Genomic DNA, 139,941 nt, shown 5'->3' on the forward strand with positions numbered 1-139,941 from the left:
ATGGTGGTGATGATGATGATGGTGGTGATGATGATGATGGTGATGATGATGGTGGTGATGATGATGATGGTGGTGATGGTGATGATGGTGGTGGTGATGGTGGTGATGATGATGATGGTGGTGATGGTGATGATGGTGGTGATGGTGGTGATGATGAGATGGTGGGTGATGATGGTGGTGATGATGATGGTATGATGATGGTGATGATGATTGTGATGGTGGTGATGGATGATGGTGGTGATGGTGGTGATGATGATGATGGTGGTGATGATGATGATAGTGGTGATGGTGGTGATGATGATGATGATGATGGTGGTGATGATGGTGATGATGATGGTGGTGATGGTGGTGATGATGATGATGATGATGGTGATGATGATGGTGATGATGATGGTGGTGATGGTGGATGGTGGTGATGATGGTGATGATGGTGGTGATGATGGTGATGGTTGTGATGATGATGATGATGACGGTGGTGATGATAATGGTGATGATGATGGTGATGATGATGGTGGTGATGGTGGTGATGGTGGTGATGATGGTGATGATGATGGTGGTGATGATGGTGATGATGGTGATGATGATGGTGGTGATGATGGTGATGGTTGTGATGGTGATGATGGTGGTGATGGTGGTGATGATGGTGGTGATGGTGGTGGTGGTGATTATGATGGTGATGGTGGTGATTATGATGGTGATGGTGGTGATGATGATGGTGTGATGATGGTGATGATGATGGTGATGTGGTAATGTGGTGGTGATGGTGATGATGATGGTAGTGATGATGATGGTGGTGTGATGATGGTGGTGATGATGGTGGTGATGGTGGTGATGATGGTGGTGATGGTGGTGGTGATGGTGGTGATGATGGTGGTGACGATGGTGATGATGGTGGTGACGATGGTGATGATGATGGTGATGATGGTGATGATGGTGGTGATGATGGTGGTGATGGTGGTGATGATGGTGGTGATGGTGGATGGTGGTGATGATGGTGGTGATGATGGTGATGATGATGGTGATGGTGGTGATGATGATGGTGGTGATGATGGTGATGATGATGGTGATGATGGTGATGATGGTGGTGATGATGTTGGTGATGGTGGTGATGATGGTGATGATGGTGGTGACGATGATGGTGGTGATGATGGTGATGATGATGGTGGTGACGATGGTGATGATGATGGTGATGATGATGGTGGTGATGATGGTGGTGATGATGGTGGTAGTGATGTGATTATGAATGTTGGTGGTTTTCACGGTAGCGGTGATGCAATTCTCATTTGATGCGATCCTGATGAATGTCGGATGCTGCGAAGATTCAGAATCGATGAGATCCGATTCGTGATGATGATGATGGACACGTGAGTCTTAATCATGGTCGTGACGAAATCGTGATACTGATTACGTGAATATAAAGATACAACAATGTCACTGACGATCCGATTCTGATTTCGAAGCAGCTGCCTGCTGCTCATGATGATGTTTCTGAGTACGCACCTGTCAATCGTGGTGATGGCGATGACGCCGAGTTTTCTGCTGACAGTAATTCTGATGCAGCTCTAGTGGATGTCTGGAACTCTGCGTGATCACGTGATTGGCTGAACTCTCGGCCCCTGCCGATGATCGAATGACCCGGAACGGGGCCCATCTCGGAAGCTCAGCAGGGTCTGAGCCTGCTCAAGTGCTTGGTGTTGTAGCAAAGCTGCTGCGTGCCAATGGCAATCCACTAATGTACTGCACTTCTATGCTTCCGTGTCTTTAAGTCACCCCGGCTTTAACCATCCCCTACTGACCAGCGTGGTGAAGTATGGTCAAATAACTACCGTGACCTCTCCCCGACGTAGGGGAGCCCCTCATCCAGCAGTGGATTGGCAAAACACGGCTGTGCGCGTGCCGGTGTGCAAGTGTGTACACGTGCGTGTGCCGGGTGCCGTGTGCAAATATCGCCAATGGGAAGACAAAGGCGGGTGGTGGTGTTGGCCATCCACCCCCTCGTGTGCCGTGACGGCCTTCATCTGTGCTCGCTAACAGCACTTGCCCCAAAAGTCTGTTTAGGCTGTACGGGGGATCTTTGTCTTTGTGTGCGGGAAGCAGTGGCGCAGCGGTTAGTGCACAGCGCTCCGAGCCCCGGGGAAGCCGATTCCCGCTCACGGCCAAGTGACGAAATATCAGAACCGGTCCAGGTCCTGGGCTTCCTTCAAGTCGACTCAGCCTCAAATGAGGACCCGGTGTGTTTGTGTATACACATCAGCATGGAAGAGACAAAGCCGGCCGGGCGTGGTTATGGCCACCGACACGCTTGGGTGCCGCGTCGGTGGTTAGCACGTGCTGCCCAACGCCACTTGGCCCAACGCTCTGAAGGGCTACACGGGGCGTCTTTGTCTTTGTCCACACTGCAGGCGTTGCTGTTCCCTGCATCACTCGATCGCGAGTCGGGGGTGATTAAAACCGGTTTTTGCGTAACCGGTAACCGCATAAAATGGGTTAATATCGGTTTGCCGCACACGCCGACAGCGCTCAACAATGCGAGGGAGCGACACTTTTTGTTTAAATCGAGAAGCGAAGGGAAGCCACCGCCACACAGCGCGCTCGCGACCCGCAAACCGGAGGGTCGCCCGGTTCGATCCCAGCTCCCATCTCCGGGCGCGGCAGTGGAAACAATGGGGAGGGGGAGGCACATTTCTTAAATCGGTTGCATTCATTCACGACTTAAGATTCTACTGGGATCGTTTACCGGTTTCCTGACGTTTGTTACCAGTTTAACCGGTTCGTGTTGAACCATTCTCGTCGTAACCGAGTGGACACGCACGGAGCCATGCCCAGGAGGCTCCTGGGGGCCCGTGGCCAGATGCCGGGAGGGGGGGGGGGTGGACTCGTGTAAGTCAGCCTGTGGTGGGCAGCCCCCCCCCCCACACCCCATCGCTTTATCCCACCACTCTGGGCAGCCTCAAATCAACGCCCGATTAACGCCGCATCGAGGTGGCAGGGCGAGCGGCAGTCGCCCCCCGCCCTGTTGTGGCAAGCGCCGGTCGCGAGCAGCACGGATGAAGGCCGTCAGCGGCACGTGGCGAGAGAGGGGACACCACGCACAGCCGCAGCCTTCGTCGCTCCCCACTGCCGATGAGGCCGAGTCGGCCCCGGGGAGGCCAAGGGCCGGTTCAGATATTTCGTCACCAACGTCTTTCCGTGAGCGGAAACAGAACTCGGGTGGCCGGGTCGGTAGCGCGGTGCGCTGACCACTGGGCCCACCGCTGCCCACACACGCACACAAACACGGCGGCGTCACGGGGCCGCGGGAAAAGAAAACAAACTGCAGCAGGTTGGATGCAACGCGTGCTAGAGAAATCAGAACGCGCTGGGGATGGTATCCAACACACTTTTATTGTCCACAAGTAACAAAGGCCACGCACCGCGCCAAACTCATTAGGCGCCACAAGCACGAGGTGCACCACAATCAGGGGGCACAGCGGGGACCCTCCAGGAACCTCGAGGGGACCTCCAGGGACCTCGAGGGGACCTCCAGGAACTTGCCAGGGCAGTGGTTCTCAACCTTAGTTTGGCTACTACTGTACCCCCCCACCCGCATCTCTTGCCTGACCCAACATGGTTCTGAGAAATAAAGGTACGAATTAATGAACGTCAATATTTTAACCGCTTGTCCATTTTGTGAGGTATCCTCACAGGCTAACTGAAAGCGAATGAAAGCAACTTTAAGAGACGCTCTGTGCGCGCGACACGATTGGGTCGCGTTGACCCTGCACCTTGCGTACGATCAACGAGTTTAGAAATGTCTGATATATCACTCGAGGTTACCATATGGATTTAACCTTTCTCGTTATTTTATATTGGCAGATACATACACATTATTCACCCATGACTGATGTATGCAACTTCACACATTTATAAATCACCTCGCGTACCCCCGGTTGAGAAACACTGTCCTAGGGCAGGAAGCTCCTCCTTGGGGTCGGCAAAACGATCTCAAGATCACCCCCCCCCCCCCCCAAAGAGACAGCAACCAGGCATCAACTCGGACCGCCTCCCTCCCTCCGCTGTTCTCGCAGCTTCACTTAACGGATCGTTTGGGGCCTCTGCAGACTTCACTTAATGTTGCCGCCCTTCGTGCGTCAGTAAAAAAGTAATAAAACGTGTGATGTTAAAACCGCGCCAAATAAACCTGAACATACACACACAAAACAATGTCATGCCTAACGCCGTCTCCGCGATTAAAAGGGGGGGGGGGGGGGGGATGATGAGCTGGCAGGTGGGGGGACGGCAGGGGACAGGGCCCAGTTGGACGGACTGTGATGAAGCCCCCCCCCCGGGGGTTGGGTGTCGGGAGCTCCTCAAGACTTTGTCTGCGTCAAGCTCCAACTCCACAGCTCCTTCATGACCTGGGCGGGGGGTGGGGGGTGGCACAGGTGAGGCGTGGCAGGGCAATGCTGACGACCACCAATGTGTACGCGCTAGACCAAGCGGTGAGCGCTTTGCGCCGTGAACCCGGTGAGCAGAGTTCGCTTAGCGCTCGTGATCGATTATCGTGACGTATATCTGAACCGGTTCTGGGACCGCCGCCCCAAGGCAAGCCTCAAATGAGCACCCCTGGTGCGGTATATAAATATCGGCAGTGGGAAGACAAAGGCAGCCGGGTGCGGTGCTAGCCACGCACTCCCTCGTGTGCCTCGTCGGACTTCGTAGGCGCCCGCAAAGAGCACTTGCCCCAACGGTCTGTGAGACAGGGGCGAGAGAGAGTGCGTCTGTGCAAGAGGGAATCTGCGAGACACTGGGCTTCTCTGTAATCAAAGTGAAAGAGTCCCTCCCGCCCGCAAACCCCTCGCAGACTTTTGGGGCAAGAGCTGTTTGTGAGCACCTCCGAAGGTCGCAATGGCACACACAAGGGGGAGGGGGGTGGTGGCCATAAGCATGCCCTGCTGCCTTTGTCTCTCCACCGCTGATGTTTGCACACTGCACCAGGTACTACGTTTAGGCCGAGTCGACCTCGTGAAGGCCCCAAGACCGATTCAAATATTCGTCGGCGATGTTGGCCGTGGGTGGGAATTGAACTCCGGTCGCTAGGTTCGTAGCGCAGTGCTACAACTCCACAGGCATGCGCACATCCTTTCATACGCACGCACATGCACAACGATGACACTCATTCATACACACCCTCTAAACACACAACCCTTCACGCACACATTAACACAATGACCCACGTGCAAAGGCATGCGTGCGTACACGGGCACTCACACTCGTGTATCTCCATTCACAAACATCCATTCATGCAGACGCTCTCTCCCACACGCAAACGAACGCGTGCACGCAGACACACCCACAACGCTCGCCCTCTCACGCCCGCTCACACTTTCCCACTCGCACGCTCATACGTGCACAAACACATGCTCTGGCGCGCGCGCACACACACACACACGTGCTCACATAAGCACGCACGCACGCACACACTGTCACATACACGCGCGCGCACAGGATTTCCCATGCTCCTCACAATGGAATCTCCGGGCGGGGATGCGACAGCGACGACACACATGCGGGGGGGGGCGTGTGAGTGAGCCAGTGAGCACGGCTTCGGGAAAGGGCGGACTTGCGCCAGGGGAGGCGACGTCACCGCCCCGCGACGTCACGGGGATGTGACATCACCGCATGTGACATCACAGGGGAGGGGGGGTGACCGCCGCACCACCCTGACCTCCCCCCCCTTACCCTCCACCCCACTGCAGCAAAAAGAAGAATCCTCCTGCTGCAAGCGCTGACAATGCTCGCTGCCTCACAAGCAGACAGTCGCCTCCTGCTGCAAGCGTTGGTCCACTGCTGCACGGTTTAACGGTTACCCACTGCTGCACAGCTCAATTATTGCCCACTTCTGCGCTCAAGATTATAACAATAATAATTCGGCCCTTTATTAAGGAAAGCCTCACGGAGGCTCAAGAGGCTCTGCACGAGGCATCTCCTGCGTGGTGCCCCCCCCCTGCCTGCAGCCCGGGGGGGGGGGGGGGGGGCCACCGCGTCCCCACGCAGGCGCCCCCACCTGGAGCTGCTCGCCAGGTTCAGCGCCCCCCCCGCCCCCTGAGGAGACAGGACGCCGTCTCTGGGCGGCGTGGCCGTGGGCACGAGGGACGCGGCAGGGCCGACGGTCGCGCGCCTCACGGCCATTACGGCCTGGATTCAATCCCCAACTCGGCCGACCCCCGTGCTGCGTGGAGTTTGCGTGTTCTCGCTTTAGACTGCGTGGAGTTTGCGTGTTCTCGCTTTATACTGCGTGGAGTTTGCGTGTTCTCGCTTTATACTGCGTGGAGTTTGCGTGTTCTCACTTTAGACTGCGTGGAGTTTGCGTGTTCTCACTTTAGACTGCGTGGAGTTTGCGTGTTCTCCCCGTGCTGCGTGGAGTTTGCGTGTTCTCGATCTAGACTGCGTGGAGTTTGCATGTTCTCACTTTAGACTGCGTGGAGTTTGCGTGTTCTCCCCGTGCTGCGTGGAGTTTGCGTGTTCTCCCCGTGCTGCGTGGAGTTTGCGTGTTCTCCCCGTGCTGTGTGGAGTTTGCGTGTTCTCCCCCGTACTGCGTGGAGTTTGCATGTTCTCACTTTAGACTGCGTGGAGTTTGTGTGTTCTCCCCGTGCTGCGTGGAGTTTGCGTGTTCTCCCCCGTACTGCGTGGAGTTTGCGTGTTCTCGCTTTATACTGCATGGAGTTTGCGTGTTCTCTCCCGTGGTGCGTAGAGTTTGCGTGTTCTCGCTTTATACTGCGTGGAATTTGCGTGTTCTCGCTTTAGACTGCGTGGAGTTTGCGTGTTCTCCCCGCGCTGCGTGGAGTTTGCGTGTTCTCGTTATAGACTGCGTGGAGTTTGCGTGTTCTCCCCCGTACTGCGTGGAGTGTGCGTGTTCTCCCCCTGTTCTGCGTGGGTTCCCTACAATGGGATCCCCATTTCCCTCCATAGCGAACATAAACCCACACTGCGTAACCGGGATTGGTCAAACCACTTCAATGCTAAAATATTCCCTGATAATCGGTGAATCGGGATCGCAAACAGCAGCGACATCGCCCTCTACTGCAAAAACCTGGCAGGATCCTCCTGAAGGAGAGTCTTGAGACTCGGCAAGGCTCTCCTGGATAAAAGTCACAATAGAAATGAGCGTGGGTTCCATGGAGGGACTGTAGGTGGGCGTGCGTGTAGGGGTGTGCGGTTGTGACCGACTGCATAGGTGGTACTGCCCGTGCTTGTGATGAGAGGCATGCATGTGCAAAGACAGGTGTGTGGAATGTCAGGTGTGTGGCAGGTGTGTGATGATATGTGGGTAAGATAATTTGTGTTGTGTTGTGATCACAGGTGTCTGTGTGCGAGAACGGTTGTGAATGATGACACGTGAGATTACAGGTATACAGCGTATGATAGGTGCATGATAGGTGCATGATAGGTGTATGGGGCCGTGACATAGCCCAGCAGTGGTGCATCAGCCGCTTGCTGCGGAGGTTTGCAGTTGCATGCCGGCAGGCCACCCTGGTTAACACTGGGTGGGGCCTCATTCACGTTGGATGCCACAGTAGGCCGTCGCTTGTCGGCGTCGCGGTCCAGATTTGCAAAATGTTGCCGAAATGGGATCGCACACACGGCAGCAATCATCGCTCCCTGCTGGTACCAGATCAATGCTGAATTACAGGCCACGTGCCGAGAAACGCCTTGTGCTGCACAGGGACAGCTGCCACCGGGGGTGCCTTTCACGTGTGTCGAGATGCGATGCCGCTGAGCGGCAGTGCGGCCCCCTCACCTTGGTGTCCTCCACCTTGAAGGAGCTCTTCAAAAAGTTCCCAAACTTCTCCTCCGTCTTGGGCATGCCCATGTTCTGCACGACACGAAACCACACCGTCAAATCCGGGGACAGGGGAAGACACTTACAGGGGTAGCCCCCCCCCCCCACCACCACCTCTAGCGAGGAGCCCCCTCACCCCCCCGGCCCCCCAACCTCGATCCAGACGCGCCCCCTCCGACCCCGAACTGTGCCGTGGGCGACCCCGGCGCAACCCCTGACCTTTTCTATCTGCTCCTTCAGTTTGGTCTTCACTTCCTCCAGGGAGATGGGGCCTTTAGGGGACTTGGGTGACTTGGGGGTCTTGGGGGTCTTGGAACCCGGCGTGGCTACCGGCTTGGCCTCCCCCTTCTTGGACTCCTGCGCCGCGCACACACAAAGACAAAGAGCTCCCATGTAGCCTCTCTTTAACCACACCACCACCACACTGATTGTAGGCAAGAGTGACTCGAAGGTTCACGTGTGTGTGTGTACGTGTCACACGAGACGTACATAGAGTGCAGGTACAAATTAAGAATTATCTGTATGTCACGTAACGCAAACAAAGATTCCCCATGTAACCAGCACAGGCTGTTGGGGCAAGTACTGTTGGCGAGTGGAACCTATGGGGGCCGGCACGAGGGGGTGGGTGGGTAGCCAGCACTCCGCCCGGCTGCCTTTGTCTCCCCAGTGCAGAAAACAAAACAACGCTCTAGGTACTCATTTAAGTCCGAGTCGAACCTCGGGGGACAGGTCCAGGACCAGTTCAGACATTCGCCATCTATGTTGGCCGTGTGTGGGACTTGAACGAGGATTTGTAGCAGCGGTGCTAGACATCACCACCGGCTATCACCACACAGATGCACGCACGAGACACCACTGCTGCGACGGCTACCAAAGCAGGTAGCTGCTGTCTGCGAAATCGATTCTGGGGGTCGTGGAGGGGTGAGCGATGAATGGAGGAGGAGGGAGGGGAGAGAAAGAGGGGGGTGGAGAGGGGAGGGGCGAGGAGGGCGGAGGGGGGCGGCGGCCGTGTTTACTGCGGTGCGTGGTCATGTGACCCGCGGCACACGTGTGGATGTTTGCGGGGCTCCGTACCACGGAGCGGAATGCAACCCCTTACATTCTTCTATGACCTCAAACAGCTACAATTGGAAATAAGAAAAAAAATGTAAAAGAGAGAAAAAAAATATCTGAAATTCCGCAGTAGAAATTAAAAGCAGGCGAGAGCAGGGTCCGCGCTACTGGAATGAGCGGAACGCAGGCCTGGAAACCCGAGCGGTGCAGCAGCAGCAGCAGCAGTGGCAGCGCCGTCTGATCCATCTCTCCGGTGCAGCCCCCCCCCCGAGCGTACAGGCGCGTGGGCACAGGCGGGCACCACAGACAGTCTCACCGTGGTGTGTGGACTGATTCGATGCTCGCTTGTACAGAGACAAAGCTCCCCCGTATAGCCGTTGGGACAAGTGCTGTTTGCGGGCACTTTGTGAAAGCCGGCATGGTACACAAGGGGGGCAGTTGTGGCCAGCACCATGCCCGGCTGCCTTTGTCTCCCAACGCTGATGTCTACACATCAACACCAGGTACTCATTTAAGGCCGAGTACACCTCGGGGGGAGGGGGGGGGGGCCAGGACCGGTTCAGATATTCGTCACTGTGATTTGCTGTAAGCAGGAATCAAATTCGGGTCACTGGGTTCACAGCGCGTTCACTAACCATTACACACAAAGGTGCACACCACACACAAAAACACCACCACGCTCGCACACACATTCGCAAACACGTGTACTTACACACACACACGACACGTGTACTTACACGCATCCACACAATCACGGACACGGCTTACGACGCACACAAGACAAAGATCCCCCGTGTAGCCTGAAGAGACTGCAGGCACAAGTGCTGTTAGTGAGTACCTATAAAGGCCGTAAAGGCGGACAGGTGGATTGGTGGCCCAACCACCTTTGTCTCCCCATTGGCGATGTTTACACATCGCACCAGGTACTCATTTGAGGCCGAGTCGACCTAGGACAGGCCCAGGACCGGTTCAGATATTTGCTACCGGTGTTGGCCACGAGCAGGAATAGAACTCGGGTCATCGGGTCTGTAGCACAGCGCGCTAACCACTACACACTACCGCTTCCCCTACTACGCACGCACACAATCACAGCTACACACACACAAGCAATTACAGCCACACACACAGCTCCTACACGCAGTTAACCAACACCAATACCGTTATCTCACAAAGGCAGAGGGGCCCAGTCATGTGCACCCCCCCCCACACACCCCCCTGCCCAACCCCATAATCCCTGCACAGAGCCCATCACAGAGCACAGTGCCATCCCAAACCATTACAGCCAAACCAAGCCCACGACCGTAAACCCGTTAAAATATCATCTTCTGCAGTATTACCGGCACATCGCACAACCACCGACGCCGGCGTGGATTTGCGATATTTACCAGGTCTGAGCGCGAATCACCCCGTAGGCACACACGCACCACGCCCCAGAAGAAGTCATTGCGGAAATCCCCATTTCCCCCGGCGCAAAATCCCGCAGACTTCACCTAGAATCCCAATACTTCTCATTGCAGCAGCTGGCTCTACCCAGACTGCCCCCTGCCACAGACAAGCCCTGCAGGAATCACGTGATGCTGCTGCTGCTGCGCCTCCCACGGGCAACACTAATGGCATACAAACAAAACAAACTACAACATTAAAACACACACAACAAGGACGACATACACCCACCACAAACTTAACGCATTGCCAACAACAAAAACAACCGCTGTTTCCCGCCAAGTGGCTGTGACGTCACCACGGCACTTGTGCCAGGCGAGGTGCACTCCGAAGGACACGTGTGGAAGGGCTCACCGACAGGTCACGGGACACACCCAGGTGACCATGGGCTGACGGAGATGACGAGTAGATGCACCACCTGTTCTCCCCACTGTGTTGACTTGCTGTGCTTTAGCCACCCGCCGCCCCGCTCGTTGTTGTGAGCATCGCTCCTCTGCTCTCCGCTGTTTTTGGAGGGCGACTCCCTCCAACCGTTCAGCAGCATCCTTCACTAACCTCCTCCAGAGGTTGATCTTGACACTGCTGGTACCAGTAATCGGTAAGGCCACTCAGCGCCACATCCTCCTGTACCACATCAGCCCGTGTCTTCAATAACCTGTGCCACACCCATTTAGCCCCCTCTATCCAACCAAACAGAAGTTGCTTGGGGCATATTGTGGCTGGGCATGTAGGATACATGACCCCGCAAAAAGTAGCTTCACCTGCCAGAAGAGCTCACTGATGAGCCATCTGTTAGCTTCTCACACAATCCAGTCTGGTTAAACCCAGGATGGCTCGTAGGCAAGCCCTGCGCAAATGTTTCAGTGATGCAGAGGTTACTTTAGAGGGCTCCACGTTTTGGAAGCATCGAGCAGGGAGGGCATGACTGTAGCCAAGACGACCTAGAGCTTTGTATGGAGCAAAAGACCAGGTAGATTCCAAACAGCATTACGCAGCCGATGAAAAGATGCTACTCAACTGATTTGGAGTGAGACTTCCACTGCCAAACCGGAGCTGGTCATAAGCACACAGCCCGGTACGTACACTTAAACACAACTGCCCCATCACTCATGGGGAGTGGAGGGAAGGGAGCATCTGATGACATGAAATACCCAGGCAGGTGCTTTGTTTTTGGGGGGCCAATGGTGAAGCCCCCACCGCTCAGAAGCACACTCCAGATTCAGCAGCAGCTTCTCCAATTCCTTCTCAGCATGAGCAGCAATTACCAGATCATGAACATAAATGTTTGACCAGTAGGGAGCCATCCCTCTACCGCAACCGGGCATCAATCAGCCTCCCGTTGTATCTGTACCAGATGGAAATTCCTCCTGTACAGTCATTAAAAGCCTCTCGAACTATATGTTATTCGTATCTTATAAATGTCAAGCCAATGGTCGGTGGGCAGATGAGCTCCACGGTAGGTCCTGGTGTCAAGAACATGGGCCTGAAATCGCTGTTCCGTCACTTTATAGTCCAGCAGATGTTCTTGCTTTGAACCGGCGTGCACCCGTGATGTTGTGTGGATGTGCCGATGCCAAAACGGCGTGTTGGTGATTACAAGCCAATGGGCTGCACAGACGTTTCGCAGCTTTCTTCCATATGCGCGCAACGCACACACAATACACACAACACACGCACCACACACAACATACACACACACCGCACAAACCACAACACACACCACGCAACACACACACGCAACACACACACACAACCACACACACACAACCACACACAACACAACCACACACAACACACACACACAGCACACGCAACGCACACACACCGCACACACACGCAACACACACAGGGATTGATCTGCTTCTCGGTGGTCAGTTACACGCTCGAGTTGGCTTCTGTCACTGTGGTGGAGGAGCCAGGTGACTTTTGGAAATGAGACTATCCTGGTCTCTAAGAGCTTCCACCTGGTTAGACAAAATCAACTCACTCACTCAACTCATCACCTCGCTCGCACACACCATCTCACCCAACATATCACCCATCAAAAACATCCCCCGTGCAGCCTTAACAGATTGTTGGGGCAAGTGCTGTTAGCGAGCACCTATGAAGGCCGGCACGGCACACGAGGCGGTGGGTGGCCAGCACCACGCCCGGCCGCCTTCGTATCCCCAGTGACGATGTTTACACACCGCACCGGGTACTCATTTGAGGCTGAGTCGACCTAGGGGAGGCCCAGGACCGGTTCAGATAATCATCACCGGTGCTGGCCGTGAGCAGAAATCGAACCCGGGTCACCAGGTTCATAGCGCAGCGCGCTAACTGCTACACCACCACACACACGCTCACTCACCCACACTCATCTTGGCCTCTTAAGTTCTCAGAGTTCGACAAAATCCACTCCTAACCATAACCGCAACTATCAAGACCGCGAGCTGAAAATACTCCAAATAGAAATAAAAACACGTCACGTACAAGCACGCACGAGCAAGCTCCAAAAACACCCCAACACATCACACACGGCATCAATAACAAAGACAAGCGTCAAAAACACGACGTACACACACACACGCACGCAAGCACACAGAAAACATGCACGCTCCAACTCCCACCAGTGGCGGTGAGGCCGGCACAGGGCTTCACATTGCACCTGCAGCACCGACAGAGAACGAACGAAACATCCCCCGTGGAGCCTCTAGCAGACTGTTGGGGAAAGTGCGGCTAGCGAGCAGCACCTCCAGAACCTGGCACGAGGGGGTGGTAGCTAGGACCACGCCGTGGCCGCCTTTGTTTCCCCAATGCTGATGTTTACACCCCACACGAGGTACTCAATTAAGGCTGAGTCGACCTCGGGTCGTCGGGTTTGTTTTTCAGTGTCCTAACCACTACACCACCGCTCCCCACACATACACACACACACACGCACTCAGACTCTCACTTCGCGGGCCAAACACCAAACGACACAGCCCCCACGGTGCGTGTCTGCCAGCACGACCACTTACACTGCCGCCACCACAAGCACGAGCCATCAGAACCACTGTCACATCCGCTACCATTACGGGTGCCACAACAACCGCCTCTCACCAATCAGACCGCCAAGCAACCGCAAGCATCCTCACAGGGCGAACGCTACACAGCCGACTACCGCAACCACTTCACCTACACCACAAGAGCGCACGCGCCGCAACCACTCCATCCACAGCGACACCCGCTCCTGCATTACGGGGGGGGTCCCGCTGACCCCGTACCACCTGTGCCACTTGGGCCCTTCGACAAATTTCTCGAGGTTGGTTGCCGGTCGTGCCACGGTGAGGTGGGAGCTGTCAATCGGTGAGAGGCTTTGGCGTGGGCAACCCCGCTGGTGCTCGCTGTCAGCATCTCCGCCCATTGGCGCTCGGCCTCGGAGAGAACCACTTTTCCACCAACAGCGGCGGTGGTAGTGGCGGCGATGGCAGTGGCGGTAATAATAACAACTAGCGCTCGCCATTTCAAAAAAATAACTCCAAACCGAGAGAGGGGAAAAAAATGTGCAGACACACGCAAGAAAATGTTACCAAATAAAATATAACAATGACGGTGAGAGGGGGGCGGGTGGCGTGGGCCGATGAGGCGGCAGCGGCGGTGGTGGTGGGGGGGGGGCCGTGTTGGGCTGCCCCTAACGGCACAGCAGGTTAAGACGTCCCCTGGGACGGGCGGGAGGGAATGTGGGCAGCTCGCACGGGAAGTGGCCGCTTGCAGGAGGAACGCTAGGAATTACCCGCGCCGGGAGAGGGAGGGAGGGCGGTGGGGAGGGGGTGGGGGGGGGAGGCGGGGAACGGGTCCCGCCTGTCCCACCACCCCTTCGCTCCCACCGCAGGGCGCTGGCTGCCCTGCTCGTGCACATGCGCTGGCAGGCGCGCGCACGCACGCACATACGGACAAGCGGGCACGGACAAACACGCACGCGCACACGGGACAGGCAAACGCCGACACACACGCCGACGCGGATAGACACGCGCAAGCGCGCCATTACACAACGCGCCATCCGCAGCACCTGCTGAACTTGAGCAGCTGCACAAGGGAACAAAACCAAACAAAAATACGTGTCGTCGCCGCCCACTCGCCCGCTCTGCTCCCCCACCCTACACCGACCCCCCGCCCCACCACACACATCACCCGCTGCCCCATCACGCCACCACATCTGCAGGCCGAGCAGAGAAGAGCGCCACGCACGCACTGCAGGTGCAGGGGGGGGGGGGCATGGGGGAGGCCTCCCCCCCACCCCTCCTCCAAAAGAGGGGGACAACGAACCGTGGCAGAATGAGACAACGGTGGAGTTGGCAAAGCGTGCGGTTTGCAAACACGCACGCACACGCCCAACGCTGCACCACTCAAGCAGCGACACACAGCTGGGACCCACCCAGCCAGACGTCTGCTGCTGTTGCTGCGTGCACACACGCAGACAAGCGCACACGCATGCGCGCGTGCACGCACCGGGACCCACCCTCCCACCCAGACACCACCACCGGCACGCGCAGATGTGCCGGAGCGCCGCGGCGGCTGGGGGGTTGTGGGCGGGTGCGCACCCCTGCTCGCTCGCGCGGCGCGTCAATGGGACGTGTCAGGTACGCCAAACATTTCCCACAGAGCCCGCTCCATTCCTCGCGTTCCTCGTCAAACTCAGACATTAGTCACACGCGCACAAATGCACGCGCACACGTGTGCGAGCATCGCGATGGTGCCCGTGCGTGCGTGTGCCAGGCCAAGATGCGCTCGACCGCTCCTCCGCACGATCGGACTTCAAAGGGACCGCACGAAACAGACCACGCCGCCCCCCCCCCCCCCCATCCGCCCAGCCCTCGTCCTGCCGGGGTTAAGGTTAGATTCCCGATTAGGCCGAATGCTGTTAAGAATTATGGTGAGGACTGGAGTTAACATTATGGTTTGAGATAAAAACTCTGGCGAGGGTGATCACGGGTGAGTGCGTTTGGGTTAAGGTGAGAGTCAAGGTGAGAGTCAAGGTAAGAGTCGGGGGAGAGTTGAGACATGGTTATGGTTAAAAATAGAGCTCTGGTTCAGGGCAGGTGGTCGTGCCCAGTTTGTGGCCGGGACGTGCGCTTGGCAGAGCAGCGCACAACGCGGTGCGGCTGGCCTGGAAATTACATTGCAGGGCGACTCGTGGGAGCGGCATACACGCGCACGGACACGCATACATACACACACGTTAGCACGCACACTACCACGCACGCACACACACTAGCACGCACACGTGTGCGAGCAGTGAAAACAACTTGGGGCTACATTTAAACTCCAGTTGGTCGGTGCGTGGCCAGCGCCCCGGGTCACGGTGAGAGCGGTGGCGGTGGGGGGGGTTGCCGGAGCGGGAAGTCCAGAACACGTCGTCGTTTGATGAAGAATTTGCCGCTAATTACGAGGAGGGCTCTTGAGCTGGCGCGTGGCGGCCGTGCTGCCATGTGGCCGCCGCTCCTCTCGCCCTGCGCCGGATGCTGCCCTGCGGATTTTTTTTTTTAAACACGGTCCAACATTTTGGGGCGTTTCTCCGCCGCTGTTTTTATATTTTATTTCTTTATTGTAACTATTATTATTATTATCCACATACCGAGCAGCGAAAGCAGCAGCCGCAGCGGCAGGGACGAGGAGTGCCGCGATGTTTTCATCACCGGCGGGTTTCTGCCCGCGGGGGTCACCGCGCGTCGTGCGGGGAGCGCCCCCGGTCTCACGTGGTGGGGGGGGTGGGGGGGGGGTGCGGGCCGGGACGACCCGCTCCCAGCCCCCTCCCCCACCCCCGCGGCGAACCCGAGGAGCGCACGGCGGGCGTGCCTACGGGGGCCGTGGCAGTGCCGAGGGCGGCAGCGGAGGCCGCTGCGACTGCGGTGGCTGCGGTGATGATTGTAATGGCGGTGGTAGTGGCGGCGGCGATGGTAGTTGCGCTGCCAGTGGTGGCGGAGATCGCATTGGCGGCGGCGGTGGCCGTGGTTGTGTTGGTGGAGCTGGTAGCGGCAGCGGCTGTCGGCGGCGGCCACGCGAGGGAGAGGCTCACCGGGATTCCCGGGAGCCGCCGACGGGCACGCGCCGACTGCCGGGAGGCGGCCAGGTCACACGGGGTCACGGCCGCCCACGTGCCCCCGCGCCTCTCCTCTCGGGCCGACACGGACTCAACGACCTGATTTTAATTAATCTGTATTTACCCAAGCCGCCTTATTCATCGGAGGGGGGGGGGGGGTTGCGTGAAATGAAAATATACGGCGCGCCGCCCGCCCGGACGCTCAGCGGCGGCCGTGAAACGAATCCTCGGTGCAGCTGAGAATTATTTTGAAAACCCCCAGGATTTTTCTTCTCAATTCACCGCGCGCGGTTTCTCTCCCTGACCCCCCCCCCATCCACCCCACCCCTCCCCCGTGCTGGGCTCACCCCTCGGCAAGACGGGAAACCCCAACTTGACCAACTGAAACATAAACCACAGTTTAATCCCAGCCCCCCCCCATTGCAACCCAGCCCCGGTGGTTTATAACGAACCCGCCTACACTTTACGCTAAAACTAATTCTCCACCAAGACGGGCTTTAAAATAAACCTCACTCTTACTCGAGCCTAACTTTCAACTAATTACCGTTTGACAGCCACCGCCTCCGTGGCGCTAATTCCCACTCCTGTGAACTCCGCGGACTCCTGCGCTCACCCCCATCCTGGAACATCCGCTCAGCACTCCTTCACAGCCACCTCACCACCACCCCAACCTCACAGCCTCCTCACCACCACCAACCTCCTCACCACCCCCAACCTCAGTCTCCTCACCACCCCCCCCCCCACAGCCTCCTCACCACCCCCAACCTCCTCACCACCACCAACCTCAGCCTCCTCACCACCCCCCCCCCCCACAGCCTCCTCACCACCCCCAACCTCCTCACCACCCCCAACCTCAATCTCCTCACCACCCCGCCTCCCCACAGCCTCCTCACCACTCCCAACCTCACAGCCTCCTCACCACCCCCAACCTCCTCACCACCCCCAACCTCAATCTCCTCACCACCCCCAACCTCAATCTCCTCACCACCCCACCCCCCCCAGCCTCCTCACCACTCCCAACCTCACAGCCTCCTCACCACCCCCAACCTCACAGTTTCCTCGTCACAGCCAAGCCAGACACTTTGTAACACGGCGCACTTTGGACCCTGTCCAGCTTCAGTGACCTTCAACTTTGACCCCAGCGACGGTTTAAACTCGGCCCTGGCGCTCAACCCAGACGCCCGTCACCACCAGTGCGGGCACACCAGGCCTCCTACTCATCATCACCACCGGCGGGGAGACACCATGCCTACTACTCCATCGTCACCACCACCACTAGCGGCACGCGTGTCCGCGGTGCGGGGGGGGGGGTCGGTGATCAGGCCCGGCACGTGGCGGACACGGGTAAGCCGGCGGCCGCCCCTCACACACCCCCCTCCCCCTCACCCCCCGACCTACCGCCGCTCGAGAGAAAACAAAACAGCAGCGAATAAAAACCAGAGATGATTTACGAAGGCCGAGTGTTTACGCCGGCCGATGACACAACGCAGGGCTGGCAGGGACAGACGGAGGGAGGGAGCGCAGAGAAAAAAGGAGAACGTTTGGACGGCTCGGCCATTATGAACGAGGCGATCCCGGCGAATAAACGTAAATATTTGCGGTGCTGTCGCAGGAGCGGCGGGCTCAAGCGCTCAGCGCAAGTGGCTCGTGTCAAACGGTGAAAAACAAACGCAGGGCGGCCGTGACCTCCGTGGGGGGCCCGCAGTGGACAGACAGCCCCCTCTCCCATTGGCCATGCCCCCAACTACTGCAACCCATCTGTCGCAAAACCCCACCGCCCCCCCCCCCCCCTTTTCCAGGCCAGAACGACACTCGCATCATCATCAGAGGCTACGGTCACAACACACCGCGGGATGAAGGCCTCCCGCCAATGCAGCCACCGCAGTCGCCACCTCTCATGGTCCTTGCGGTGCAACGACCCATCCGGCGCCTGCGCATGAACCGAGCTCATCGCTCCGTCGCGTCACCGTCACCACGCTCGCAGACTAATCGTCGCCAACACCCGCCGCAGGTCAACCGCTCGCTCCGCGGGTTCCCCGATATCCTGGGGTTTCTGGCGACTCACCGCGCGGTGCACCAGCCCGCCATTTCCAATCCTTGTTCCAATACAACTGGGTGGGTGCACGCTGGCCAGGTGACAGGGCACCGTATAAATTAACACGGAGGGGCTTGTTGTGTTAGTGTCCCATGTGATGTGCGGAACACTAATTCGAGCTAATCGTGGGTGTATGCGTCACAAAAAAAAAGATTCCCCCGTATAGCCTCTAGCGGAGTGCTGGGGCAAGTGCTGTTAGTGAGAACATACGAAGGCCGGCACGGGGCACGAGAGGGTGTGGCCAGGACCAAGCAAAGCCGCCTTTGTTTTCCAAATGTTAACACACGGCCGTGGGTCCTCATTGAAGGCCGAATACACTTAGGAGAGGTTCAGATATTCGCTACTAATCGATGCGTGGGCCGTGAGCGGGAATCGAACTCGGGAGGTGTGACGGTGCGCACCCACGGGGGGCAAGGTTTTCTTATCTTAATTGAAATCTATAAGGTTCAGCAATCAGGCACGTGCAGCAGCGTGCGGCGATTTAATCAGTATCTGACCGGACAACCGGTGGTGCACGCGGAGAGAGGCTGAACCATCGGGCTGGCTGTGTGAAAGCCGAGCTTCACTCGGCCGCATAAATTTGGCCAAAGGTGGAAGAGGCATTGTGTCGTCGTACGCGGCCAGGGTGGAGCTGCACGCGGCTTCTACCGCACCGATAAAGAGTAAAGCATTCGGGGTGACCGATGGTCCAACGCTCGCCCATTCACTCCGGTCAGTCGCCCGCTCGTCACTCTTCTATTGCTACCAATTCCTGTGAACTTCACTCGTTGATTCCTGCACCCGCACTCAGGTCGACCAGACAGTGCTGTTTCATCTCATCCACCTCACTGCAGATCACAACAACCCACCCACTCACCACACTGCAGGTCACCTGACGGTGTTTAACCACCACCACACTGCAGATCACAACAACCCACCCACTCACCACACTGCAGGTCACCTCACTGTGTTTAACCACCACCACCACACTGCAGATCACAACAACCCACCCACTCACCACACTGCAGGTCACCTCACGTGTTTAACCACCACAACCACCACACTGCAGATCACAACAACCCACCCACTCACCACACTGCAGGTCACCTCACTGTGTTTAACCATCACCACCACCACACTGCAGGTCACCTCACTGTGTTTAACCATCACCACCTCCTAACTGCAGGTCACCTCACTGTGTTTAACCATCACCACCTCCACACTGCAGGTCACCTCGCTGTGTTTAACCATCACCACCTCCACACTGCAGGTCACCTCGCTGTGTTTAACCATCCCCACCTCCACACTGCAGGTCACCTCACTGTGCTTAACCATCACCACCTCCACACTGCAGGTCACCTCGCTGTGTTTAACCATCACCACCTCCACACTGCAGGTCACCTCACTGTGTTTAACCATCACCACCTCCACACTGCAGGTCACCTCGCTGTGTTTAACCATCACCACCTCCACACTGCAGGTCACCTCACTGTGTTTAACCATCACCACCTCCACACTGCAGGTCACCTCGCTGTGTTTAACCATCACCACCACCTCCACACTGCAGGTCACCTCGCTGTGTTTAAGCACCACCACCTCCACTCTGCAGGTCACCTCGCTGTGTTTAAGCACCACCACCTCCACTCTGCAGGTCACCTCGCTGTGTTTAACCATCACCACCTCCACACTGCAGGTCACCTCGCTGTGTTTAAGCACCACCACCTCCACACTGCAGGTCACCTCGCTGTGTTTAACCATCACCACCTCCACACTGCAGGTCACCTCGCTGTGTTTAACCATCACCACCACCTCCACACTGCAGGTCACCTCGCTGTGTTTAACCATCACCACCACCTCCACACTGCAGGTCACCTCGCTGTGTTTAAGCACCACCACCTCCACTCTGCAGGTCACCTCGCTGTGTTTAACCATCACCACCACCTCCACTCTGCAGGTCACCTCGCTGTGTTTAAGCATCACCACCACCACTCTGCAGGTCACCTCGCTGTGTTTAACCATCACCACCACCTCCACTCTGCAGGTCACGTCGCATTCTCCTCCTGCTTCTTCACTCGCACCTCTCCACTGGAATTCCCTCTCCCGTCGTCATCGTCTCTCTCCCCCCACCTCCGAGCTCTTGCAACAACCTCGCTCAATTGAAGAGATGCGTGACACGTCTGCCTGGTACATCTGCCACGGTGCCGTTTGTCGCTGCCCGTTTGACGTTCGGGGCCCTGGGCTCAGCGACTGCGCAAAATAAATGAATTAATAAATAATTAAACATTACATAATGACCGCAGCTGCAACGATCGCTGCGGGCGGCGCGTGCGTGCGGGCAGGCGAGGAAACCGTCCGCGACCGAAGCCCAGAGAGCAGGACGAATCGTAGCGGCAGTGTCCAAAACTTAACCGCCATGTGTTTAAAATAAACAAAAGGAGTAAAGAATCACGGCCGGATGGATGGGGCTCGCTGTTGATGGTTGTTAATTGTAAAGCGCCGCTGTTTGCATGCGAGGATGTTGGCTAATTTTGTCACGAAAATGTTCAAACGACAGTGAACACAAACACCGCCCCATGGGTCCCACAACAGCGACGCTACCCACCCCAAACACGAACCACCCCGCTCATCTCAACAACAACAACAACACCACCACCACCACACGCCCACCACCCATACGTGAACACCACACCAATCCTTACCGCACACACCCACCACGCCGACCCCCACCCCACCACCCTGACCCCTACCCCACCACCCTGACCCCTACCCCACCACCCTGACCCCCACCCCACCACCCTGACCCCCACCCCACCACGCCGACCCCCACCCCACCACGCCGACCCCAACCTCACCACGCCGACCCCCACCCCACCACGCCGACCCCAACCTCACCACGCCGACCCCCACCCCACCACGCCGACCCCCACCCCACCACCCTGACCCCCACCCCACACACCGACCCCCACCCCACCACCCTGACCCCCACCCCACCACCCTGACCCCTACCCCACCACCCTGACCCCTACCCCACACACCGACCCCCACCCCACACACCGACCCCCACCCCCCTGACCCCCACCCCACCACCCTGACCCCCACCCCACCACCGTGACCCCCACCCCACCACCCTGACCCCTACCCCACACACCAACCCCTACCCCACCACCATGACCCCCACCCCACCACCCTGACCCCCACCCCACCACCCTGACCCCCACCCCACCACCCTGACCCCCACCCCACCACCCTGACCCCCACCCCACCACCCTGACCCCCACCCCACCACCCTGACCCCTACCCCACACACCGACCCCCACCCCACACACCGACCCCCACCCCCCTGACCCCCACCCCCACCACCCTGACCCCCACCCCACCACCCTGACCCCCACCCCACCACCCTGACCCCTACCCCACACACCAACCCCTACCCCACCACCATGACCCCCACCCCACCACCCTGACCCCCACCCCACCACCCTGACCCCCACCCCACCACCCTGACCCCCACCCCACCACCCTGACCCCCACCCCACCACCCTGACCCCTACCCCACACACCAACCCCTACCCCACCACCATGACCCCACCCCACCACCCTGACCCCCACCCCACCACCCTGACCCCCACCCCACCACCCTGACCCCCACCCCACCACCCTGACCCCTACCCCACCACCCTGACCCCTACCCCACCACCCTGACCCCTACCCCACACACCGATCCCCACCCCACCACCCTGACCCCCACCCCACCACGCCGACCCCCACCCCACCACGCCGACCCCCACCCCACCACGCCGACCCCCACCCCACCACCCTGACCCCCACCCCACCACCCTGACCCCTACCCCACACACCGACCCCCACCCCACCACCCTGACCCCCACCCCACCACCCTGACCCCCACCCCACCACCTGACCCCCACCCCACCACCCTGACCCCTACCCCACACACCGACCACTACCACACCACCCTGCCCCTACCCCACCACCCTGACCCCTACCCCACACACCGACCCCTACCCCACCACCCTGACCCCTACCCCACCACCCTGACACCCACCCCACACACCCACCCCCACCCCACACTTCCCATCGCTGCGCCTTCACGGCGGCCGCCACCCTCGAACGCCTCGCTCGCTCCCCGGGGCTGCCCCTCGCTCCCCCGGCTGCCCCGCACTGCCCCCTCGGCGGTGAAAGCGACGCCTCAGGTCGCTTGTAACGTCCAGCGCGCCGCGGAGGCACAAACAAGCCGAGGCTGCGGTCTCATTAATCAGCCGTCCAATCCAAACTGTTTACGTTTCTGTGGCCGCCTCGTTACGCCGGAGAGCCAGCGGCCCCCCCCCCCACCCCACTCCACAGCCCCCCCTTTTCCTAGCGACCCCTGGGCATCCCCCTCTCCCCCCCGGCCAAGTGCCGCTTGGCAACGCCACACTCACCGCCGCCATGACCCACCCGACTACCCACACGTCGCGCGGTACCCGACTACCCACACGTCACACTCACCGCGCCGCTCTTCGGTGTCTTGAGCCCTGACGCCGCTTTGCCTTCCTTCGAGGACGCCTGCTCCGTCTGGACAGGAGTTTTCGCTGCCTTGGCTGGGGTCTTCTCTGCCTTAGCCGGTGTCTTGTCCACCTTTGCCGGTGCCTTCACCACCTTTGCCGGTGTCTTGTCCACCTTAGCCGGTGTCTTGTCCACCTTTGCCGGTGTCTTGTCCACCTTTGCCGCTGTCTTGTCCACCTTTGCCGGTGGCTTTACCACCTTCGCCGGAGTCTTGTCTGCCTTGACTGGCGTCTTAGCCAGTGCTGGCTCTGGCTTTTTGTTGGGGGTGCCGTTCACTTTGGGGCCAGGCGCGGCCTTGCCCAGGGTAGGCGCCTTGTCACAAACGCACACACGCACGCAGACACACAAACGGCCACTGTTAACAATCGCTGGGAACACCACAGTGCCACAGAGAAGGGCCCTGGCCCTCACTGCCCCGACTACCCCCGTGGCTTGTCGTGGTTGTGGTGGTCGTTGCGCCATCCCGGGCTGTGCTGCAGCATTGCTCTCTCTCCAGCATCTCCTTGCCCTGACCCCAGCCCACCCAGACCTCCCTTCTCCCATAGTTCCCATCTTTCATTTTAGTCTCGAGATGGATCGCATCTCAAGACGTTACACAAATTCCAATTCCTGCCGCTGTTGTTGTTGCTGCTGCCGCTGCAGCACCCGATACACGCCGGGGGAGGGGAGTGGAGGGGGCACCGGCTGGGCTGGCACGGGCCCCACCGCACCAGGTGGTGGCAGCACTGCCAAGCTCCGCCACCCACAGCTCCCTGGTGCACACGTGCACCAGTGCGTGTGGGGTGGTCCCACACGCAATCGCGTCCTTCCACCCTCGCAGAACGGATCTCATCACCCCGTGCCGATTAGGCCGCCCGCTAATTAAAACTCACTACGCTTCTAACCGTACGCCCGCCGCCACCGCGGCCGGCGTTGCGTTTATCTCGCGGCTTCCCACGGTTTAGGGGGCGGCGAGGTGGCAGACTGGTGGTGGGCAGGTGCACGGCCACCTGCAGCCTCCACCACTCCCTACCCCCGGGACCTTGGGCCCGACGGATCGCGCGCGTGCACCCGCGGTGGGAGACACGCAGCGCTCTCCCAGACGCGGCGATAACGCACAAGCGAACCGCAGCAGCCCTTTCATGTTCCACCACTGCCCTTGAACCAAGGAGTTGTTGTTGGTTTCTTTGCGCTCGTTTACCCAGAAAGCCTCACTGGGTCCCACGACGCGGAATCTTTAGCGGCCACTGGAGAAGCCGACGGTGCGTAGTATTTTCACGGTTATTGCACTCGCAGTATCAATCGGGGCAGGCCGCTGGATTTGAACCGTGAATCTATGCAGCAAGTGCCGATCGCGCGACATTGAGGCCGCAAGCGGAGGCCACAAGCGGAGGCCGTGGGGCCCGTGTCGTCTCCACCGTGGCCTGCGCCCCACAGCTCCTCTCTCTCCACGGGCCTCCGATACCCGGAATGCACGGCAAGGAACGGGGGGAGCCTCCACTCACCTTCACGAGGACCTTCTGCTTGGGCACCTCCTCCTCATCTTCATCATCGTCGTCATCGTCATCATCGTCGTCGTCGTAGCTGCTTAAGGAACAGACGGTGTTACTCGGGCGCGCGTTCAACCGCGCGGCATGACACCACGTGAACACACGGGGGGGGGGGCTGGGGTCCGCTCAGTTCACACAATGCACGTGCCACGAACCGATTCTTGGATTAAATTACTTTCATCTCAAGTCTGTAATGAGTGGAACGGCCTCTAGTGGCTAATGGTCTCATGAACCCATGACACAAACTGCGATCACTATTTATTTGTGCGCATGTCACTGGATTAGTGTACCGGGCACACGGGGACAAGAGGAGAGAGGAGCAGGGGGAGAGAGACAAGAGAACACAGGGAGAGGGGGCATGGGGAAACAGGGAGCACAACCCCCAATCACCTGTCGTCATCGTCGTCATCATCATCTTCATCATCTTCATCATCTTCATCCAGCTTGGTTTTTTTCTGGTTTGGGGAGAGGGTGTGGTGAGAGAGATTGAGAGTTAGGGAGGGAGAGAGAGGGAGAGATTGGCACCAGTCGGCCAAAGACGACCCCATGGTGCACACCCAGCCTGTCATAAAATGTAATCTTTATATATTTGTCGTCCATTTTGTTTCCAAAATGTATTATATAACGCATTAAAAAGTAGCTCAAAACGAATTGAAGACCATGAGTTCGTCATTAATTACTGAAAACTGCACATTTATTAAAGATCTTAAGAGTGGTGCGTGATGCACGATGACCACGCACATCACTCACGCTCCCCTGCACGTATGTTCTCTCACAGAGACAACGGAAGTTGCCAGGCCGCTGAAGTTTACACACCGCAGGAGATAGTCGACCACGGGGAGGCCCAGATAATGGTCACCGATGCTAGCTGTGGTGAGCAGGAATTGAACTCCGTCGCCAGGTTCGTAGTGCAGCGCGCTAACGGCAACGCCACCGCTGCCCACCACACAACAAACACTCTGACGCACGCCCTCGCTCACGTGCGTGACCCGTCGCCGCAATCTCTGCGCAAACGTCGTGCCTCCTCCTCCTCGCTTGCACCTCTCCTCTCACCTTGGCAATCTGCGGCACCTTGAAGGGCGCAGGCCGCTTTTTGGGCGCTGGCACGAGCTTCGGCGGCTCCTCCTCGTCATCATCGTCATCGTCGTCGTCGTCGTCGTGGAAATCGTTGCAGGGATCTGCCCACAGACACACAGACGGCTCGAGACATGCCAACAATCGCAACACCGGGTAGCAAGTGTGAGCGGGTGTGCGAGTGTGTGAGCGTACGAGTGAGTGGGTGACAGTGTGAGCGTGCGAGTGAGTGGGTGACAGTGTGAGTGAGTGTGCGAGTGGGTAACTGAGTATGAGTGTGTGAGCGTGCGAGTGAGTGGGTGACAGTGTGAGCGAGTGTGAGAGCGTGCGAGTGAGTGGGTGACAGTGTGAGCGGGTGTGCGAGTGTGTGTGAGCGTGCGAGCGTCATTACAGGCGACATGCTGCCCCGAGATGTAGACTGGGCCTGAGCCGCACTTGAGCGTCAGCACCACGGGAGCCGCCAGGTCAAACCCCGAGAGCGAGAGCTGCACCGACACACAAAGATCGCCCACGTAGCTTTTAACAGCCTGTCAGGGCAAATGCTGATGGCGTGCGCCTATGAAGGCTGGCAAGGTGCACCGATGAGGGGTTGGGACAAGCAGGCAACACCATGTCTGGCCGCCTTTGTCTTCCCAGTGCTGTTGTCCACATAGCACTCAGACTCACCTGAGGCCAAGTCAGGACCAACATCAGTTCAAACATTTGCCACAGTTATTGGTCATGAGTGGGAATCGAACTCGGGTCACAAGGTTTGTAGGTAAGTGTGCTAACCACTGCCCCACCGCTCCTAATCTGTGCGGTGACTCTACCACGCGGTCACTCAGGGCACAAAAGAGCAAACCCCAAGGGATAGTTTCTCACTCGGTATATTCTGGCGCACTTAAACAGTTGCCACAGCTGTGTCGAAAGGTATTCTGGATGTGGTTTGGTCGAGTGTGGAAATATTTTTTGGGTCGCTGACACGGAGAGACAGACGCGGTTTAAATTAAAGCACTGCTATGCTATTTTTAAAACTATTTTAACTCTTTTATTTTACCAGGTAAGACCCACTGCGCCATGTAGCTCTTTTTCAGAAGCAACCCGGCCACAAACGATAGTGCAACAAAGTGGCTTTTTACGTGAAAATGTAGAGCAGCAGCGAAAATACTCTAAAAGCATGTTTCTAAATGCGGATGGAAAAACCGGAGGACCCGGAGAAAAATCCAAGTGACTACGGAGAGAGAGACACGCAAATTCCAAATGTACAACAGGCGTCAGGGTCAGGATTGAACTCAGGACCTCCCGGATACCAGGCGCGGTAAGTTAACATCACGCCACCGTGGCGCCGCTCTTTTGAAAGTCAGTGTGCGCGTGCACGACTACCGCGAGGGCACCAGGTCTCACCGAGGGCAGGACGGACGGCTTGAGAGTGGCGATGGGGATGGTGACCGGCTTGCCGCCCTTGCCCAGGGTGGTCACCTCCAACACGTGGAAACGGTCCTCCGCCTCGGGCGCCACACACACCTGGGGGGCACGCACGCGGTCACGGGGGGGGGGGGCGAGGGGGGGGGGGATACACACCTCGTCACTCGCTCATCCAGACACTTCGTCACTCGCCCCATCACTCACCAACGCCCCAGCCCGCCCCCCTAACCGTGATTGAATGTCCACACGATGGAGGCATGGGGCTGTCTATGGGGGGTCTGGCTGGATGGCACTGGGCCGCCACGCGTCCACGAATGTCTCGTGGGGTCACAGCGCCACCTGCGGGAGCGCACGTCCACTGCGGCGCTAGAAGCGGATCCCCTCGCCAACGACGGGGCCACCACTTCCACCTCGGCCTCGCTGGCACCGCTCGCCAGAAGCTGCCATCTCGTATGCCGTCGGGACAATAAATAATAATAATGCACTGCCCGCTTACATGGTTTGCCGACTGCGTTTCAGATATTCGCCAACCAGACACGAATTACTGGCTCTTCCCGAACATCAACCAACTAGCCCTCCAGCTACGACCGCTGGCCCATCCCCAAGCCAAACAAGCTCAACAGCCCTGAGTGCGAACTCCATCTATAGTCAACCAGCCACATACGGTATCCCTCGCCTCATCGACCCTCGGCAGAGCCCTAACGAGCATGCCAACTAGCCACTGGTAACCAGCCACTCCCACCACCTGCCCTACCCCACGATGCTCCTGCTTACAGGCCCAAGTGGAAATTCCACATTCATATGACGGGGATAAGTTTATTGGCAGAAGAACCACTGTTGACAAAGTGCTACTCATTGTATCAACTCCCGAGGGACGATGGGCCTAATCAAACCCCCAACCAGGATTTGAACTCGCGACCTTCCGATTGCAAGCCACTCGCTCTCCCGCTGGGCCACCTGGGGGGCATACTCCGTGCTCCGCCAGGCCCCACGTTTTTTAATATTTTTTGTACGAAATTTCAGATTTAGGGTTTCGTTTAACTCGGCGCCAGCTCCTCGGAGCGACGGTTGGAGGTAGCCGCGAGGTGGACGGGCTGCAGCCTCACCGAACTCAGCATCAGGTGCATTTCCGCGTGATCGTCATCGTCCTCCGGGTTGAACTTGTACACTTTCTTGGCAGCGTTGAGCTCGCAGCCTGAGCCCAGAGATGGGCGGTGGCGCACGCGGAGGACAGGCAAAGAGAGGGGCACGGTTAGGACCAAACACGGAGCCAAGGCAAAGTGCATTCCTAGCTGTCAACCCGCCACCGCTCTCTTCCATCATCCCTTCTAGCCACTACGCGTCCTGCACAAACCCACTCGCGTCTCCCTTAAAGAGTAGCGCATGATCCATGCGCTACTCTTTCTCTCTGTCATTGTAATTCCCAGCACGCATCTCTCCGTGCAACAAGTCAAAGTGACGGGAACCGAGTTGTCGTTGCGCATCTACCGTTTACAGCGCTGCAGACCCCGTGGTAGAAATTCCACATTCCTATGGCAGGGGGGAGTCTATCCAAAGACAACCACTGTTGACTTATCCAGAAAGTGGTACTATTTTATCAACCCCGGAGAGATAATTAACGAAAGCATTTAAATCAATACAATCAAATGCAACAGCAGTTTGCTACAGTAACAAAAAACATCGTAATCCGACTACTGCAGAAATTGAATACAGGTATTAAATCATTAAGTCAACAGGTATTAAACATGTTCCATTATCATACACGCATACATATGCCACGTTTGACAAGTTATAAAATACACCGCTGTTTCACAGATGTTCATTCTGGCAAGATCGTGTGTGCGATCGATTGCCATGGCGTGCGTAGTCCGCGTGCAGATGACTGTAGCATACGCTGTTTGTTGGAGTGTTTGATTAAAGGTTTGCTTTTCGGCAATATATTTATGAATGTATTTAATACATTAATTAGGATGTGTTAAATACCATTATTCAACATACGAGCAGCACACACGGCCTTTAAACGTGACCGATAGAATGAATAAAGGCACGGAAATCGACAGATTTTTAATGATACCACCACGCGTGGTCCATGCTCGAACACAAGGTTGGATATTTTTAATACAAATGTTGAAGTCGTTAAAGTGCCTCCTGGCACCAGATTTCTCGAACTAAAGAGACGATTTGTTCATCGACCCCCCCCCCGCCCCCCCTATTAGGCCACCCTTTAGGCTCATTGGCTTCCTTCTCCACAAAAACGCGCGGTGGTGGGTGTGACGTCACCACGCACGAGCCCCGGCGCTGCGGACGTCATCACGCACACGACGTCATCACGCACACGACGCCATCACGCACACGACGTCATCACGCAGACGCGCGCGTGCGCACAGGCGAAGCGCGCCAGGCCGGTAGCCGCGGGCACGAATGGAACCAGAGGAGGTTCATTTCGTATTAACCTTGTTGCGATGCGCGATTGTAGGAAATCATACACTATAAGAATGAAACAGAAACTAATGCGAGCCCGTACGCATAGTTAGAACGGTTTAATGTTGAGAATGTGTTGTCTAATGCACGAATTTCCAAAGCTTTCTTCGGCTGCAATATACGGCAGTAACATCCTAAGAAGTTGCAGAACCGTTATTATTCACTAGCAACTATTGTGAAAGTGCTCCGGTACATTTAAGGGCGAGTAGTACACTGCGAATGCCAGATTTAGTGAGTTTAATGGCTTTGTGAATTCTTAGTAACGGGTCAGTAGTTTTTGGTTGTTGCAAAGCGCACGTGGAAGACGCGTGGTAGCCAGAGGCTATCTACAGCACAAGCTTGAGTTCAACATTATACACTTAATCAGTCGGTGGGTGGGCTGGCCACGTGGCCATCATATAGCGGTTTCAATTTTTTTTTATCAAAATCATGAGCGTCGTAGCTCGAGTGATACATCACGTTATACTGTTGCGTTGAACCTGGACCCCTCTAGCGTAAAGAGAGGGGTCCCCCTATTCCTTGCCTCGAAGATCAGCAGGTCACCGGCATTGATAAAAAAAACACAAGCCCCGACTGATGATGCGACGCAGTGTGTCGAAACCGGTCGGTTTTTACTGGTAATCAGCCACACGATCTTCTGGGAGTGCATACTCTCAGCAGCATCGAGTCTTAAGATTTAAACCGCTCTACGATGGCCACGTGCCCAGCCCACCCACCGACTGATTAAGTGTATAATGTTGAACTCAAGCTTGTACTGCAGATCGCCTCTGGCTACCACGTGTCCTCCACGATGTGTTTAAGAAATAATTTTATGTTGAGACTATATCATTTCAGAGGCTTTTGGGCGTCATTAATTTAACCCTCTCACAAATTTTATCCAAGCCAAGGTGAAACTTTTGTACACTTACATTCCTAATTACTATGCAATTACACTTTACGGTATATTAGCATGGCCATTTCCGTTTTATGGTCCACTGGGATCAGGGTTTCTCGCCTGATTTAATGCAACATTTTTTTTCTATAGATGTGTAGTTATTAAAGCAATAATACGGCCTTTAAATAAAAAAATGTGCGACGAACGAGTTAATGTATTGTGAATCACTGCCAACGCAGCAGCGACATCACCAAATAAGATGGTAAATTCAACCGGTTCTGTTATTTCCAACTTAAACGTTTTTAAATACGCTGCTTATAAATAAGGTTTTTTTTAACTCGCATTGCGCGGTTATCCATCTTAAAGACAAATAAATAAGCATATATCTGCCATGCATTTTTGCACAAGTCTACAATACATCGTTCTAAAGTTCAGCTGGGCCGGGTGGACACGTGTGCACGTCCAGAACACGTGTTCGCATGCCCCACCACGCGGCTTTAAAAGTAGCTCGCAAGCTACAAAAGAACAACTCCACGGCAACGACACTCGTGTCGCCACCACGCACGGGCGCGAGGGCTCGGATCCAATCTCGAGCTCGAGAGGGAGACACGCTTCTTCAGACTCTGCCCTGCTGCAAGAGGCGGCCACTTTCCGGCCACGCGGCCAGGCAAATCCCAGGCCCCGCGAGCGCGCAGGCCGCGGACCATGTGCCTCGCGCGCAGCCTCTTTACATTTCCCAACGCTGATCGGCAACGACCACCCGAACTTGCGCCACCCATTGGTTCATTTACAGCCATCAACCAATCACAGCACGGACACAATCACCCGCGTGGTCCGCAACGGCCAATCGAAGCAAAATTAATCTTATCCGCGCTATGAAATCAAACCGTGCAGCGACCACTGGGTTTCTACCCAGAGTTTATCTCCGGGAGGCTCCCGCCTCTCGCTGCTGCTGCCCCGGCTGCCCGCTCCTTCTGCCCACCGCTCACCAAAGATGTAGGACTGGGGCTTCGCCACGTCGTCCAGAGACTCCATATCGGCGCTGTCGTCCATGAAGGCGGCCATCGCTCCTGTTGTGCTGCACGCTGCTTGTGGCTCCCACACTCCCCTGCGGCAGTGGCTCTCGGTGGGGACGGGGGCGCCTCTATTGGGGAGGGGCTTAGCGCGGAAAGGGGCGGGCTCTACGTCGTGTGGGCGTGGCTTGGTGGCGGTGGGAGGAGCTAAGTGGTTTATGACCGCATCAATGTGTCTCTTTCTCCCCCTAAGCCTGCTCACTCCTTTTTGTTGCACTCGTTGACATGCAAATTTTGTCTCTAACCCCTCCCTCTCGCTGCCTCCGCCCCCCTCTGTCTATTTAAGGCCACCCCACAGAGACGATCACCCCTCTCTGTACCTGTGTTGCCCGCTGTGTGTATCTTGGTGATATCTGTCTGCTTATATGTCTGTCTATAATTTTTTCTGGTTCGATTTTATGTCGCTATTTCATTATACCTGATGATGATTGCTTGTGTTGCAATCGAAACGTCGTATGTTATTATTTAATTTATTATTTTTTCTTTATACGTGACTTTACCGAAAGAACCAAAGAATAATTCCTGCAGTCACGAAAGCTCCAAAGTTAAGATTGAGAAGGACTTGTTTCAAGGACGTTTTATTCATGTAAATTATTATATTCGTTGGGACCTTTGTTTTGCCAGTACCAAATATCAGAATAGGTTTTACCCTTTTTGCATTATGATACCTTGAAAACGTTTACGTTTGGCGTTTTAACATCTTAACAACTCTTTTATTTATATTCTTTGGGTAAATCACGTAGATGGTTCAAAGAAAATAACAAAAAACTACGACGTTTCGATCACAACACAAGCGATCGTCATCAGGAGATCGTCATCAGGAGATCACTTGTGTTGTGATTGAAACGTAGTTTTTTGTTATTTTCTTTGAACCATCTACGTAACTTTACCGAAAGATCCAAAGCATATAAATTCCTGTAGTCACGAAAGCTTCAAGTCAATATTTAACCTCTTTATTGCCAGCAAGGGTAAAACCTATTATTGTTTTATTATTATTATGCCACTGTGAAATGTGCTGCTCCACGACGAGAGGGCTTCAAGTAACGAGTTTGTGGAGTTTTGCGATTCCTCCTCGGTGAAAGGAGCGCAGTTTGCAGTGGGGTATAATGTGGGTCCGTAGTTTGGAGTGGCACTGCCTTGGCTTGTGTTTGTTAATTGTGGATGTATGAAGGAGATGTGTGCATCGCCCTGATGATGTTCTGATTGCTCGCTCGGGCACGTTCCATCATCATCATCATCAGCTTGGAGATGGAGGATGAGAGGGATAATGTCGTGTAGCCAGGGCCGGGTCAAGGCGTGGGGGCTTTAGGGGCCTCCGCCAGGTGGAAGGGCTTCCAGAGATTGAGTGAAAAGTTATATAATTTGTGAATGCTGAATTTTATTGGTTGTTAACCTTGTAAAAATAAATTGCATTTTCTTTGGAAAATATTACTGGAGGCCTCCCAGTACCTGGAGCCCAGGGGCCTACACAATCTTAACCCGGCCCTGCCTGTGGCTGGAGGGAAGCTATTGCGATGACTTTGGCTTCCTCCATCCTTTTGGTGTTTCTGCCTGCCCCGTGTGGCGGGCCAACTCCCGAGACAATGGAAGCAGAGAGACGTCGCGGTTACCTCAGAGTTTATCTCAGTGACCTCACGGTTATCTTTGACTGACCTCATGGTAACCTCAGTTTATCTCAGTCATCTCACAGTTATCTCGAAATGACCTCGCGGTTACCCTTAATCACGGTAGCAAACTCGCCCCTTTTAAAAGATGCGTTTTGCTGTTTGTTTGCTGGCCGCTTGGCGTTTTTGGCCTGTGGTCAGCAACTGGCATTTAAAAATATAAACAGCGTATTCATTTGTATAACACAATAAACTGTGTAGTGATGCCCTCACTTCGCCAGACACGCAATGTTTCACCCATCGAGAACGTGAACACAACTAGCGCCAATCAACCGTGTGCCTCACTGCGTAATACAAACCGATATCACGCACAAAACTAGAGGCCGCTTTGTTTAAATTAACGTTACATTTTAGGTGGTAGGTCTTCATTTGTTTTGTAAAATCTTAAACTTAAATTCAACTAATGGTTGGGAAGGTACACAGCAGGGAATGACGACGTCACACGGTGTGTATCAAGGGTAATTATTGAAGGCAAACATGGATCAAATTTATTAAATAAAGATGCAAATGAAAGCAGAATGATTAGGATTGTTTTTCTTTATTCGTAATGGAATGCAATAGACCAGTGAACGTGGAACATTGGGTCCACGTTGGCATGTTCCCCAGGAGGCCAGGTGTGCCTTGCGGAAGTTTCTAATGAGTGTAAAATGATCTGGCGTGATAATACGGACGAGAAACAAACATTGTCAAAAGAAATAAAAACAAATTCTTTAAAAGAACACAAGAAAGCATGGCGAGTTGCATACTGGAAAGAGGAACACAAATCAGAGAACAATGCACGCTAGAGACATCACATTGACCGTTAACATTTGCTGACTTGGCCAGAGACATTTTGCTTGAATCGACGAATCACTCCCGGGAGGATGCCCACCGCGGACACGGAGCTCCGAGATGAGCCTGGGATGCAGAAGCGAGATGGGTTGTGGCATCGCACGACAGACGAGGGGTGGCGAAGATGGAGGGCAGCTTTCTATCCAGCATTGGATACACCATGGCTGACGATGATGATTCCTTAGAACTGTTGATTATTTTTATCACCCACAGTATGCGGTCGGTATGTACTGTCTTCATGTATTGTGGGTATTAGAAGCACGACGACGCCTGGCGAATGCTACTGGAACAAATCGCCCCGTAAACACTCACCGTTGTTTTAATATACGGTGGTGGTGAAATGACCTTGTCTATGTCATTCGGCTCTCATGGATATTGGGACTTTACAAACCCATGTGCATTATTGCCACGAGGCTGTTGTTAAAACAGCATTCGCAACAGGTGGACATGTTGCACTGTCATGCATGCGTTCCGTGAGTTGACCCAGCGCATTAATTACAGACATCGTGGAGACCTGATCCTGAGCTGTGGTGAAGGCATGGGACCCCAATTAGTCCATCCTTCAATCGGATGCATTGGTTCTAAAGTTTGTTATTGCATCAGTGTGAGTTGTGTACGCAAGGAGTTTGTTTCGTGTTGTGTTGTGGTGTTTTGTCAATGCAATGTGGCGCTAGCATTTCCCGCCTACATTCGGCATTTCTCCTGCACAGTATCTATGCCTCAGCCTGTGTGCACTCCGCCCCCACACCGCACCGCCCATAAAAGGTTGAAATGCTCTCATGCTGTTTCACGTACATACTGTCTCTCTTACTCAAGATATTTCGCACACATGCTGTCCCTCTCGTGCCTTCACATGCTCAGGCTGTCATACAGGGCCCCGTAGCCGAGCGGCGGGGCCTTGGAGGAGAGGCGGCGGAGTCGGATGGCATGGAGCCACTTGGGTAACCCGGTCGCTCCTTCACCCTCAGCCTGGCTCCTTCGCCCAAACATCTCGGTGATCTCCAAAAACGTCCTGTAAGGAGATGGTCACAGGTTCACGGGGTCAGGGGTCATGGGGTTCAGGGAAGTGGGGGGAACTAATGACCCGTGGGCTGGACACCGTCTGCAACTTCATTTTAGACGTTCTGCAAAGGCCATATGAGGCCTACCCAGATCGCTCGAAGACTAAAGTAGATAGGAGACTAGCATCCTTAGTCATAGCGAGGGGTATACTGGATGTGGCGTGCCTGGTGCAGACATTTCCTGGGTCGCCATCCCAGACAAACCCGGCTGAAAATGAAGCCATGGTTTAGGGTAGTGGTGGGCAAAGTCCATGAGGGTCACATGAGGCCTGCCACTTCAAACCGGCACGAACATCTTTGCCGCACTAATCGGATACTAGAGGGGAGAATGTTTTTGCCCTGGCAATAACACCATTTATTATTTTATCACCGCGCTCAGTCGCTTGCGTTACTGCAAGGGTGGCTCATTCACTCACTCACCCCCTCACCCACCCACCCACCCACTCACCCACACCTCATTTGGCACACACCTGTTGCGCGTCTCGGGAATCACCAGGTAGACGTAGATGGCCGTGAGGATGCACACGGTAGCGAACACCAGGTAGCAGTAGGGGCCCGCGCTCTCCTGGTGGCACCAGGGAGGGGGTGACATCGTGTGGGAATGAGTAGCGGTCAGCGCACTGCGCTACCAACCCGACGACCCGAGTTTAATTCTCACTCACGGCCAATTACAATCAAAACCAGCTCTAACTAGGTCGACTCAGCCTCAAGTTGCGGTGACATCACCTCAGTGCTTGTGCCAGGCTCGGTATATTTTGAGGCCATGTGAAGTGTCGGAAGTCACAGGACAGTCCCAGGTGTTATGGGTTAACTGGCTGAGACGACTGGCAGATGTACCACTTGTGCTCCCAGATACCCCTCACCCCTCACCTCACACTGTTCCCCCTAAACCCACACATCCTTCTCACCCCACAGCTCACATCCTCACACCTCACCCCACACCACACATCCATCACACCGCCGCACCCTTTCCTCTCGCCCTCCCTCATCACCACATCCCTCCCCACTCACCTGCAGGAAGGGGAAGACGAAGCCCACGGTGAAGTTGGACACCCAGTTGAGGGAGCCCCCCACGATGTAGGCGGCCGGGCGGTGCGACTGCCTGAACAGCTCCGCCGTGATGATGAACGGGATCCCCGCTGTGGGGCCCGGGAGGGGGGGAGGGTGGAGGGGATAAAAAAAAGATGTGCAGACCCTGACCCCTGTCAGTGCGATGTCGCCTGACGCTGACAACACCACACTGACCAACACCCTGAAGCCAACCTTGACCATGACACTGATCTTGACAGTGGCCGTGATGGTCAACGTGGACTGTGGAGATGGAGGGCAGCTCCAGGTCAGGGATGAGAGTGAATGACCTTGGGTTGAGGTACAATGATCAGGGGTCAATGGGTAGAGAGATCAGGGGTCAAGTCCCACTGACCTGGTCCAATACAGAATCCGCCGATGATGCCCGCCACGCACGCCACGCTCACGTACGGCATCCACGACACCGTGTCCTGCGGTACACACGGGGGCACGTCTACAGCAACAATAACTGTCGCCATTCACCACACAGTGGCGGTGACGTCAGCACGGCGCTTGTGTCAGGCTGGGTGCACTTTGAGGCCACGTGAAGTGTGGAAGGCTCACTGACAGGAGGTCACGGGATACTGGCAGTGGTACCACTTGGGCTCCCTACTCTGCCAACTTGCTTCTCTGCCCTCCGTTATTGCTGGAGCGCGAATGCCTCCAACCACCCATTAGCCTCCTAATGTGTGGTCAAGATCAGCCTCGTCCACAGAGGAGCCTGATCTTGACACCTCTGGTGCCAGTTGGCAAGTCCACTCAGTTTCACATCCTCCTGTTCCACATGTACCATATCTTCCAAATCCTCTCCAGCCCATGCCGCACCCGTGTAGTCCCCTCTATCCTCTATCTGGCCAAACAGAAGCTACTTGAGCATGTGGTGGCTTGTCATGCGGGCTACGTAACCCAGCCTCGCCTGCCAGAGGATGATGGGACTGTGTTCAGATCCTTAACTAATCGGTGAGCTCCTCACACGATCCAGCCTGGTTAAACCCAGGATGGATCGTAGCCAGGTCAGCCTGAATATTTCTAACTGGCACAGATGTTCCTTGAAAGAGGTCCACATTTAGCAACCTTAGAGAATGGAGGGAATAACTTCGGCCGAAAAGACCCGGAGCTTCGTATGGAGTGATAGGTCAGAAAACTTCCACAAACGCGTGTACACACAGGTACGCGTGTACACGCATGTATACACATCGGCGCACGGGCAAGTGTGTACTCTCCCCGGGGGCGCCACCAGGAGGCGCTGTGACCACGCGAGAGAGGCGCGGCCACGGTGGAGGCGCTGCAGCCTGCAGCAGGGTGGGCGGTGGCAGCCACTAGTAGTAGCCCTAACCAACACACCACTAGTAGTAGCCCTAACTAACCAGCCACTGGCCCTAACCCCACCTCCTCCGCGTTGGGTGTCTAGCGGTGGCGCTCGCGGCCCCGGCGGGCGGCACCTCGAGCAGCAGGGAGAAGGTGATCCCTGCCGAGCAGAGCCCCATGAGCACGAACCCCCCAATGAGCAACTTCCGTCTGCCCAGCCGCTCGATCGTGAGACCCTGGGACACGCGGGATAGACACGGGGGAGACATGCAAGGATGCGCAGGGACACGCGGTGATACACAGGGACATACGGAGACAGGGAGATACACGGACACACGTGGACATCAGTCACGGCCCCATCTCTCGGTGGTGCTTAAAGGAGGAGGTGGTTTCAGAGACGAGAGGAGTTGATTGAACAAGATGGTTGTTGGAGGATTCATGTTTTTTTATGTTTGTTTATGTGCTATGAAGAAGGGCCATTGCGCTGAAACGTCACCCAGTATATATATTTTTTTCTTTAAAGACCACTGTATTACTGACGAATGCGTTGAGTTTGTTGTATAGGATACGGTCGTTTCATTGTAGATGATAGCTTAAAAGTTAGTTTAGGCGTTGACTTAAACGTTATGGGGTGATTTAGGGTTGTTTTCGGCATACATTAAGTTTTTGGGTTGGTACAGGGGTCACTATGCTGGTTTTAGGGGTCACGAGGCTGGTTCAGGGGTCACGAGGCTGGATTAGGGGTCACGAGGCCGGCTTGTTTTGGTCTTTCTCACAAGTTGATCGCGCTATCGGCGTCGCGTCGTCACGAATCCATTCCAGATCCCTTGGAGAACGGCCCCTTCGTGTTGGAGAACGGCCCAAGGAAGTGAATACTGCAGAGCTACCTCTGTGGTCCCCTAACGTGACCTCTGACCCACACAGTAGAGGGCAGCACTAGGATGCTGGCTGACGAAGGGGTGTCGTGAGGCTGGGTTCGGATCGATTCTAGACCACGAGGCTGCTTTGGGTGTAATTCACGGGTCACCAGGATAGAGTGGAGGTCGGGGTGGGGGGATGGTTTAGGGGTCTCGGGGGGCCTCACCCCCAGCACCCCGGCGAGGATCTCGATGCCGCCCGTCCCCACCGTCACGTAGGACAAGTTCAGCTCGCCGATCCCCGCGCTCGCAAAGATGGAGTTCGTGTAAAACCAGATCTGCGGCGAGAGAGGAGGGCAAGGGGCGTGGGTCGAAGGGTCACGGCTGCAGTCATTCGTTGGCAATCCGAGCAGTGAAAGCGACGTTTTACTTGAAAGAAACATCAACAACATGATCCTCAACGCTGGCCATGTCTGTTTGTCAGTCCCTCATTCATGGAATCGGCCGAACATCCCGATACAGCAGGACCCTCCTGACAAATAGGGAGGCTTTCTATTGTAATAATTCTCCACAATAAGATCAACACAGTTCCTTCTGTAGAGTGGGAATTGAACCGATCCTGTTTGTCCTACCCTTGGAACGGAGAGAGGGGTCACGGGGACGTGGGGTCAAAGGGACCCAGAGGGTGCGGGGACACGGGGATACCTCCGGGGACGCGGGGTTTAGGGGACACGGGGGCACGGGAAGAGTAACGGAGCCATGGGGAGATGGAAACGTGGGGTGGCAGACTTAAGGGGGGGACTGGGCCAAGAGCACGTAGAGGTTCGGGGACACGACAGTACTTGGGCACAGGGACACTGATGCAGCGCTCAATCGGCACTGCGAAACAGGGGTTTAGAAAAACAGGAGCATGGTCATACGGGGTCCCAGGGAGACAGAGACCCAGGGGGAGAGGGAGACAGAGACCCAGGAAGACAGGGAGAAAGGGACCCAGGGAGAGAGGGAGAAAGGGACCCACAGGGAGACAGAGAAAGACACACACACAGGGAGACAGGGACCCACAGGGAGACAGGGAGAGACACACACACAGGGAGACAGGGACCCACAGGGAGACAGAGAGAGACACACACAGGGAGACAGAGAGAGAAAGACACAGGGAGACAGAGAGCGAGAGACACACAGGGAGACAGAGAGAGAAAGACACAGGGAGACAGAGAGCGAGAGACACACAGGGAGACAGGGACCCAAGGGAGACAGGGAGAATGATCACCGGGCCGGGAGCCTGGGGCGCCGCGCTCCGTGGTATTTTGGGTTCGTGACGAAGCGACAAGATGAGCGTGAAACACGGCGCGGCCTGCAGCTCCCCACCCCCTCTCCCCTCCCTCCATGAGACAAAGACAAACGCCCTCCTCATCCCACAGATTCAATCGGCAGCAGAAAAAATTGGCATCTTCACATATCTGTCCTTCCACATTAAAAAGAATGAAATAAAATGTTACACATCCCGTCAACTGCGCAGCCTTTTCGGAGTGCAACATTTCAAGCGGCATTTGTTCAATACAGTTTCGACGTGCGGTGTCTCATCAGCAGAGTCAAACTCTGGCTTCAACCAACGCTGGGTGAACTGGCAGATGTTTATCGTCAAGGACTCCACTCTCGTGCAAGGCGTTTCATTTCTCAGGGTACTCCGGTTTCCTCCCCACGTGGATAACAAACACAACTCATCATTAATTGCGAGAAAATAAACTAAACTCTGAGCTATTTTTTATTTTACCAGGTAAGGTCCACTAGGCTATTATACAGCTCTTTTTCAGAAGCGACATGGACACAAGTGTTATCTCAACGAAGTGGCTTATCACGTGGAAATGTATCGCGGCCAAAAACTCTGAACACATTTTGGTTCTAAATGGAGGAGGGAGGCCTGGGTAAGAGGCGGGGCAGTGGACGTCTCTCCTCGTCGTCAGCCAAGGAGGCAGCGCCCTCCTCATTAAGAGTCCCACGACTCAACGTGGCTCTTGCGGATAGATGAGTACTGTAGATGGATGAGTACTGTAGATGGATGAGTACTGTAGATGGATGAGTACTGTAGGTAGATGAGTACTGTAGATGGGTGAGTCAAGTGGACAGGCGGAAGCGGCAGATATCAGGGCTGAGGACACTGCCGGGCAGTGCTGATGGCGGTAGATGGATGAGTACTGTAGATGGATGAGTACTGTAGATGGGTGAGTACTGTAGATGGGTGAGTACTGTAGGTGGATGAGTGAAGTGGACAGGCGGAAGCGGCAGATATCAGGGCTGAGGACACTGCCCGGCAGTGCTGATGGCGGTAGGATAGACTCGTGGCGCACGGTGTGCGCATGTAGCGGTGCGTACGTATGGGTGTGCGTGTACAGATGTGTATCTGTGTGTGTGGGTGTGAGAAGGGGTTTGTATTACGTGTCGGTGTGTGTGTAATATTGAGTAAGTCCAGGCACGTGGTCGACCCAGCCTCAAGTGAACATCGCCACTGGGGAGGCAAAGGCGGCCGGGCGTGGTGCTGGCCACCCACCCCCTTGTGTGCCATGCCGGCCTTCATAGGTTGCCACTCGCTAACACCACTTGCCCCAACAGTCCGTTGAGGCTATCGGGGAGGGGGGGGGGGCTCACAGGGCGCGAACATTCAAACTCCACACGTAGAGACGCCCGATTCGGGGATCGAACCCATGCTGCCTCCCGCTGCGAGGCGCGGGCGCCGCACGCGGAGCGGAGCTCACCGCGTCGATGCCCGACAGCTGCATGCCCAGGTTGATGACCGCCACGGACAGCAGCTGCCAGCGGAGCGAGCGGTCGTGCAGGAGGCCCCATGCGCTCACGCAGCGCACGCCCAGCAGCGACTGCTGCTCGGTGCGCATCTCCTGCATCTCCGCCTGCACGTCGGGCGTGCCGCGCAGTCGCACGAGCGCTGGGGAGGACAGGGGGGGGGGGGTCGGGGTGAGGGGGGGCGCACACCACGGGTCGCACCGCCCGCACCGCCGCGTCTGTTATCGAGCGCCCGCGAGAGAGGGCGACGCTCGCGCGCCACGTGCAATGCGCCGCGCTGCGTGCCGTCGATGTTGTTGATATCCAGGTGAGAACTCGAAGGAGACCAGCACGAGTCTCGTTTGTAGGAGTGACCTGGTGGCATTCGTCCGCCAGTTGTGGGGAGACAATGGCTGCGTGTGTGTGATCCCAAAATGAGAAATCTGTGGGGTGATTTTCGAATTGAGCAAAATTGGACCCTGACGCCGGCACAGCTGAGCCGACTCATGGCCCATGCCGTCACGGGATCTATAAAATCCGCTGTGAAGCAGACGGTACACCCGCAGTACACCCACAGTAATAACCGGTGCGGCTTGCCGGATTCTAACCGCGAACCTCTGCACCGAGCTGCGATCGCGCTGCCGCTGTGCGACGTCACGGCGCTCAACGCGCAGCACCTCCCACCCCTCCCCCCTCTCCCCCGGCGTCTCAGGGCCCCGGGCTCCTCTCACCTCGCCTGGCGGACACGGGGTCCCTGCAGTCGATGAGGAGGTATCGGGGACTCTCTGGGAACCAGGGCAGCAGCATGGCCTGGATGAAGGCGGGTACCATGATGAGGCTCAGGACCAGCGGCCACGACTCCTCCTGACTCGCGCACGCACGCAGGGCATGGGGTCAGGTGTGAGGGCTGCCACACATTTCGAAGACACCACGGCGTCAGACATGGGCCTTCCACGTGTTCCTAACACATGCCATGCACTTAATCGGGGGGGGGGGGGGGGGGTTCTATGGATTTCAGATACACGCAGATATCTGAACGCAACACGATGTTAGACGACTTCCCCCCGGAGCGTCGTTGATGGGGGGGAGGGGGGGGATAGAGAACTGAAACGACATTTCTATCCCCAGGTGAGATGTGGGCGAGAGGGCTTCCGCGGCTTTCCGCTCACCTTGCCGAGGACCTCCCTGAGGCCGAAGAACTGCGCGAGGAAGACCCCCAAGCAGATGAAGATGGAGGGGACGAGCCCCATGGAGCCGCGCAGGTTCTTGGGGGCGACCTCGCCGAGGTACATGGGGACCACGCTCAGAGCGATTCCTGGTGGGGCACGGCGGGGGGCGGGGGTACACAGGGGACAATGCAACAACAACAACAACGCAGCCACATGGGGGTCATGGTGAGAACATTGCCCAGAAACGGAGATGATGGAGACACGGGGGGGGGGGGGGGGCGGGGCAGCAGAGCTGGAGGGGCTCCCGTGGATTCATTTGTAGGGGTCCCGGTGGGGATCCATAGGGGTCTCTCGTGTGAGGGGGGTGATCCATAGGGGTCTCGTGGACTGATCTGTGGGGGGGGGGGTCCCATAGGGGTCCCTTGTGTAAGGGGGGGGGTCTGTAGGGGTCTCGTGGACTGATCTGTGGGGGGGGGGGTCCCGTAGGGGTCCCTTGTGTGGGGGGGGGGACCCATAGGGGTCTCATACCCGAGTGGACCCCCGTGACGAGGCGGCCCAGGATGAGGATCTCGAAGGAGTGAGCTGCGCTGCTCGCAGCCATGAGGGCCCCGGCCAGGAAGACGAGGAGCGAGCTGTAGGCCAGCGTGCCCTTCCTGCAGCCACCACCACCACGACGAGATGATGGTGGTGGTGTTCGTTATATATATGTGTGTGTGTATATATTTATAAAATATCAAACAAAAACAGAGCAAATAACAAGAAGCCCGCTGGCACGGAGACACGGGGACAGGGGGCGAGGGGACACGGGGACACGGGGATATGGAAACAAGGGTACCTGCCGAGCCGCGAGCAGAGGAACCCCACGAGGCAGGACCCCGTGAGACCCCCGATGGCGAACACGGAGACAGTGAGGGAGTAGAGGAGCGTGAGGCCCTCCGCGCCGAGCGAGGCGCCGTAGCGGCCAGCCCAGCTCGAGTTGTAGAACGTCTTGATGTACTGAGACACGGGGACACGTGAAGACACTGAGACACGGGGACACAGAGACTGGGGGACACGCGAAGACACTGAGTATTGGGGATACGGAGACATGGGGGTGATAATTGCTGCTACGTGTAATCGCACTTTGAGTAATTTTCGAGTTTGTAAAACGTGGACCGTGACGCCGCGGGCACACACGGGGGTCCACTCGTCTCCAACGACGTCACCGGCTCCCCCTCTCGTCGTCCACCGCGAGTGAAGCAGACGGCGCGGGGCGGCAGTATTAACCGGGGCGGCCCGTCCGATCCGAACCGCGCACACACCGGTCACGCGGCAAGCGGCGTAACGCGTCGCTGTGACCCGCGGCGCGGACCTCACCTCGGCCGGCGCGTTCACGACGGCCAGGTTGTAGCCGTAGAGCGCGGAGGAGCCGAGCGACACGAGCAGCGACAGCGAGAAGAGCGACCACGTGAGGCGCTGCGGGGGGCAGCGGGGGCAGCGGGGGGGGGGGGGCAGCGAGAGGAGAAGTCAGGGGGTGAGGGATGGGATGGGAGGGCAGTTAGGAGGGGGCATGGGGTGGAAGGGCAGGCAGAGGGGGGCAGCAACAAGGGCAGGGGCAAGGCCGGGTAGGGGGAGGAGGGCAGGGATGGGAGATGTAAGAATCGTCGTACCGATGCTTCCATCTTCGTCGACACGAATTGCTGTGTCGCGAGGGCCGTAGTCCGTCTGGTTGATGCTCAGATTGTTATCTCAGATTGTTATCTCAGATTATTGTTTCGCACCGTACGGAGCAGGGGGTCCTAGGCCACTGCTACGTTTGGGCAATGTGGTGCACTCCCAATGAAGCGACCAGGCCACACGGCGTTTAAAGTGTCGTCTCCAACTCACTCCCAACTGGACTTCTCTGGCCTCTCTCTCTCTCTACTGTGAATAAGGGCCATTGCCCGAAACGTCGCCTATCACGTACTTTGTTTTTGTTGTTGTGTTAAGGCCACGCTGTTGTTGTGTTGAGTTTGTCCCGGTAAAAGTCGTGCGTGAGGACGTCGGAGAAGGCTGAGACGAGTCGTGGCACCGCACAGATCGCGTCAAGAGCCACCTTGCTGTGCTGCCCGCGTCTCGCCACACTCGGAGCCCCGCGGGGATTTGGAGTTTAACAAATCTGTGCGTGACCCGCCAACCCGCGCCTCCACGGCGCTGGATCCCAGCGAGGGCAGGACGGGGGGAGATGGTGGACGATGCTGATGGTGGTGTAGACATGAGTGTCGACGGTGATGGAGACGATGCTGATGCTGATGGTGGTGTAGACATGAGTGTCGACGGTGATGGAGACGATGCTTGTCGTAATGATGGCGAGGATGATGATGTGGAAATGATGTGCGTTGAACTTCTTTTGCACCGTACGTTGCCAACCGGGCTCACTCGACCCGCTCGCCTCGGCGATGATGACAGTCGTGGACAATGATAATGATGTTGTTGATAATGGGGTCGATAGTGCTGATGGCTATGGTCGTGTTGATATTGACAGTGATGATGATGATGTGCAAAGTGATGATGACGCTGGTGGAGTCGCCACTCACCCCGTTGGTCTCCGTGAGTGTCTCCGAGGTCTCCAAAATGCTGTCCGACAGGGAGCCCATTGCCTCCTCGCCTGGACTCCAACCCGCGGTCCTCAACTCTGGGGACTCGCCGCTGAGTCCCCGTGTCCCTCCCCCCTCCCCAGTCCCCTCCCCCCTCCACCACCGAGACCCCTCCCCCCTCCCCAGACCCCTCCCCCCACCACCACGGCCGTGGCTAACATCTGAGCAACCTGCGCCGACCATGCGTGGTGAAGTCTGGTCAAACGCAACTCCCGGGTGGGCAGTTTGGGGCTTTCGTCCAGCAGCGGAGTGGCGCAGGGGGCAGCAGCGCCGAGGGCGCGACGACCCTCGGGTTGCGGCCACGTTCAGGCTCGGAACAAAAACAGCGCGAAGCAAACGAAAGTGGGGAGGGAGGGAGGAGGGGGGCAGGTCTCGTACCCCGCGCGACCATCGCTGATGCGATCACATGACGCGGGCCGCGGTCACGGATTACATTAACAAGGAGCCCCAGGCAAAGGGGGTGGGGGGGATCCTATCCGGGGTTCAGGGTTAAACTTAAAACACAAGACGACAAGAGCTGTTCACAAACGCCCCCACTCACCGGCCCCTGCCCCGCAAGGGGCATTCGCAATCATCACGATCCACCACGTGCTACCCCCCTCGCCTCCCTGACCCCCATCTCCACATCCCGATGCGATGGAGCAATGGGAAGGAGTGGGGGAGGGATATAGAAGAGGAGCTGCAGGTTGCAAGGGTCGCGTGTCGTCCCCCCAAGCACTGCCCCCCCGATCGACCAGGAGAGAGAACAGCGCCTCGCTCGCTACCCTGAACTCTGCGGCATAACCCCGACCCTCCAAGCCCAGGGATGCCCAAACCCCCTCACCACCTCGCGACGTGTGGGGAGACATCGCGGATGTCACGGTGTCATGCCGGCCCGAGAGGGGCACGGCGTGCGGTGTGGCGACATCGCGGGCACCACGTGGTGTGGGTGCAGCAGCGGCCCTGGAGGGGCTCGGTGAGCGCTGACTGACAGCGCTGGGTGGCACCACGCTCTGCGGTGCAGTGCCGACCCCTACAGGATAGGGTTTGAGAGTGTCGGCCACAGGGAATGGGGTTACTAAGGGTCGTGGCAATCCGGTTGACCCCAGAGGACACGTGACCGGTTAAGTCTGCACAGGGCCCCCAGGTGGGGGCTCGGGGTGGTCACGTGTCAGGGCCGAGATCCTGCTCGAGGATTCTGGAAGGTGGGCGTGGCCAAGGGGCGGAGTCGGCCACGCCGTGGAGGATATAAGCCGGGTCCCCAGAGGGAGCAGCTGCTGTTGTTCATCCTGAAGAAATCTTCGTCTACATCCTACAGTCACCAACACGTGGACCTGGACCCAAGCTGTGGCCTGGTCCCTTGTAGCTAGTTACCGTGTACTTAGTGCAGTTAGCCTGGTGGTCACCACCATAGGTAATTGCGTTAAGGGGTCGTGACCCCGTGTGTCGGTGTTAATAAATGTGTTGCCTCCAAAGAGAACGTCTGTGAAACAGTTGAATCCACTACACTTGGCGATCTAAGCAAGTAACGCAGTGACGTTAGAACACGTGCACACCGATCCCAATCCCAATCAACAGCACGTCACGTGTTTAACAATGATCGGGCGCGTGGAGTGAGTTAATTTCTTTGAATATGGGGAGTAAAATGGCAAACGTGGAGAGACGTGGCGTAGTGGAGCGTCGCTAGGACTGGAGTTTGGAAAACTCCGCTCTAACCCCTGATTGTAACACTACCCACTAACGCCAACTCGACCCCTTAACCCAAACACTGTCGTCAAAATCAGCGTCCTTCATTGCAAGGCAACACCCCCCATCATCATCACGCTGCTGTCAAACCCCAATGGTTTCAAAAGTGTGGCAGCCCTCACACTGACGACGTCTATGTTCCGTTTGGAATTGGTAAAAGCTACCATACTGCCTCTACTTGATTACTGTGACATCGTGTATAAATCAGCCCCAAGTACTTTACTGAAGAAGCTTGACTCAATGTATCACTCGGCCTTAAGATTTGCATTGAACTGCCCATATAGGACTCACCACTGTGATCTCTACATTGGGTGAAACTGAACAACTCTTAATGTTCGACGGCTTGTGCACCAGATCTTACAAAAAAATCCGCAGATTACCTGCTGGATCTCCTCTCTGTTTCAAAGAACAAATATGACCGAAGATCTTTGCTTATTTACCAGCTTCACATTCCCTATTGTCGTACAAATACTGGAGGAAGGGCCTTTGTTTTTGATGGCCCCAGGGTCTGGAATGCTATTGCCAATAAACTGCAACTTGAATCACTACCTATGAGATTTTCACTCAAACTGCTCTAGAGGAGTTGTACACCCCAAACTGCCACTGCTATTCATTGGCCTAAAATAAAATGTTTCGCTCCGGATGATCGCTGCAAAGTATGACCGGTGTTTTGATTTAGTGTGCTGATCTTAAAGGTGCATTGAAACATTTTGATACTCCGACTGATGCTCCTGCTGTTGTGGAGTGACTCATGCAGCCAGCTATGGCTGCAAGATTTGGTGGTACATGTTGTTTATGTCGTTTTTTGTGAAAATTCGGTCACAGTTCCTATGATCACTGTTTCATTGCTTTTATGGCTTTATTTTGATTTCGAAAAGTATTTTGGTTTGGCCATGTTTGTTTGTTGTAGTACGGAGTTAGACTGATGGCCTTAATCTAAGTTGCCTTGTGGTTGTTGACTTGTATCCCACTGGGATTTTTGCACAGTGTTGGTATACGGTGCTTTTCTTGGATTTTTTGTTTGCACAGTCACTTTAAGATGTTTTCTTGTTCACGTTTTTGTTTTTTGTTTGTTGCGGTTGCACCCGATTCAAGAGCCGAATGGCTCACAGGGCTATACCAAATAAATGAACTTGAACTGAACTTGTCGGCGAAAGTGCTCTCCGCCCCCCCCCCCTGAAAACGAGTGAATAACACTGGACTAAACCCCATCTCTTTTTGTTGGGTAAGCGTCGTTGTTGTCGAGGTGTGGTGCGGGTGCCATCATCGGGGCTTTGGCCACCCTCGTGGCGTCTTGCTCCTGGCACGGACCCCCCCCCCCCCCCCACGAACCCTGCCCCTTCGGCAACAGCGAGAGACGCAGTCGGGGAGGCCGCGAGTTTACAAACAGCCGACTTTTATTCCCATCGTCGAGTTCACGGGCAGCGCGACGAGGGAGAGCCACCGGGGCCGCTCCGTGCACGCAGCGGCGACGGCACGGCAAGAGTCGAGAGGAAATCGGCGCGCGGCATCTTCCGGCCGCGCGACTTCTGTTCCGTGCGACTTATGCCGCTTGGACACGGCGGAGTCGCGCGGTGCGACTCCTCCGGCGCTCGCGCGGTGAACGCGAGGAGGGCCCAGGCGCCGTCGCCGATGCGGAGAGCCGCGGCGCCATCGGCTCCGGACACGAGGGGAGACGAAAAGTCGCGGATGGGGAGGCGGGGCAGGCGGGGCAGGCGGCCCGGGGGCCTAGCCGACTCGGCAAGCGCTCGATGGCTCCAACCCGAGCCAACTCGGCCCGCTAGCCACGAGCACGGGGCCGTCCCTAAGCAATTAACAACCAGAGGCGAACCCCAATCCCCAATCGCAGTAGACAACCAGCCCTGCAAATGACAATAAACCTGCACCTAACGCACTACCCAACCAGAACCTCGCGGTACCCAAACCAGCCGTGAGACTTGGTCCCGCCACCGTCGGCCCGCGCACAACCAAAAAGCACGAGACGGGCACCTGCCTCCCACCAATCAGCCACCCAAGGCACTCGTGCTCACCCCCCTCCCACTGAACCTGCCCATGGCCCGAGCCCCACCAGAGCACGGGTGCATGTGTTGTTGTTTCATCTTCCGTGCCGATGTCCACAGCCTCTCATCGCACTGCTGCATGGGGGGGGGGGCTCAACGTCAAGACGGGGGTGGGGAGGGCTGGGGGTGAGGGGGGCTCACCTGGTGCAACAGGCCGAGCCATTTTCGGGACAATCTCACCCCCCTGCGCCCCCCCCCCACAAACCCCCAACAGGACTCCTGCCGCCCGCCCTTCTCACCCGCACCCCCCGTGTCGGCTCTAGGAGTCGGCATCTACACTCGCGTAGCCGCTGCTCCTGCTGCTGATGTTGGTAAGTACTACCATTGTTAACAACAATAACAACAATCAATAATAATAAAGTAATAAATCAAGCACTGCGCTCAGTGCCGGGACGCAGCGATCCGAACATTTAAAAAAAGACGAAGGAGGGCGCCGCTGCAACACGCGCGCCCCGCTTTAGTTTAAGATCTCACGGACACCGCCACCCACGCGGGCGGGCGGCAAACACGAGCGGGGTCGGGGTGGGGGTCCCGGGCCGGGGTCATCGAGCCGGCTTCCCGGTGCATGGTGGAGGTGACCAAGCCCAGTGGCCCCGTCGGTAATTTCAACAAACGGCGCCGCGCAAACCGTGCGCCAAGAACGTCGCACGGGGGACTGCATGTCGACCGTGGGGGTGGGGGTCTCCGCGCCACGGGCAGAGAGAGAGCGGAGGGCACCCCCCCTGCGCGGAGAGGGGGGCACACGAGCTGTGCATCAGTGCGGTCGCGTCTTGCCCCCCCGTGGCGATGGCAGTGGCAAGGAACTCTGGAAGGGGTGGGCGAGTGCGGAACGCGGAGCGGACGAGTGTGCGAGTGCGGAGTGGGTGAGTGTGTGAGTGCGGAACGGGCGAGCAGAGGGCCTTGTATGCAAGTGGCTGCGAGTCGAGGGCGAGCGGGAGTACGAGTGAGCGGAGGGTGTGTGTGTGGAGGGAGCCTCGGTGATGTCACCGCCACTTGATGGCGAACGGCGGTTGTTGTTGTTGGAGGGGGGTGGATGCGGGTACTGGGGAGACAAAGGGGGCTGGGCGTGGTGCTGGCCACCCACCCTCTCGTGTGGCGTTCCGGCCTTCATAGGTGCTCGCTAACAGAACTTGCCCCAACAGTCAGTCAAGGCTATCGAAGGGATCTTTGTATTCGTGTATAAATGGAAGGTTTGTGTGTGTGGAGCGGTTTTAGTATGCAAGTTGGGTGTGTGAGTGGAGGTGTGTTTCAGTCTGTGTGTGGCCTCAAAGTGCACCTAGCCTGGCACAGGCGCTATGGTGACGTCACTGGCAGTTATTGTTGCGTGTGTGAGTGGAGGTGCGCAAGCGATTATTTTGTGTGTGCATATGCCTGTGAACATGTGTACAAGTATGTGTATGGCTACTTGCGTGTGTATGTATGCATGTCCCTGCCTGTGTGTGAGCAGCTCGCCCGGCTGTGTATGGGTGTGTACATGTGTATGTGCGTGTATAAATATACGTGCCGGTACGTGCCTGCGCGAGTGTGCGAAAGAGCGAGAGAGCGAGAGAAAGCGAGCAATCACGGCGCTCCCTTCACACGCCGCTGGCGCCCATACTGGGCACCGGGTAGAAGCGCGACACGCGATTGGTGGTGCCGGGGTTGACGCACTCCGAGTCGCTGCTCATCTTGAAGAACATCTCCTGCTCCTGGCGCCGGCGCGCAAACTCCTCCTCCAGCACCTGCACGCGCCACGCCGTAACAACACCATCGCACCGGTGTCACAACACACCCAGTTGCTACACCGCACCACCTCACCGGGACGTCACAACGTACCCTACTGTCAACACCGCACCACCGCACCCTCGCACCGGTAAGCCAAACGCCATGCTTCAACCTCGCCCCGCGCGTGGCACCACGGCGCCGCGGCCCCCACGTGCGGCGCACGCACCCGCTAGCGGCGCACGCACCTGCTTGCGAGGCTTCAGCTTGTCCCTCCACTCGCGCATCTCCCCGCTGTGCTGCTCGTCCAGCTCCTTGAGCTTCTGCGTCTCCCGCTCCACCAGCAGGTGGCACTTCTCATTCTACACAGACACGGACAGAGGTCACCACACCCCCCACCCCGTGGAGACAACAGACTTTTGAGGCGAGTGCCGTTAGCGGCCGGATCGGAGGGATCGGGGGGGGGGGGGGAAGGGAGATCAGAGGAATCGGAAGGATCGGGGGGGAAGGGGGGGATCAGGGGGAGACGGGAGAGATGGAGGTTTTGGGGGGCAGCGAGGGAGCGTCCTCCCGCCCTGCTGGCATCACCTGCATCTGCTGCAGCTCGCGCATGTTCGCCTCGCACTGCATGCCGAGGTCGCGCATCTGGTTGTCGTGCTTCTGCTGCTGCTGCTGCCGCTCCGCCTTCTGCCGCTTGTCCTCCTGCTGTGCAAACTGTGGGGGGCCGGATATGAGGGTGGGGGGCAAAGGGGGCGGGGGGGGGGCCTGGTTCACCGCCACGCTCACACCTCACCACCATCGCCCCTCACACCTCACCACCACGGCCCTCACACCTCACCACCACCGCCCTCGCACCTCACCACCACCGCCCTCGCACCTCACCACCACCGCCCTCGCACCTCACCACCACCGCCCCTCGCACCTCACCACCACCGCCCCTTGCACCTCACCACCACCGCCCCTTGCACCTCACCACCACCGCCCCTCGCACCTCACCACCACCGCCCCTCGCACCTCACCACCACCGCCCCTCGCACCTCACCACCACCGCCCCTCGCACCTCACCACCACCGCCCTCACAAGGTGCTAGGCGGACCTGTTTGATGCGGTCGCGATTGCCTTCTCCGCTGCTGGATGGGTTGATCTGCAGGCTCTGCTTGAACATGGCCATGCGCGTCTTGGCCTCGCTGCGCTGGTTCTTGGGCAGGCGCACGCGCTCCTGCGCCTGGCGTGCCTTCATCTCCTCCAGCAGGCGCTGGTTGTAGCGTGTCATCTGCTCCTGTTCCTGCACACGCCCACCGACAGCGTCGTCGCGACGTTAACGCCTACAGCGTCGTCGCCCCCCCGCCGGCACGAGGTCGAAGGCGACGGTGACCTCGCCCCGGCCGGGCAGCGGCCCGTGGAACGAGGACACGGCCACAGGCACCGGCGACGGTGAAGTCGTCGCGGCCCGTGTGGATGCGGGCCAGCGGTGGGACGGCTTCTCGCTACCAAGCGCTCTCGCGGGCAACCGCTCGTCAACTAGCGCGCAGCCTCGGCCACCTCCTGCCTGCCGACATCGTGCGGTGATGGCGACGAGATGGCGCGAGCCGCGTCGATGAACACGGTGTTGTTGCCGAGCCCAGAAAGTTCGTCCCCTCCCCTGCCCCCCCAACAAGTACCCAATCGGTGCGGACAGTCCGCTCGCGGTGCCAGGCGAGCGTTTTCACGGTGGGCCCCAGGAGGCCGCGGTGCCGCACCGAGTCCCGGCTCGCATCCGGAGCGCGAGTCTGGGGGGTTTCCCCACGCCTTGTTCTAGGCGTAGAGACGTGAACCTTGACCCCAGACCCCCCCCACCCCACCGCCTCTCCAAGCACCTTGTCGTGGCGTTTGAGCAGCTGGTGCCGCTGCAGGAAGAACTGCTCCTTGAGCTGCTGCTTCATGAGCTGGTGGCGCTCCTGCATCTGCCGCTCCTCCAGATCCCACATGCCGGCCTCCCTCGCTGAGTGGGCGGGGGGGGGACGAGGGGGGCGGGGGACGGTGAACGCGACCGCCAAGCGAGACTCGGGGTTGCGAGTGACCATGGAGATTTCATGGCAATCATCGTTGGCAACGGTTGGTGCGCTGTGGGCCGCTGTAAAACCCTTCACCATATTCTCCGCATTGTAAGACACACCTCAAACTTGTGCCCGGTGCCAGTAATTTGAGGCAGATCTGCTCATGCAATTTGCCAAAATTAGGACGAACCTGATCGCTGCTCCCTCTATTGTGCAACCGAGATGACAACATCCAATCATAACGCAGATAAGGGGTCACATGACTAACCAAATGTCGTGTGCTCTGAAGACCAATCACGTTTCACCCAACGCCAATTTTCAACAAACACCATTGTCATTGGCCGGACAGAACTCCGCCCTGCCAAGTTACAGTAGCTGCTAACAGGTAACGAGTTGCCGGTGATAGTTTGCTGGCCCAGATTGCCCTAAAGTTGCCCAGGCACATGCAGGCCTTTAGCGGGTCAAAGCCTTTAGCGACTAGGCCCGCACTCGTAGCTATTTTCGTCTATTGTGCCCTCGGCATCACGTAGCGAGAGGAGGAATCCACACCAACATCGTCGTGCTAGGGAACGGCCCGCAGAAGCGGATACCGCAGAGCTACCTCTGAGATCCCGAAGGCCGACGCAACCACCAGTACACAACAGGTGCCGGTGCCGTTTCCACGTGTATGGGGTGTGAGGGGGAGCGAGGGGGGAGCGAGGGGGGGGGCGTCACCTCGCAGCAGCTGCTGCTTGTTGTGGAGGCAGGTCTTCTCCGTCTCCGCCACCTCCACCTTGTGCTCCATGATGATCTTCTTGAGCGCCGCGTCCAGATCCTGCTGCTGCTTCGTGATGAACTCCGTCTCCTGGGCCATGGGCGCACGGGGACCCACGGGGGGTGGGGGGTGGGGCACGGGGACGCACGCACGGGCACAGGTGCGAAGAAGCACACATGGCCATACATGCACACACCACAGCGCGCGTTCACACGGGCACGCAGGTACGGGCACACACACAGCACACAGCATACACATTTCACGTGCAGCACGTGCCTTCTACGCACGTCATTTAACCAACACGCACACACAAACACATCTTCACAAACGCGCGCACGTGAACGTTTGCGCCAGGCTGTTCCCGTGAGCGCACGCGCGGCACGCGGGGCCCACGCGGGGTCTCGCACAGCGGCAAAAACCCGGTGCAGATCTGGCGGCCAAAGACTTTTACTGGAGATCAGAGTCTGGCCTCCTCCCCCACCAAGCCTCCTCCGCGCACAATGGACCGCTCCATGTCAATACTCATCTGTTTCCCTGGGAGTGTTACATTTACCGCTGGGGGGGGGGGGGGGGGAGAGATAGGGACCTGGACAACAGAAGCGACGACGGCGATGATGGGCGAGATGGTGGCCCATAGCCCCCACTTCCTCACTTTAAACTCGACAAATGCCGGAGGGAGGGGAGCAGCAACGTCGGGGTTGGGGAGCTCTCGTTAATGCAGCCACTGCACACTGTAAATCGCGGTTAAACGCGGTTAATCACTGCAACCTCACGGCACTCAAGCGCATGGGGTTAGCGCGGGCACCATCAGTGGCGCCGTGGCGGTGCCGAGGGTCCCGTAGCTCCAGTCCGTCCCTCCCTGGGCCCCGGTGTGGCACTCCCTGGTCCCCGGCCTCTCTCCACCCAGGGAACCCAACTACAGCCAGGAACCTACAGCAACGTTCTTACGACGACCAATCAAGACATGTGATCTGTAGGGCAGTGATTTATTATCTCCGAGGGGGGTCTGCGCTCTGGTGGCCTGTCATGGTTTTGCCCTCCCCCCCTCCTCGTGCGAGTCGGCCCCCACCCCCCCAACCCCGCACCGTTCTCAAGACGCCACTGATGGGAAGCGGGGGAAGTGGCAGGGAGCGGAGGGCGACCCGCACTTACACTGGGCAGTTTGGCGTTGCACAGGGAGAGGGAGGAGAGCTGAAAGCTGTGCACAGGGATCTGTGCCAGGCCCTGTGGACCCAGAGACAGCTGACAGCGTGAGGGAGGGGGGCCGTGTGGGATGGGGGGGAGGTGTGAGCACACCAACTCACACACCGCCGGAACGACCACATGCACGCGCACCAGTACGCAACACCGCAAGCACGCACACCGGCGGATAACGACACACGCTACCACGCTAATACACGCACGCACCAACGTACACACGACAACACGCGTGTCACTGACACGTACGAATACGCCCCCCCCCCCGCTTCGCACGTCGACTCCACAAATGGCGACATGCGCAAACCTACGATGATCACACTCGCAGTCGAGCACACGGCACACCACCACACACGTCCGCACCGTCGCACGACAACAACAACAGCCGCCATTCGCCACCAAGTGGCGGCGACGTCACCGTCGTGCTTGTGCCAGGCTAGGTGCACCTTGAGGCTACGTGAAGTGTCGAAAGGCTCTCGCTGGCAAGGGGTCACGGGACAGACCCAGGTGCTACGGATCAACTATCGCTCATACGAACACACACACACAACCGTCCGCGCGCACACACACACACACAGCCCGCGACGAGCGCGCCGACGCCATCGCACGCGGCCCGGTGCCCGCCGTCGTCGAGTCGCGTCCGACGGGAGGCGCGGCACGAATCCGACGACGCGGTGGAAAAGACGCGACGCCACGGCCGCGAACGAGGGGCCCTCCCCCACCGGTGCCGCCCCCCCACCCCCCCACGGCGCTTCCCTCCTTATCCTCGCAACGGTTGCCACGGCGCCCCCCCGGCGGCACCCCCCCCCCCGCAACCATGGTCGGGGGGGGTCTTGAGCGGCAGCGGCGGTTACCTCGGACTTTTGCCTGAGCGCGAGATCCTCCCGGGTGCGCTTTGCGTGCTCTTTCCTCTGCTCTTTGGGAAGTTTGTCCACTTCACTCAACACCTACGGCATGCAGGAGGGGCGCACGCCGCGTCAGGGTGCCCATGCGGGGGTCAGGCTCGCTCCACGGCTGGATAGAATCCTACAGCGTGCAGGGTCACTCACTCTACAGCTGGTTAAGCGTGTATGTGGCAGCATGCGGGGTCAGGCTCGCTCCACGGCTGGACGTTTAACGCGTGGCAAGCAGGGTCGGGCTCGCTAAAAGAGGTGGAACAGCTCACAAGGCAAGCAGGGTCAAGCTCGCTCTACAGTTGGATTGAACTTACAGTAAGCAGGGTCAGGCTCACTCCACAGCTGGACAGCGCACACAACATGCAGGGTCAGGCTCACTGCACAGCTGGACAGCGCACACAACAAGCAGGGTCAGGCTCACTGCACAGCTGGACAGCGCACACAACATGCAGGGTCAGGCTCACTGCACAGCTGGACAGCGCACACAACATGCAGGGTCAGGCTCACTGCACAGCTGGACAGCGCACACAACATGCAGGGTCAGGCTCACTGCACAGCTGGACAGCGCACACAACATGCAGGGTCAGGCTCACTGCACAGCTGGACGGCGCACACAACATGCAGGGTCAGGCTCACTCCACAGCTGGACAGCGCACACAACAAGCAGGGTCAGGCTCACTCCACAGCTGGACAGCGCACACAACAAGCAGGGTCAGGCTCACTCCACAGCTGGACAGCACACACAACAAGCAGGGTCAGGCTCATTCCACAGCTGGACAGCACACAACATGCAGGGTCAGGCTCACTCCACAGCTGGACAGCGGGCAGCACAGGGAAAGAAGCGTGGCGGCACGGGAGCTCGCGCCGTTGCCTCGCGCAGAGCGAGCAGCCAAGGAGTTGTCCTGGACAAACCTGATAACCCACGAAAGCTAAAAGCTCATTGTCCAGCAGAGTAGGGGTTTGTTTAATAATAATAAATAACGTGTTATCGTTATACACGGCGGCGGCCTCGTTGGTGCAAATCGCATCGCCCGCAATCGCAGGGGAGCCACACACGAGCGGGAGGGCAGCAGCCGGCCGTGAGCTGCCGCTGCCGACAGCTGTCCAAGCTCTGCGGTCCCCTCCATGTGTGAAGCTGTCTTCAGCCAATTAATGAGCCTCCGCACGTGTGGGAGGAGAGCAGAGCAGCTGGATGAAAATCTCCGCGTGAGGGGGGCGATACTCGATCCCATGCAGATGGAACGGGTGAGGTCCACATCATGCCGTCCCGCCGCCACAGGAAGGGAGCGTTACGACATTTGTGCGATCCACCAACCGCCGCTGCTGCCTCCACAACAGGGTTTACGGGTCGCGTGCAGCGTAGGGAACACCGGCACTCGGCTGAGAGTAGGTAGGGGGGGGTTAAGTGGATAAAAGATCGACTCATTGTTTGTGGGGAGACGATACAATCCAAGTGGATTGTAAAGTGTCCCAACGTACATATCTCTGTCTCTCTCTCTACATATACGGGGGTTATCATGGATTTGCAAGACACGCCACAGGCCGGGACGGTCGAGTAACGATCCACGGACCCGCGCGTCACGTGACAATCGGGGGTCTTGAAAGCGGCGCGCACTGCAGGGTCACGGCAGCCCCAGCGGCCACCGGAGGAGCAGAACCTCACCCCGGCAGCAAAGCCAACAGGACGGTCGACTCCTCAATGGAATGGCGACCGCTGAATCGGGGGAATTGGTCGGATCGTTACAAGCCGAGCGGGCGCATGCTGCGTCACTGCCAGGCAATGGCGTGCAGGCTGCAAGAGCGTGCAGGGGTGTGCAGGAGCATGCAGGGATGCAGGAGCGTGCAGGAGCGTGCAGGAGCATGCAGGAGCGTGCGGGGATGCAGAGAGGTTGGGAGGTTGGGAGGTGGTGCAGTGGGAAGCGAACTCGGAAGTCTGTTACGAGGAGGCTGGCTGTGCTGGGGAGGCGCAGGCAGACGGCACGCAGGGCGGCAGCACCGCCGGGTGCTAACGGTGCAGGGTCACGGTTGAGGTTAGTCGGACGGGATAGACAGCGCCGGCAGCTGGCGCACGACAATCGGCCTGGCGCCCACCGCCACCAAACCACCAGGGAGCCACTGATGAACACAGCGCCAATACCCATGAGGCATAGAAATGCAACCAATCACGCCTGGGGTCACTGGGTCGGCCCAACGACCTGAACTAATTGTCCATACAATTCGACCAATCAGAGTCAAGCCCTCGACTGCAATAACAGCTGCGGGGGAGGGGGGGGAGACCGACACCACCCAAGCGGACGATGGGAGGGAATGCTGCGCCCAGAGGTCACCCAGAGGTCGCCCAGCGACAGAAACCGCGTCCCGTGAGAAGCGGAGGGAGAGCGCGCGAGACAGCGGAGAGAGCGGAGACAGCGGAGAGCACCTGAACCCGATCGCGAGACGTCACCGTGGGTAGCGAGCGCGGCAGCAGCATCGGCACGGAGACCCAGCGACCGCAACGTACGGCAACGACGACAACCGCTCCAAGCGAGGCCCGCAAAGCGTCGACAACATCCGTGGTGGCGTCGCACCGGACTCGGCACAAGCGCTTGCGTGCGTGCGTTTGTGCGTGTAATCGAATGCATTCATGAATGAGCATGGGCACGCACGCTTAGGCATGAACACGAGTTTGTTAACGTGAGCACGCTCGCAAGAACGCGTACGTGCGTGCGTCCGTGGACCGAGGACGACGCCAATCGGTGACCGTGGCTGAACATTAACAAGGCCGCGACGTCAACCGGCGAGCGCGCGAGAACGCGAGCGGGCGGGCGGAGAGCCCCCCCCACCGCCCGCTCGCCATCCTCCCGCCCTCCTCTCCCCTCGTCGGCGCACCTCCTTGCGGCGGTGCTTGAGCACGTCGTGGTATTTGGCCAGCTCGCGCTCCTGCTCGCCCTTGATTCGCCGCGCCTCGTCGCGCAGCCGCGCCGTGTGATCCGCCTCCAGCCGCTCGATCGACTGCTTCTGCTGCCGCTCCAGCGTCTCGATCTCCGTCTCGTACTGCTTCTTGCGCGACTGGGGGAGGGGGCGGCAGGGGGCGGCAGGGGGGGCGGCAGGGGGGGTTAAGGGAGGGGGCAGGTAAGTAACGGCGGAGGAAACGGTGATCGCTTGATTCCAAGTCGAAGCTTGCTTGGGTCGCACGTGGCGGCACCACGCGTAACACGGTGCCTCGTGTGCCGTGTTGGTGCTGAAGAGCACGACGAACGTCAGGGTCAACTCGATAGTGCGGTGTGTGGTGCGGTGTGTGGTGCGGTGTGTGGTGCGGAGTGTGCCGTGGTCCTCCGAGGCTGTAAGTGTTGAGTGTTTGGCGAACGTGATGCGTCGTATGCGGTGCGTTTGATGCAGTGAGTGTGATGCTGTGAGAGAGCGGTGAGTCAGTAGTGAGTGTGTGGGCGAGTGCACGGTAAGAGCACGATGAGTGCGTGGTTAGTGTGGCGAGAGCGTGGCGAGCGCGTGGTGAGCGCGGTACGTTGGCCTCCTGCTCGGAGCGACGCAGCATCAGCTCGCTCTGCTGCGTCAGTTTGCTGTTGAGCTCCTGCTGCGCCCTCTGCTCCTCCTTCTGCAGCAGCCGCAGCTCACGCAGCTCCTGCCGCCTGCACGCGCGAGCGACACGGGGAACTCGCTCGCCCATGCGCCTGCTCGCTCGCCCGCTCACCCGCCCACTCACTCGCATACCCACTACATGGCTCGCTCACTCACTCACCCACCCACTACACAGCTCAATCCTTCACTTAATTACATAAAAACACTCCAGCTCACTTGCAGACTCACCCGTTAAAATAACTCACCTATCCACTACGCAGATCACCCACTCACTCACCACAGAGTTTAATCATTCACTCTCCAACCCACTCACTCGCCCCACTCCTTCACTGGTCGACCCACTCGCCCGCTCAACTCACCCACCCCCCGCCATGCTCACCGGAGGAAGCGCATCTCCTCGTCCTTGCGGTGGTCGTCGTTGATGATCTTGCTCGTGGTGACGCTCACCTCCACACCGTCCACCATGAAGCGTCGCGTACGCTTCAGGGTCTTCTTTTCCCGACGCATATCCTGGTGCGCGGTGGTGGGGGGCGGACAGAGGGGGAGGGGCAACTGTGTGAGCCGCGCGAACTTTAAACAAGCAGCAGCAGGCCCCCCGCATGGATTACATGCGGCACACCCACACACGGCACGGCTCATGATCTACAGTCGGTGTACAATAAGCATATATGTAGTGTCCAATTGTAGATAAATCTGAACCACAAGAATGACCATGCCGATGATGATAATGATGACAATGATGATAATGATGATAATGATGACAATGACATTGACGTTGATAAACAGCCCCCCTCCCGTGGTGTGCTGTGTGGGGTGCCACCTGCAGCGAGAGGGACCCCCCGCCGCCCGCCTCCTTGCTGCGCGCCAACGCACTGTACATGGACAGGCTCATGTCCACGCTGCCCGTATCTGACATGGAGGCGCCCGAGCTGTCCGTGTCGCCCGCACGCCCGTTCCGCACGGGCTCCGGCGCCGCCGGATCCGGGGTTCCCCTCCCCCCCGCCGACTCATCCTCCTCCTCGTCGCTCCTCCGTTCCTCCTTGCGGGAGGCGGGGACTGGCTCCGCTCGCTCGTGCGATTCCTCCGCCCCCGTCCCCTGTTTCTCCCGCTCCTCCTCGGCCTTGGCGCCGACCGGCGCCGCCGCCGGCACCGCCGCTGGCGCCGCCAGGGCCTCCGTCTCGGCCTGGCCCGTCTCTCCGGTAGCCGCTGACGCCTCCTCCGTGCTGTCGTCTCTGAACTCGAGCGGCGGCGGGGGGGTGTCGCGGCCGCCCTCCTCCCCGCTCAGCGGCGCGTCCCGGAATTCCGGGGGCGGCTCCGGAACTTCCTGCACGGACGGCGTTCGGGGCAGAGGCGGTAGCGCGACGCCCACCACCGCCGCCACCGCCGCCACCGCTGCCCCCGCCGGCACCGCCTCCTCCTCGCCGCCCACGCTCACCGCGCCATCGGCGCTCGGTTTGGTTACGGCGGCGGCGGCCACCGCGGCTTCCGCGACCGCGACGTCGTCCGAAGAGCCACCCGCGGCCGATGCCATCTTGTCATGGGATGCGGGGTCCGTCTCCTCGTCGCTCTCCTCCTCTGCGTCCTCAAACTCGATCGAGTCGATCACCTCGTTCAGCATCGCGATCGTCACCTCGACGGACTGCGACGAGGGCATTGCTCCCTTCAGCGGCACCTCCTCACCGGACTCCGCCGCCGCTGCCACCGCAGCTTCGTCACCGCCCTCGCCGGACCGCTCCTCCGTTTCTGCGGCGACGATGCTGGCCAACCCGGTCACCGTGGCAACGCCGTCCTCTGGTTTGCTGTTGTCGGAGGGCATCTCGGCAACAATTTCACGAGTCTCAGCCGGTTCCGCTACGGGCTCGGGCACGACTACAGGGGTGGCGGCCGGGGTCACGGCGGGGGTCACGGCCGGGGTCACGGCGGGGGTCACGGCGGGGGTCACGGCGGGGGTCACGGCAGGGATCACGGCAGGGGTCACGGCGGGGGTCACGGCGGGGGTCACGGCCGGGGTTATGGCCGGGGTCACGGCAGGGGTCACGGCCGGGGTCACAGCCGGGGTCACAGCCGGGGTCACGGCCGAGGTCACGGCCGAGGTCACGGCAGGCGTCGGGAGTGGCTTCTCGTCCTCCAGGCTGGACACGCTGATATCAGAGGCTGCGCGCTTGTGTCCAGGTATCGACTGCTTTGCACACGTACGCACACGTGCACACACGTGCACACACGCGCACACACACACGCGCACACACACGCGCGTGAGGTGGACCGCGACCACGACTGCCCCCACGGAGCAGCTGAGCGGCGTCTCGCGTGTGTGCCTGTGCAAGGGCGCCCGTGTGTATTTGTGCGAGTCTGCGTGTATACGTGTGAAAGTATACACGCGGGCGAGCGGGCGAACTCACGGGCGTGCCCTCGCTCTCCTCGTCGTCCTCCTCGGACCGCTCGTCCATCACCTCCTCCTCCATCACCTCCGCCTTGGCCTCGGCGATGAGCTCACGCAGCGGCTTCACCGCGGCCGCGTCGCTCACGAATGCGTGCTGGGCGTGGGTAGGGGGGCGGCACGTTCGTTCACCCAGGGAAGCCACGCCTCTGGTTCAGGAAGGCCCTGTGTGGTGTCTGCGTGGTGTCTGCGTGGTGTCTGCGTGGTGTCTGCGTGGTGTCTGCGTGGTGTCTGCGTGGTGTCTGCGTGGTGTCTGCGTGGTGTCTGCGTGGTGTCTGCGTGGTGTCTGCGTGGTGTCTGCGTGGTGTCTGCGTGGTGTCTGCGTGGTGTCTGTGTCCCTCCTACTGCACGGACCTGCAGCAGCTGTGGGGCAGACCAGCGCGTCTCAGGGTTCTTGTCCAGTGCCTTATGCAGGAAGTCGCTGAACTGCGGGGACCTGGGGGGTGGGGCGGGGTGGGCGAGCGGAGGAGAAGACACCCACGGCAATTGACCACCGAATGCACGGGAAGTGAACCGCAGCGGCACACCGCTAGACGTACGCGAACGGTACGTAGTAGGTGTGCGTACAGTGTACATGTGGTGGCGGCGGCGGCGGGTTCACCAGCGCGACGGGGCGAGCAGGGTGGGCGGCTCGCCCTTGGCGATCTTGAGCAGCACGCGCATGGGGTTGAGCTCGTGGTTGGGCGGCTCCACCTGCGCCATCTCGATGAGCGTGATGCCCAGCGACCACACGTCCGCCTTGTAGTCGTACGGAGAGTCCTTGAACGTCTCGCACATCACCACCTCCGGCGCCATCCTGCACACCGCCATCGTCGCCGCACACACGGCACAGTGGGTTACTGCGCGGCGGTGGGGGCAACCGCACTTCTGCTTCAGGGCAGGCAGAGGACGAGGAGCGTGGCTGGTGCGTGGTGGTGCGTTGTATCTTGGTGTGGCGTGGTGTGATGCGATGTAGCGTGGTGTGGTGTGGCACGGTGCGGTGTGACGCGGTGTGGTGCGGTGTTCTGTTGCGTGGTGCCCCACCAGTACGGAGTGCCGATGAACGAGTCTCTCCTCTGCAGGGTCTTGGTGTTTTTTGCGGAAACTCCAAAGTCAGCTGGTGGGGAGGGGGAGCGACAAATTTAGAATGATCAGGAGGGGTGGAGGGGGAGGAATTGACGGGGAGCCATGGTGACAGATTGAGAGCGGTGTGTGGAGTAATGGAGAGCCACGGAGAGTCACAGGGAGCCATGGAGGAGTAACAGAGCGGTACATCCCAGTGTGTGCGTATGCAAGAAGAGACTGCCGGTTCCGGTGCCCGTGCTCACCGAGCTTGACCTCGCCGTCGAGCGACAGGAGGATGTTACCGGCCTTGAGGTCGCGGTGGATGATTTTGTTGTCGTGGAGGTAGCACAGCGCCTCGAGCGTGTAGCGGCACACGACGCGGATCTGTGGCTCCAGCAGGGGCCGGTCCAGCTCTACACGTGTACAACACACACACACACACACGTGTGCAACACACACACACACACACGTGTACAACACACAAACGTGTACCACACACACACAAACGTGTACATTAGACGCACGCAAACAAAGAAACCCAAGTGGAGAATCGAACGCAGCCACACGTCCGCTCGCCAAGCGACTCTCCACCTGCATTCATGTGCGGGGCTCCCTGACACCTGACCCCACAGCAGCCGCCCCATGTGACTCACCCAGCATGATGGCGTCCAGAGCACCCCCAGGGCAGAACTCGATGAGGATCTAGAGGCGACACACAGAGACACACACGCACACATACCGTCTATACACACGCAATAAACAGCGAAGATCCCCCGTATAGCCTTAACATATTAGTTGGGAACAGTGCTTTTAGCAAGCACCTATGAAGGCCGCCATGGCACACAGCAGCAATAACTTATTTGAGGCCGAGTCGACCTAGGGGAGGCCCAGGACCGGTTCAGGTGATCATCACGAGTGTTGGCCGTGAGAAGAAATCGAACTCAGGTGGGGTTTGAGGCGCAGTGCGCCAACCACTGTGCCGCTGCTGTATGTAGACACACGCACAAACAGACGCACGCACGCACAGAGACGCACGCACAAACAGACACACATACGCACAGAGACGCACACATGCACATAGAGACACACGCAAATAGACGCACGCACAGACACACACGCACATCGAGACACACGCACATAGGGACGCACGCACATAGACTCCCTCTCCACATGGAGCAGTCCTCTTCGCTCACTAGTTTACGCTCCTCCCTCAAAACTCACTTTTTGTCCCGACCTCACCCCACGACCCCTTAATCTCCACCTATAACCACTTCCTCTTCATAATCACATTACATGGCTACCACCCCTTCCCCATCCTTCCAATCCAATTATCATCATCATTCGTTTTCAGCAATTTTGCTTTTACCTCATTCACGCACTACAGATTCGCCCATTGCTTCCTCTCATCCATTTCATTCACCTTATCTCCACCATTACGTGCATGTGTACCATTCTTAATTCTCTGTAAAGTGCCTCAGTTAAGGCGCTATATAAATTAAGATAACATGAGATGCACAGAGAGAGAGATCCCCACATAGCCTTTAACAAGCTGCTGGGGCAAATTATGTTAGTGAGCATACAAAGACAAAGATCCCCCGTATAGCCTTAACAGACTGTAGGGGCAAGTGCTGTTAGCGAGCACCTATGAAGGCCGGAACGGTACACGAGGGGGTGGGTGGCCAGCACCATGCCCGACCGCCTTTGTCTCCCTAGTGGCAATGTTTACACACCGCACCAGGTACTCATTTGAGGCTGAGTCGACCTAGGGGAGGCCCGGGACCGGTTCAGATAATCGTCACTGATGTTGGCAGACACACATTCACACACACACACGGACACACAGATACACAAGTGGACCTTTAAACAAACATCAGCACGCAGCGCTGGACGCAGTAATTTTGGGGCTGACGCATTAGCGGAAAGAGGATGGGGGCTGAACAGAAGGCTACATGGGGACACAGCCCACGTACCCTTAGCACACCCAGCCCACGCACCCTTGAACACACCCAGCCCACGCACCGGTGAACACACCCAGCCCACACACCGGTGAGCAAACACAGCCCACGCACCGGTGAGCACACCCAGCCCACGCACCGGTGAGCACACCCAGCCCACGCACCGGTGAACGCACACAGCCCACGCACCGGTGAACACACACAGCCCACGCACCGGTGAACACACCCAGCCCACGCACCGGTGAGCACACACAGCCCACTCACCGGTGAGCACACACAGCCCACTCACCGGTGAACACACACAGCCCACGCACCGGTGAACACACCCAGCCCACGCACCAGTGAGCACACACAGCCCACGCACCGGTGAACACACCCAGCCCACGCACCGGTGAACACACACAGCCCACGCACCGGTGAGCACACACAGCCCACGCACCGGTGAACACACCCAGCCCACGTACCGGTGAGCACACACAGCCCACGCACCGGTGAGCACACACAGCCCACTCACCGGTGAACACACCCAGCCCACGTACCGGTGAGCACACACAGCCCACGCACCGGTGAGCACACACAGCCCACGCACCGGTGAACACACACAGCCCACGCACCGGTGAACACACCCAGCCCACGTACCGGTGAGCACACACAGCCCACGCACCGGTGAGCACACACAGCCCACTCACCGGTGAACACACACAGCCCACGCACCGGTGAGCACACACAGCCCACGTACCGGTGAACACACCCAGCCCACGCACCGGTGAGCACACACAGCCCACTCACCGGTGAACACACCCAGCCCACTCACCGGTGAACACACACAGCCCATTCACCGGTGAGCACACACAGCCCACTCACCGGTGAACACACACAGCCCACTCACAGGTGAACACGCCCAGCCCACGCACCGGTGAACACACCCAGCCCACTCACCGGTGAACACACCCAGCCCACTCACCGGTGAACACACACAGCCCACTCACCGGTGAACACACCCAGCCCACGCACCGGTGAACAGACCCAGCCCACGCACCGGTGAACACACACAGCCCACACACCGGTGAGCACACCCAGCCCACGCACCGGTGAGTACACCCAGCCCACGTGTTCCTAACTTATTTACAAGCTCCTGAGCACAGGGTTGTGACGACCACAATCCCGACTCGATCTTTCCGTGTCAGACAAAAGGTGACATGTGACACCGGCCAGGCGTTTGTGGTGGGGGGGGGGGAACAATCCAATGGAGGCCCCCTACCCACCCCCAGCAGCACAGCGGTGGCTTGAAATAGGTGGCAACGGCGGTGGCGGTGTTGGTGGCGCGTGGTCAAGGGGACTGGTGACCCTGACCCCAATGTCGCGCGGCCTCCCCCAGGGGTCTTCCGGTTCCACATTTCATCATCGCCGAGTATTATTTACACCGCCGAGCCTTCCAGGATGTGTGGTTGCACTTCTTTCGCGCCGCACGTAGCCAACCGTGCACATCAGAGGTGCCAAAAACGGGGCAGCCTTTGAGACGACGACTCGGTGAGGAAGTAGTCGCAGAACACACAGCGTTCAAAACAACCCAGCGCCGACGATACAGCGCACAACCAACGACAATAAACACCACCGAGAAGCGAAGCTGCGCTCGGGGAAACTCTAAGTTGGGTTTCCCATCCAGCGACTCGGAGCGCATCGTCCACGCCGGCTCGCGAGGGAGACGCAGGTGACAGCGAAGTGAAGTTTTTCTTTTGTTCCATTTGCACGATCCTAATCGCTCCGGTAGTCCACATGCGTTTAGAGTGTTTGGGTACTATACATTTTGACGCGATAAGCCATTTCGTTTCGTTGAGCTATAATTTGTAGTCAGGTCACTTCTTAAAAAGAGCGATATAGCTCAGTAGGTAAAATAAAAACAGTTAATAGTTTGAGTTTAGTTTGACTGCACTGCCGAGGGAGGGGGCCTGGGATCGCACCGTGAGGGGACTGCTCCCACAGAGATAACCGGCTACGGCGTAGCAAAACTACACACGGGGGTTTAAACACACATCCGCATGCGTGCTGGCGCGTGGGTCAAAATACACACAGAGAGATTCTACCTCCAGTCTGTGTATCAGAATCAGTCTTTACTTAGACTGGATAAGGAGTCCGATGAGCCATGAAGCTCTTTTTCACAGATGTCCATAATGGGCGGGTCAGAAAGTTATTTATTAGAGGGCAGCCTGCTCCTGTCATTTATTCATGAGTGGGCAGCCAGCCTCACCAGTCTATTCACAAGAGGACAGCCTGTCCCTGTAGTCCATTAATCAGAGGGCAGCCTGCCCCGCCTGGTTGCCCGTGCCCAAGTCCTCCTCCCATGCTGGTGGGCTCTGCCTCTCAGCCCCTGCCTAATCTGGGCCGGGCTTGGAGCCAGACCACAAGCCAAGGACAAACTTCCTGCTCAAGCAACACGGAACTCAAATCGCGCGTTGGCCACGGCATTCCAGGGGCATGTTCGCCCTTGTGCAGTCCTCCCCCCTCCCGGGGGGGTCAATTACACGCGCGATGATGCCACTGCCATTTCATCGCTACAAAGGCATCGAGGACGGTGACGCCGTGGGCAGCGTGCCTGTCCGCATGCCCGCCAGGCCGGGATTAGCGTGGTTACGACGACTGGCCCACGTGCCGCTGGGAAGAGAGAGCACCGCCAAAGAGTTTCAAAATGGCACTCGCAAGTTGGCCAGGTGGCTCATAATGGCATTGCTGAGACCTTGGGTTTGAGCCATGGGTCTGGGGGTGTCTGTCTCTCTCTTCATCTCAGGGGGTTTATAATGGTCATGTGGGTGACACTGAGATCCTGGGCTGGAATATGGGTGTGCAGAGTTGATGGTTTGACTGCACAAAACACTGCAGCTGTGCAGCACGTCTTAGGCCATTTATTGTAAACATTCTCAGGATCTTAAGACGAGTTGCTTTAGTTTGGCTGTTCGAGTCTTTGGAATTTACAGTGAATCATAAAACTCCTCTGTATATGTTCTGGAATTGCTTTGGCAACTCACAGTGAGCCACATTTGGCTTACATACACACTGGTCGTAAAGTAACATTTCTTTTTTTTGTTGACTCAAACAAGTTATTCATAGTGCGAGTAGATGTTATAGGCGTGTGTGTTTCACAAGTAACAGGAGGAAAGGAGGTGCAAATTGAATCCATCTGGCAACCCACGCTCGGCACACCGTTATAAACACGGCCCCATTGCTTTTTCGACAGAACAAAAAAAACTAAAAAAGCAACCGAAAAAAAACCCACAGAGAACACAAAAGTTCCCCGGCAGCGCGCCCACACAAGGCGCGTCACTCAGTGACAGGCCCCCCCCCCCCAACCTCCCCGAGCCCCACCACCCCGGCTTCCTGCCTCGGGCTCGCTCACCAATCGGCGTCGTCGTGTTCGGTCGCGGCCGCCGCCACGAGCAGGGCCGGACGGCCGGCGTTAAGCAAGGAGAGGGGGGGAGCGACAGCGGCGGTGGCGGCAGCAGTGGTGGCGGTGCGGGGATTGTGCGGTTTATCACGGCGTGGGGGGAGGGAAATGTGTGTCTCGAGCCGATTAGCGTTTACTACGACGGCGCTCGGCACGGGGGGTCGACGACGGGGCACGCGGCACTATCGTTCCGCACCGCGGAACGGCGGGCGACACCCGAGGCGCACCGCACCTGGAATGAATTCCAATTAAATTTACAGCTGCATCGTTAGGCACGGTGACGATTACAACGCGGCCGCGATTCATTACGCTTGACGCGATTAGCTCTGCGACTGACCCCAGGTCTGGCACCGCAGAGTGTCGTGCTGTGCGCTGTGGTGTCGTGCTGTGCCGCACGACACCACAGCGCACCACGGCACAACGAGGCCTAGACCAAAGTGTGGTTCACAACATGGCTTGCCACACCACGTCGCACCGCAACAGAATGCAATACGCCACACCATAAAATGACACACGGCACCGCATACTCCATGACCATTGCTGCAATGTGCCACACGAAGACAAAAATCCCCCATATAGCCTTAACAAACTGTTGGGGCAAGTGCTGTTAGCGAGCACCTATGAAAGGCCGCCATAGCACACGAGGCACCACTCCCGGCCAGCACCACTCCCGGCCGCCTCCGTCTCCCTCGTCGGGATCTTGACACAACGCACCAGGTCACTGGTGTTGGCCATGAGCCAACATGGCCACCACCACCAGTGCGCTAATCACGACACCATCGCTCCCCTATAATGTGCCACACCACAATCCAGCACCCACACGCATGTGCCCTGCATCGTACCGACCTGCCCCCCCCACCACCACATACTGCCCCCGTTCCTTATGCTCCACCTCGTATCACAATGTCACCGTAAAGTCCCAGCCTCCAAGACAGCCTCGGCCCCTACGCATCCTTTGCAACTTCCTCCTCTTCCGCCACTACCACCACCACCACCGCCAAGAAGGATTTCTCTCTCTCTCTCTCTCTTGAGGTTGCTCAGAGGCTAAGCCATGCCATTGCTTGCATATCGGAGAGCCACTACCTGTGGCTCTCCGCGCGATCCCCTACGCTGCAGGCCTTGCTAGGCCAGTCACCGAGGGCTGCTACGCTAAGCCATGTGGTGTTCGTTCTTCTTGTCATGTCAATTACAGGGGCTAACACACATGCGCGTACACACGTACACACGCACAAACGCACACACACACGTGTAAGCACGCGTGTACCCAGAGCTTAAAGTCGTAGTAGAAAGCGTCCATGAGCTCGACGATGTTGCGATGGTGACAGGACGCGAGGATCTCGATCTCCACCATGTAGTCCTCCAGCTCCTCCTCGCTCTTCGTGTCGATCACCTTGGCGGCGGCGAGCAGCCCAGTCTCGCGGTGCTGAGCCTGCAGGGACACGCACGTGCACACACACACGCTGACACGAGCACTCACACACACGCGCAGACATGCACGCTCATGCTCGCGCACACACGCTCGCGCACACACGCTCAGCTGCTTCACGTTCTGGGGCCTGTGCTCAGCAACATACGCGTGTGCGCCGTTACACATGTGCACATGTGCTGACACGCGAAGACAAAAAAGGCCCCTCACCCAGGATGGGTTCTGAAATCGCTCTGCAGTGATGTTAGTCATTTCCGGGAATCGAACCCACTTCCACGACCCAATACGGAATGGGCAGCGCTTATCCAACAATGGATTGACAGAAAGGGCTGTACATGTTAATATACACACGTGGAAAGAGAAAGAGCTCCCACAGCAAACAAACAAGACAATGATATCCGGTATAGCCTAAACAGACTGGTGGGGCCAGTGCTGTTAGCGAGTAGCACCTATGAAGGCCGGGATGGCACACGAGTGGGTGGGTGGCCAACACCACGCCCGGTCGCCTTTGTCTCCCCAGTGGCGATTTTTATACACTGCACCAGGTACTCATTGGAGGCTGAGTCGATCTAGGGGAGATCCATGACTGGTTCAGATAATCGTGACTGGTGTTGGCCGTTAGTGGGAATCGAACTCGGGTCACCAGGTTCGTAGCACAGCGCGCTAACCATTACACTGCCGCTCTCACACACACACAAACTAAAACACACATACATGCACATGGGATGTGGCACATGTACAAAAACTATCATGCATGTGGCCCTGCACCGACACGCATGTCATTTCATGTATTAATGAATTAGAACGTTCCATGTGGCTCATCGCTTGAGATGGAACATCTTGTTTGCACGCGTGTCCAATGTGCCAATGGACATTTGCCAAATGACTGTTGCACACTGGGGTACTCATTTAGACCAAGGTGGGAGGCAGGGGTGGCCAGGCACAGTAGTGGCCCCTCCTCGTGCGCCATGAGTACGTTAATAAGCACAGGGAATAGATTTCTCTTTCCTGCTGCCGCCCCCCACGGCTCGAACTCCATCCCCCGGGGAGGCTTGCACTGCTGGACCGCTTCTCCTGTTCAAGTCCATGTGTCGGTGCGCGTGTGCTGGCGCGCGTGTGTGCGTGTGCCCACGTGTACAACGACTGGGAGAGCCGACATTTGGCGATTGACAAGGATGCCCACGCGTGGCCCCCGTGTAACCGCCCGACGCCGGTGAGGCAATACACACCGGCGACGCCATCACCTTCCTGTTCGGACTGACACCGCACCCTCCCTGCTCGCCGTGCCAAAACACATGGCCACCCAGCCGGATCCCACCACACCCTGGGGTGCGCCGGCCTGCTCGGTGGTGGCGACGGCGGTGGTGGAAAAGTCCGTGGCCAAAACGGGTGGCATTGTGCCAGAGTGGTGTGGTGTGTTGTCGACCCACAATGGTGAAGCACTGGCTTGTAAATCGGGTGGTGTCGTACCAGCATAGGGTGCTACTATTGTGGTGTGATGTATGTTAGTGGTGGGGCCAGAGTGGCATGGTGTGGTGTCCGTGCACCGTTGTGTGTGGTTCCTGTGTGCGTCGTGATGCGGCGAGGGGCGGTGTGCTGCACATTGAAATCAGTCTCCACCCTCGTGGTCTCACATCCTCACCCGCCCTATGAAGACAAAGCGGCCACCGCACAGTAGCTAAGCCTGGGTAAAAAAGTGACTCAGCCACAACTCCTCAGCACCGGGCGTCACACGGTCATTGGCCAAAACTCCAAAAGGAGTCGTGGGTCTCTGCCCAGTCGCACCCTGCACAACCCTTCCCCTACAGATTTCCATTACACGGTCGGACCCTGCCGACGTCACGAATTGGAGGAGGGGGATGGGGGGGCTCCGGTAACAGAGAAGCCGCTGTGTGTCCGAGCCGGCGAAATCCAGAGCACGCGCTTTCGCTCATCCCCACGCTGTGCCCCACCACCCATTAGCCTGCCACGTGGGACATAACACCCTGTTAACCACCCTATATCAATCGCCGTATACAACCCCCAACTCAATACCCACCACCTTATTACCCCACCACGTAGGTCCGACTACCCAATAACCCAACAACCGTATATCGCGCCACGTGTGTTCTACCACCACCCTGCGTTTGACCACCCAGTTACCCACCGAGCCAAGCTCTCTTCACGCGGGTCATTCAAACCCCGACCTCCCACACCGCGAATATTGGTTCCTGCCGACACCACAGACCATCTTCTTTTCACGAGAGCCCCTGCCAAGGAGGTCCCAATCTCTTGGATCAGCTTCCGGGAAAGGGCATAGAGGAGGAGGAGGGAAAAGTCCCTGTGTGGGGTGCAACACGACGGGTCCCCCTGTGGGTTGCAACACGGACGGGTTCCCCTGTGGGTAGCAACACGGACGGGTCCGAGATTATTCCCAAGAGCCCGGCCAAGTGCCATGGTCTCTGGGTCATGAGCTGGGATCCCACGAATCGATTGTTGTTTGTGTTACCAGGTACGCTATCGAGTGCTCTTTTTCAGAAGCGACCTGGCCACAAATGATAGCTCAACGATGTGGCATATCACGTGGAAAATGATAGCAGCCAAATACTCTAAACGCGTGCTTCTAAATGCGAAGGGAAAACCCTGACGACCCGGAGAAATGTCCACGCGACCACGGGGAGAGACGGAGAGAACACGCAAACTCCACACGTATACAGGCGTCAGGGTCGGGATCGAGTTGTTGTTTAGACTTTCTGACCCGCCCCGAGTGGACATCTGTGGGGGACAAAAACGATCTCCGCGGCCTCATCGGATTCCTCCAGTCAAAATAAAGATTCCGATTCCGAACCAACGACCTCCTGTGTATAAGCCCCTGCAAAGGTAGCCGACACCTCGCCACCTGCAACCAGGGAAGACCGCGCGCGGTCTCTGTGAAGCCACCAACTTCCGCTCGCTTCTCTGGTCGCTCGCCACTGCCGCCGCCGCCGCCGCCCAACGACAGGAATTTCCAGAGTGCTGCCGAGTAAACGGGGCTCGGCGAAGAGGTCGTTGGGGGCGGCTGGCAGTAAAATGGGTGGAAGTTATACGACCAAAACACACACACACAAGGGCGCGCAAGCGAGCGAGCGAGACTCGTCAACGAGGCTCGCGGGGAAGGGAGGTGGCGACGGGGAGCGGGGCACACAAAGTCACGACCACCGTGGGGAGGAGGTAGGCGATGGGAGATCTCGGGTGGGCAGGAGGCGATGGGAGATCTCGGGTGGGAGAGAGACGAGAGGGGAGACGCGAGGGGAGACGCGAGGGAGCCGGAAAGGGAACACTCACGCCCAATGGCAGCCACACCTTTCCGCAGGCCTCCGCTAATTCTTCGCTGCTTCAAGTTTTAGAGATTAAAAAGCCCTCGGCGAGATACACAGTCTCGCTGCCGCGGGCATAAAAAAACAACAGCAGCTGTTACAACGGCACGTGTGTCACACACACACACCGGCCTGCACGTGTTCCAACCTTGCGCACGACTAGATATTGATCTGAGGGGGGGTCGCCGCGAGTCGCTGTGCGGTCCTGACCGGCACCTGCACAGGATGTATCTGTATCTGTGTGTGTGTGTGGGTCCCTGTAAATTACTGTACTGTATTCGACCGAGTCATTGTAACCTCTACGGCGGTGTCCCTGTACAGCACAGGCAGAGTCCCTGTCTAGCCTTTGAATGGGTCCCCTGCTCAGTCGATGAATGGAGCCACGCAAAGTTTACGAGTGGGTCCGCGCACACGCCGTGAGCGGGTCCCCGTTAGAGGCGCTGGGCCGCGGGGAAGGGACCGCGCGCGGGCCCCGTGGTTCCCGTCCCCACCTTGTACACTTTGCCGAAGGCTCCGTCTCCCAGCTCGCCCACGATCAGCCAGCTGTCCTCGGGGTTCAGGTCCCGCTTCACGTGCTCGTACTGTTTGGGCTTCTTCTTGTCGGGGCCCAGCTTGAAGAACTTGCGAAAGTTGAGGAAGGCCATGGCTGTGAAAACCCCCGGGGGGGGGGGATGTTGGGGTGGCCCCTGCGGCCTACAGAGCTCGGTCGAGCAAGACACGTCCTCCCCGGCGGGGCGCGCTAGTCGAGATCGGCGGGGAGGGTCCGGAGCCTTGCGGTTCGGCTTCAGCAGGGCCGCTCGTCCTAAGCCGGGGGGGGGGGGGGTCGCGACCCCGCGTCGAGAGTCCGTGGAGACAGAGAGGCGCGGGGAGACACCGGGGGGGTAACCCCGCGGCTCGGCTCGAACAGAGACACGGGACGCCAGCCCCGTTTGAACCGGGAGGCAGATCGGACAGCCGCGCCCCGTGACGTCACCACGCACGCACCTCCCCCTCCGTGGTCTTGTCCCTGACGTCACCACGCACGGAGCGGGCGTTCTGCGCCCCGTGACGTCACCACGCACGCACCTCCCCCTCCGTGGTCTTGTCCCTGACGTCACCACGCACGGAGCGGGCGTTCTGCGCCCCGTGACGTCACCACGCACGCACCTCCCCCTCCGTGGTCTTGTCCCTGACGTCACCACGCACGGAGCGGGCGTTCTGCGACTCAGACGTCACCACGCACGACTGGTCCCCTGCGTTGGTGACGTCATCGCGCAAAGAGTACAGAGGAGCTGTCGCGTGACGTCGGACGCACGCGGCGCAGGGGTCCTGCGTTGTGACGTCATCGCGCACAGTGACTCACGCGCGGGGACGTCAATGCGTGGGTGGTGCCTGCGTGATGACGTCATCACGCACGGGTTGACCCTATCTCGTGAGTCATGAGGAGCGGCGACGTGATATATAATAATAATTAATAATTATGACGGCATGTTTGTTTGCATGTTTTTCCACATGTATGTGTGGTTAATGTAGACTTGCTGCCTTGTTAAAGATATCCACTTGGCGTTTGAACATCTTAACGCCTCCTGTTTTAGTACGACAAAGTAAAGCTGGTTCTTATATTTTCATCATTCTACTGCCAAAACTGGTCCCATAGATTGCAACACGGAATCTGAGATAATTGTGAGGGGTTGCTTATCGGAGTAATGAAGGGTTATACGTAGTGGGGCTTTCGTGACCAATATCACCCATAATAGAGGTTTTGTTGGGTTAAATCGCGTAAATAAATAAATGTGTCGTTAAACCCGCCACCACCCGACACAGGCAACTAGTAAGGGTTGTCACGTGAACAGAACGTGGCCAATTCGTCACTAGTACAGCACAAGTGTGTAGTGTATAGTGTAGTGTATAGTGTAGAGTAATGTAGTGTATATTGTAGTGTATAGTGTAGAGTAATGTAGTGTATAGTGTAGTGTATAGTGTATTGTATAGTGTAGTGTATAGTGTAGAGTAATGTAGTGTATAGTGTAGTGTATAGTGTAGAGTAATGTAGTGTATATTGTAGTGTATAGTGTAGAGTAATGTAGTGTATAGTGTAGTGTATAGTGTAGTTGTATAGTGTATAATGTAGTGTATAGTGTAGAGTAATGTAGTGTATAGTGTAGTTTATAGTGTAGAGTAATGTAGTGTATAGTGTAGTGTATAGTGTATAATATAGTGTAGTGTATAGTATAGTGTATAGTGTAGTGTACTAGTACAGCAACACCGGTGTGTTGGAGAGAAAATCCACCACATTCACAATCTGAGTACGACGTTTCGCCAGTAATTACAACGAGCATCATAACGAGATGACGGATTGAAGAAGTTCAGCGGGGAGATGGAGCGATGGAGTCAGCGGAATCAGCTCGTGTGCCAAGAGCCGCAAGGATTGTTGCGTTTGTGGCCAGGGCGCTTCTGAAAAAGAAGCTAATGACGCAGTGGGCCTGACCTTGTAAGATTAAAAAAGAGATGTATTTGTGTATATATGTTTTAAAAGTGATTTTTTTAGCGTGCCTATAAGTTGCACTCGTGTCGAGTTTTTATATTATTTGTTGCAATGTTAAGATCTGCCCCTACGGGACATCTGTGATAAATAGGTTATATAGCTGATCACATTCCTCCAGTATCAATATTCTGATTCTGAAAGACGGCCTACGACTTGGGGGAGGCCTTCATTCAGCAGTGGATAGATCATGGCTGAGAGTGGAATTAGATGGCTGCCCCGTGCAGCAGCAGCTGCTGTGTTTGTGTTGGAGTGATGACAATGGCTGCTGTTGTTGTTGTTATTGTTTTATAGTGATGGCGAGGCTGCCCCACAACTCACACAGACGGACTTTGGATGAGTGACCGGTAATTGATAACAGGAGCACGATAACAGACGAGGCGATGGCAGGTACGAGATGACGCGTGAGAGGTTACAGGTGAGAAGATATGACAGGTGAGATGACAGGTGAGAGATAACCGGTGAGAGGTGATAGGTGAAAGGAGAGATGAGAGATAACCGGTGAGGGATGGCAGGTGAGAAGATATGACAGGTGAGAGATAACCGGTGAGGGATGGCAGGTGAGATGAGGTGATAGGTGAGAGGAGAGGTGAGAGATAACCGGTGAGGGATGGCAGGTGAGAGGAGATGACGGGCGGCGAGTGGAATCTTACATCGCCCGACTGTGAAAAGAGCGATGGCTTGTGGGAGAGGCCTTCATCCAGCAGTGGATCTGACCATGGCTGCTGGTGACGATGGCGCGGTCTGGTAGGGGACAGCGTGCGAGGCCTGGCACCGCCGTTGCGAATGAACACCGCGGAGACATCCGAGCAGAGTTTGTAACGCTCGTGGCGCCTGTTTTAATAATTTATAAAGTGCCTCTCACAACAAGCCCCCCCCCCCCTCCATACTCACAACAACAAAGCCCCTCCCCTTCAATCTCACACTCAAGCCCCCCACCCCCCTCAATTACACTTGCAACAATCGCCCCTTCCGCTGTAGGGTCTAGGCCACCGTAAATGACGAAGCCAGGTCGGGCCCCCGTAAGAGACGGGGGTCCCAATGTCAGCTACCACACGCTTGCATTGCTTAGAGTTAAATTACGATATGTCACGCGATCATCACAATCATCCCCATCTTAATCATTATCATCATCAACATTATGGTCTTCATCTCTGTGATGGTCATCATCACCATGAACATCATGGTCATCCGTAAAACATCCTCTTGATCTTCTTCATCCCGATGGTGGTCATCGTCATCATGATCAGCACCTCCGTCATCACCTGCACCATTTAATGTTGGTTGACCGAGGTCGCTATCCTGGTCGCTCTTGAGCTCTCGTCTGGTTCAACAACATAAACTTTAACACTTGAACTTTGCCCATGGCCATCCTTATCTTCACCATCCTCACCCCTCGCGCGCAGTAATAAGTTAAATAAGTTAAAGATCGGAGAGGCGACTGACGCCGGTGACGTCACCGCGCGTGTCCCGGGAGCTGCGAGCCCACGAGGGTGGGGGCGGCTCAACCCGGCCCCCCCGCCCCTCCCTGCAATTCTGACTGCCCCCCCCCTCTCTCCCTGCAATTCCGACTGTCCCCCTGCACCTCTCCACCATCACTCTCCCTGCACTCCCTTCTCTCTATCCGCTGGCCGCTAAACCCTTCAGGGCACTGCACGTCCCACTCTCCCACTTGCGCACCAGATCCAGGGGGGTCTTCCGTTCCTGTCGGGTGGCAGGACGGGGTTGGGTGGGGTCACAAATCGGGGGTGGGGGGTGCAAAGGGTGGGGGCACGTGACTCGCGAGTACAGAGTAATTTTTAAAATGTCAAGGTTTTAAATATCTCCTCCTACAATGTCACCCTCTCTTCACATCGGCACAGTTTTAAACACAGCGCGCTATCCTCCTCCACACCACTCATCCTACTCCACGTCATCATCGTCCGCGTGCCTTTTCCAGAACCTCTTCACCCTCCTCATCCTCCTCTAGAAGTTCGCGTCTCGAATAGGGCGGCCGTCCCGGTGAATACCGCGGTAGTTTGAAAACCCCAAACAACGACGCGCCGTCTGCATCACTCGCAGCGGACGTCAAAGATCCCTTGACGGCATTCGCAAGAGTGGAGCCATTGTGTGCCAGCGTCAAGCTCCACTTGAGATCGTTGTGCACACAGCAGCAGCAGCAGCTAGGGTCGCCCACTACTGGCAGACTCATGTCGCCAGGTCACTCTTGCAAATGGGACTGTATCCTGGCACTGTTTATTGACGACAAAGACCCCCGTGTGGCCTTAACAGACTGGTGGGGCAAGTGCTGTGAGCGAGTAGCAGCGCTACCTATGAGCAGTATCGTAGCGGTTCGCGCGCGGCTCTACAAACTCGACGACCCGAGTTCATCAAGGCGAACACCAGTGACGAGTATCTGAATCGGTCCCTGGGCCTCCCCTAGGTCGATTCAGCCTCAAATGAATACCTGGTGCGGTGTAAACATCGTCGCTAGGGAGACAAAGGCGGCCGGACGTGGTGCTGGCCATCCACTCTCTCGTGTGCCGTGCCAGCCTTCATAAGTGATCGCTAACAGCACTTGTCCCAACAGTCTGTTAATAGGCTATACGGGAATCTTTGTTTATTGATATCCTCATCTGGATAAACAAAATAAACATAATCGTCCATCTAGCTCATGATCTTTACTCATCACCATTATATCTCCTCTCGCTCCACTTCCTGATCCTATCTTCCTCCTCCTTATTCCGTCTCTTCATCATCATCGTCGTCGTCTACCGTCATCATCGTCTATAATTAGTGTGCCTCTCCTCTCTCCACTTGTCCATACTCCGTCTCATTCATCATCGTCATCATCGTCGTCGTCCTCCGCGACCCGCCGGCTCACCGCGTTCTTGATCTGCAGTCCGGCCCCGTGCAGCACCAGGAGACGCACAATGCGGGGCCGGCCAAGACGGACGGCGTCGTGCAGGGGAGTGTCCCCCTCCTGGGAGAGCGAGGGACAGAGAGAGGGGGGGGAGAGTCAGGGGGTGCGAGAGAGAAGTCGAGTGGGAGACGGAGAGAAAAAAAGAGAGAAGGGAGAGCGAGCGGGGAGATGTAGGAGAGAGTGGCGAGCGTGAGGATCAAGTGATGGTGGGCGTGAGGGTGAGCGCTCAGCGTGACGGTGGTGAGCCTGGTGGTGGTGGTGAGTGCCCACTCACCCGGTCGCGTGAGTTCACGTCGGCCCCGCACGCCAGGAGGTGCTCCACACAGCCCGCGCGCCCCGTGCGCACCGCCACGTGCAGCGGCGTGCTCATCGCCTGGAGGGGGCAATGAAGTGAATTAGAAACCCCGATCAGGCCGGTGCTCAACACACGTGTGGACGCGCTCCGGGACTCGATACAACTTTTATTTTTTTACCAGGCAAGACCCCCTGAGATATGTCGCTCTTTTTTCAGAAGCAGCAACCTGGCAATCACAAATGATAGCTCAACCAAGTGGCTCATCACGTCAAAATGTATTTTGCGACCAGAGGACCCAGTGAAAAATCCACGCGGCCACGGGGAGAGAGACACGCAAACTCCAAATACACAGCAGCAGGCGTCAGGGTCGGGGATCGAACCCACGTCACTCCTGTATACCAGGCGACGTAGTTCCAGGGGGTTCGAGGCTAGGGACTTCCGCTGCTGGGTCAGTGTGGAGGCATTTCTTGCGTATTTAGAATCAGAATCTGTGCTTAGACTGGAGGAGGAATCCGATGAGCTATGAAGCTCTTTTTTTACAGATGTCCAGTAGAGGCAGGTCGGCAAAGCGGGGCGGGTCATCCCCCCACGACTCCCACCGGCCGTCCATCTGGTCTCCTCAGCGCTGATATCTACGTTGCCACACCAGCAACTCATTTAAGGCCGAGTCGACCTAGCGGCCGGCCGCACACGTGCGCGCACCTTGTCCTTGTCGCTGACCCGCGCCCCGTGCTCCTGCAGCAGCTTCAGCGCCTCCACGCTGCCCCCGCGGCACGCCCAGTGCACCGCAGTGCTGCCCAGCTGGGGAGGGAGGGGGGGCAGGGAGAGTGGGGGGGGGGATTCTCCTTGAGGATCAACGCATCAGCGGGGGTTGGGCCGAGAGAGAAAGTGGATGGAGGGATGGATGGGGGCACGAGGTAGGGAAGGAGGAAGGAAGGGAGGGATTGGGGCCAGGGGAGGGGATTGTGGACTCGACGGGGTCGGATGGGCCCCGAGGAAGGGATGTGGTCCAAAGAAGGAATGGGTCCTAGGGATGGATGTCGTCCTAGGGATCGACGGGGTTTGAGGGATGGATGGGGTTTGAGGGATGGATGGGGTTTGAGGGATCGATGGGGTTTGAGGGATAGGGTTTGAGGGATGGATGGGGTTTGAGGGATGGATGGGGTTTGAGGGATGGATGGGGTTTGAGGGATGGTTGGGGTTTGAGGGATGGATGGGGTTTGAGGGATGGATGGGGTTTGAGGGATGGATGGGGTTTGAGGGATGGTTGGGGTTTGAGGGATGGTTGGGGTTTGAGGGATGGATGGGGTTTGAGGGATGGATGGGGTTTGAGGGATGGATGGGGTTTGAGGGATGGATGGGGTTTGAGGGATGGATGGGGTTTGAGGGATCGATGGGGTTTGAGGGATAGGGTTTGAGGGATGGATGGGGTTTGAGGGATGGATGGGGTTTGAGGGATTGATGGGGTTTGAGGGATAGGGTTTGAGGGATCGATGGGGTTTGAGGGATGGATGGGGTTTGAGAGATGGATGGGGTTTGAGGGATCGATGGGGTTTGAGGGATGGATGGGGTTTGAGGGATGGATGGGGTTTGAGGGATGGATGGGGTTTGAGGGATGGTTGGGGTTTGAGGGATGGATGGGGTTTGAGGGATGGATGGGGTTTGAGGGATGTTTGGGGTTTGATTTATGGATGGGGTTTGAGGGATGGATGGGGTTTGAGGCAGGGATGGGGTTTGAGGGATGGATGGGGTTTGAGGGATGGATGGGGTTTGAGGGATGGATGGGGTTTGAGGGATGGATGGGGTTTGAGGGATGGATGGGGTTTGAGGGATCGATGGGGTTTGAGGGATGGGGTTTGAGGGATGGATGGGGTTTGAGGGATGGATGGGGTTTGAGGGATGGATGGGGTTTGAGGGATGGATGGGGTTTGAGGGATGGATGGGGTTTGAGGGATGGATGGGGTTTGAGGGATGGATGGGGTTTGAGGGATGGATGGGGTTTGAGGGATGGGGTTTGAGGGATGGATGGGGTTTGAGGGATGGATGGGGTTTGAGGGATGGATGGGGTTTGAGGGATGGATGGGCTTTGAGGGATGGATGGGGTTTGAGGGATGGATGGGGTTTGAGGGATGGATGGGGTTTGAGGGATGGGGTTTGAGGGATGGATGGGGTTTGAGGGATGGGGTTTGAGGGATGGATGGGGTTTGAGGGATGGGATTTGAGGGATGGATGGGCTTTGAGGGATGGGGTTTGAGGGATGGATGGGGTTTGAGGGATGGATGGGGTTTGAGGGATGGATGGGGTTTGAGGGATGGATGGGGTTTGAGGGATCGATGGGGTTTGAGGGATGGATGGGGTTTGAGGGATCGATGGGGTTTGAGGGATGGGGTTTGAGGGATGGATGGGCTTTGAGGGATGGATGGGGTTTGAGGGATGGATGGGGTTTGAGGGATGGATGGGGTTTGAGGGATGGATGGGGTTTGAGGGATGGATGGGGTTTGAGGGATGGATGGGGTTTGAGGGATCGATGGGGTTTGAGGGATGGATGGGGTTTGAGGGATCGATGGGGTTTGAGGGATGGATGGGGTTTGAGGGATCGATGGGGTTTGAGGGATGGGCTTTGAGGGATGGATGGGCTTTGAGGGATGGATGGGGTTTGAGGGATGGATGGGGTTTGAGGGATGGATGGAGTTTGAGGGATGGATGGGGTCCGAGGCAGGGATGGGGTCTGAGGGAGGGATGGGGTTTGAGGGAGGGATGGGGTTTGAGGGATGGATGGGGTTTGAGGGATGGATGGGGTCCGAGGCAGGGATGGGGTCTGAGGGAGGGATGGGGTTTGAGGGAGGGATGGGGTTTGAGGGATGGATGGGGTCCGAGGCAGGGATGGGGTTTGAGGCAGGGATGGGGTCTGAGGGAGGGATGGGGTTTGAGGCAGGGATGGGGTCTGAGGGAGGGATGGGGTCCTAGGAATGGATGGGGTCCGAGGCAGGGATGGGGTCTGAGGGAAGGATGGGGTTTGAGGCAGGGATGGGGTCTGAGGGAGGGATGGGGCCTTAGGGGGGCCGTACCCTGTCCGTGAGGTCCACGCGGGCCCCGCTCTCCAGGAGGCGCTTCATCAGCTCCTCGTGCCCCTCCACGGCGGAGCGGTGCAGGGCCGTGCGTTTCAGCTGTCAATCAACACCACCATTACATCATCACCATCAGCACTACTTTATCATCATCATTACATCATCACCAACATAATCCGTCATCGTCACGATGATCTTTAAGCCGCACTCGCTAATCCCCTAACTATTAATACATCATCATCGTCATGTCTGCGTCTCCTCGCTGCTATTTATACTCATTACCAGTGCATTCGCCATCGTCTATAATCATCTTCATCATCACAATCATCCCGTCACAGATATCATCGTTACCGACTCTCCGGCGCGCGTTCGGCTACGTACCGCGTGCTGTTCGGCCCGATGTCTGACGTTTCGCTCGTCATATCAAGTACCATTTGGCCCGAAACGTCGCGTATTATTTACTCATATTGTTCCCCTTGTCAGGCGGCAGGCACGCACGCCTCCGTTTAGCACGGGTGGCTACGTACGGTGGCAACGTAGGGTGCGAAAGAAGTTCAACATACATACACACATAACAACAACGACGACGTTATTGGCGAACGCGTCGAGTGCTGTCGTCGTTGTGCTTTTGTACCACTGCCAACGCAGCCCTCCCGCCGCCCCTCTCTCACCTGGTCGCAGGTGTCGGGGTTGCCCTGCGCCTCCAGGAAGCGCTCCACCGCCTTCAGCTTGCCCTCCGCAGCGGCGCGGAGGAATTCCTCGGGGCTCACGGGGCCCTCCTGGAGGGGGGTGGGGGGACGACGACAGGGTGATTGGGTCAGGTTTAAGGGTCACGGTGAGTGAAGGTCAGCGTCAAGGTCAGGATCATGGTCAGGCTGAGAAGAAGTAACCTCCTCTGGTTGGGCTGTGTAAGGGTTAGAGTCAGGGTCGGAGCGTGGCTCAGGGTCGGAGTGTGGCTCAGGGTCGGAGCGTGGCTCAGAGTCGGAGCGTGGCTCAGGGTCGTCGCTCAGGGCCGTGGCTCAGGGTCGTGGCTCAGCAGTGATGGTGAGTGAGGTCACCTCCTCGGGCTCGGGCTCGGGCTCGGGTTTGGGCTGCTCCTGGAGCTTGCGTTGGGCGCGGCGCCGCCTGCGCGCGCGCGCCAGGCACACGGAGCCCCCGAAGGACTCGATCTCACGGCGCAGGTCCCCCGAGTGCTTGCGGGTTCTGTCTCCATCAGCCTGGGGGTTGGGGGCCACGGGGGGCAGGGGTACAGGCGGGGGGTGGAGGAGACGAGGTATGACAGATGTCTGAGATGTAAATACGTATTTATATGTATTTTGTTACACAGAACACAACGCCCAAAACGTCAGGCGAATGTGGAATGTGCAACGGACAAACGCGTAGCGCGCGTCTGGGATTGAGTGAGATGATTAGTTGTAAGACCTTGGGGGGGGAGAGATGATAATGATGATGACGACGCGGGGATGGAATTCTAAAGTGGAGCAGTGTGAGGGGAGGAAGCAGAGAGGGAGATAAGGAAACGCGGGGACACGGAGACGCGGGGACAAAGTCCGTGCGCCAGCGCATACCTCGGTTCCACTCAAATATTTAGCGAGAGCAGTTTCTGTGCGTGGCGAGTTGAAGCGGATATAACGCGACAGCGTGCCGACTGAAGCGCGGCGAGTGGACGATTCCCTCGCAGAGACAGGAGGGACAAGCGGGACACTTTAGGAGAGACAGACGCGGAGACACGAATACCTGGGGGACACGTAGACACAGAGAGACAAAGACGGAGACACGGAGACACGGGGACCTGGTGGACACGTCGAGACATAGATACAAAGACATGGACGCACGGGGGACGCGTGGAGGCAGAGAGACAAAGGCGTAGACACGGAGACACAGGAACACGGAGACACGGGGACCTGGGGGACACGTCGAGACAGAGAGACAAAGACGTAGACACGGGGACAGGGGACAAACCTTGACGCGGCTCAGGTCACGGGTCACGGGGGGCGCCGCGGTCTCTCCGTTCTGTGGAGACAGAGACACGGGGACATGAGGCACGGGGACATGAGGCACGGGGACATGAGACACGGGGACATGAGGCACGGGGACATGAGACACGGGGACATGAGGCACGGGGACATGAGGCACGGGGACATGAGGCACGGGGACATGAGGCACGACCAGAGAGAGATGGATGAGAGACGAATAGGACGCCGAAGGGGGGAGGAGAGAGGGGGTCCCGCCGTGTACCTGTGTGAGCTGCATGTCGCTGCTGTTGGGCTGTACCTCTGTGTGTCCGTCCCGGCCGCTGCTGCGTCTTTTATAGGCGTCGCGCCCCCCCCCCACTCCTCCTCCCCTCCACAGCCAGCAAAGCTGGGCCCGGGGGGGGGGGCTATTGCATCACGGCAGAGGTGAAGGCGGGGGGGGGGGAGCTCACGGGGGCTCACGGGGGAGAGAGGGGGCGGGGTGGGGGAGGGGGCTCCAGACGACGCGCTCAATTTAGGAGGCGATGATGTCAGCGTCACACGATCCCCTTGGTCCCCACTGACCCCCACTTCCTAAAACAACCCCCTTATCCGCACCCCCACTCTCCCACCGGACCCCCCCCTCTCCGGGCCCCCCGAGCCCCAGGGGTCCCACATGCCGCGCATCCCGGCGCGGTGACCGCACGCTCAGCTGCTGCTGGCGCAACGGCGCTGAGCACATCATCTAAAAAAATAGGAGACAAAGGGGACCGGGGTGCTATCCCCTCCTCCAAAGGGGTCAAAGCCATATGATGTACCCCCTCAATTAGTATAATTGATGGAGCCCCCCTTGACTGATCCACGTTAACTCTTTTGGCTACTACACATGGGTCCCCTTGGAAACTCCACGTGGACCCCCTTCCTGATCCACATGACCCCCTGGGCTACTCCACGTGGATCCCCTTGGCTACTCATTCATATGGTTCATTATTAAAATAAACCAGACAACAGGTCTACTCCACGTGGGCCCCCTTGGCTACTCCACAGGTAAGGCCCACTGAGCTATACGGCTCTTTTTGAGAAGCGACTTGGCTATCACAAATGATAGCTCAATGAGGTGGATTATCACGTGGATATTTATAGCAGCAGCAAAATACTCTGAACGCGTGATGTTGATTCTAAGCGTCATGTTGAGTCTAAATGTGGAGGGGAAAACTGGAGGACCCGGAGAAAAATCCACACGACCACGGAAAGAGAGACACGCAAACTCGAAATATACAGCAAGTCGTCAGGGTCTGGATCGAACCCACGACCTCCTGTGTGCCAGGCGAGGGAGTTAACATCTCGCCACCGCGGTACCCCCGACGGGAATCGGGGATTGGGGGTTATTGACGGAGGGGGATCAAGGATTGGGGGAGAGGTCATCAGGGATGACTCAGCGACGCTGGCGTCATTGCGAGCCAGTCCGTGATTAACAGCATTAGCACGTGGTGCTAAATTAAGTGACCCCCCCTCTCTCGCTCGCCCCCCTCCCCCCCCCCCCGGCCGTGACCCCCACTTTTCAACCACGTGGATCCACGTAACAGCACCCCGCTGACACGTGGCGCGAGTTCCATCCACGTGGAGCTGTCGGCGATGGTGTCGCACAGCAGACAGCATTTGTCTCCGAGACCACGTGCGGGACCCCAATCTAGGGGGATCTGGGACCCCCGAGTGTTATGAGGGGACCCCGTGAGGATGGAGTCCCACGGATCTGGGGGGCCGGGAGGATTAAGGGGTACTGGGAGGCACAGGGGCCCCGTGGGCCCCGTAAGCAGGCAGGGCTCCAGAGAGACACGGAGCCTCGTGCCTCCATGTATGGAGCGGAGAGACGGAATGTGACAGCTGGACGTGCGTACCACACAGACACCCCGCACCACACAGACACCCAGCACCACACAGACACCCTGCACCACACAGACACCCTGCACCACACAGACACCCAGCACCACACAGACACCCAGCACCACACAGACACCCAGCACCACACAGACACCAGCACCACACACAGACACCCCGCACCACACAGACACCCAGCACCACACAGACACCCCGCACCACACAGACACCCAGCACCACACGGACACCCAGCACCACACAGACACCAGCACCACACAGACACCAGCACCACACAGACACCCTGCACCACACAGACACCCTGCACCACACAGACATCCCGCACCACACAGACACCCTGCACCACACAGACACCCCGCACCACACACAGACACCCAGCACCACACAGACACCCAGCACCACACAGACACCTAGCATCACACACAAACACCCAGCACCACACAGACACCCCGCACCACACACAGACACCCAGCACCACACACAGACACCCAGCACCACACAGACACCAGCACCACACACAGACACCAGCACCACACAGACACCCAACACCACACACAGACACCCAGCACCACACGGACACCCAGCACCACACAGACACCAGCACCACACAGACACCAGCACCACACAGACACCCTGCACCACACAGACACCCTGCACCACACAGACATCCCGCACCACACAGACACCCTGCACCACACAGACACCCTGCACCACACAGACATCCCGCACCACACAGACACCCTGCACCACACAGACACCCAGCACCACACACAGACACCCTGCATCACACAGACACCAGTACCACACAGACATCCAGCACCACACAGACACCCAGCACCACACAGACACCCAGCACCACACAGACACTCTGCACCACACAGACACCCAGCACCACACACAGACACCAGCACCACACAGACACCCCGCACCACACACAGACACCCTGCACCACACACAGACACCCAGCACCACACACAGACACCAGCACCACACACAGACACCCAGCACCACACAGACACCCAGTACCACACACAGACACCCAGCACCACACACAGACACCCAGCACCACACAGACACCAGCACCACACACAGACACCAGCACCACACACAGACACCCTGCACCACACAGACACCCAGCACCACACACAGACACCAGCACCACACAGACACCCTGCACCACACAGACACCCCCCACCACACAGACACCCAGCACCACACACAGACACCCAGCACCACACAGACACCCAACACCACACACAGACACCAGCACCACACAGACACCCAACACCACACACAGACACCCAGCACCACACAGACACCCAACACCACACACAGACACCCAGCACCACACAGACACCCAACACCACACACAGACACCCAGCACCACACAGACACCCCGCACCACACAGACACCCTGCACCACACAGACACCCAGCACCACACAGACACCCAGCACAACACACAGACACCCAGCACCACACACAGACACCCAGCACCACACACAGACACCCTGCATCACACAGACACCAGTACCACACAGACATCCAGCACCACACAGACACCCAGCACCACACAGACACCCAGCACTACACACAGACATCCAGCACCACACAGACACCCAGCACCACACAGACACCCAGCACTACACACATACACCCAGCACCACACACAGACACCCTGCACCACACACAGACACCCAGCACCACACACAGACACCAGCACCACACACAGACACCCAGCACCACACAGACACCCAGTACCACACACAGACACCCAGCACCACACACAGACACCCAGAACCACACACAGACACCAGCACCACACACGGACACCCAGCACCACACACAGACACCCAGCACCACACACAGACACCCAGAACCACACACAGACACCCAGCACCACACACAGACACCCAGCACCACACACAGACACCCTGCACCACACACAGACACCCAGCACCACACAGACACCCAGTACCACACACAGACACCCAGCACCACACACAGACACCCAGAACCACACACAGACACCAGCACCACACACAGACACCCAGCACCACACACAGACACCCAGCACCACACACAGACACCCAGAACCACACACAGACACCCAGCACCACACACAGACACCCAGCACCACACACAAACACTGAAAAAAGACAAAGATCCCCCGTATAGGCTTAACGGAATGTAGGGGCAAGTGCTTTTAGCGAGCACGTATAAAGTCCGGCTCGGCACACGAAGGGGTGGGTGGCCAACACTACGCCCGGCCGCCTTTGTCTCCCCAGTGGCGATGTTTACACACCGCACCAGGTACTCATTTGATGCTGCGTCGACCTAGGGAGGGCACAGGAGCGGTTCAGATAATCGTCACCGGTGTTGGCCATGAGTGGGTATGGGACTCGGGTCGCCAGGTTCGTAGCGCAGCGTAGCGCTAACCACTACACTACCGCTACACGCCAGACCGTGACCTGTCCCTGACTCCTTCCGCTACCCCCCTCACCTCGTCACAACAACACCCCCCGCCCCGCCTCCCACACGGACAGGTGCCCCCAGGAATCCTCACCTGCCCCCTCTACAAATAGGGCCCCGTGGGCCCCGGGGTAGCTCTTCCCGTCAGGGTCCACACCGCGCACTTTCCATCAACAAGAGGCGGGCGAGACGAGAACTCGGGGTCTGGGCTGGGGGCTTCAAGGGGACCCGATCCCATGGGACCCGGTGTTTGTCTCGCCAAACAACCCGGCCCCCACGGTGCCACCCTGCTCTCTCTCGCTGAGTGCTGTGGGCGGAGTGGGGTGAGTTGTGTGTGTGTGCGTTGAGGTTGCGAATGTTGTGAGTAGTGGTAGTGCAGCGGTTAAAGCGCTGCGCTACGAACCCGGAGACCCGATTTCCATTCCCGCTCAAGGCCACCACCAGTGATGATTATAATCTGACCCAGTCCTGGGCATCCCCTAGGTTGACTTAGCCTCAAATGAGCACCTGGTGCGATGTGTAAACATCGCCTTAATAAGGCAAAGGCGGCCAGGCGCGGTGCTGGCCACCCACCTCCTCTTGTACCGTGCCGGCCTTCATAGGTGCTCGCGAACAACACTTGCCCCAAAATTATGAAGGCTATAGGGAGATCTTTGTCATTGTGTGCGTGTTATGCCCCGCCCTTCTCTACTCTTGCGCAACGTGGAGCCCTTTAAAGGAACATCTGCGAGATAAGACACATTCAGGCTTGCCTGCCTACTATCCAACCTGCATTGGCTGGCTCATGTAGTCTGCATTGGCCAGCCACCGCACGCTCAATCAACTTCTGTTTGGCCGGGTATCGGAGGCTAAAAGGGCGCGGCACGGGCGAGAGAAGGATGTGGTACTGGGGGACGTGGAGCTGAGTGGACTTGCCGATGACCGGGACCAGCGGTCTCAATACCGACCTCTGTGTTTGCTGCTGCTGCTGCTGTGTATTGATGTCGAGTAGATCTCCAGACAAAAACACCACGTGGAGCCCACGCACGCTGTTACGATACAGTGCTTGCTCCACGGTAGTCGCTCTGTGATGGCTTCCTTACCGAGCAATCTCAAACACCCCCTTGCCTCGGCACCTCGAGACGCGGCGTGCGAGTAGCGGTATCGGCAAAGCATGACGACCACGTCCCTCTGGGATCCCAGAGGAACCTGGTTTCACTGCTGCACCTGATCCTACAAACCAACCTTACCCAGAGGAACCTCGTCCCAATGAGACCCCCAACTGGCAGGACCCCGCGAGTCTCAACGGATCAGGGATGACCCCTTGTTGGAGAGCGCTCACCGGGGGCCAGGTTAGGGGGGTCAGGGGGAACCCCTCGATTCCCGGGACAGCGGGCAAGAGAACTCATGGCTTTGGAACAAAGTTTGCGTTGAGAGCATTTACACTGCGGACTGCCTGCGAGGTTGTCTCGAGGCCCTGCTGCGTTGAATGATGGAGCCGTCCGGTGAGCGATTTGCCCGGCTATAGTTACCGCTGTCCTGCCCTCGTGGCGAGGCACGTAAATCCTCCACCGCAAGGTCAAATTCACAAGCTGCACCCTGGAGGAGGCTGCCGCCGAGATGTGCTGGTCAGCGGCGCGCCGGACTGTCAATCCAGAGGTTGGTGGCGGTTCGATTCCACCCACTGCCTGTCGACCCAGCAGCAGCGTAGACGAGTACAAGCAGGTTGCGTGTGGTGGGCTCAAGTGTGGGTACTCCACCTCTTCTCCAGACGTCTGACTGCTCAAGGAGCTCTGCAGAGCTCCCTCTTCCACCAGCAGTGATTTGAGCAAGCAGTTGTAAGGCAGCACCTTCGCCTATCACCCAGGAGGATAATTTCAAGTTGCACCCATGAGCCACACCACTGCCAAACGTACAGTGATGTTGTGTCTGGCTTTATTTGGGTGCACTCTGTAAAAAAAAGTTATGGCATGGACTCTGACAGCGGCTCCCCGTGACTGACAGATGACAGCAAGTGGTGTCAGCTGTTAAACGATCCCTTACCAGCCACTCACCACCCAACCAGCAACCCGAGCGTTCACCCACCCACCCATACACACACACCCACCCATCCACACACACACACACCCATCCACACAGACACACCCACCCACCCATCCAAACACACACTCCCACACACCCACCCATCCACACTCCCACACACACACCCACCCATCCACACTCCCACACACACACCCACCCATCCACACTCCCACACACACCCACCCACCCATCCACACTCTCACACACACCCACCCACCCATCCACACTCTCACACACACCCACCCATGCACACACACCCAACCACCCATCCACGCACACCCACCCATTTACACACACCCATACACACACATCCACCCATACACACAGACACACACATCCACCCATACACACACATCCACCCATACACATACACACCCATCCACACACACTCCCACCCATCCACACACACTCCCACCCATCCACACACACTCCCACCCATCCACACTCTCACACACACCCACCCATGCACACACACCCAACCACCCATCCACGCACACCCACCCATTTACACACACCCATACACACACATCCACCCATACACACAGACACACACATCCACCCATACACACACATCCACCCATACACATACACACCCATCCACACACACTCCCACCCATCCACACACACTCCCACCCATCCACACACACACTCCCACCCATCCACACACACACTCCCACCCATCCACACTCCCACACACACACCCACCCATCCACACACACACACTCACCCATCCACACACACACACCCACCCATACACACAGACACACACATCCACCCATAGACACACACCCATCCACACACACACACACCCATCCACACACACACACACCCATCCACACACACACACCCCCACCCATCCACACACACACACACTCCCACCCATCCACACACCCCCACCCATCCACACACACACACACTCCCACCCATCCACACACACACACACTCCAACCCATCCACACACACACACACTCCCACCCATCCACACACACACACACACCCACCCATCCAGACACACACTCCCACCCATCCACACACACACACATACCCACCCATCCACACACACACACTCACCCACACACACCCACCCATCCACACACACACCCACCCACCCACTCAGCCGGCCAGCAAGCCACATATATACCTACCCACCCGCTCAGCAGCTCATTCACCCATCTAATTATCCAGCCGGCAACTCTTCCACATCCCCACTCAAAAAGTCATCCACACAACCACCTACCCAGCTACCCACTCATCTAGCAAGAAAGCCAGCCAGCCACTCAGCTACTCATTCACCCAGCCACCTATTTAACAAGCCACCCACTCAGCCTGCCAGCCTGTCAGACACCAACCGACTTAGCCACCCACACATCCACCTCTTGTTAACCCATCCGACCACACAACACCCCCTCCAGCCACTCACCCACCCACTCACCTACCTACCCATTCACTCTACCAGTTACCCAGACGCCCAATCAACCATACAGCCGCCTACCCAACTTCTCACCCAGAAACCTACCCATTAATTCACTCATCAATCCAGTTATTCAGCCAACCACTAATCCACCCAACTATCCAGCCAGCCACAGTCCAAGAATACTTCACAACACACCCATCCAATGACCAAGCAACTCACATCGCGACCAATCCAACAATTCACAGATATTCAGCCACCTGTCCACCTGGTTATCCTTTTAGTTACCAAAGCAGCCACTCTCCCACCCAGCGCATCATCCCCAGAGCACCTACTCACTCAATCACGTGAGCAAGCTGCTCACACAGCCACCAATCCACACACTCAACCACGCAGCCGCCCAATCAACCACACGACCACTCAACCACAACCAAACACACCCAGTCATCCGACCGCGCACTCGTCCACACTGCCACTTCAGCAATTAGACACCCAGCCAACCACCTAACTACCCAGTCACTCTGCCATCCAGCCAACCACCCAACTACCCAGTCTCTCTGCCATCCAGTCAACCGACTCAGCCTCTCACCCAGCCTCCTTTGTAAGCAACCCACCGCCCGCCGTGCAGCCACCCTCGCTCCTCTCCTTCCCACCCGGCCTGACACCCCTCACCACCCTCGACACCCTCACACCCCTCACACCTTGTCCGGCAGGCAGGCGCCGTGATTCATGAGTCTTCCTATTTTACTCTTCTTGGAATCTGGGTAAGGGGGCGGTGGTGGTCGGGCCTGCGCGTGATTAAGGGGTACTTGGGGGTCAGGAAGAGATGGGGGAGGGGACCCCCTTGCTGGATCGGGGTGGCAGGGGTTCAAGTCGCCGAAGCTCGCCCCCCCCACCGTCCCCGTAAGAACACAGGCGGCACGACTCCCAAGTGTACAAACGCACTCGGTTTGTTATTTTCTGTCATTAACGAACATAAATTACAAGCAGCAGCAACGAAATCAAGGACCTTAACGAGTGAAATTATACATCTGTGCGCATGTTGTTGGCATGTGTCGGCGTTCATCGGTGCTCGCCAACAACAATTGCCTCCAAGGGTCTGTATTGTCTTTGTCTTTCACATAGCGAGCTCACCACCTTTGAGTTCGTGTGTGCGTGTGAACGACCAAGGGCTGTGCGAGTGTGCGGCGGGTTTGTGTGTTCGCGTGCGAGCGAGCGGGAGTGTGTGTGTGTACGAGTGTCAATCGTGGGAGTGTATGAGCGTGTGTGTGCGCGGGTGTGTTGTTATGTGCGTGTGTTGTTGTTGTTCATTGCGTGTGTGCGGATGTTTTGTTGTTCGTTGCGTGTGTGCGGATGTTTTGTTGTTTGCTGCGCGTGTGAGGGTGTGTTGTTTTTTGTTGCGTGTGTGGGGCTGTGTTGTTGTTCATTGCATGTGTGCGGATGTTTTGTTGTTCGTTGTGTGGGTGTGTTGTTGTTCCTTGCGTGTGCGGATGTTTTGTTGTTCATTGCGTGTGTGAGGGTGTTGTTGTTGTTTGTCGTGTGTGTGTGCGGATGTGTTGTTGTTGTTCATTGTGTGTGTGCAGGTGTGTTGTTGTTGTTCGCTGCGTGTCTGCGGGTGTTGTTGTTGTTCACTGCGTGTCTGCGGGTGTTGTTATTGTTCGCTGCGTGTGTGCGTGCACTGCGCCCGTTTCCAGCAACAGGCAGCAAAGCTTCCGCCATTTTGCACAGCCTGACAAGTGCACCAGGCCCGGCGCAATCTCTGTAGTGACATCACCGCCACTTAGTGGCGAATGGCGGCAGCGGCCGAGTTGCTGCTGCTGCTGCTGCAGATGGCGCCAACGCAGGCGACACCGGGAGGAGGAAATCGGTGAACAAACACAGCTCCAACCTCCTTCAAATATGTCCTAGCACTCGGGGGCGGGGATGTGCGAGGGGGTGGGGGAACTCTGTCTAGGCGGACCCCCAGATGTGAAAAGGGGGTAGGGGGAGTGGGGTCACACTGCAGTCCGAGACGCAAGGTCCTGAAGGTCCGGCCTTCGCCCAAGGGGAAGGTCGCACGTCCAAGTCCAACGGCTTCCATCCGTCTCGCCTGCGATCCACCTTCATCCTCCTCCTTGTGACAGCGTAACGTATTACGGAGGTCAAGTTGAGGTCGTGTCGCACAACCAGGGAATAAGCAGTGGCCTACAATCCACCTCCTCCATCTCCCTCCTCTTCCTCTTCTTCCACTCCCCCCCCGTCTCCTCGCTCATTCCATCCCATGGAGTGACGCGATCGGGGCGACTGCCGAGGTCGATCGAGAGTTCTCGTCGCGCCCTCTCGTGGCCAAGCGAGCCGGTCAGTCGTCCTTCCCCGTGTCGGCCCTCGGCGTCACCACCACCTGCACCACAAAGTCCTTGGCAATGCGGGCGTCCACGAGGCGCGTGCGGTCGGCGAGCAGGCGCCCCGAGTAGAACCAGCGCTGGCTCGACGGCTCGGGCCCCTCCAGCGCCTGCAGCCGGCGCTTGGCTTGCAGCACCGTGTCGGTGGTGCGCGCCACCAGCCGCACGTCGCGCCCCATCATCGACACGCGCAGGCGCAGGGGAAGCTCCTGGCCGGGGGGCGGCGGCGGCGGCGCCGACTGGGCGTCCGAGGTCTGGAATCGGCAAAAACCGCGCGCGGAGATCCGGTATTAGGGGGTGGAATTTACCATCGTCCCCACACGAATGCACGCGCACTTATGGCGAGTTTCACGTTCCTAAACGTTCCCGCCACGTTCAAGGTCACGAGGTCACCGTGGGCAAAGCCGCCGATGCCACCGCCGCACCTCGCTACCAGTGCCTCCCACCGTCCTCCGCCAGATCACCGGCGACACCAAACGACCTCCAAGATCTGTCCTGACGGTAAACCCAGCACGCACGTGGCTGCCTGTAATCCAGCAGTGCGGAGGCAGCAGCGAGGGTTGGTGGATCGCTGACGTGTTGCCAAACTGCCTTCATGGGCATCGAGAAGGTACCGTGAACTGGAGCGCCAGGAGAAGGCGGCACAGCAAAGTGTGGGGTAATAGGATCCGTCCCGTCTGAATGGGAGAGCGTGTCGTCCCCAACATGTGGCCGTTCTCCAGGTGCTCCCATCTCCTTCCACACGGTAAACAACTCATTCGTTGGATAGATCAATAACTCGACATTTATCCCACCATCTAGTGTGATACACACACACCTGTGTGATACAGTGAGGAAAAAACCAGAGATGACTGCGAAGTATTTGATGCATGATAGAGGTTTTTTTGGGTTAGATCGCGTAAATATGTGTGTCATTAAAACCCTCCACCACCCAACACAGCCAACTAGTAAGGGTTGTCACGTAAACAGAACGTGGCCAATTCGTCACTAGTACAGCACACCGGTGTGTTGGAGAGCCAAGCCACAACATTTACAACCTGAGTACGACGTATCACCAGTAATTACAACTAGCTTCATCAGACGACAGCCAGATTTGTGGAGAAGTCCACCTGTTTCGTTCCATATATGGAAGCGTAGTTGTGTTGACCACGTTTTTGTGATATTGTGCAAAGTATGGGGGGGGGGGGGGATTACTGAGTTCACGAACATTACACGCATGTGCATTATGCGAGCCCTTTGATCTTGTATTTTCTGCAGATCCCGTGACGTGTAATTCCCGTGATCACAGCGCCCCCTAGTGGACCCGGCCATGATGGAACCTCAGCTTGGCAAACCAGGGACAGGGATAGCATCAGGATTAGGGTTTCAATCAAGGTCAGGGTTTAGAGTTAATTGACTGTAATGACCTTCACATTGAACCCGCATGTATCATCATCGTGATATCTCGACAAACACATCTGTGAGGTTTCTCGAATTGTGGAACGTCTCTGGGAGTACTGTGCGCAATTATTCTGTCTCACTCTTGCACACGCATCCCCGTCTCGTTCCTGACGCGCGTACGGTGACCGTGTGATGCGACCGCACTTGGGGTCGCCGCGTTGGGTGGGGGGGGGGGTTGCTGGCGCCACCGACGCCGTCGTGCGCTACCTGCGAGTCTCCGTCCGAGTTGCCCCCGCCGCCCCCTTCCACCAGGTTCACGGGGGGCGCCAGGCAATAGACGGGCAGGCGGTAGCGGTTGCCCAGCTCATCGTAGCACTCCGTCAACGACCCTGCACAGACAACACAAACCCCGCCCGCTGTGTAGCTCACGCAAACCGTCGGGCCGAGCGCTGCTGGCGAACGCCTATGAAGGCCGGCGTGGTGCACGACGGGGTGGGTGTGGTGAGCGCCATGCCCAGACGCCTTTGTCTCTCCAATGCTGGTGTATACACACCAAATCAGTTTCTTATTCAGGGCAAGTCGAGGAACGGCCTGGGACCGGTTCAGAGATCACTCGCCACTGATGTTAGTCCTGGCTGGTAATTTTGCAAGCATACCTACTATAATCACCTAGGAATGTCTGTCCTTAACTCTCGTGACGTCACTCCACATCGACCAGCCCCCCCTCATTAATAATCATGAGCAGGTGACATCACTCCACATAGAACAACCCAATAATAATTACAAGGTGACGTCCTCCAAATAGACACCCCCCCGCATTCATAATAATTAGCGGGTGACGTCACTTCACATGGGGGGGGGGGCGAGGCGCCTCCTCCCCCCTCCTCGGCGTCAACTCACAACCCTCACTACAAAGGCAGAACCCTCACGTCACGCCATCTCCGTAACGCTGTTGAGACATCAAAGTAAAAAGGACGTCATGATGAACAAGGGATGATAACCTTTAAATGAAACAGGTCTGTGTCCCCGCGCCCTTACAAATTGCACACCAATTGATGCAATGAATACAATGTCGCAATCTGCTTTTCATATGCAAGTTTCAGATTTACTGCAATACTTGGGCAGGCAAAGGGCTAGTAGAAAAGAGAGGGCATAACTGCGGTCGAGGAGACCTGGAGCTTTGTATGGGAAAAGGCCAGGCAGTTTCCACACTGTGACGCATCCGATGAAAAGATAATGCCGACAGATTTATTTGGTCAGACCGCTGCTGCCAAACTCGAGCTGGTCAAGAGTACACTGCCAAAGTATGGGGGGGTTCTTTGCACTCTCTCCATAGCTGCCCCTTTACTCATAGAGCGCTGAGGGAGTGGAATGTGAGATGACACATTTCCCAGGCAGGTGCATGTTTTGGTGGGGCTGCTTTGTTGCACGCTCCAGCTTCAGCAGCAGTCACTCCGACTGCTTCTCAAACTGAGAGATAACTACCAGGTCATCAGTACGCTCAATATGTGTTGGTCAGGGGGGGGAAGCGACCCCTTGACCGCATCCGGGGCATCAATCAGCCTCCCATTGTATCTCCACCCAATGGCACGGCCATGGAAAGCTTCTTGCACTACGCGGTTGAGTAAATAATTTTCCACGAGAACAAAACATCGTTCTTAGCAGATTGACTATTGCAATTTTATATTTTGAGATGTGACAGCGATCGTGAAGCAAACTAAATGCTCGAGTTATTCGAGGCAAGTTTCCAGTTACAATATACCTTGCAACAATGTTGCCCACTTTTCTCCGTTTCACCGGGACTCGTGGTACCAACGGCGGAACAGAGAATCGACTTCGTCGCCACGCGCACGCCGCGACGTCTAATCGAATCGCCAGGAGGTCGGCGAGAATCGTTCAAACGAGCACCGCTCGTTTGCGCGCCCGTGAATGCGTACCGTGCGGCAGCGAGATGCTGGCGCCGTCCACGATGGCTTGCGCCAGCTGGTGGTCCCCACCCTCGAAGGCGGAGGCTGCGGCACGCAGCGCGTCCCAGATCTCCTTGCGGCCCTCGAAGGCCGGCGCCGTGTCCCAGAACTCGTCGCGCTTGCTACGCAGCTGCCCCGCCGTCATGGGGAACTCGCTCTTCCATTTGGGGCGCTCCTTGCGCAGTGGCTGGTTCCGGCCCAGCGCCACTGCGGGTGGGGACAACGGCGGGGGGCCGACATCGCGTGCCGACGCTCGTCATCGCGCACCGTCCGCTCCTCGCGTCCCATGTCGATGAACTCGCAAACGTCGAGAGGTTCCGAAGTCTCGCGGCGTTGTTGGAGATAGTGTCCCACGTTTTTGCTCTACGTGCTTGGGAGCTTCTTCAAGAATTGAACCGAATTCGAGAAGCTCCCAGCACACGGAGCGAAGCATCGGACATCGCACCGCATTGTACACGAACACACGTAGACAAGTCATAACGTGTGACTGATCATCACAGTCATACATCACCATCGTCATCATCGCCATCACACATTCACCAATACCCGTTATTAGCCACTGAGGGTGACGTGACCACAGCGTCTGTGCCAGGCCAGGTGCACTTTGAGGCCACGTGAAGTATCGAAAACTCGCTGACAGGAGGTCTCGGGGCAGACCCAGGTGCTATGTGCTGACTGACTGAGATGACTGGCAGATGCACAAGCTGTACCCCCTACCGTGCCAACTTACTGCATTTTAGCCACCCAGAGCTCTGCTCATTTTTGTAAGCGTCGCTCCTCTGCTCCCTGTTGTTATTGGAGGGCCACTACCTCCAACCAGTAGCGTCCTTCACGAGCCTCCTCAATGGAGGCTGATCTTGACACCGCTGGTACCAGTCTTTGGAAAGTCCACTCAGCTCCACATTCTCCCGTACCGCGTCAGTCCATCTCCTCTCCAGACCGTGCCGTACCAGTTTAGCCTCCTCTATCCGGCCAAACAGAAGCTGCTTGGACATGCGGTGGTTGGGCATGTGGGCTTCATGACCCAGCAGCCATCATACACACACCATCACCGGCCAGCACCCTCCCACCCCTGCCCCCATCTCCCTGCCCTAAGCAGGATTTTCTCTCTGCCTCAAAGCCGGATGAATTAATCGGCGGATAATTATTGAGACACGGGGCCCGGGAAGGGGTCAAACCACCCTTCTAGGCCTCCGGACAACACTCATTTCCACACCTCCCGTGGTGGATCTCCTCCGGGTTCTCTTGTTTAGATGAATTATTACGCTTGTTTACAAGAATACTTTTCAGAAGGATGCTACCAAGTTATCGCTGTAGACAGCGGGTGTTGCTATGTGTGAGTGTGTGATCCCAATTTAGTAATCTGGATGTAATTTTCAATCATTGGGATGTAGTTTTGGCCAATGCCAGTTACATTGTTGTGGGTGTTTTAGTTATGGTCGGAAATCGGAGAACCCATACACCCACTCGCTCACATTCACACACGCGCGCGTTCACTCGCTCACACACCATGCAGAACAGCAGGCGACGCATACAAACGCTATAAACGGTCTCGCTCACATTATCTCACTCCCACACACACTCACTCATCATCTCACTATCTCACTCCCACACACACTCACTCATGCTCTCACCCACTCGCACACTCCGCAGAACAGGGAGAGACATACAAACTCCAGAGAGGGGCGCCCGGGTCGGTAATCGAACCCAGGCCCTTCTAGCTGTGAGACGCGAGTGCCACCACTGCGCTACCACCACTCGCCTCGTGTTCATTGCCAAACATCTCCAATGGAGTAGCAGCGCCCTCCTTAAAGTCGTCTTGAGACTCGGCGAGGCATTCCGAGAGAAAAAAAACGAATTACGTTATCGATGTTGTGCAGAGCCGGTAAGTGGAAATTCCACATTTGTGTGGCGAGGACGAGTAATACCCAGAGAAATCCAATGAGCAGCAATCACTGGGTAATGGGTAGTGTAATAAGAGACAGGGGACAGTGTGACCGGGCATGGTTATGGGCAGTGTGAGGGGCAGTGTAAAGGGGGTGACCCCCCCCCTGACCCCGCCTTGAACTGGGCTCCCTCCTGCCATTAACCCTGACCGAGGGGCTGGGGGACAGAGCCCCCCCCACCCCCTACCCCGGTTGGCTGCCACCGCCGCCGGACCCCCACAAGCAGAGCACCCCCCCAAAAAAGCCCAACAGCAGTGTCCACGACCCCCCCATTCGGAGTGGCTGTGGAGACAATGGGGGGAGACAAGCCCATGAGGTCACCACGCGCACAATGCTGCCCGCGACGAGCACCTCCCCGCCGCCAGCCATCGCTTCCTTCCTGCAGAGACATCCCGCAGCTGCTGCTGCTGGCCCAGCGGGAACTCGACACCTTCGATGGCCGCTCTCTGTCTCATCTCACTCGGGGGGGGGGGGGGCTACACCGCGGAAGGGGGTACGGGGGTATTGATGCCCCCCCATTAATGCCCTCTCTTAACGGGAGTCCCCCCTAGTCCATCACACAGGGGTCCCAGGACCCCTCCTCACTCACCTCCCGCGCCGTCCGAGTTCTCGTTGAGGCTGCCCGAGGACCCGTGCCGGCTGCCCACGCAGCCTCCCATGGGACAGTGTGGCCGTGCCCCTCTCGCACGAGCCGTGCCCCCCGCGTTCCTTTTCTCTCAGCCCCAACGCTCAGCCGGGTCCAGGTCCCGTGGCCCCCCTACTCCTGGACCTTGCCCCTATCCCCCAGCCTTGCCTCCTGTCCCCGCCGTCTCTCGCCGTCTCTCAGAGCCTTGCCCGGCAACTAAGAGCCTTGCCCCCTCTCCCTGGCTCTGCCTGTACAGCACCACAGCATTGCCCCCTATAGCTCGTCGTGCCTATAAAACCCAGCGGCCTTGCCCCTCTCTCCCTGCCTCTCAAACCCCGCAGCCTTGCCCCTCTCTCCCTGGCCCCCTCTCCCTGGCTCTCGAACCCAGCGGCCTTGCCTCTCTCTCACTGCCTCTGTCTACCGACCCCAGCTGCCTTGCCCCTCTCACTGCCTCTGCCTCTCAAACCCAGCGGCCTTGCCCCTCTCACTGCCTCTGTCTACCGACCCCAGCGGCCTTGCCCCTCTCACTGCCTCTGCCTCTCAAACCCAGCGGCCTTGCCCCTCTCTCACTGCCTCTCAAACCCAGCGGCCTTGCCCCTCTCTCACTGCCTCTCAAACCAAGCGGCCTTGCCCCTCTCACTGCCTCTGCCTCTCAAACCAAGCGGCCTTGCCCCTCTCTCACTGCCTACCGAGCCCAGCGGCCTTGCCCCCCTTCTGTTTTGTACTCGGGCGCCGCGAGCCCCCGGGGGGGGCGGGGTCACGAGGGGGGGGGTGTGACGTCACGGGCACGTGCACGGGGGTCGTGACGACACTTCCGCCTCGGGACGTCACGCGCGAGGCCGCGCAGACTCCGCCCCCATCGCAACCCTCGTGCGGCTTCTTAGGGTTCAACTACGAAAGATTCGCATTCATAGGCTTGTGAGTGAAAGGGGCATTGCCCGAAACGTCGCCTGTTATGTTGATCCTGCGAGTGACTAACACGTGAATCCTTTCCAGTTGGTAACTATTCACTATTGAATGTAATTCTCATCAGGACCCATGGTGTAAACAAGGGCGGTCTTCATCTAATTCATCGCTGTCAACCCATGCGGTTTACTCCGTATTCTTCTTCAGGGAATTTGAGTTTTCAGCTCCATGCGGCGTACAGCCGTTTCAATGCAGGCAACAACAAAAGTGTCACGTTTTGTGTTTCTCCCTTGTGATGGGCCTTTGTAGGATGAACGTTGAGATTTATCGGGGCACGGGGTGACCAGTAAGGTCCGAATTGGTGTGTAATACGGCAAGACACTGATACAATGGGTTCACAGGTAAGCTAAATCAGTGTGCTGTAAAGAGAGGCCAAATTACCCGAGACGGCGCCTGTTCTGTCGAGTTGGTGCTGTTGGCTGTGCACGCCCGCCAACGCAGCGTCACCAAATCCATTTGCTTCTGGGCGACACGTTGTGAACCCTCTACCACCCGATACGATTGTCAGGTTTGCAAAGCTGATGTAGTGAGCGCATTCTAAGAACGCGTTTCAGGTGGATTGGACATCTTTTAAAAAGGGCTTAATAGCTCATTGAATTCCTCTAGTTTAAATATTCAGATTATTTTAAAAACTGAACCTAGAATGTCATAAAATAACAGACAAGTCGCTTCCTTCACTCGTATGTCCACATAAAATAGAACTTTTTTAAATCCTTTATATTAAGTTCGCATGCTTGCTTGCTTGCGTGCTTGCTTGCTTACAACCGTGCAAATCTTTCGGTCGTTTTTTAAAAATCCTTTATATTAAGTTCGCATGCTTGCTTGCTTGCTTGCGTGCTTGCTTACGACCGTGCAAATCTTTCGGTCGTTTTATAAGCCACTTCCCGTGATTCAATCGAGCTGACATTTTCCACACATACTCGTTGTGCCAGACAATTAATGTTCGTGAAAAAAAATTCCCAAAATTTTACATTTTTTAGGCAAAAAAAAATGTATTTTACATATATTCAAATATAACTAATTCATCGCTTTGGCTGAACATCACAGTATAAGAGCCCAGAGCGTAACCCCGGAGTAGCGCAGTTGGTAGCGCCCTCGCTTCCCATGCCAAAGGTCGCGGGATCGATCCCCGCGTCCTCCACAGGCGAATATATTTTTAAATCCTTTATATTAAGTTCGCTGCCACGCATATAAAGGATTTATTGTGAAAAACTTTGTTTTTACGGGTTACACTTATTAACACATCCCATCAGCCACGGCCTTCTGGGGAGAGTGCATCATTTCAGAAGCATTGGTTCAACGCAGTGGACCGGTTGCAACCTTTGGTGCCTCATCAGCAGTCGGCTTCACTTCAATGCTGAACTGCGAGATTGTACAGGCAAGGGCCCTGTTGTGTTTGATGGTGGTCTTGGTCGACACGAAACTTTACACGAGACAAAATAACAATTTACTTATTTAGAATAACCTATTCCAGTAACAACATTCTCCACAGCAGCAATGATTTAATATTAACGGTGCCAATGATCGCAACGGTTCACGTGCGTGGTTTTACTTTCCGCCAACAAATTACTGCGACTCTTAAGGGGAAGAGGTTTGCAGAACTTTAAGTGTCTCCGAGAAGTGGCGGAAGAGTAAACGAGGTTGCTGCTACTGCCGTCGCTATGAAGGTGCAGCAGCATTGGGATGGTGGTGGTGGCCACGTTCCGGACGGTCAGGGGGCTGCCACGGAAAAAGGACGCCCGGGCAGGGCAAGACGTGCAACGTACACGTGCATAGCCATCGTGTCAAGCCACTGCTGGATGAGGGCCTTCTGACGGGGTGTGATAAGATACATGAACTTTAGAATCAGATTTTAACCAATTGATCTGCACGCTCTTTTGCAAGATATACGTGGTATGCAAAACGACGGTTGTCGTGGTGGTGGTAAAACCGTCATCATTATGACCATCACTCCTGGCATCAATACTCGCGTGAAACGTGGCTCCCCACACTGAACCCCTCTCCCTTTTCCACAACCAGGGTCTCCCAATATTTGCCATTCACACGTAACAAACAAATCCTTTCCTTCGTAATACTGCCATAAGAAGAACAAGTATATAATGTTAGACGTTTCAAGCAATTGTCCTTCACAGCACGAAACTATGCAAGAGAGATATGGATTCACATGTAAGACAGGCCAACAATCGAATCATGTTTATTTAACAGATACAAAAAAATCAATGATTGTAAACGTGTTGGTATTCACTAAGGTGTGAGCCAGTGTGCTCTTGTGGGTGTGCTGGTGTGTGCCTGTGCTGTGTAGCAGCCAAGTACAGCTCGCCTGGGACAAATGCCATCTTGACGTCACCGCCACTTTGTGGCGAATGGTGGCTGTTGCTCCTGCGCTGCTGGTAGGGCTGTGGGTGTACTTAGCCTGGCACAGGTACTCTTGGGACATCACCATCATTGAGTGGCCAATGGCGGCTGTTATTGATGTTGGTTGGTGTGGGCGTACTGCTTGTGTGTGCTAGCGCTGGTGTGTGTGCTTGCATAGCTGGTGTGGCTGCACTGGGGTGCCTGTGATGCTGGTGTTCTGCCAGTGCCGATGTGGTTATGTCTGCAGGTACTCGGGCTGCACCCGTGCCACCTTGCGGTACTCCTTCGCGTGCGTCTTGGGGCACTGCATCTCGCACCAGCTGATCGGCACCATTTGCGCTCCTAGAAGAGGTTGGGTCAGGTCACCCGGGTCAGAGTTGCAGACGTTAAATTGGGTGGTATGTTATGTCCATCTTTACAGCGAGTGTGTGCGAGTGTCATATGGGAGTGGCAGTGCCGTGGTTTGCACGCCGCACGAAGAACCAGGCAAACAAGTTTGAATCCCAATTATGGCCGACATCAGTGATGAAAGTCTGACATGGTCCTGAGCCTCAGAGGTCGATTCAGCCTTAAATAGCACTTGGCATGGTGTATAAATATCACCACTGAGGAAACAAAGGCGGCCGGGCGTTTTGCTAGCCTCACGACCCCCTCGTGAGCCCTGTTGGCCTTCATAAGTGTTCGCTAACGGCACTTTTGCCAAGAACCCGTTGAGGCTATAAGGGGGACCTTAGTCTCTGTATAGTACAGCGTGGTTTGTATGCCGTATGCGTGTGCCATGACCTCACCTGCCTCGCTGTGCCCCACTACCACCCCCAGCTCGTTCTCGGCAGTGCTCAGCAAGTAGGATTGCGAGTCGCCCAGTGAGATCTGGAGTCAGTGCCGCCGAGTCAGGGAACGAACAACGTCGTGAACATCACCACCGAGAACCTGGGTTCGAGTCCGGGTTACAACTGCCTCTGATTAAACCGGGATCTCAAGTGCAGTGAGTTGATGGTCTGAGCCCAGTCACCAATGACTGCACAAAAAACATCACATGAAAGTTGGCTAAATTTCAGCTCGGAGCATTAAAAAAACATGTTTGAAATTACGGAATTACTCCCTGTAAGGTGGGAAAGGTGGGAAAGGCCTGTTATATTTATGGCTCAGAAGGCACTTGAAGGCATCTCAGAGGTGGTTGTGCTATCAGCTTCTGGATATCACTTTTTTTTACCAAAACATAAGAGTCCTTGCAAGCAGATAATAAAAAAAAACATCATTAAGTCTCATCTAGAACTACAGCGACGTAAATCTGATGCGCTGACAAAACGCATGGCGCTTCAAGGATACCACCCGTGCTAGGACGATGTCTCCGGGCCGAAAGGATTTGTAGATTTCCACCTGCATCGACAAGATCAAAGTTAGGTGAGGTTGGCAGATTACGTGGAGAATATTGTTCTTTACTCGCTCAAGCGAGGTGACCAGGTGACCCTGTGACCCCATGTGCCACCGCGATGGAGCTCGGCGACGGCCGCCTGTACCTTGTCTTTTTCCGTCGCTCGAACGTCTTCTTTCCTTGAAACAAAAAAAACATCGAGGGATGTCGGTCATTGCAGTGGGTGGCTCCGTGTGACCGACTCAAGCATGCTTTTCAGTGGGTGCCAGGGCCGCTGAGGAGACACTCACCGGATGGTCCCCCGGAAGATGCCCTTAAGAGGGGTAGACCCCACAAAGAGGATCTGGCACCGGGCAAATCGAGGGTTAATGCTGCTGATCTGGACACGGGGGAATAGGAGGAGGGTACAGGGGTTAAGGTAAGCATGGTTAGGGTTATAACACTCCACCATGGCCACCTCTGCCACCACATCCGTACCACTATTATCATCACCACCACCGCCATGCCGAGTCGGAGCTGACCTTTCCCGTAACGACGACGCCGATCTCGGGAACGAGCTGCGTGTTCGTGTCGCGCACCACCTCCATCACCGGCAGCTGTGGAGACATCACCACCTCAGTCAACATCGTCGGGACCCCGGCCTCCCGGCCTGCTCCCCCCTTCGTGCGCTCTCCGCTGAGGGCAGGCGAGGGGTGCATGGCAGGCTGCGGCCAGCATGTGGCGTCCATCACAACCGCACCCCGAGTTTTATCATAAGGATGCCGGACCTCCATGTGAGGCTGAGTCGTCGGCATAGGGAATGATACGAGGCGCACTTTCCGCCAAAAGATGAGCGAGTTAAGCAAGTGCCGGGAATTGGCAAGGGTTCTCTCACTATTCACGTGTGGTCTTCTCTCTCCCCACTAACTCACTCTCACTACCTACTCACTCCTGTCTAGCTCTTGGCTGAAACAGTCCCGCATTGAACGAAGGATTTGGTGTCAACGGATTTTGTAGTAGGGAGCTAGAGGCTTGTTTTGGGTCCTATTGGGCTGTTGGAGTAGAGGATAAAGGTTATTTGTGTAAATGAAAAACATGTCAATCCACTTCTGAATTAAGGCCTCCCCACACCAAGTCATGGGAGTTGTTTGACCCTCATTTGCCACCCTGGTCAGTGTGGGTTGGTAAAAAACAAGACCAGTTTATATATATATATCTCTCTCTCTTTTCCTTTCCCCCCCATCCTGGTCCCCACTTTGCAGGTCACAGTCAGTGCACATCTCTACCACCTTTCCGAGTATCGGTTTGTGTAATTGTATATGCTCCGGTGCTTTTAATTGTTGCACTCTTGCTGAAAACACAAATAAAATAGAGAAGTCACTCGGCACTGGTCTTAGCCGAAACTGCCACTTACCAAGCCACTGTCATCGGCTCGTCGCCGCCCATACCCAGCCAAGGACGCGAAAAGGTACCCGTGGCGGGAGTAGGTGCCACTGCCCTCCCTGCACTCCTCCGCGCTGCACAGGCGCTCACCTGGATGGGATACGCGGCACAAGTGATGTGTGACTTAACGCGTTTCACTCAAACTGCTCTGAGCTTTATGCAGTAAAGTTGTTTTCTCATTAAATGTTAACACTGGCATTGAACAGCCCGAGACCAACGCAGTTGTGTAGACGCGAGAGAAGCGCTTTAATGGTATTCTGCGCGAATTTGGCGGGAGTATACTTACAGTGTATATATATAATCGTTTAAGTCTACAATAATGCATATTTATACTACTTTATTGTATAATCAAAACAATTACAAGTTTAATTCACGACCCTTCTTCAATCCACTGATGAAGGCCTCTCCCTGCTCTCCGTGTCGGTCACGGGGGTTTGTGTTCCCCTCACCACCACGCTGCCGATTGGTGGTGCAGGGTGGTCCCAGAACCGGTTCAGCTGCTACACTCGCCACTGACGCTCGGCTAGGAACCCAATTTCGCCGGGTTTCAGATGCAGTCTGCTTACCACTACGCCACCCGTACAATATTACGTGTATTAAATCGCGTTGAGTAATTGTCATCGTGTCGGGGGTGGTGGCGCACTGCGCTGTTAACCCGGCCGTCCGAGATTCGATGCCTGGGCCAAGGCGAACACCACTGGCGATTGATATCTGAACCGTTACCTGGGCCTCCCTTTGACCAAATCCGCACCGAGTAACATAGCGGAACACGGTCAAACAACGCCCACGACCGACACGGCGTACAGGGGCATTCATACAGCGGTGGAGCGAGCAAATCGCTCTCAAAAGCAATTCACGCGGTACAACACACCTGGTATGCACGCCCTGGGGGCCGCCATGTTGAAACGGCCACCTCGAACAAACGAGCGATCTAATTGGTCAGCGTCCCGTCCAAAGACCGCGCGGCTGATTGGTCGGACTTGAGAATGACGTCACCGGCGCGGAATCCTATTTAGGGGAGAGGGCGCTGCACGAGGAAGGGAACGGGGAGAAGATGGCGCGGTGCGGTTGAGTGCGTGGCGGGGCGGATCTGGCTCCACCATCCGCGTCCATCCTCGTCGCCCGGGCCGCTTCGCCTCCCCATCCCGCACGTAGGCGCTCGCCCAGCAACCGCGGGAGTGGTCAGAGGCCACATTTGTGATAAAATGCCTTTTGTTTTTAAAATAAATTAGAGTGAGGACGATGCCGCGCGGAGCCAAGATGCAGCCACGAGGAGCCAAGGGTGAGTTTTGTGGCGCTAGAATTGAGTCGCTTGTTAGCCAGGGTTGAGTGGAACCACCGGAAGCCTGGGTTGGCCCACGTGGAGACCCGGGATGGCCTTAGCCCACGTGGAGACCCGGGTTGGCCCACGTGGAGACCCGGGTTGGCCTTAGCCCACGTGGAGACCCGGGTTGGCCTTGGCCCACGTGGAGACCCGGGTTGGCCCACGTGGAGACCCGGGTTAATTTACGTGGATACCTGATTGGGTCCCAATATAAAACGACGTTTCGGGCAATGCCCATAAATTGGGCAATAAAACGTAGTTTTTGGTCTCATCCGAGTCGAGTGTAAACTCGCCATCCGACGGCTAATTCAAGTCAAGCGAACCAACGTGAGAATATTAATTTTCAGCTCACCGGTGTGTTGGAAAGTAAGATTACTCTTTCAATATTAGGTGGTGCTGCTGAAGCAGTAATTAACTTTGCAACATTTTTCGATTTAAAGCTTTGGTGATTGCAGGGATTCATACTGGTAGGAACCTCCTGGTTACACCAGCCCACAGGGGATTATTGTGTCCGTCGTGCAGGGAGGGGTGGGGAGGGGCTGGGTGGGGAGGGGCTGGTTACCCCGTGGTGCCCTTATAAAACTCAACGTTTAACCTACTCACGCCGGCTTATGCCCGCCCTCAGTCGGGCATATTTGCGGAATACACCACGCCGCCGTTGACCCTGGCTAATGACCGAGCAACCCAACGTTCCTACCAGCTCCCTCCGCAGGAATGTGTTATTCTTGGTGTTTTCGGTAAAGTCACGTAGAAGGGAAAAATAAAATTATCACGACGTTTGGATTGCAACACGAGCAATCATCAGGTGTGAAAATCACAGCAAGAAAATTTGAAAAAAAACGCCACTTTTTTTATTTATTGCTGTGGCTTTTTCACACCTGATGACGATTGCTTGTGTTGCAATCGACACGTGATAATTTTATTGCTTTTATTATTTCCCTTCTACGTTACTTTACCGAAAGCACCAAGAATATAACTTGGGCCACGTTCACGCGCCATTTAAGTGTCGGGTGGTTGAGCGCTGCCGACACTTTTTTCCACGCTCTGACCCCCCCCCCCCTGAAAAAAACGATCAAGTATAAATCATAATCTTCAGTCGCGAAAGTCAACGAGCATCGCGATCAATGGGCAGATAGCCCCGTAGGCGTCCACTGCACATTTCACCAATTTTCATTTAGTCCTGTGCGAATACGCCCGTCTTTCTGGCACCAATCTTTGTCGTCAAGCCATTCATTCTCTGTTAGCTCTTGATCCTTCCCGGTTCCACCAAGTTTAGTCTACGCGCGTTACACTGCATACTGTTTATCATTTTGTCACGTTTCACATCGCAGGTAAAGAGGAGGAGGGTGCAGCCAACGCGACCGCCGCCGTGGACACGAGCACCTACAGCGTGGAGGAGCGCCTCGTGGCCAGCGTGTGGGTGCACGAGCGCCGCCACACGGGCGACACCCTCGCGGGCCTGCGCGACCGCTTCGTGGCGCGCTTCGGTCGCGAGGCGGCGCCCACCAAGGCGTCACTGCTCAAGTGGGAGCGCAAGACGTTCGCCACGGGCTCTGTGCGCGACCTGCCCCGCTGCGGCCGCGCCTCGACGCGCCGCGCCACGTGCGCCGCCGTGGCCGAGTCGGTGCGCCGCTACCCCGCCAAGTCCACGCGGCAGCGCTCGGCCGAGCTCGGGGTGCCGCGGTCCACCATGAAGGACCACATCAAGAAGGACCTGCGGTGGCAGCAGGGGGGGGAGGTGCGGCAGCAGGAGGACCAGCAGAGGCAGCTGCCGGTCTCGGACAGCGGGTCGCCTCAGAGCCGGCTCGATCCGAACACGGCGGCTCCGGGAGTGGCGGCCGACGGTGGCGGTGATGGTGCTGGTGATGGTGCCGGTGCCGGTGATGCCGAGGGACTCGGCGTCTAGATGTGTGATCGGCCATCGTTGAGAGACAAACTCCAGACATCTGATATCTCATCCATCCAGCCGTGAGCGAGCGGAGGAGAGGGGTGGACAAGGATGGGCGGGCCGAGAGCTGAAACCGGCAGGAGTCGGGGAAGAGGTAAGCGTGCCGTCGGGTTTGGGTGGAGCCCATTTAGAGCCACGGATGAGCTCCAATTGTCCGTGATGGGGCCAGTGGACAACCAGCCGGGTCGATTTAACACGTAGGGCTTTCGCGACCAATATCATCCAGGGTCATTGTTAAATCCGTACAGAGGTAGGGGTCAGTAGAGGGCCATTGAGCACCGTGACTGAACCAGTCATGTCACCATTATTGGACGGTCAGTGGAGCACCGAGCGGGCAGCTCTGCGCAATTGCCGAGTCCTTTATTCAGTCGACAGACGCGCACAGTTGTGTAACCAAAATGGTCTGCGAGAATCTCCATCAACTATTTTTGTTTAGCAGGTAAAGCCCGCTGAGTTTGTTAATCTCAAAGAAGTTGGCTTATCTTGTGGACATCTTTAGCAGCCAAATACTCTTAAACGCGTGATGTTGATTCTAAATGTGGAGGGGAAAACCCATGCCACCACGGGGAGAGCGTGCAAACAAGTCTGCAGCGCCATGCAAGCTCCCAAAATGCTGGCGTCAGGATCGAAATCGAAACCACGATCACCTGTATACCAGGCGCCCAATATATATATACACACACACACAATACTGTATACAATATACACGGCACGTGTGCTGCGTGTGTAACCCAGTGGTTAGTCAGCCGCCCGGGCTCCCGTGCCCGGCTCGGCGTTACGTCGCTGGGAGAGCAACGGCCCCCCAAGGCTCCCCCGCTGCCTCTCGTCGTCTTGACGCGGGGGCAGTGGGGGGCAGGGGGGCGGGGCCTGCTCGAGAGTGGGCGGGGCTCGCGCCGTCGGCCCCGCCCTAGTCAGCGCGCCTACAAAACCACGTGCCCGCCACGTGATGACATCCTGTGTGGACTTAACAGACTCATCTTGGTTTTTTTTGGTAAAGTCACGTAGAAGGGAAATAATAAAACCTAATAAAATAAAATTCGCACGAATTTAGCATATTTATGGCAAATTAATGTTCCATGCAAATTCCTTTGTCAAGGTGCTCTCCTCTAACCCAGCTTAAATATAAGCTGCCAAGCTTGGTGATGTTCATTCGGACGCTGTCTTTCCGACAGCCCTGTTCTTCACCTGAGGACGGCTGCTTGTGTTGTGGCTGAAACGTCGTGAGAATTTTATTATTTCCCTTCTACGTGCTTTTACCGAAAGAACCAAGAAGATGAATCTCTGCAGTCACGAAAGCTTTAAATCAAAACTTAACAGACTGTTGGGGCAAGTGCTGTTGGCGAACATCTATTGAGCCACCTTTGTCGCCCCAGTGGGGATATTTACGCTGCACCAGGTACTAATTTGAGGCCGAGTCGACCTAGGTGGAGGCCCAGGACCAGTTCAGATAATCGTTGCCGTGAGTGGGAATTGAACTCGGGTTACGGGGTTCGTAGCTTAGGGTGCTAACTGCTACAATTCGCTGTCTTGTTACGTATAACATGCAATTTTCACAGGCCTAACCCGAAAGCTGTGGGCCCTTGAAATGCAATAAACACAAGCAGTCTGGACAAGTGTAAATATTGCTTGTTCGCTAGGTATAGGCTGGACCTTGCAAACGAGATGCTCACCATAAGGGATTTTCCTGGTGGAACGTAATCGCATTAAGTTCTCCAATTGAAAAACATTGATTCTTGAACGTGTACCAAGGGGAACAAGCAGCCATGAGCTTACAGAAAAGATGCTGCACGTGCCTTCTGGGAGTGTAACTTCCAGATTGTTTCAAAGAAACCTAAGGTCTGGTATTGGTATTCATTGTCCTGTCAGGCTTGGCTGAAATCAATGCTGATAAACAATCTCGCTTCACATTAGGTTTCAGTTTAACTTGACCTTTCATGTGTAGAATAAGTAAACTGAAGGCAATGTCCCACAAGTTGTTTCTGCTCTTGTGTTGCAGGTGATGGAGGGGAAGGAAACCCCCACTACCCCTGTGGCTGCTGGGTCCAAAGGATTTATTATTGAAGTTTCTGCATTGATTAGATTCTCTACGATTTATGCAAATGATATGGTAACAATACAAACTTGAATGAGACATTTTACAAGAGCCTGAGATCTGGTTTCAATAAAGCCGATTTTTGTGAAGTTCTGTCTGGCCCTGAGTGTTGTGGAGTGCTGATTAAGTCACAAGAGCAGGAGTGGTGGTGTGATATTTATTACAGTTTAGGGTAGGGGTTGGTGAGCACAAAGGGATTGTTGGGCCATGAAGGTGAAACATGTTTAGTGCACACCTGTCAAACAATCTACACTGAACTTAATTTTAAACTAGCAGCTAAAGTAAACTTAATTCAATCTCAAGCCCGACTGTACTAAACCACTAGCCTCTGCTAAACCACAAAAGGCACTTGCATTGTATAAAGTAACACTTCTTTACAAGAGGTAATGGAAACCACTAACTTGGTGCTACAGGCCTGAATAAAAAAATTAACTTGTACCCAAAATAACCTACCCTTTAAATGTCACATTTCTAGTAAAGTGGTTTCAGGGGAGGAAAATAACTGCAGTATATAAACAGCCATAATACGAATTCAAAATACAAATCACAACCATTTGAGCTACATGCAAACAATTCACCTTTAACATTTCAAACTATGGCCTTAGAAATGACCGCTTCAGGAAATGGCCCTTCAGTGCTTGTCCACCACAAGTCATGAACATTTTTTTAAAATTAACTTTGAAAACTAGTACCACAGCCTATTGCAGCAAATAAATTAAAACGTGAACTCCTGGTCCTTAAAATTCGAGGAAACCACTCCAGTCAGTTACACTTCCTAATCACATGCTGACACCTTAAATAGTTTCAAACGTTCTGGTTTCAATGTTACTACAGCAATAAATCCTAAATAAAACAAATCACAACCATGTCACCCACACTAAAGCAGTTAACCACTCAGAGGATCATAGATATGTTTGGGTTTTAAAATAACACCAATTTATCACAAGTCCTAAATTAAAATATTCATAGGTCACTCATACTACACGATCACACACACTGGCAGAGAACCATTCCTAAGATGGAAGCACATGGGCTCCACACCACGCAGAGGGAGCAGCAGCCCTCCCCCCAGGTATTCTCTTGTAGCCCCCGTTCCACGAATGCATCCGAGACACGTCAGTGAGGCCCTGCTGGTATGGGTGGTTTTCCGCCATCTTATTTGAAGTCGAGCAAGAGACATTCTTAAACTGGTTTCGCAAGACATCTTGAATCTGGCTTGGGGGTCGAGCAGGGTCCGAGTTAATTGTTTTGATCACAACATGAGCATAAATAGCTCGTGATGTCGGCAGCAAAAGATTGGAATCTAGTGGGGAAAACCGACCCAGCACCTGGTGCCGCATTGGGCTGGCTCAGCATGGCCCTGACAAGGCTGTTGTACAGTGGGAAGAGGCATCGAGTCCCTGGGTTGCTTGAGAGTTAGTTCCAATGCCACGCGTGGGGCTCCTGGGTCTCAAAGTTCCTCCAGCTCCCTGGGTGTCCCAGGTTGCCCCGTCGCTCGCAGAATCGCAGAATGCCTCATCGAGCCACCCAATCTTCTCTTGGGAGTTTTCCAGGCCTCTTATGGAATAACCGAGTCGAAGCACTGCAGTCCCTTCGTGTTTCCCCCCCGAATTGCTCGACGAGTGTGGGCCTCAGGTAGTGTGCATGCGCGTGAGCAGCGCCACAGCAGTGCTGCGGGGCCGCGTGTGAGCCCATGAGCGGCTCTTGCTGTGGAAGCGACGCAGCTCATCCTTGAAATCCTGGTGCCGCATGGGGCGGTACGCGCTGGGGTTGCACATGTCCTGCCGCACGCAAACACGGGACCACAGTTAGAGAGTACTTGTCAAGACCGTCAACGGTGCTTCATTGTTTTCATATCACTTTACTCAATTGGGATTAAACAGCAGCGATGTCATATGCCCCCCCAACTGCAAACAATTTTCAGGACCATCCTTAAATTGTTGAGACTCGGCGAGGCTTTCCTTGGTAGAAAAGTAATAATTGTATTAGGGAGCATTTATATGAATTCACTCCAGCCACGTGCTCACCAATAGTCACCTGCTAATCCATTATCGTCATTCCCTACCCTACCAAGCTCTTATAACATTAACTTTACTCAATTCAAAGAACGTGTTACACTTATTGCAGTTTTGATAGTGCTGTTTGCTACTGGCTAATTGATGGTTTGCGCCCTGCGCTCGGAAAGTAAAAAACAAACCAAAAATTATATGCACAAATATCTATCACGAGACATGTTCCATCCACTGCTGGATGAACACCTTATTTGTTACCACGTTCTTGCAACGCCACACTCCAGTTGAGCTGCACGAGTTGCTTTTTTTGTTGGTGACGTTATGGTCGCGTTATTGTGTTTATGGTGGTGTTAGGTGTGATGGTGGTTGAGGTGTTTATGGCAGTTTGGTCTACTGTGGAAAAGCTGGCAACCTTATCTATATGAATGTGGTGGTGATATTATGGCAGAATGAATGTGATGGTGCTCTGGTGGTAGGCAAGTGGTTGAGGGTGGTGAAGGGTGATCGCTGTGGTGGTGGTGGTGGTTGTAGTCCTGTACCGGCGAGTGTGGGAAGAAGTCCTTATAGCCCCCTCGCAGCACGTACATCTCCGGGTAGTGCAGGGTTGGGTACGAGTTCACCTCCCGGTCCATGCGCCGCAGAGTCTGGCACCTGCAGCCACGCGGCGTGACACGCGCACACACACACACACACAGCGTTAGGACCGTACCCGCCGCAGTCACGCCAGCTACGTCGCCTTCGCAGACTGTGGGCGTGTTTAAAAATCAATTTATTGTGGTTAATGCAGACATGATTCCCTGTAAAAGGTTTCAGCTTGGTGTTTTAACATCTTAACACCTGTTTTGTTGCCAGAAAAAAATGGGAAAACATGCATAAATTTCAACTTGTAACACGCTGTGGTAATCATTCGCTCGCTACCAGGGAGAAAACGACTCCGAGACGCAAGGAGGAAGCACAGATGAGCGGGAAGGCAGCAGCCACACGACGCCAGCAACTGCCCAAGCTCTGCAGTCCTCCATATTAAATGGTGTTATCGGCCAATTATTGAGTACACGTGTGGGAGGAAACATGTGCAAGGGGGAGACAACGCCCCATCTTGCACAGGAGGAGTCCTCATTTTAGCTGTAGCGCCTTTTCCTGGCGAGCCAGGGTACGGCTCCACCTTGACACCCAAAGGAAGGGATCACTGTTGTTATAGGCTGGTGTCAGTATGTGGTATCTATGGTAGTGGCAGGCACAGATATAAAACGGTATTGGGGGGTAATATGTAAGTGTGGCATTTATGAGGATGTGGTTCTATTCTTGCAGTGGAAATATGGTTCAGGAGCTCGGTGCCAATGTCAAGGTCTCCTGGTCACGATGAGAGGGCTTCAGGAGAGCTCGCGTAGTTTTGCTGTTCCTCCTCCATTGAAGGATTAGACTACAGCAGTTAACTACGTGGTCCAGCGTCTTCGAGGAGGATCATTAAAGCCAGGAGGTGCGGTGCTGTTTGCGTCTCGAACGAGGCGTCTATTCCGGACGTGGGTGTGCGGCGCAGTTGCCAATGTTGGGTTGGGCGGAGAGGGGCCACTCACTGGCGGGGGCCCCGCTCGGAGGAGAACTCGCAGTAGAACACGAGCACCAGCTGCTCGCTCGCCGATGAATTGGGGGCTGGGGCCCCCCGCAGCAGCTGTTGCACGAGTTGCTCCTCGCGGAAGAGGTTGAGGGCCCCCCGCACGTGGCCCCCCTCAAACTCGTAGGGGTAGCGGCAGTCGAGGACCAGGAAGCGCGGCACGGAGCCGGAGAATTCACCTCGCAGCAGAGCGGTCATCTACACAGGCAGAGATCCCCAGTAAAAACATTAACAGACTGTCGGTGCTGTTAGCGAGCGGAGGCCGGCACGGCACACGAGGGGTTTAGCACAATGCCCAGCCGTCTGTCTCCCCAGTGATGATGTTTACACACTGCAAAGGCCGAGTAGACTTCGGGGAGGCCCAGGTCCGATTAAAATATTCATTACCGGTGTTGGCCGTGAGCGAGAATCAAACTCGGGTCACCGGCTTCATAGTGCGATAACCACTGCCCCACACAAGCACATATACTGTATATACACAAACACAGCTACCCACAAATACACGCATGCACGGACAACATGCACCAGCACACTGGGATACATGTACATGCTATGCACGGATAAACAAGCATGCACACAGACACTACGAGCTGTGGTGTAATAGCGTGGCGATGTCTGGCGTTATGCATGCGTGTGGCGTCGACATTTTATCGTGGCGTTGTGGCAATCCCGTGATCTGACGATATGGTGCAGTGTTAGGAGCAATATTTTGCGGTGTGGCATTGCCAGGGTATGGCGGCGGTGTGGTATGTGTGCCATCACTCACCGTGTCCTGGGTGATGTAGTTAAGGTCCTGGTGCTTCCCGGACACCGTGGGCAGCGAACACGGCTGCGGGGAGGGGTATGGTGGGGGGGGGGGCACGCAGGGAATTAGCCGATGACTTTTAGCGACTCCCTGCCTCAGTCAGCTGGTCCAGCCAGCCAGTCAGGTGGTGCGAGGTGGAGGGGGGACAGGAAGTTAGGTGGGAGTCGGGCGGGGGGGAGGCAGTTTCTCACTCACCCGAGAGAAATCTCCCAGCATCTTCTCCTCGTCCAGACACGCGTCCAGCGCCTGCTGCACAGCCTCATGGTCCCACATTCCTGTGGGCGCCTTCAATGGTGGCGGCGACAGCGATGGCGCCGACGGCGATCGCGGCACCGACGGCACCAAGAGGGGGGCGATTGCACGGCGCCGCTTCTGCGTCAGCGACTCGGCCGTGCTCGCCCGGTGCAAAGGGCGCTTGAGGCACCCCGTGGGCGACCCGTCGCCGGGGGTGAGGGGAGACAGGGGGATGCGTGGCCCCCTCCACAACTGCAGCCCCCCGCTGCCGGAGGGAGGCGGCGGGGTCGGATGAAAGATCCCCGCCGCCGGCGACACCATGGGTGCGGTGAAGAGGCTCGCCATGCTGGGGGGAACCTGAACACGGCAGAGAAAGAGGGGTGCAGAAGGCATGAAATGAGCCGGCGCTGAAGCCGACCTGACTGAGGGGGGGCGGAGGTGGGGGGGGGCAGAGACAGACCACGACGAGCAGTGAGCCAGCAGTGGCGAGGGTGAACGGCGAGTCGCCACAATTAGCCACCAGTCAGAGTGAACAGGCAACACTGGGTATCGGTGAATATTGCAAACCAGCACATGAAGGGGGACCTAATGTATATGCGTTTGTATTTGCACCTATTGCCATTTGCTTCACTGCTGTATCTGCCCCTGCCATACCTGACCCCGTACCTGGCAGTTCTCTTTGTTGACGTCTTGCAGCTTGTGGGCAAGCGGGGTGAGCTGAGTGAGCAGGGCAAGCGGGCTCTCGGTGCCGCTCACCGGCGTGGGAGTTCCATAGTCCATTTTCCTGCGCCTGGGAAGGGGGGACGGTGGGATCCACAGTTGGAGAATCGATGGATTCTTGAATCTATCCGTGCGGAGCCCAGTTCGTTTTCCCCCTTGTATGTGTGGTTTCTCCAGAGTCTCCCACACGAAGCCAAACACCCTCCCCCCCCATCCGCTTCCCCCCCCCCCTCACTGGCCCCCTCATTCACAAAGGAAGCCCGAGTACAGAGAGCACCTGCTGCTGTCGCTTTCAGTTAGAGACCCCTTCACAGAGATCTCTTTCAAGGAGCCCTTTACCCAGCCAGGGCAGGGGGGGGGGGGTCCCAGCAAAGTGTGTGCACGCACATACACACAGCACACCACAGATGCACCCACCATTCACATAAGCCCACCACTTGCGCACACATACCACAGATGCACCACAGCGCTTGTGCCAGGCCGTGTGCTTTTGAGTACACCATTCACACACAGACATGCAGCATGAACACTTACAACGCACGCCACACACTAATCACATGCACCACAGGAAGCACGCCAATTACGTACACGCCCCACTCGTACACCACAACACTGCCCTTACTAAACCCTGATGCTCACCTCCTCCTCACTACCACCTCTTCTTCCATGTCCTCCTCACCCCGGCAGTTGTTCCTGATGGGAGAATAACGAGGGAGATGAAGTCACGTCAAAGTGTGCACATGATTTTAGAGCAGTAGTATAGCGCGAAACGCTCTGTGCTACAAACCCGGTGACCCGAGTTTCATTCCCACTCACAGCCAACACCAATAACATTTATCTGAACCGGTCCCGAGCCTCCCCTAGGTCGACTTCGCCTTAAATTAATAACTAGTGCAATCTGTAAACATTAGCTTGGCGAGACAAAGGCGGCCAGGCGTGGTGTTGGCCACCCACTTTATCATGTGCCTAACAGCACTGTCAAGGCCATATGGGGGGGTCTTTGTACACGTATGTATGCGAGCAAGCTAGCACACTTGCTCACATGTCAGCGTGCACACATATGTAGACGTGTGCACATCTTCCCGCGTGTCTAAAGCATGTATAAGCGTGTGCATACGGGGGTCTGCGAACGCACACGCGCGCGCGCGCACGCGCGCGCACGCGCGCACGCACGCGTGCCATCTGCCTCGTCCACGCCCACCTCATTGTGCCTCCCAGTGACCCCTCGCCCTGCCAAGGAGGTTCTGAATGGGACCTGCATTCCAACAGGGCTCCCTCTAGGAGATGGGGGACCAGCAGCTGGAACTCGCGGGCCCACCACCTCCCCTACATCCCCCACCACCCTCCCCCCACGCTTTAGTAACAGCTCATTAAGAGAGCAGCTGCAGGGACAGATGGGAGGCGGCTTTGTGTGTCCATGGATCTTTGTACGTGTCCATCTGTGTGTCCATCTCCCTCTGTCCAAATGTGTGCGTCTGCCTGCGTGTGCGTCTATGCGTAAATGAATGTCTGTGTTGTCTTTGTCTGCGTGTTTTGGGCATCTGTCATTCTGTTTCTATGCCTGTGCGTCTATATCTCCCTTTGTGCATCTCCCTGTGTTTGTCTCCATCTGTTCATCTCTCCCGGCACGTGTCCCCCCGTGTGTGTATCGAAGCGTCTATCCTTGTCTCTGCATCCAAGTGTGACCGTCAGTATCTGTGTGTAGGAGTCTGATATCAGAGTCTAAACTACCCCTCTGTGGGTGCATCTCTCCATCTGTGTATTTGCTTCGAGGTGCATCTCTACATCTCCACTTGTCTGTGCGAGCATCTGAGCATCTGTGTTTCTTAGCATCTTTGTGCGCCAATTTATTTGTGTCTCTATGCGGCTTTCAGTCTCTTCATCCATCTCTGCATGTCTCTACGTATCCTCGTGTGTCGTCATCTCTCCATGTCCGCCCCTCACCATCTCCTCTCCATGTCTTCTGATGTCTCTGGATCTTCTTGTAAACAAAACTATTTTATTTTACCAGATAAGGCCCACTGAGCTATAAAGCGCTTTTTCAGAAGCAACCTGGCTACAAATGATAGCTCAACAAAGTGGCATAACTAATCTAGAAGCGTGTTTCTAAATGGAGGGAAAAACCGGAGGACTCAAGAGAAAAATCCACAGGACCACGGAGAGAACATGCAAATTCAGGCGTCAGGGTCGGGATTGAACCCACAACCTCCTCCATACCAGGCGAGAGAGTTAACTCGCTACCAATTGCATCTCCCACTCACCGTCCGCGAGTTGCTCGTATCCCCAGGGGACTCTGGAACCCAAGGAAGGAGTCTGTGACGAGAAAACAAAACAGGGGGTTGCAACGCATGCCTGGTGTCCCAAAGGGGAGAGGGTTCAAAAGGGTATCACACAAGTTAAAATGGCACGGGATTGGTTTGTCTTAACTTGCTTCTCATTGATCATTGTGAACCCCCCACCAACCCATGCAGAATCAGAATATGTATTTATACTGGATGAATCCAATGAGCTATACAGCTCTTTTTAACAGATTCCCAGTCCTTTAATCCGATGCACCAAGACCCTGAGCGTTTTGGGGGTTGATTTAGAGGGAAGGATGCATGCGGGTCAGACACAAACCTGAGTCCCAGGAATCCGGGGAGAAGCTGCAGAGCGGTACAATTTCCTGGTCTTCTTGCCTACTTGGGGTCAAATGACTGACACACACAACACACAAGTGTTTAGATATGCAACACACGTGCACACACCCATGTACATTTTCCCTCCTTTGGCTGCCATTTTGTTACTAGGCTTGATCAGCCATTTTCCCATTTCACCTTGGCATGTTCTGCCCTAGATCACTCACATTTCTCAATGGTCAATCATCCTCCACACTTTTTGTAGGGGCGAATGCAAATTTGGAGTCAATAAAAAAACACGAGCAAAATCCAAGATCATGCAAAATTTGGATAAAATTGTTGCAAGTAACAACTGTAAATGGTTCAACCATGAGGTATGGAGTATCTACCGATGGATGAAGGCCTCCTCCACCCCCAAAGCCATCATGGTGAGCGTGATGCAGCAAGCAGCCCAGCAGTCAAAGACGTTCAACATACATACTGCACATACAACTACTGCACCATGAGCTCCACAAGGGGACCTCCTCTTGGGTGCAATCCCAACACACTAGTAACTAATTGATATGTTTTGTTTATCCACATCATGGGACCTGCTTTGCATGTAAGCAAAACATGAGAATGTTTTCCCCTTTTCTGGCAACAAAACAGTTGTTAAGATGTTAAAACACCAAACTGAAACCTTTCACAATGAATCATGTCTGCATTAATCGCAATACTTGTGGTCAGAATGAAAAAACGTACTCTGATAATATATGCATTGTCTTTTAAACCGATTGGTCCACACCGGACACCTTTCTTTGGGGCCTCGTCTCAAATGGCGTTAGACCAGAGGACGCCAAAAGGCCTAACGCCGTTTTGAGACCAGGCTCAAAAGGTTTGGTGTTTCAACATCTTCACACCTGTTTTGTTGCAAGAAAAAAGGGGAAAACCTATTCTCATATTTTGTTTACATGACAAACCTAACTAAGTATTTGTGTATGGTGGTGGCAGGTTTAACGGCACATTTATATTTTACGCGATCTAACCCAAAAAATAAATCCTCTTATTAACAATATTGGTTGCGAAATCCTCTTCCTATGTGTTAAACTGCAATCCCTACGCTGGCTGCGACCAATTTTTAACCCTTGCCCACCGGCCATCCATTTTAGCCACGACTGGGCCTGACCAAGCTCACTTAGCTCTTCCTAACAAACCCTTCTGTTGATGATGCTGCTGCTGCTGCGATGGCAGTGGTGCACGTGCATGATTAACAAACAAGAGAATTCAACACGGTCGTCAATTACAAGTGTATGTTTGTAGCCTAAAAAGGAAATATATAAAATAGGCAATGGTCCTAGTTCAGAGCTAACAGTGACCAGAGAGAAGAGTGGTCGATGGGAGACTGCACTTGGTGATACTATGGGGCCTGATGACCTAGTTTTTAAGTAGGCGTATGAATGCGTGCGTGTTGTGCTGTACTTATTTTGCACCAACAGTGCCAATCGAGAAGTGCGATGAAAGCAACCCCGTTACAAATTAACTTTCAAGACAAACGCGTTAATTTCACAATACATTTTCTAAAATTATTAACAAAGGATATTAGTCTACGACCAGCTACGAATAGGGTATGAAAATGGGCTCATTGCCGATTAAATAGTCTCCCCCCCGAAGGCCACACGCGGTGCGACTGACAAATTGTGTCGAGGGGTTTTTAATTCGCGCCGTGGCGAGGTGGACAATGGAAAGGCGTCCCGCGAGAAATCGACATCACAGAAACTTAAAATCAATGTTCAACACAATAGTCACTGTACTTTGTCGGCTCGGGCAGGTTATGTTGACATTGCCCACGGCACAATTACAAATGAAGTCACAGAAACATTAAAAAGGCACAGAGGGCGCAAATGTGTACGGTTGACAGAATCGTGCACGGTGCGTGGACGGGGTAAAATTATTCCACGACAATTTTTCAGCACATCACCACCATCATCATGATCACAAATACCATCACCATAATACCATGTTCACACTTCCATCACCACGGCATAAATCACCAAATCATCAACAGCAGCAGAAGCACCACCATCAACAACAACAACAACCCCGCGCGGGCCTCGCGCAAGGCCGAGGCCCAGGTAGGCCTCGCTTAACAGACGCGCACGGAGAGCGGTGGGGGGGGGGCATGTGACCCCCATCTGATAAAGTTGATGGAAGAGGGCCCCGGTTAGGGGGGGGCTCGTTTATGGATCAGACAGAGGGGGTCACCACGAACCTGTAATGCAGCGAAATGAAATCCCGCGGCAGGTGGCCGACCACGGAGGTCCGCGCGGGACTCGCGTCTCCCGGGTGCGCACTCGCCAACTCGGCCATGTCGTTGTGCAACCCTTGAGCAGGCGTCGTCCCCTTCTTCCTCTTCTTCCTCCCCCTCGACTTGCTAGCCCCTCCCGACCCTCGTTGTCTACCGAGGCTGCTGGTGGACAAAGGCGGAGCGCGTCGGGAGCGTGCAGAGAGCGACCTGCAGCTGCAGCTGCGCCTTTAAAGAGGAGGAAGCGGGAGGGTGGCGCCCAGCGCGCCGCGTCACCGACGACGTCTCGCGTCGCCGACGCGCTGACGTCATCGCTTTTTAAAATTCCGCGCAAAATCCCCTCGGCCAATCGGAGGCCCGCATCCGCGAGGGGCGGGAACAACGCGGGCCAATGAGCGTGCGCGAAAATACGCGCGGCGTCCCGGACTTGGAGGGCGGTGGACTCAGCGGGCTGAGGGGGGGGGGGACTTGAATAAAAACATTTTTTTTACAAATAAATTTAATTTAAAGTTAGAAACACCGTCACGTGCCGACTCAACGGAACGTTGGTTGCATCTTTTTATTAACGGTTAACGTTGATGACGGAAACAACGACTTTCGGTGCGTGGTTGGTCCCCACGAGCGAGTGGTAGAGTCCGATTTTCCGTTCCCCCCTCCCCCCCCCTCGTCTTGAGGGCCGAGTGGTCGAGTCCGAGCCGGGTTTGGCGGGAACTAAAGACGCGGGCTCCCTCCGGCAGCAGATTCCCACCGACAACAAGAAGCGATGGGCTCCAGCGACTCGCCACCCCCAGAGCGGCGTCGTGCTTGGTGAGCGGATAGAGGGGGGCTGGGCACGAGAAGAGAGGGGTCGGTGAACCAGTGAGAGCAGGGCCACCAATAACCGAACAAAATTCAATTAATCGAGGGGATAGAGGGAAGCAGCATCCTCAGACCCCGCTTGTGTGTGAGCGACGCAGGTTGGTGGACGACGGGACGACTCGTGGTCCCCGAGATGCGCAGCAGGAGGAGGAGGAGGGCCGTGTTACGAAGCGGGACGCTGTGGAGACGCGGGACCCGGACCTCGCCCTCAGGAGCCCAGTCCGCCCCGAGCGGGGCACCCGCGACGACTCCAGGCGCAGCAGCCGCGACCCACACGGGTAAGCGAGAAGGGGGCCCCCATCGTGGTGCGTAGTCGGTATTCTACGCGGCACAGTATTGACGTGGGGAGCGGCGGTGCAGTGGTTAGCGCGCTACGCTACGAACCCTGCTACGCCTGGGCCTTCTCCCCTAGGCCGATGTGTAAAACATCGGCACGGGGGACGCAAATGCGGCTTGGTGTGGCTGGCTGGCTCCCACCCCACCTCCCACTTGTTATAAAGAGGCAGCACAAACACTTATGTGCTGCAGTAGTTAATAGCAGTAATAACAGCGGCGATCTCAAGCGCCCTGCCGCCAGAGCGTCGCGGTGACGTCACCGCGTTTAGGCGAGTGACGTCACGGCCCGCGCGGTAAAGACGCGGACGGTGAAGATTGACAGCCCTGGAAAATAGCAGGCTAAGTAAGATTCTCTCTCTTAGGTTTTTTCGGTAAAGTCACGTAGGTAAAAATAAATACTAGAAATAAAATAATAAATCACGACGTTTCGGAGGCAACACAAGTCTCCGTCATCAGGTGGGACTGTCACAGCTAAATTCACTATATTTAAATTCACTATATTTAGCTGTGACAGTCCCACCTGATGACAGAGACTTGTTGCCTCCGAAACGTCGAAGATTTATTATTTTATTTCTATTATTATTTGTATTATTTATTTTTACCTACGTGACTTTACCGAAAAAAAATAAGAGTATGAATCCTTGCAGTAACGAAAGCTTCAAATCTAGAATTAAGATTCTAACTGGTATCATGATACATAATTATTCTTTTTGGGTCAGATTGCTTAAGTAAAATGTGTGTCGTACACCCTCCGCCACCCGATACAGCCAATACCTGATGTAATCGGTAATGTTGGAGAGCATTCAGCACAGCATTCAACAGTTGGGTACTCAAACAATTTGGTAATTAATAACTGAACACGACAACCAACGTTAACTAACTATGGTGAATTAAATGAGGAAGTTAAATAAAGCTGCCAAGTAGAGTTACAATTTGAGGAAACTGATGAAAATAATTGCTGTGGGAACCCAACTGGGTACGGTTTAATGACACCACTCCCTACTGTTAAAACCACAGACTGTTAGTGAAACATACGTTTTTCGGGATGCCCATGTACTTAAAAACTATTGCAAATACCAAATGTGCAAAATTATCATTAATTATGTTACAATACACGCATTGAATCGATGGTTAATCCGATCATTGTCTTAAAATGCTGCCAAATAAACATCCCAATGGTAGCATTAGACCTCCAAAAGGCGTACAGCTCAAAGACAATGCACTATCAAAGTAATGAGGGCTCGGGGTGAGCATCTACATCATTAGACCTGCTTTGTCAGTACTCTTAGGTTTTTCGGCAAAGTCACGTAGGAAAATAATAATAATAATAAATACAAATAATAATAAATTAAAATACCTAAGTTTAATCACGACGTTTTGGAGGCAACACAAGTCTCCGTCTTCAGGTGGGACCGTCACAGCCACATTTACTGTATCAAGTGCCAGTACCAAAATATAATAATAGGGGTTTTCCCCTTTTTTTCTGAGCTGTACGCCTTTTGGCGTCTTCTGGTCGAGCACCAATTGGGTCGAGGCTCAAAAGAAAGCCGTCCCTTGATGTGGACCAATCAGTTTCAAGGACAATGCATATATTATCATAGTGTTTTTTTTTGCATTTTGACTGCAAGTATTGTGGTTAATGCAGACATGAATCCTTGTAAAAAGGTTTCAGTTTTGTTGCCAGAAAAACGGGAAAATCCTATTATCCCAATGGTATTTATAATTTCTACAAATTATGTTCTCATGGATTTATGATAATTAAACAAACATAACTCTACAATCGACGTGAAAACAAATGGGAAACGCCAAAAAAAAAACAATCAATTATCAATACATATCGCTGGTGGGAATCTTGACAAATAGCCATGTCACAGGAGGGCGAACCATTCCGTGCCACGGGGACCCTGTGGGGATCACAGGGGTCTCACATGGGGGCCTGCGTGCTGTTCTCCGCCAGGCGGAGACCCGAGCACCCATCTCAGAGTCGTGGCTTGCGACTCGAGCGGAGACGATTTCCCGAGGACAATGAGACGGAGACACGGAGATACAAGCCTCTGTCACGGTACAGGGGGGTGGGAGACGAGGTGTGACGCGGTGGGCTGAGTGCCACAACTATACTTGCTACACCTGCTACATCTGTCAGGACTCTCTCTGCCGCTGCCACAACTATATCTGCCACGACTATAACTGCCATATCCATACCAAAACTGTACCTGCTACATCCTACACTTGCCAAAACTATACTTGCCACACTCACACCTGCTATGAGGAGGTGTTACAAGTTGCGTTTGAGTGTGCATGTATGTATGGTGTGTGTGCGTGCAGTGTACACCGTGTGTAGAGTTTGCATGGCCTGGTGGCTCAGCGGTAGAGTGAGCGACTTACAAATTGGAAGGCTGCACGTTCAAATCCTGTTTGGGGGTTGACTCAGCTCATCATCCCTCCATCTGGGGTGAATGATAACTTTGTGGGGAAGTCAACACGGATATAAATAGACCGACCCCTGTCATAGGAATGTGGTGATTTCCACCAGCGGTTCTGCAGGGCTGTATACAGATGAGCATCAATGCCTCAGTGCTCATTCATCTTTTTTTTATTGTGTACATAGTTTGTGCACACACTGTGTATACACAGTATGTGTAATGTACACCATGTGTGTACATTCCCATCAAATCGTTCGTACATTTGATATTGGCGCTATCATTTTTACAGCACAAGGCTGTCATCACGAAGGAAGACGCTGATTTATTTCACACAGCAGTAGTTTCACAGGAGGGGGCGATGTTGCTAAGTGTAATCCCAATTGAGTATCCTGCAGGTAAATTTCGACCGTGATACTGGCACAAAATTGCCTATTCTTTTCAAAAGCCATCGCAGGATCTTTAGCGTCCACTGAAGGAGACTGCGTCGAGTATTTCATGGTTCAATACGCACCACAGTATTAACGGGGGAACTGCTAAACTCTGCAGCAAGCGGGGAACACGCTACTGCTGGGCCATGTCTCTTACCCAATTGTATATCGTACATGCTGTGTTTGTGTGTATGTTGCGTGTGGTGTACCTGGTGTGGTGTGTTTATGGTGTAGTATGGCGGTTAGTGCGCTTTGCTACGAACCCAGCCACCCGAGTTCGATTCCCACTCACGGCCAATACCAGTGATGATGATCTGAACCGGTTCTTGGGCCTCCCGTAGGTCTACTCGAATGAGTACCCGGTATGATTTGTAAAATCACCGCCACTGGAGAGACAAAGGTGAACGGGCTTGGTGCTGGCCACACACCCCCTCGTGTGCCGTTCCGGCCTTCATAGGTGCTCACTAACAGCACTTACTCCAACAGTATTAAGACTATATGGGGAATCTTTGTCTTTTAATGGTGTACATATGATATTTATTGTGCGCCCCGTGTGTAGATGCGCTGGCTCTGCACCGACAGTCTCCTCGCGTAAGCGTTCCTGCTCTGGCTTGACTGACTGGGCCTCCGCTGTGGAGGATGATGACGACAGACGCTCACAGATCCAGGAAGAGATGAAGAGGTGCCCACCTCCATCCCTCCAGCTCGCAAATCACTACCAGCACCAGCAGTTTGCTCGTATCCGCGTGTTTAACTTACTGTTGTGTGTGTCTGCATATGGTGTCCGTGGTGTCATACCTACTATAATCACCCAGGAATGTTTGTCCTTAACGCTCGTGACGTCACTCCACGTCGACCAGCCCCCCTCATTAATAATCATGAACAGGTTACGTGTGTCTCTCTGTGTGTGTCTCTCAGGTGTGTGTCTCTCTGTGTGTGTCTCTCTGTATGCGTCTCTCTGTATATGTGTCTCTCTCCGTGTCTGTGTTTGTCTCTGTGTGTCTCTCTGTGTATGTGTCTCCGTGTCTGTATTTGTCTCTCTGTCTGTGTCTCTCTCAGAGCTTGCATTCACATCTGATGACGGTTGCTTGTGTTGCAATCGAAACATATTTATTTTATTTCTACGTGACTTTACCGAAAGAACCAAAGAGTGAGGGATTATAACCTTTAAATGAAATATGTCTGTGTCACCGCGCCCTTACAAAATGTACACGCGTTAATGCAATGAATGTCACGTCGTTTTCTGCTTTTCGCTTGCAAGTTTCATATTTCTTGCCATACACCCGTCCTTGGATGGGCAAAAGGCTAGTTGGCTATATGTGTGCATGCATGTGTGCTTGTGTTGGTGTTTGTTATGTTTTGTTTGCCTGGGTGTGTGCTTGCGTCTAAATGTGTGCGTCACATCAGTTACGTCTGCATATGTCCTTGTGTAGCGTGTCAATGACGTGTATCTGCGTATATGTCTGTATGTATGTGTGTGTGTATCTGGTGTACCTGTGTCCACACCTGTGGGTGAGATTGCGTCTGCGTGTCCTTTTGGTCATGTCTGCACGCTTATGCATGCACACGCGTCTATATAATTTGCGTGCATGTGTTTGTGTGTATTTGTAGTGCCCCTATCCACGCGCGCATGTATCTGCGCGTGCATGTGTGCGTGCGTGGAGTTGTAGTGAAGTGCTTAGTACAGCATTACGAATCTGGCGACCAAATTTCGAGGCCTGCTTATGGCCAACATCAGTGATGAATTTATGAATTGGTCCTAGGCCTCAGCTATGTCGACCCTTAAATGAGTACGTGGTGCAATGTGTACACATCAGCATTGGGGAGACAAAGGTGGCCAGGCGTGGTGCTGGGCACCCACACCCTGATAAAGTTCCATACCAGTCTTAATAGGTGCTCGTTAACAGCTCTTGCCCGATGGGATCTTTGTCTCTGCGTGTGCAGGGTGAACGCAGAAGGACTGCCCAGCAAGGCCAGTGACATGGAGACGGACGAGGAGGTGCTCGTGCGGCGCCAGAAGCAGATCGACTACGGCAAGAACACGCTGGCGTACGAGAGCTACGTGGAGGGGGTGCCGCGGTGGGTCCCGCACCAGGCCACACCACTGCCGCTGGGCTCCACCGGCACTCGACATGCACTGCCTCCACACCAGCTTGGGCCATTGTTGTCACTTACACTTTATACGGCTCGTGGTCGCACAAGGCCTGCCATTTAAAAACCGATAATGGGTTTAATAATCAAATTCTTGAATAATTAGGTCGCTCAGCTCTAATTGGAATGAGCCCTCCGCATTCTTGTCCTCTTCCCTCCCATCACCGACAGGCACCTGCGTGAGCCGGGCAAACACCCACGCACGCCCAACAAGTTCAAGAAGTACAGCCGACGCTCCTGGGACCAGCAGATCCGGCTGTGGCGCCGGGCACTGCATGCCTGGGACCCCGAGTCCACGGAGGGCGCCGACGACTCCCTGCAGCCCATGTGAGCACCATGGCAGTGGTGGCAGTGGTGGCAGTGGTGGCAGTGGTGGCAGGATCACAATGGCGGTGGTGGTAAAGCGCAACCGCCAGTTTGAGTTGGTGTTTGGCCCCTGTAGACTTCTGTCCCTGCTCAGGCTCGAGACTTTTTTTTCTCTGCCAATGACTCACTGCAACTTTCTGTAGAAATTAAATATGCCCATTGTTTATTAGCACGTGATATAGCAATGAGATGCCATATCAATACACATCGTATTGTTTTGACTCACATTGATCCCCATAGGGTCACACAAGACCTATGGCTGCCTCTTTCTCTCTGCACAGCATCTTGAGATGCAGCCACATGCAGGCACTATATGAATGCACGTTTTATTGTGTTGCAGAGCTGAGCTGGTGCTGCAGGATGGCTTGGACGACCTGTGATACGACGGTGGCGGTGGCAGTGGTGCTTGGTGGTAACTGCCACAACAGTTTCCAGAGTTTGGTCATTTGCTACACGGTGGTGCGGAGATCCAGCGACCCTCACACACGTCAATCTTGGCACACACACGTGGACTCAGTGACGATTAGCATTAGGTAGGTGGCACACACACATACTGGTGTCGTTCCAGTGTGCAGGAGGTGCAACTGCTTTGGTGCCCATAGCCTGGAGTGTCCTAGGCGCTGGGGTACAGTGTGGTGAAATTGGACAGGGGGGGGGGCCCCATTTCATTTGCACAAGGACCATGCCAACTGCGCTATGCCAATGTATTGCATTGAGACCTATAGACTTACATGGAGATCCATAGAATTACATGTAGATGCAAACTAACAGCGATTTCATTGACCTACATGCACTTAAATAGACCCATAGACCAACATGTATTTACATCGGTGATATAGCTATTGAGTGTGCAGGTTGTGCAGCTGCATTGCTGCACGAGTCCACGGGCAGGAGGGGGGGCAGGTCCTGGGCTATGAAGAGGGGGTAATGTGATAGGGACCCAACCCCCCTCCCCCCCCGCACATGCAGCCACTGACCTCTCGTTTGCCCGGTTTCCACGAGCAACAACCCGATTGTGAACTCGAGTTTCCGCCCCAGACAGCGTCACGTGTTGCCATTATCTTTGCGCTACTTGAAATGGCAGAAGATTTTGTTTGCGGCCTGAATTTCCCAGGCGGGTGTTGATTTCATGGGCTGGCCTAGAATTCCCTGCGTCTGATTTCGCTCAGAGATCAGTAAGTTGTCAAACACGTTACAATAAATAATGTAGGGTGACAGGATCAATCAATTGTACATTTAACGATTTAAGTTAATTTGGTTAGCAACCCAATCTTGACCTTTGTTGCGCACATATTTCTGGGACAGGTGATCTTGCAACATAATATAAGTAACTGCAGATTGCGGAATCCCCAATTTAACCAATTCGAGTTACCCTTCAACTCGAGTTCTGGGTGAGAGATGAGGCCAACCCTAGTTGGCGGGCCTACAGAAACCTGATGTTTGCTGGACACAAGCCTCAAAGTCGAAATATTTTCTTGGCCAAATTAGTATTGAAGTGGTGATCGTCTCTCATGTTTATAGCTCTGAAAGATTAGACGAAAATCTGTATTCCTTACCCGGGAAATCCCCGTTAACTTCCCCACAACATGATATAAATTGTATTGGCCCCGGAGACATGATGTGCCGAGTCAATTCCCCAAACTCACAACTTTTATGATTGTGAGATGCTTACTCCACTACTGAGCCACCTGGCCTGACTTAAGGTCACGTGCATACATACACACACACGCGCGCGCGAGAGGCCAAAGTGAAAAGAGTAAGTGGACTCGGTCACTCGGAGTTCCCTGTCCTCTGCCAGTTCTGTTCGCGTGGCCCCCGTGACCTCTGTGCCGACGTGGGTGGGCCTCCTGCCATGTTCACTGGATATCCCTGCCATGGACATTCCCCTCCCCACCACTTGCCTCGCGCCTCAGGCGGCAGGCATCGACACTGTCCCTCGCCGTTTCACGTTCGGATGTTTTTAATGTTGCGTGAGTGTCGTGGAGGTGTGTGCATGTGACGGCTGCCTGGCGTCACTGCCAAATTGTTTGGAATAAAAGTTTCAAAAGTCTTGCACGTCCACTCGTTCTCTGATTCCTGTGCTCGCGCCCCTCTCGGTCTGCGATCGAGGGAATTTCATAAATACAGGACTTTAAAATAGACAAAGTGTTATCGAATTGTTTTTGTTATAGAAAAGGGGGGTAGGGTGTACGATAACTCATAAGATGGTCCAATATGAACGACATTTCACTACGGGTCTATTGCTATTAGGGACGTACCCTGCAGAAAAGTGGCCACATTGATCAAAGTATTGCCCAACACTTGAAGATGAAAATACAGTAACTGCTAAAATAATTCCCTCGACCAAGGCCGCCATGGTGTAACATCATCTTGCAATGTCATGCGCTCGGCTGCTGGATAACGCAATTAGCCTGAGACGTCATTGGGAGTCGTGGCCTGTGCCAAAATTAGTTTCAAGCTTCAACAATAAAATAAGTAATATTTTTAAAAACACGCTTTAATGAAATGTACCGTACTAGTAATGGCAGAACTCCACGACTCCAGGAAGTGGCCCCGAAGCTTGCCATAACGTAAGCGGCCGTGGTGATTTACAGTCAACGTCAGTGGAGCGTGGACAATTTGACCCAACGCGAAACATAACAAAAAAGAATGTTAAAAAATATATATTGTTTATTTTTTAATAAAAGAATATAGTATTGTCATCAGTATGACAAGTATACCAAGTTTGCAGTCGATACCACATTGGGAAGTGGGTAAAAATCGAGTTACAAGATTTGAGGAAACAACAACAGTGAGTTAATGAAACGTGTAATCATAAAATAACACTTTAATATCGTAATTATGGTCACACCTACATGTACGTTGTAACGCTTCAATCTGACACGCCTGGCCGTGACGTGTGGAGTGACACGAGCTGTTTGAGAGTTTTCATTCATGAAAAGTTTGCCGACACGCGAGTCTCAATGCAGTTTTAGAAGAGCTTGTACGACATTGGGATGTTTGTCCAAGTCCACGAAATTGGGTACAACGCCACAGTTTACGATCATCATGTCGTGCGCGGGTCGGTAAAGTGTGGGTACTACCACCTCTTACAACACGTCTCGCTAACGTGGAAGAGTAGACCAAATACCCTCGAGAGTCTACAGGGCTTCTCTGCGTGGAGTGCATCCATTGCAATCCATGGCGAAAGTTTCGCTTAAAACGCTGACTGAGTGGCTGGCCGTCGGAACCGGTAACCGATTCGTAAAACGGTTACCGTTTGAGTAACCCTCATTGGAAGCCCGGACCACCCCCCACGCTGCTCTGTTTACAAACTCAGTGCGCGGTGACGTCACGACGCACGCGCGGGGGGTGGGTCGGTGGGGGGAGCGCGCGGTGACGTCACGGCGCGTGCGCGGTGACGTCACGGGGAGACGGGTCGCCATGTCGGGCAGGCGTTGAGGGCGGCGCGGGGAGAGAGGAGAGTGGAGTGCGAGAGGCGAGCGAGGAGTGGGAGAGAGGAGAGCGGGAGGGAGGGAGGAGAGGGGAGAGAGCGGGGAGAGGCGAGATCGTCTCCCGGCGAGGAGGAAGGAGGAGCAGGAGGAGGAGGAGGAGAGAAGGGTGAGTTCTCCCGGGTCTCGGGCCCGTTGGGTGCCAGGCGGCGCGGGGTGCCGGCCTGTAAACACGAGGGGCCAGTGGGAGGGATGCGGCCTCCAGTCCCCGTGTCCCCGTATCCCTGTCTTCTCTCTGCTTGTCTCTCTGCTTGTCTCTCTGCTCGTCTCTCTGTCTTCTTGTCTCCCTGAGTCCCGGTCTCATCCGCTGTACCGTTCTGTGGCTGTCTGCCTGCGCCGTCTCCCTTACTGCTTGTCTGTCAACTCTTGTTTACTTGGGCTGCTCGCTCGCCTCTCACCGTCAGCTCCATGTGTCTCTACCTTCCTCGCTCCATGTCTCCCTGGGCCCATGCCTCTCTGTCTCCCAGGGTCCATGCCACTCCGTCTCCCTGGGCCCATGCCACTCCGTCTCCCAGGGTCCATGTCACTCTGTCTCCCAGGGTCCAAGTCACTCCGTCTCCCAGGGTCCATGCCACTCCGTCTCCCAGGGTCCATGCCTCTCCGTCTCCCTGGGTCCATGTCACTCCGTCTCCCAGGGTCCATGTCACTCCGTCTCCCTGGGCCCATGCCACTCCGTCTCCCAGGGTCCATGCCACTCCGTCTCCCTGGGCCCATGCCACTCCGTCTCCCAGGGTCCATGTCACTCTGTCTCCCAGGGTCCAAGTCACTCCGTCTCCCAGGGTCCATGCCACTCCGTCTCCCAGGGTCCATGCCTCTCCGTCTCCCTGGGTCCATGTCACTCCGTCTCCCAGGGTCCATGTCACTCCGTCTCCCTGGGCCCATGCCTCTCCGTCTCCCAGGGTCCATGCCACTCCGTCTCCCTGGGCCCATGCCACTCCGTCTCCCAGGGTCCATGTCACTCCGTCTCCCAGGGTCCATGCCTCTCCGTCTCCCAGGGTCCATGTCACTCCGTCTCCCAGGGTCCAAGTCACTCCGTCTCCCAGGGTCCATGCCACTCCGTCTCCCAGGGTCCATGCCTCTCCGTCTCCCTGGGTCCATGCCACTCCGTCTCCCAGGGTCCATGTCACTCAGTCTCCCTGGGTCCATGTCACTCCGTCTCCCAGGGTCCATGTCACTCCGTCTCCCTGGGCCCATGCCTCTCCGTCTCCCAGGGTCCATGCCACTCCGTCTCCCTGGGCCCATGCCACTCCGTCTCCCAGGGTCCATGTCACTCCGTCTCCCAGGGTCCATGCCTCTCCGTCTCCCAGGGTCCAAGTCACTCCGTCTCCCAGGGTCCATGTCACTCCGTCTCCCAGGGTCCATGCCACTCCGTCTCCCTGGGTCCATGTCACTCCGTCTCCCAGGGTCCATGCCTCTCCGTCTCCCAGGGTCCATGTCACTCCGTCTCCCAGGGTCCAAGTCACTCCGTCTCCCAGGGTCCATGCCACTCCGTCTCCCAGGGTCCATGCCTCTCCGTCTCCCTGGGTCCATGTCACTCCGTCTCCCAGGGTCCATGTCACTCCGTCTCCCAGGGTCCAAGTCACTCCGTCTCCCAGGGTCCATGCCACTCCGTCTCCCTGGGTCCATGTCACTCCGTCTCCCTGGGTCCATGCCACTCCGTCTCCCTGGGTCCATGTCACTCCGTCTCCCTGGGTCCATGCCACTCCGTCTCCCAGGGTCCATGTCACTCAGTCTCCCAGGGTCCATGTCACTCCGTCTCCCTGGGTCCATGCCACTCCGTCTCCCTGGGCCCATGCCACTCCGTCTCCCAGGGTCCATGTCACTCCGTCTCCCAGGGTCCATGCCACTCCGTCTCCCAGGGTCCATGCCACTCCGTCTCCCTGGGTCCATGTCACTCCGTCTCCCTGGGTCCATGCCACTCCGTCTCCCTGGGTCCATGTCACTCCGTCTCCCAGGGTCCAAGTCACTCCGTCTCCCTGGGTCCATGCCACTCCGTCTCCCTGGGTCCAAGTCACTCCGTCTCCCAGGGTCCATGTCACTCCGTCTCCCAGGGTCCATGCCACTCCGTCTCCCAGGGTCCATGCCACTCTGTCTCCCTGGGTCCATGCCACTCCGTCTCCCAGGTTCCATGCCACTCCGTCTCCCAGGGTCCATGCCAATCCGTCTCCCTGGGTCCATGCCACTCCGTCTCCCAGGGTCCATGCCACTCCGTCTCCCTGGGTCCATGTCACTCCGTCTCCCAGGGTCCATGTCACTCCGTCTCCCTGGGTCCAAGTCACTCCGTCTCCCTGGGTCCAAGTCACTCCGTCTCCCAGGGTCCATGTCACTCCGTCTCCCAGGGTCCATGCCACTCCGTCTCCCTGGGTCCATGTCACTCCGTCTCCCTGGGTCCATGTCACTCCGTCTCCCTGGGTCCATGCCTCTCCGTCTCCCTGGGTCCATGTCACTCCGTCTCCCAGGGTCCAAGTCACTCCGTCTCCCAAGGTCCATACCACTCCGTCTCCCTGGGTCCATGTCACTCTGTCTCCCAGGGTCCATGCCTCTCCGCCTCCCTGGGTCCATGTCACTCCGTCTCCCAGGGTCCATGCCACTCCGTCTCCCTGGGTCCATGCCACTCCGTCTCCCTGGGTCCATGCCACTCCGTCTCCCAGGGTCCAAGTCACTCCGTCTCCCTGGGTCCAAGTCACTCCGTCTCCCAGGGTCCATGCCACTCCGTCTCCCTGGGTCCAAGTCACTCCGTCTCCCAGGGTCCATGTCACTCCGTCTCCCAGGGTTCAAGTCACTCCGTCTCCCTGGGTCCATGTCACTCCATCTCCCTGGGTCCATGTCACTCCATCTCCCAGGGTCCATGTCACTCCGTCTCCCAGGGTCCATGCCACTCCGTCTCCCTGGGTCCAAGTCACTCCGTCTCCCAGGGTCCATGCCACTCCGTCTCCCTGGGTCCAAGTCACTCCGTCTCCCAGGGTCCATGTCACTCCGTCTCCCAGGGTTCAAGTCACTCCGTCTCCCTGGGTCCATGTCACTCCATCTCCCTGGGTCCATGTCACTCCGTCTCCCAGGGTCCATGTCACTCCGTCTCCCAGGGTCCATGCCACTCCGTCTCCCTGGGTCCATGCCACTCCATCTCCCTGGGTCCATGTCACTCCTTCTCCCAGGGTCCAAGTCACTCCGTCTTCCAGGGTCCAAGTCACTCCGTCTCCCAGGGTCCATGGCACTCCGTCTCCCTGGGTCCATGTCACTCCGTCTCCCAGGGTCCATGTCACTCCGTCTCCCTGGGTCCATGCCACTCCGTCTCCCAGGGTCCATGTCACTCCGTCTCCCTGGGTCCATGCCACTCCGTCTCCCTGGGTCCATGCCACTCCGTCTCCCTGGGTCCATGTCACTCCGTCTCCCTGGGTCCATGTCACTCCGTCTCCCTGGGTCCAAGTCACTCCGTCTCCCTGGGTCCATGCCACTCCGTCTCCCAGGGTCCATGTCACTCCGTCTCCCTCGGTCCATGTCACTCCGTCTCCCAGGGTCCATGTCGCTCCGTCTCCCTGGGTCCATGTCACTCCGTCTCCCTGGGTCCATGCCACTCCGTCTCCCAGGGTCCATGCCACTCCGTCTCCCAGGGTCCATGCCACTCCGTCTCCCAGGGTCCATGCCACTCCGTCTCCCAGGGTCCATGCCACTCCGTCTCCCTGGGTCCAAGTCACTCCGTCTCCCTGGGTTCAAGTCACTCCGTCTCCCAGGGTCCATGTCACTCCGTCTCCCTGGGTCCAAGTCACTCCGTCTCCCAGGGTCCATGCCACTCCGTCTCCCAGGGTCCATGCCACTCCGTCTCCCTGGGTCCATGTCACTCCGTCTCCCAGGGTCCATGCCTCTCCGTCTCCCTGGGTCCATGTCACTCCGTCTCCCAGGGTCCATGCCACTCCGTCTCCCTGGGTCCATGTCACTCCGTCTCCCAGGGTCCATGCCTCTCCGTCTCCCTGGGTCCATGTCACTCCGTCTCCCAGGGTCCATGCCACTCCGTCTCCCTGGGTCCATGCCTCTCCGTCTCCCTGGGTCCATGCCACTCCGTCTCCCTGGGTCCATGTCACTCCGTCTCCCTGGGTCCATGTCACTCCGTCTCCCTGGGTCCATGTCACTTTGTCTCCCTGGGTCCAAGTCACTCCGTCTCCCTGGGTCCATGTCATTCTGTCTCCCTGGGTCCATGTCACTCCGTCTCCCTGGGTCCATGTCATTCCGTCTCCCTGGGTCCATGTCACTCCGTCTCCCTGGGTCCATGTCACTCCGTCTCCCAGGGTCCATGCCACTCCGTCTCCCAGGGTCCATGGTTAACTGGACCCCTGTCACTCTAAGTCCTTGTGACCCTCTTTTACTCGGTCTCGATGTCCCAGAATCCCCGTCGTCTGGGTCCCCGAATCCCCATCTCCCCGTGATCCTGGCTCCTCGTCATGTCTCCCTGGACCCCTATCGTTCTGATCCCTGTCTCCTGTATTTCTGGGTCTTCTCTGCCTCAGTCTGGCCTCCTCATCCCTGCTCTGCCCAAGTCCCCTGGTATCCCGTGCCACTGAGATCCCAGTCTGGTTTCGCAAAAATCCGGTGGAAACAGACAAAGATCCCCCGTGTATCATCGCTTCAACAGATTGTTGGAGAAGTGCTGTTCGTAAGCACCTCTGAAGGCCTCCACGGCACATGAAGGGGGTCGGTGGCCAGCACACATCCAGATGGAAAGACCTCATCAGTAACACACCTGAAGATACCGTTGTAGTATCTATAGCAGGTGTAAAGGTGTGTGGTAGCATATCAATAGATACCAAGTCTCATTAATCCTTTTCAGAAGGATCCTCTTACATTGCGATTTTTTGGCAATTCTATCAATGAGTGTTTGATTTCATGTGAAAGGAAACCAGAGAACCCAGAGAAAACCCACCCCTCATGCGAGGGGATGACACTCAACTCTCCTCTCAGATTCAGTCCGTTTCTCTACGGCCATCTCTCCTGCTAGTTTACAGCTCCAAGCCTCCCTACACATAACATCACCAGATAGTCTTCAAACTCTAAATGCTATAACCAGGCTCACCCTGCTCACCTGTTGACACCTGATGAGATCCGGCGCATTCAAGAAGATTTGTATAAGTTGAACTTTCACTGTCGTGTCCGCTTTGCAGGTGTGAAGAGGAGGAGGAGGAAGAGGAGGCGGTGACGGTGGCCACATCCCGGCGTGACCTATCCCCGCGACCCTGTGCCCAGCCCGTGACCCCGTACAGCGGTGCCGAATGGTGATCGGAGCGGCACCCCGGGGTCACCGCTGCCCTCCACTCGCGGAGGTCGCCCGCCCTCGCCGTGGTACGTGCCGCCACAGCCGCCGCAGCCGCCACCGCCAGCATGTCCGACGGTGGGAGGAAGTGGGGCTGCGATTACTGCACCTACGAGAACTGGCCCTCCGCCATCAAGTGCACCATGTGCCGCGCACCCAGACGCAGCCCCAGCATCATCTCTCCTCCCGAGGCCGGCACGCCGGGCTCGCCGGACGACGGGCGCTGGCGCCGCGTGCTCACCGACGTCTCCCCTAGCGGCAGAGGAGGTGGCCCAAGCGGAGGGACGCCCATCATTTGCCCGGACGCTGACGACGTGGTGGGCGGCGGCGGCGGCCTCGGTGGCCTCGGCGGCCTCGGCGGCGGTAACTTGACGGCGGACTCTGCCGGAAAGTGGAGCTGCGCCACGTGCACGTACATGAACTGGCAGCGCACCGCGCGATGCTCCCAGTGCCTGACCCAGCGCGGCGGCTGCCGCACCGTCACCGCCACCATCGCTGCGCAGCGGTCTCCCCGCGGCGGCAGCCCCGGCGATTCTCCCGGCGCGTCCACCACGTGCGTCGCCCGGCACCGTCGCGGCGGCGGGGCCTCGCCCGTGTCGCCCGAGCACGTGGAGGAGATCCTCAACAACGACCGCAACCGTGCCGCGGCGCCGCCGGCCCTGGCCCCGCCGCCATCGGCGCCGGCGCCCCCGCCAACGTCCCGCGCCCCCGTCTCCCCCAAGTGGATGTGCGCCACCTGCACCTACGAGAATTGGCCCAAGTCGCTCAAGTGCTCCGTGTGCGCGCACCCGCGGCCCAACAACTACGAGGCGGTCGAGCCGGAGCGAGTGGCCATCGACGCTAGGGACGCCGAGAGGGCCGCCGCGCTCATAGAGCAGGAGCGGGCGAGGAGGCACGCCGCCGGCGGCGGCACGGGCGGCGTGGTCGGTTTGGTGGGCGCGGGCGGCGGGGGAGGGGGCTGCGGTGCGGGCATGCGGCGGTCTCCGTCGTCGTCACGCCGTGATCCGGACTCTCCGCTACTGGATGTCCCGCGGATAGAGTTTGCTGGCGCCGTCGGAAATAACCGTAAGGAGGATCGCGAGGTGGACTTCAAGCGACTGAAGCAGATCAAGAACCGCATGCGCAAGACCGACTGGCTGTTCCTGAACGCGTGCCTGGGTAACGCAGCGCCCGCGTCTCCCACGTCTCCTCCCTCCCCAAAGCCCCCACCTCCCTCCCTCCCTCCCAACCTCGGCCTGTCCCAGTGGGGGGCACCATACTGCCTATTTACATTTTGCAGTCGAGTCTGGAGTCTGGGTTAGAGCCCAGTGTCCGGTTGCATGAAACAAGTGAATTGAAGGTCACTTAGCTTGCACTGGTTTAGATGGGAATCCCCATTAATCGCATGTCATCATCCTTTAACATCACTTCCCCATCACTCCCATTATCACCCCCGTCTTCTTACATTGTCTCCACCCCCATCATCCTCTTTGTCATCTGCCACCATCTCCCACGGTCTCAAACCAGATCCTCATCATCCATAATTATCTGAGACCACTGCCCCCTCCCATCATCTCTCCCCATTATGTCATATCACCACCCCCCCATCCTTACCCATCACCCTCCATCGTCTCACAATATCCTTCATCCCCCCATATCCCCCACCACCCATCACCCCAACCCATTGCTCGCCCTCCCATCACTGTAGCTGAGAGCGACGCTCAGCAGGGAAATTAATTCTCGGATGAGCCGCGCTGCTCAGGATTTTACCGGCCACCCCTGCACCCCTGCGTGGCTTCGGATTAGCGGTGACCTCTCAGCTCGCACTGAGAGTACACGGGGAGAGCAGAGAGTACACAATGCGTACAGAGTGTACACGACGAGTGCTGACAGTACCCACCTTTGTTGAGTGTACACAGGTGTATGCAGAGAGTGCGCGGAGTGTGTTGAGATTGTCCAGCTGTCGCGGAGTACATGGGGTTTAGACACCTGGGGTAGAGCAGCAAGTACACAAGTGTGTGCTGAGAGTACATGGAGTGTGCTGAGAGTACATGGAGTGTGTTGAGATTATTTGGAGTGTCTTGAGATTATTTGGAGTGTGCAGAGAGTACACATCTTTCACTGAAATACAGGATGTGCTGAGAGTACATCGTGTTTTGAGAGGACACAATGTTTCCAAGAGTACACAGCAAATGCTGAAAGTGCTTAGAGTGTTCAAGAAAGTGCTCAATGTATGCTGAGAGTATTCTGCTCTCACTTGGAACACACGAGGAGTGACAAGTACACACCTGTGCTGAGTGTCGACGGCAGTGTGCTGTGAGTATGCACCTGTGCAAAGCATACACACCTGTGCTGAGTTTCCATGGCAGTACGCAGTGAGTACACACCTGTGCAGAGCATACACACCCGTGCTGAGTTTCCATGGCAGTGTGCAGTGAGTACACACCTGTGCGGAGTTTCCATGGCAGTGAGTACACACCTGTGCTGAGTTTCCATGGCAGTGCACATCCATACTGATGGTACATGGCAGTGTGCTGTGAATACGCGGCTGGTGCCAAGCCTGCGTAAGAACTGCACATCGATGCACATTACGTGGCTGCGGGTGGGGGGGGGGGAGACAGGGGGGTGCCAATGGCAAGTCCGCACACGCCGCTGCCGCCGCGGGCGGGCGCTACGGCACATGGCACGATCTCGGCGCCGTGTTCCCACGACCGTTAACGAGCAGCTCGTTAGAGAGATGGACGCCAGCGCCGCCACCGCGAGAGCAGGCCGGTGCTGCGCCTCCCGGCGAGGCAGGGAGACGGTGGCGCAGCTATTGAGTAGTGCGCAGGTGGTACACCTGCACAAGGGCCCACAAGGCAGCAAGGGTACAGGCGCCGGACTATGGAGATTGGGGCAGTAGGGGGATGGAAATTGGATAGAGGCCCCCCATTTTATTCCTTGCACCAGGGCCAATGCCAACCACGCTACACCACTAAAACCCGTCGTCGGCTTACATAATGACCTATATATAGACTTGCGTAGAGACCCGTAGAGTCGTATAGAGACTTCGAGATTCACACAGAGTCCAGTCAACGTGATTTCCTGCTCTAATGAGCATTAAGGTGTGACTCCTCTTCCATTTACACCCTGAGCCAGTGGTGGAAGTTCCACATTCTTATGGCAGAGGGTGAGTCTATCCATCGGACAACCACTGTTGACTTGCCCACAGAGTGTACATCGCGTCGAGCCTCATAGACTAATAATGAACCCATAGGCTATCATAGCACCTCTAGACTAGCAAAGGACCCAGTGGTTTGGCTCGCGAGTGTGCAGTTCCTTCAACTGCACTCGGTCTCTCAGACTGGAGGGGCCTATGCGGTGGGGTCATTCGAAGAATTGGGGGGGGGGCCGGGGGGTCAAATTGGAATGGGGGAAGGTAGCCCCTCATTTCATTCCTTGCACCGGGACCCATGCCTACCATGCTGCGCCACTGCTGGGAATGGCACGGGTGCGGCGGGGGTGAAGGAGGATGGAGGACGTCGCCCTAGGACCCATCTGTGCGTGCCGTTTGCGCCCGCTGTTTAGCCAGCTGCGTGCTGTGG

At 56.3% G+C, this 139,941-nt stretch overlaps 10 protein-coding genes and 1 non-coding gene across 15 annotated transcripts in view; 4 read left to right on the forward strand and 7 right to left on the reverse strand.

Moving 5' to 3' along the window:
• Positions 1 to 3,365: 3,365 nt before the first annotated feature.
• On the reverse strand, positions 3,366 to 31,521 carry LOC133345471 (nucleophosmin-like). Of its 3 annotated transcripts, none has more exons than XM_061556227.1 (12): positions 31,368 to 31,521; positions 28,130 to 28,218; positions 27,003 to 27,122; positions 26,011 to 26,104; positions 25,599 to 25,723; positions 24,936 to 25,000; positions 24,501 to 24,579; positions 22,960 to 23,328; positions 8,042 to 8,179; positions 7,781 to 7,855; positions 4,270 to 4,397; positions 3,366 to 4,239 (listed from the first exon to the last, which is right to left on the reverse strand). In XM_061556227.1, exons 1-11 carry the CDS (start codon positions 31,441 to 31,443, stop codon positions 4,350 to 4,352), a joined length of 1,278 nt encoding a protein of 425 aa, XP_061412211.1. In that variant the 5' UTR covers positions 31,444 to 31,521; the 3' UTR covers positions 3,366 to 4,239; positions 4,270 to 4,349. The 3 variants fall into 3 exon arrangements, with proteins under 3 accessions (XP_061412211.1, XP_061412210.1, XP_061412209.1); XM_061556226.1 differs by having other exon boundaries at positions 3,366 to 4,236; positions 24,501 to 24,582; XM_061556225.1 differs by having other exon boundaries at positions 24,501 to 24,582.
• Positions 31,522 to 33,673: 2,152 nt separating this feature from the next.
• Positions 33,674 to 44,833, reverse strand: LOC133345464 (solute carrier family 2, facilitated glucose transporter member 5-like). Its single transcript, XM_061556214.1, has 13 exons — positions 44,743 to 44,833; positions 43,544 to 43,642; positions 43,023 to 43,183; positions 42,716 to 42,840; positions 42,188 to 42,333; positions 41,750 to 41,882; positions 40,994 to 41,181; positions 38,468 to 38,578; positions 37,518 to 37,619; positions 36,431 to 36,506; positions 36,019 to 36,146; positions 35,478 to 35,572; positions 33,674 to 34,958 (listed from the first exon to the last, which is right to left on the reverse strand). The coding sequence occupies exons 1-13, from the start codon at positions 44,800 to 44,802 to the stop codon at positions 34,796 to 34,798; spliced, it is 1,587 nt and encodes a 528-aa protein (XP_061412198.1). The 5' UTR covers positions 44,803 to 44,833; the 3' UTR covers positions 33,674 to 34,795.
• Positions 44,834 to 47,906: 3,073 nt separating this feature from the next.
• On the reverse strand, positions 47,907 to 73,339 carry LOC133345455 (serine/threonine-protein kinase 10-like). 3 transcript variants are annotated; one of them, XM_061556192.1, is made up of 20 exons: positions 72,875 to 73,339; positions 68,887 to 69,051; positions 62,882 to 62,930; positions 62,492 to 62,641; positions 62,208 to 62,280; positions 61,786 to 61,980; positions 61,539 to 61,620; positions 61,147 to 61,281; positions 59,568 to 60,926; positions 59,127 to 59,257; positions 58,674 to 58,797; positions 58,040 to 58,219; positions 55,130 to 55,222; positions 54,231 to 54,320; positions 53,039 to 53,168; positions 52,145 to 52,269; positions 51,385 to 51,573; positions 50,877 to 51,002; positions 50,537 to 50,650; positions 47,907 to 50,308 (listed from the first exon to the last, which is right to left on the reverse strand). In XM_061556192.1, the coding sequence occupies exons 1-20, from the start codon at positions 73,025 to 73,027 to the stop codon at positions 50,162 to 50,164; spliced, it is 3,810 nt and encodes a 1,269-aa protein (XP_061412176.1). In that variant the 5' UTR covers positions 73,028 to 73,339; the 3' UTR covers positions 47,907 to 50,161. The 3 variants fall into 3 exon arrangements, with proteins under 3 accessions (XP_061412176.1, XP_061412179.1, XP_061412180.1); XM_061556195.1 differs by lacking the exon at positions 54,231 to 54,320; XM_061556196.1 differs by lacking the exons at positions 54,231 to 54,320; positions 55,130 to 55,222.
• Positions 73,340 to 75,851: 2,512 nt separating this feature from the next.
• On the reverse strand, positions 75,852 to 83,448 carry ANKRD2 (ankyrin repeat domain 2). The gene is made up of 9 exons (XM_061556242.1): positions 83,408 to 83,448; positions 83,132 to 83,182; positions 82,228 to 82,386; positions 81,841 to 81,948; positions 81,170 to 81,268; positions 78,804 to 78,902; positions 78,081 to 78,179; positions 77,768 to 77,866; positions 75,852 to 76,608 (listed from the first exon to the last, which is right to left on the reverse strand). Exons 1-9 carry the CDS (start codon positions 83,420 to 83,422, stop codon positions 76,525 to 76,527), a joined length of 813 nt encoding a protein of 270 aa, XP_061412226.1. The 5' UTR covers positions 83,423 to 83,448; the 3' UTR covers positions 75,852 to 76,524.
• Positions 83,449 to 91,889: 8,441 nt separating this feature from the next.
• LOC133345483 (ubiquitin domain-containing protein 2-like) lies at positions 91,890 to 100,015 on the reverse strand. The gene is made up of 4 exons (XM_061556247.1): positions 99,224 to 100,015; positions 96,659 to 96,895; positions 94,989 to 95,110; positions 91,890 to 93,595 (listed from the first exon to the last, which is right to left on the reverse strand). The coding sequence occupies exons 1-4, from the start codon at positions 99,291 to 99,293 to the stop codon at positions 93,299 to 93,301; spliced, it is 726 nt and encodes a 241-aa protein (XP_061412231.1). The 5' UTR covers positions 99,294 to 100,015; the 3' UTR covers positions 91,890 to 93,298.
• Positions 100,016 to 102,403: 2,388 nt separating this feature from the next.
• EXOSC1 (exosome component 1) lies at positions 102,404 to 106,295 on the reverse strand. Its single transcript, XM_061556256.1, has 8 exons — positions 106,249 to 106,295; positions 105,349 to 105,467; positions 104,477 to 104,551; positions 104,246 to 104,334; positions 104,101 to 104,134; positions 103,910 to 103,960; positions 103,369 to 103,450; positions 102,404 to 102,922 (listed from the first exon to the last, which is right to left on the reverse strand). Exons 1-8 carry the CDS (start codon positions 106,274 to 106,276, stop codon positions 102,816 to 102,818), a joined length of 585 nt encoding a protein of 194 aa, XP_061412240.1. The 5' UTR covers positions 106,277 to 106,295; the 3' UTR covers positions 102,404 to 102,815.
• Positions 106,296 to 106,334: 39 nt separating this feature from the next.
• Positions 106,335 to 110,830, forward strand: LOC133345487 (uncharacterized). Its single transcript, XM_061556254.1, has 3 exons — positions 106,335 to 106,659; positions 108,033 to 108,743; positions 110,646 to 110,830. Exons 1-2 carry the CDS (start codon positions 106,620 to 106,622, stop codon positions 108,605 to 108,607), a joined length of 615 nt encoding a protein of 204 aa, XP_061412238.1. The 5' UTR covers positions 106,335 to 106,619; the 3' UTR covers positions 108,608 to 108,743; positions 110,646 to 110,830.
• LOC133345724 (small nucleolar RNA SNORA74) lies at positions 109,380 to 109,576 on the forward strand. Its single transcript, XR_009755475.1, has one exon. It is a non-coding gene; the product is annotated as a small nucleolar RNA SNORA74 (small nucleolar RNA).
• A 36-nt stretch (positions 110,831 to 110,866) lies between the features above and the next one.
• Positions 110,867 to 121,295, reverse strand: LOC133345469 (M-phase inducer phosphatase 2-like). Its single transcript, XM_061556222.1, has 10 exons — positions 120,991 to 121,295; positions 118,744 to 118,820; positions 118,386 to 118,437; positions 116,764 to 116,817; positions 116,071 to 116,194; positions 115,366 to 115,761; positions 115,132 to 115,194; positions 114,328 to 114,563; positions 113,293 to 113,404; positions 110,867 to 112,522 (listed from the first exon to the last, which is right to left on the reverse strand). Exons 1-10 carry the CDS (start codon positions 121,086 to 121,088, stop codon positions 112,373 to 112,375), a joined length of 1,362 nt encoding a protein of 453 aa, XP_061412206.1. The 5' UTR covers positions 121,089 to 121,295; the 3' UTR covers positions 110,867 to 112,372.
• Positions 121,296 to 121,454: 159 nt separating this feature from the next.
• On the forward strand, positions 121,455 to 129,635 carry SLBP (stem-loop histone mRNA binding protein). Its single transcript, XM_061556243.1, has 7 exons — positions 121,455 to 121,830; positions 121,980 to 122,159; positions 124,175 to 124,279; positions 125,628 to 125,750; positions 127,013 to 127,147; positions 127,391 to 127,546; positions 127,926 to 129,635. The coding sequence occupies exons 1-7, from the start codon at positions 121,787 to 121,789 to the stop codon at positions 127,963 to 127,965; spliced, it is 783 nt and encodes a 260-aa protein (XP_061412227.1). The 5' UTR covers positions 121,455 to 121,786; the 3' UTR covers positions 127,966 to 129,635.
• Positions 129,636 to 131,005: 1,370 nt separating this feature from the next.
• ZRANB1 (zinc finger RANBP2-type containing 1) overlaps positions 131,006 to 139,941 on the forward strand; it is a 27,508-nt gene continuing 18,572 nt past the window's right edge. Inside the window, exons 1-2 of the mRNA XM_061556207.1 lie at positions 131,006 to 131,185; positions 136,230 to 137,536. Coding sequence (XP_061412191.1) covers positions 136,447 to 137,536 — 1,090 coding nt within the window. The 5' untranslated portion in view covers positions 131,006 to 131,185; positions 136,230 to 136,446. The remainder of the gene's footprint in view (positions 131,186 to 136,229; positions 137,537 to 139,941) is intronic.

The sequence above is a fragment of the Lethenteron reissneri genome, chromosome 22, assembly GCF_015708825.2.
Source record: "Lethenteron reissneri isolate LAM-NWPU_2019-01 chromosome 22, ASM1570882v1, whole genome shotgun sequence".
NCBI classification, from domain to species: domain Eukaryota; kingdom Metazoa; phylum Chordata; class Hyperoartia; order Petromyzontiformes; family Petromyzontidae; genus Lethenteron; species Lethenteron reissneri.

Bases quoted from the DNA above. Each gene is read 5' to 3' on its own strand.
- LOC133345471 (XM_061556226.1), bottom strand. From the start codon at position 31,443: ATGGCCGCCTTCATGGACGACAGCGCCGATATGGAGTCTCTGGACGAC. The intron at 26,105-27,002 runs GTGAGACCTGGT...GTGTCGGTGCAG, and splicing joins AGCCGTCCGTCCTGCCCTCG to CTCTCGCTCTCGGGGTTTGA. The intron at 24,583-24,935 runs GTGATTGGGGGT...CTGTTCCTTAAG, and splicing joins GATGACGACGATGACGACAG to CAGCTACGACGACGACGATG.
- LOC133345464 (XM_061556214.1), bottom strand. From the start codon at position 44,802: ATGGGCTCCCTGTCGGACAGCATTTTGGAGACCTCGGAGACACTCACG. The intron at 43,184-43,543 runs GTGAGGTCCGCG...CCCGTGTCTCAG, and splicing joins TCGTGAACGCGCCGGCCGAG to TACATCAAGACGTTCTACAA. The intron at 34,959-35,477 runs GTGTGTGCCAAA...ATCTCCTTACAG, and splicing joins ATTCCCGAGACGCGCAACAG to GACGTTTTTGGAGATCACCG.
- LOC133345455 (XM_061556192.1), bottom strand. From the start codon at position 73,027: ATGGCCTTCCTCAACTTTCGCAAGTTCTTCAAGCTGGGCCCCGACAAG. The intron at 69,052-72,874 runs GTGGGGACGGGA...GTGTCCCTGCAG, and splicing joins CCTTCGGCAAAGTGTACAAG to GCTCAGCACCGCGAGACTGG. The intron at 62,931-68,886 runs GTACACGCGTGC...TGTCGCCTCTAG, and splicing joins ACTACGACTTTAAGCTCTGG to ATCCTCATCGAGTTCTGCCC.
- ANKRD2 (XM_061556242.1), bottom strand. The intron at 81,949-82,227 runs GTGACCTCACTC...ACCCCCCTCCAG, and splicing joins CCGAGCCCGAGCCCGAGGAG to GAGGGCCCCGTGAGCCCCGA. The intron at 78,903-81,169 runs GTACGGCCCCCC...CTCCCTCCCCAG, and splicing joins GCGTGGACCTCACGGACAGG to CTGGGCAGCACTGCGGTGCA.
- LOC133345483 (XM_061556247.1), bottom strand. From the start codon at position 99,293: ATGGGAGGCTGCGTGGGCAGCCGGCACGGGTCCTCGGGCAGCCTCAAC. The intron at 96,896-99,223 runs GTGAGTGAGGAG...CCCCACCCGCAG, and splicing joins GAACTCGGACGGCGCGGGAG to TGGCGCTGGGCCGGAACCAG. The intron at 95,111-96,658 runs GTACGCATTCAC...TTGTCTGTGCAG, and splicing joins CAGCATCTCGCTGCCGCACG to GGTCGTTGACGGAGTGCTAC.
- EXOSC1 (XM_061556256.1), bottom strand. From the start codon at position 106,276: ATGGCGGCCCCCAGGGCGTGCATACCAG. The intron at 104,335-104,476 runs GTCAGCTCCGAC...CCCCGTGTCCAG, and splicing joins GCGTCGTCGTTACGGGAAAG to ATCAGCAGCATTAACCCTCG. The intron at 102,923-103,368 runs GTGAGGTCATGG...AACCTCTTCTAG, and splicing joins AGTGGGGCACAGCGAGGCAG to GAGCGCAAATGGTGCCGATC.
- LOC133345487 (XM_061556254.1), top strand. From the start codon at position 106,620: ATGCCGCGCGGAGCCAAGATGCAGCCACGAGGAGCCAAGG. The intron at 106,660-108,032 runs GTGAGTTTTGTG...TTCACATCGCAG, and splicing joins GCAGCCACGAGGAGCCAAGG to GTAAAGAGGAGGAGGGTGCA.
- LOC133345469 (XM_061556222.1), bottom strand. From the start codon at position 121,088: ATGGCCGAGTTGGCGAGTGCGCACCCGGGAGACGCGAGTCCCGCGCGG. The intron at 114,564-115,131 runs GTGAGTGATGGC...CTGCCTGTGTAG, and splicing joins ACTACATCACCCAGGACACG to ATGACCGCTCTGCTGCGAGG. The intron at 112,523-113,292 runs GTACAGGACTAC...TGCGTGCGGCAG, and splicing joins ACTTCTTCCCACACTCGCCG to GACATGTGCAACCCCAGCGC.
- SLBP (XM_061556243.1), top strand. From the start codon at position 121,787: ATGGGCTCCAGCGACTCGCCACCCCCAGAGCGGCGTCGTGCTTG. The intron at 121,831-121,979 runs GTGAGCGGATAG...TGAGCGACGCAG, and splicing joins CCAGAGCGGCGTCGTGCTTG to GTTGGTGGACGACGGGACGA. The intron at 125,751-127,012 runs GTGCCCACCTCC...CTGCGTGTGCAG, and splicing joins ATCCAGGAAGAGATGAAGAG to GGTGAACGCAGAAGGACTGC.